The sequence below is a fragment of the Phocoena phocoena genome, chromosome 7 (assembly GCF_963924675.1).
Source record: "Phocoena phocoena chromosome 7, mPhoPho1.1, whole genome shotgun sequence".
Taxonomy (NCBI): domain Eukaryota; kingdom Metazoa; phylum Chordata; class Mammalia; order Artiodactyla; family Phocoenidae; genus Phocoena; species Phocoena phocoena.
In genome coordinates, this window is record NC_089225.1 from 11,493,323 (window position 1) to 11,635,600 (window position 142,278).

Below are 142,278 nucleotides of genomic sequence, written 5' to 3' on the forward strand. Positions count from 1 at the left end.
ATGCACCCCACACCCTGAGTTGGGACAACCAGAAATGTCTCTAGAGATTGCCATGTGTCCTCTGGGGGGCAAAGCCATCTTGGGTTGAGAGCCACTGCTCCGGACCAGTCTGTCCAATAGGAATATAATGCAAGCTACAGATTTAAATTTAAAATTTCTAGTAGTAGTCACATTTAAAAAAAGTAAAAATAAATGGGTGAAATTAATTTTAATAATATTGTGTATTTAACTCAACACAGTTGTCCCTTGCTATCTGCAGGGGTTTGGTTCCAGGAGCTCCGTAGATACCAAAATCCAAGGAGGCTCAAGCCCTTTACGGCTGCCCCTGCCCCCCTATCCCAGGGTTCCGCATCTGCGGATATCGAAGGCCAGCTGTATATTCAAAATATTATCATTTATCATATGATCAGTGTAAAAATTATTGATGGGCTACATTACATTCTGTTTTTCATATAAAATCTTTGAAACTGCTGTGTACTTTGCACTTTTGTTTATTTATTTATCTGTGGCTGCACCTTGTGGCTTGTGGGATCTTAGTTCCCTGACCAGGGATTGAACCTGAGCCCTTGGCAGTGAAAGTGCGGAGTCCTAACTGCTGGACCATCAGGGAATTCCTGTACTTTGTACTTCTTTTTTTAAATAAATTTATTTATTTATTTTTGGCTGCTTTGAGTCTTCGTATCTGTGCACGGGCTTTCTCTAGTTGCAGCGAGCGGGGGCTACTCTGTTGTGGTGCGCGGGTTTCTCATTGCGGTGGCTTCTCTTGTTGTGGAGCACAGGCTCTAGGCGCGCAGGTTTCAGTAGTTGTGGCATATGGGCTCAGTAGTTGTGGCACACAGGCTTAGTTGCTCCAAGATATGTGGGATCTTCCCGGACATGGGATCAAACCCATGTCCCCTGCGTTGGCAGCCGGATGCTTAACCACTGTGCCACCAGGGAAGCCCCTGTGCACTTTTAATACATCTCAGTTAAGACTAGCCATATTTCTTTTTTGTTGTTTATCAATTTTTATATTGAAGTCTAGTTGATTTACAATGTTGTGTTAATTTCTGCTGTACAGCAAAGTGATTCAGTTACACGTATACATACATTCTTTTTTTTTAAATATGCTTTCCCATTGTGGTTTATCCCAGGATATTGAATAGAGTTCCCTGTGCTCTACAGTAGGACCTTGTTGTCTATCTATTCTCTATATAATAGTGTATATCTGCGAACCCCAAACTCCCACTCCACGCCTCCCCCAGTGCCCTCCACCTTGACAACCACCCGTCTGTTCTCAATGTCCGTGATTCTGTTTCTGTCTCGTAGACAGGTTCATTTGTAAGACTTGCCATGGTTCAGTTGCTCAGTGGCCGCGTGTGGTTCATTGGCGCCGTATAGGACAGTGTCAACGCTCTAGACTTTTACAACTTGCGGGAGAAATAAACCTCTATCTCATCTGAGCTGTCTTTATGTCGAGGTTGCTGTTACTTGCATCAGAATGTAATCCTAACTTGGACTTGGGGTTTTTTACCCACTGCACACTTTGGAACATTCGAGAAGGAGTGAACACTCAGATTGGTGATGTGCAGCAGGAAAGCTGACAGTGTTTAGGGAAGCTGGGAGCATCCTGAACGCTCTCTTGCTTAGTCCCCCCAACGGCTCCAAGACGCAGGCAGTTCCTTCATTCCGTAAACGAAGGCTCGGCTCGGAGAGCTCGGTCGGAGAGCATGGTCACGTCCAGCCCAGGTGTGCCCTCCCAGGCCGAGGCACTCAGAGCATAGCACTGGCTGGGTCCCTCTCTAGGACTGGCCACCAGCTGAGTCACTTTGCCAAGGTCCCTCCCTTCCCCAGGGGCAACCCGTGCCTGATGCTACTGGTCAGTGTGAGTATACAAAGACCTGACTTCCTTGTCCCATTTCTAGAAAACTCGGAGGGCCATTCCAGTCCCCGGGTCCCTTTAGGATCCATGGAGGTCTCATAGCTTAACTCGCCCGTCTGCCCACGTCTTCCCTCCTTCACCCCCACTGCCCACAGCTGCTGATCCCAAGAGCACTCCTCAGTAAAGGTCCATTGCAACTCTGCAACAGAGAGGTTAAATGACTTGCCCAACGCAACACAGCCAGTCCACTCCCCAGAAGTCAGAGGTCACCTGGCCCCTTCTTACTCCCTGTGGCTCCCACTTTGTTGTCCCCCTAGAGAACCACACTTTCTCCTCCCTCGGCACCTTTGCACGTGCTGTTCCTCATGCCTGGAGAACCTCCTGCTGTTTTCTTTCATCTACAGAAATCTTACCTCCCTTGGAACCCAGCTCAGATTACCGGCCTCTCCTTCCCCAAGGAAGCCTGCCAGGATTATCCAGCTCTAAGATCTCTGGGCAGCCCCGGCAGCCCTAGTGTGGCCCCTGCAGCCTCCTTCGGACACATGCGTGCTCATGGGCGCCGCACAGCTCGGGAACAGTCCCCAGGAGGCACACTGATGAGCGGGATGGGGTGGAAGTCGGGGGGGCTGAACTTTTTGAATGTTGTGCGTAATTCTATGTTATTCCTAGAACATTAGTTAGTTGCATAATCGACAGTACTAGTGATTTTCCTATCGGAAGCGTCTCCCATTGTGGGATCTTAGTTCCCAGACCAGGGATGGAACCAGGGCCCCAACCATGCGAGCACTGAGCCCCAACCACTGGGCTGCCAGGGAATTCCCTCCCACAGTGTTTCATGTCAGTTCAAGTCATTCACATTAGAAGAGCAGCTCCTAAGTAGCCTTTGTGTGAGGACCCCACGCCACGTGCAGGGGATGTATTTCCAAGGAGGACTTGGGCCCTGCCTAGGAGATTCCAGAGCCTGCTGGGGGCACAGACTCACAGAAGATTACTGCTTCCTCAGGAGGGCTGTCAGCTCCTGAGGGCCTTGGAGACCCCCACCTCCCCCAGCTGTTGGGTGCACAGGGGGTGAGGTGGGCCAAAACCCTGGGCACAGCTGCCCCACCCATGTCCTGGCCTAGGCTGGGGGCCGAGAGGCGGCACCGGCACAGGGCACCGAGTCCAGAGGCCTAAGGTCAGGAGGCTTGGGTTCAAATCTGGGATCTCAGTCCCCTCACCTTGGGCAGGTCGTTCCAGTGTTTGGAGCCTCCTGGGGTAATCGCAGCGAACCTTGCAGGGCTGTAGAGGAGGGAGTGCATTCGTGAAATTAATGCCTGTGTAGAGCCAGGGCTCAGCAGATGGGAGCTTCTGGTGTGTTCCCTGCCTGGGGCTTTGCCCCTCAGCGGGAGTCAGGGCCCGAGGTACAGTCAAGAGGGCCCCACAGGCCAGACACCAAGTGCAGGAGGGCTCCCGCCTGCCAGCACCAGGCCCATCCCATTCCCCCGCCTGGGCGGAGTGTACAGCAGCGGGGGTGGGCCTGGCCTCCAGCTGGAGGATGCTGCCCGCTCTGTATTTGCAACCCACTGTCCCCAAGCCTGTGGGCATAATAGGGCCCATGGGAGAGGCTCGCCCCAGGAGAACACCCCTGCCCACCAGCTCTGTGGGGCCCCAGGCCGCTCCTTAGGAGCAGACACACCTCTGATCCCAGCACGTTTGCCCAGCCTCATGTGAAGAAAGAAACGCAAGGCTCAGGACAGGAATTTATGGTAACCAAAGAGCACAGGCCCTGAACGCTCAGCTCTGGCCTCGAAACCCAGCTGTGGCATTCAGATTCCTGAGCCTCAGTTTCCTCATCTGTGAGATGGGGTGATAAGCCTACTTCTCAGCATTGGCAAACTCCAGGGGATGGCGCCAGGCCTGGAACAGAGTAAAAGTCAATAGTCCTCCCTGGTGGTGCAGTGGTTAAGAACCCGCCTGCCAATGCAGGGGACACGGGTTCGATCCCAGGTCCGGGAAGCTCCCACATGCTGAGGAGCAACTAAGCTCGTGAGCCACAACTACTGAGCCTGCATGCCACAACTACTGAAGCCTGTGTGCCTAGAGCCCGTGCTCCACAACAAGAGAAGCCACCGCAATGAGAAGCCCACGCACTGCAAGGAAGAGTAGCCCCCGCTCGCTGCAACTAGAGAAAGCCCGCACGCAGCAATGAAGACCAAACGCAGCCAAAAAAAAAATAATAATAATAGTCCACCATAAGTGAACTGTGGACATTTACAAAATGAAAAGAGAGACTGATAGGCTATCGCCTGCACGTCTGTCTTCTCCTGACAGGACTGGGAGCCCCTGGGGCCCAGGTTGGTCTTAATTGGGCAACAATGACAAGTCACAGGCAGGGGTATGCATCCTTGTTCACACAGCATGACTCAGAGGCAGTCTCCAAGGGCATTGCCAATCCTACCCTCAGGAGAGTCAAAATCTGGGAATTCCCTGGTGGTCCAGTGGTTAGGACTCGGCCCTTTCACTGCCGAGGGCCTGGGTTCAATCCCTGGGCAGGGAACTAAGATCCCTCAAGCCATGCAGCATCAACAGAAACAAGAGTCAAAATCTAGGAATGGGGCTTCCCTGGTGGCGCAGTGGTTGAGAGTCCACCTGCCAATGCAGGGGACGTGGGTTCGTGCCCTGGTCCAGGAGGATCCCACATGCCGCGGAGTGGCTGGGCCCAGTGAGCCGTGGCCACTGGGCCTGCGCGTCCGGAGCCTATGCTCTGCAACGGGAGAGGCTGCAGCAGTGAGGGGCTGGTGTACCGCAAAAAAAAAAAAAAAAAAATCTAGGAATGGAGTGAAGGTCTGTAGTCACCTAAAGGGACAGAGAAGGCTGGTCATTCCTGAGAGGCTACGCTCACTGACCCTAAGTTTCATCACCACCTTGAAACTAAGCCTGATCACTCCCATTCACTAAAGGCAAGACTGAGGTTCAAAGGGTCCAGTAATCATCTCTCCGTTGGTATGAGACAAACCGTGTCACCTGTTCGTGGCTTAAAGCCGCATCTGTGTGTTTGCTCCCAGGGCTGCATTCTGGGCAGGGCTTGGTGGGTGGCTCATTTCTGCTCCATGCGGTGTCTGCTGGAGCAGATCCACTGGCCCAGCCAAGATGGCCCTTGCTGGTGGCCCGAATGGGTGGGGCCTGGTGGGCCTTGCTCTCCAGCGGGGTGGTTAGACTCTCCCCTCGGTGGTCCAGAGCTCCAGGAGAGCGTAGGCAGAAGCTGCCTGGCTTCCTAGGGCTGACTGGAACTGGAACACCTGTGTTCTACAGTCAAAGCAAGTCCCAGGACCACGCTGACGTGAGAGGCTGCATGCGGTCCATTTACCCCAATCCAGGCCCACACATCCTGACAAAGCCAGGTGGGAAAGCTGGATTTGAATCAGGGTCATCTCCTTCCCATGCTTCCCATGCCGTTTCTCCAGGCTTTTGCACAGGTTGCGTGCTCAGCTGGAGACCCTCGTCCAGACTTGATTTCACAGATCGGCCAAACTTCCGCCCATCCATCAGGAGACATCACACTACCTGGGAGACTTTTCCGAGCTCCAAAATCCTCCCGTGCATTCACAGGGCAGCCTCTACATCCTTGATCACACTGCACTGTCATTGCTGCTCACCCACCGGCCTCTCCAGTCAGAATGCAAGCTTGCACCTCGCACCCAGGGCCACACCTGGCACACGGCAGGTGCTCTGGGGGTATGTGCCCAGTGAGGGAATCCAGAAAAGGGCACGCTGTTTCTACACCACCTCAGAGCGCCTCCCACATGAACACCGGACTTGTCATGGACCCTCAGACGGAGCTTAGTGTTAAGGATGTTTATTTGGAGGTTCCCTTGAAATTAACACCCATGCAAGGGATGGGAAGGAAACAGGAGTTTATGAAGAAGGTCCCGTGACAGCTCTGACTGGCCCCACGGGGGATCCTAAGCCTACAATAGCCCATCAGCTGAGATGGCCAGACTTTGATATTTTGTGTGGGTAGTCATTGGGGTCACCCCAACAGGGGGTTACCTTGGGCAAGGAGGCTCTCAGCAACAGAGCCCCTGGGGCGGAAGGCTGCGGGCTGCCTGTTTGTAGTCCTGCCTGTGGCTGGTGCAACAAATCCATCCGTGAAGGGGGATCTGAGTGGCAGGAGAGCAGTGGGGAGGTGGTGGGCCCTCAGAGCTGCCCAGAGGAAGTGGGTTGCCAGTTGTGACCAGCGGCTACAGTGGGGCGGGGGGGACCTAGAGAGCAGAGTGAGGGAGGCTTTGACTCACCCCCATGCTTGGGGGAGCTGGGAGTTCTGGGCTGCGGTCTCCGGGGGACGTCATTTGCTCTGAATACCAGTCTGGGATAGAACGTGCAGCTCTTCTGCGCCAGGTGCTGGACCAACCTGGGGACGGGGTGGGGTGTGAATGTCACTCGGGTGTGGGTCATGGCTCTTTGACCTCCACTCCGTCCTAACTGCCCCACCCCCATGACCCACTGCCCACACTCCTTCCAGACTGATCCTTCCAAAAGGCAGATCATACATGCAACTCCTCCGCTGAAAACACACTTAGAATAAAAGCCCAGCTGCTTCTTTGCCAGGGCCTGCCAGGCCCTCTTTGATCTGCCCCACTCACCGTGCCCACCTCACCTCCTAAGCTCTCTCCTGGGTCACCCAGCCCCAGGCCACGCCAAAGTAGGTCAGCCGCAGGGCCTTGCTTACTGTTGCCCTGCCTGGAACCACTTTCCCTCCGGATATTCACAGAAGCATTTCCTCTGAATCTATAAGGCCTCAGCTCAAGGTCGCGTCCTCCAGGAAGCCTTCTCTGATTACTCACTTGATGCATTTCTTTTTAAAAATATTTATTCAGCTAACATTTATTGAGCACTCACTATGTCCCAAGCACTTTTCTAGGCGGTGGGGATAAAACAGTGAATAAGAGTCCACAGCCTTGCCCTCTTGGAGACAGACAATCCATACACAAGCATACATTAAACAACAAAACGAAATACGATTTCTGAGAGTGTCACAGTGCTATGAAAAAGCAAGAGCAAGGTAAGGGGGCAGGCAGAGCAAGGTCGGGGTCCCTGACATCCAAGCTCACAGTGGCTCTCCCCAGCCGCGGTACCGCTCTGGGGACCCGCCCTGGGCACCCGCCCTGGGGCCGCGCGAATGGGCGCGCGGAGGAGGCGCGTCGGTGACACCGGGGCTGCGGTGATGGTTACCTGGGCCCCGCCCCGGGGGCCGGGATGGAGCCCGGGCCTCAGCCCCCGCCCGCGGCCGCGCCGCCCGCTCGCGGTCGCCGCCCTGGAGGCGCGCTCGCTCCCGGGGAGGACGCGCCCGTGCGGGTCACCAGGTGAGGCGGCCGCTGGAGCCATCTCCCGGCCGCGCGGCCTGGGGGCGGGTCCGGCTGAGGCCCCGCCCCCAGGGCAGTCCATAAATGCGCGGGGGCGGGCGGACCCAGCGGTTGGGAGCGCTGCTGGCAGGTGACCGAGAGAGGTCGGCGCGCCCCGCGTCCCGTCCGCCGCGCGCCTGGGTCGGGCCGGGCTCGGAGCCCCAGCCATGCTGTTCTGGCACACGCAGCCCGAGCACTACAACCAGCACAACTCCGGCAGCTACCTGCGGTAAGGGGCTTGGGCCGGGGTCTGCGGGCGGGGAGCGGGGCGGCCGGGCCAGGGGTCCCGAGCGCCCCCGCTGCTCCCCCGCCTCCCCGCTGTCTGCCCTTGGGGGACTGAGAGAGACCCGCCCAGAGTCCCGCCTGGGACCGACGGACCGACCCCAGCGGGAGCCGACGCTCAGAGTTGGGGACCCCCCCGGGAGGCGGGTTTGCGGAGCCTGGTGCCCGCGGAGGCTGCTTCCCCGACGACCCCGGCGGGTGCAGAGCGCGCATCTCTGGCCGCTGCCTCTCCGGGGCCGTCCGCCTCCCTGTCTCTCCTCTCCCCGCTCGCGTCGGAGAAGAGGAAACTTCCTGCCGTCGGTCTGGAGCCTGTCCCGGGGATTCTAGTTCCCTGCTCTTTGCCCCTCTCCGCCCGGTCCCTCTCCGAGCCTCGCGTCCTCTCCAGTGTCCTTGCTCCGGCCGAGGGGCGAGTGAGCGGCGAGCGCGGCCCTGCGCTGGGCCTCGCGGGCCGGCGGGGGCGGGCGGGGGCTTGGGAGGGACAGGGTCCCCCCTCCCACCAGGTGGTCTTGCGTGTGTAGGCCCGAGGCCCGCACATTGATTGCCCTTGATGGAAATCTTTCTTCTTCTGCAGGGATTTGACTAGTGCTCTTCAAAGGGAAAAGTAAGTCCTGCCTGTCTTGCAAAGTTTTCTCCCCTGTCCCCTTGAAGGAAGTGGCACCTCCGTTAGCTTCAGTTCCTGGAGGATTGTTTTTCCCTGTTGTGCAGCTGGCCGGGTACTAATGGGCGGTCATTTCACTTTCTGAACTCGCCTGAACCAGCTGTAGCCTGTCTTTATTTCCATCCTAGTCACAGTTTATGAAATGTGCCTAATTTAACCCAAAGGGCATTTGGTGTGAGCTCAGAGAAAGTGAATTGTGGGACCTAGGTGGGAAGTCGCTGGTACAGACTGCCCCACAGTGAGAGCCCGTCCTGCATGCTTCATTTTATTTTTATTTTTGGTCCCTAGAAGTTTCAAGTCAGATTTAGCAGTACAGGTGATTTGGAAATCCTGGCTTTTGATAGATATTTGTCCAGTAGTCGTCCCCGAAGGCATCCCCATTTCAGAAGGCAAAGGAGTGATTGGGTTTATGTAATGTGTCTGCTGTGTTTTATCATGGGCCAGAGTGGTAGGGGATGGCAAAAGTCTAGGGTCTTAATTAAGGACTGATGGCTTCTCTGCAGACCATGGTGATGTCACCAGAGGGAGACTGCTCTGGGGGATGTTAAGCCCACCGGGAAAAATTTTTTTTTTTTTTTTTTTTTTGCCATGCCTTGCGGCTCGCGGGGATCTTACTTCCCCGTGCCCCCTGCAGTGGAAGCGTGGAGTCCTAACCACTGGACTGCCAGGCAAGTCCCCTACTGGGCAGATGTTAATCCCTGGCAGAAGGCTGTGTCTATTCGCTTACTTGAAATGCTACAATGGGATACATTTATTGTACTGCACCATGCAGTTTTAGGTGTGATTTTGCCTGAATTTTATAGTTTGTGGCCATTCGGTATGTTGCCATATATTAGAAATAAGTTTGGAGGTGACCCTGAGTGGAGAAGTGAGTGTATTTAAAACTTCCTGGATACCGAAAATGTCATCCTTTTAGGGAATAATTCTCCTCTTGGGCGGGAGGTGCCGCTGCTCTGGAGATGGGACTTTGGGGAGTACCTTTTAGGAGTTTGGTATTGCATTCAGCGTGGTGAGGTGGGGTGCGAGTTGGGGTGAAAGGTGCCATAAAGCCATATGGGCTTCTGGGGTCGTTTGGGGAGCATGGATTAAAAAGCATGTTGGTCCACACTCTTTTTTTTTTTTTGGCCGCGCCTAGCAGCATGCGGGATCTTAGTTCCCCGACCAGGGATTGAACCCACGCCCCCTGAAGTGGAAGTGCAGAGTCCTAACCACTGGACAGCCAGGGAGGTCCCCACACTCTATTTTAATTTCACTTCTTGGAAGCTGGGGTGTTCACCCTTGGAGAGGTTGACCTCGGTGAACGCCAAGGTGAGGGTCAGTGGATATGCCTCTGGTCCCCCTGGCTCTAGAGCGAAGGTCTTGTCCTTTTGTTTAGTTTGTGCATTTTCTTTTTGGCCCTCTCCTCACTGAGCGGCACCTCTGCAAGTTGTCTCACCTTCCCAGGTAGTGGCCTGTACTCCCTTCTTCCCTCCTTCTGTTTCATGTCCTGGTGACTTTATTCCTCAGCAAATAAGGATGCCAGGCTTGAAACAAGTTACTGTTGAGTGATGGCTCTTACCCACCCTCCTCCCCTGCATCCCTCCCTTTTTTTAAATTTAAAGGCACCAGCCCATGGATTATTAACTTAACGTGGTCTGGGCAAACACAAAATTATGCAATCGCCCGGGGAGCACGCCTGCCTGCTTCTCCCCTGTTCCTAGATAACCTCTTGGGCTGGGAGTGTGCCCCGGTCCGGGCAAAGGAAGGTGTGGGGTGGGAAAGCCAGGGCTGTGGATGGTGGCAGGGGTGGCCCCCCACAGGGGAGGTTTTGCACGTGAGCCCCAAGCCACACTTTTCCTTCTGAGAGTTGTTGCGACGTGTTGGGGTGTGTGCCGGGTCTGTGTTTTAGAGCTCCTCGTTTGTGGTGCTGTATGAGGAGCAGATTATACCAGTGACTCTGCTGTTTATGTAGTGAAGTGGGGTCAGTGAATCTGATTCAGAGCCCAGGATGCTCCCAGGGTAGAGGGTTATTAAGATAAGGGCACGGGCACTTTTTTGGCATGGGTGTCCGTGCCATAATCTGTTCATAATCCAGAGAGCTTAACCAAGTCTCTCCTGCTTTCAGGTCCTTCATGTTCTCAAGGATTTCTATTTTCCTTGGGAAGGCACTTAAGAAATACATCCAGAAACAAGTTATCCAGTCCTAGGCTGATGTGAGGCTGGTTTTTTGGATCTGACGGGGATTTTTGTTTAGAGGTGGAGGAAAAGAATCTTTGAGCATCGCAGTATTTTCCATTTGGATAAGAAAACTGAACAGAAACCAAGGTCCTTCTTGTTTTGCGTTTAGGAGATATTAGTATGACCCTTAAAATAGGGCTTATGGGCCAGTTGTCCTTTTTTTTTAGAAGGGTGGAGGGTTGTCTCAGTTTGGGTGGGTGAAGCAGTTTCTCCATTTGCATGGTTTACAGAGTCCGGAGGACAGGAAATTGTCTTGGTCTGAGCAGTGGCCAATAACTGGAACAGTTTATTTAAAAAGATTAAAAATTTTGTTCGGGCTCTCATTCTAAAAGCCAGACTCTTGTGGATGGCAACCAGGCGGCATCTGAATAAATCTCTCGAAGGTCTTGGCGTGAAAGTAGAATCATCCAGGATTGGTCTCCCTCATTGGAAAAGCATCTTAGAGTATCTGTGACACGCGGTGTGTAGGCTGAACCCGCTTGCTGCACCACGCTGGGCTGCGTTGCCCTTGACACCAGGGTTGGCCACTTGGCCCTGTCTTTGCGAATGGGCTCCGGGGACCCTGCTCCTGACCCCTCCCTCCTGTGTTGCAGCGACGTCCTCGCCCTGCCCATCTTCAAGCAGGAGGAGCCCCAGCTGTCCCCCGAGAACGAGGCCCGTCTGCCACCCCTGCAGTATGTGCTGTGTGCCGCCACGTCCCCAGCTGTGAAGCTGCACGAAGAGACTTTGACCTACCTCAACCAAGGTAGTCCTGGAGCACCGGGCCAGGGTGGAGCCTGGGGGCCGGGGAGACCGCCCAGGAGTGGGGAGTTGACCTGAATGACCCATTTGGGCCTGTTACCTTGTCAGGGTGGGAGAGTTGGGGTTCGGGAAAGGAGCTCTGGTGTCCTAGCTGTGAGACTTCTGAGCCTCGGTGTTTTCATCTGAGAAATGGACACATCAGCTATGTTTCACTCAGGCCAAATGAGTGAAGGTTCACATTCCTCATATGGGCCCTCCAGGGAGCAGATGATCCTCAGTGATTGGCAACCATACTTATAATTACTACTTTGAGCACCTTTGGTAATTACTACTTGCCTTCCCGGCCGTAGATTGAGCACCTTTGGTATACAAGGTCAGCTGCCCTTTCTGGAGCCGCACCCGGCAGTGATGGGAAGGCCCATCCTAACGCGGCCCAGAGGCCGGATTCCACACGTGCCAGGCAGGAGCCCTTTGTGGCGATGGGGACAGGCGTGTCCTGGGAGAAATGGCACGGGCGTTTGACTTTGCTTTCCAGCCCCAGGGCTTCCCAGCTCTTTGACTTTTCCTCTGAGCCTCAGTGTGTTCACGTGTGACACGAGAAGCGTCATTTTGTGAGGTTTGAGAGGATGAAGGCGTGTGAAGTGCCTGTTCCATTTCTGATGTCCTTTATCAGGACCCGTGGGCCAGTGGCCTAACCGATGGTGTTGTTGTGGTTTCTGTATGCTGTGTGCCTGTGTTTATTGCCCTTCCCCTCTGGGTCACCTCAGACGCCCTGGCACGCAGCGGATTAGTTGCCCCGTGTTTAAAGTGAGCAGAGCCGAGGGGCAGGGGGATGCAGTACTTTCTGGAAGGGCAGGGGATGACAGTGTGGTTGCAGTTTATCTTCCACGGGCGGCCTCATTTCTGCAGAACTCTGGCTTCCCCATCTGGGGAGCCAGCCGGGGGCGGAAGTCCAGCCTGACCATCAGGCTTACCTCTGACAGCTCAACTGGCCAGCTTCTGGGCCAGGGACCAGCTCAGAATCAGCAGGTGACTCGGCGTCGGCCTACGGACGTGGCCAGGGCAAGGGCATTGCTTATCCCTGTGGGTGGCTCTGGGGCCTCAGCTGGTCGCCAAGCCAAGCTCAGTCGGCTCTCGGGTGCCTGGCTCAGGCCCTGAGATCTGTGTTCCATTTGCTGAGGCTGGTGACCGCCGACGGCAGGTGAGCTGGCCGTGTGGAAGAATGCCTCTGTGTGTCTGTGCTTGTTTGCGGAATGGCTTTGGCCATTTTCCTTTCTCTTTCACGGAAGGTCAAATGCTACCAACCTGTATATCTTGGAGCAGTGGTTTTCCCCTCCGGGCCTCTGCTCTCTTGCCTAAGTGCAGCATGAAGAAACTGGGTGAGGTTTACAGAGAGCTGAGGTCAGGGGTGGTTCTTGTTCCTGGTCCATCCTGGGGTCAGAGGCCCAGTCGCTGGCCCGGCGCGCCCGCCTCCCCCCTCCCCCATCTCTAAGGCCTTTGACTGCCCCACCTACCTTCTCTCCACCCCATCACTCCTTTCTTTCAGTCAACTTTCAACAACGTTTGGCAGTCAACACACTAGGTCTTTTTAAAAGAGTTATCCTTTGCTAATATAGAGAAGATAAAAGAGGCAGAAAGAGTTGCCCCTGTGTTAATTTAGTGTATTTGCTTTAGGTCTTTTTAGTGTATTTGCTTTAGGTCTTTCTTTTTTTTAAAAATATGTTTCTAAAATAAATTTATTTATTTTTATTTTTGGCTACGGTGGGTCTTCATTGCTGCACGCGGGCTGCGGCGAGTGGGGGCTACTCTTCGTTGCGGTGCGCCGGTGTCTCACTGCGGTGGCTTCTCTTGTTGCAGAGCATGGGCTCTAGGCGCGTGGGCTCAGTAGTTGTGGCTCGTAAGCTCTAGAGCACAGGCTCAGTCAGTGGTTGTGGCGCACGGGCTTAGTTGCTCTGCAGCATCTGGGATCTTCCCAGACCAGGGATTGAACCTGTGTCCCCTGCATTGGCAGGCGGATTCTTAACCACTGCGCCACCAGGGAAGTCCCCACAGGGCTTAAACTAGCATTTAACTGTAACCTCATTGCTAATGTGGTTGAATATTTAAAATATATTTATTGGTCTTTTAAATTTCTCCATCAGTTAAATTCATGTTCTTTGCACATTTCTTATTGGGATGGTTCCATCTCACGGGTTGTAAGAGCATACCCTAAATGAAGGATATTAACCTTTTAGCTGCCGTATATTGGAAACAATTTTTTCCCTGACCATTTAACCGTATTTATTTTGTGATAACTATATTTATGGTGTGAGATGTATGTCATGGATAGAGATTGACTTTCAACATCTATTGTCAAGTCTTTCAGTTTTCTAAAATGATTTTCCTTTTATGTTTAGAATGCCTGCCCACCCCGAAATCAGCTTAGTGGTTTCCTAAAGTTCATGTAATGGTTTCTAAATTTTTTTTTTTTTTTTTTTTTTGGTTTCTAAATTTTTTTTTTTTTTTTGCGGTACTCGGGCGTCTCACTGTTGTGGCCTCTCCCGTTGCGGAGCACAGGCTCCGGACGCGCAGGCTCAGCGGCCATGGCTCAAGGTCCCAGCCGCTCCACGGCATGTGGGATCTTCCCGGACCAGGGCACGAACCCATGTCGCCTGCATCAGCGGGCAGACTCTCAACCACTGCGCCACCAGGGAAGCCCGGTTTCTAAATTTTAACATTGCAATGTGCTTGGGATTCTTTTGGAAACGATAATTAGTCATTTAATGATGATTTTGGATTATTACTATATAAAATATATGTATTTCATTTTTCTCCCAGCTTTACCAGTGGGATTTATACTTTCATACGTTACATTTGGAGTTTGTGATGTGATGTAAAAGTCTAAGTTTACTTATTTTTCTAAACAGTTGACCTACTAGTTAATGCCTAGTTTACCTCTTATTCTCACTGGTTTAAATGCCACTTTCGAAACATTTAAAAAGCCATATTCTAAACCATGGGTCCAGAAACAGATGTGTAGATGTTTGTCCTGTACACCTGATTGTTGCCCCGTTTCTAGTTGAACTAATTGTAGCTTGGAAGTATGTTTCCCTTTTTGGGAGTAGAAGTTCCTTTTATCATTCTTCTTAACCTTTCTCAGTCACCTATTCTTACAGATGGATTTTACAACCATTGAACCTTCCTTCTATACTTTTTAAAACAATATTTATGAGATCATATACTTTATAAAGTTGTTTCTTACTTTTATTAAACTATTCTTGTAATATTTTCTATTATAAAACCTCTTAGACATCATTTTAAATGTCTGCGTAATAGTTCACTATTTTCTTTTATTATTTAGGACTGATTATTGTCTTAACGGCTGGGATGAAATATACAAGGTAATTACTTGAGTGTCTGTCTCCCATAATAGAATGGAAGCTCTGTGAGGGCAGAGCCATGTCTATGTTTTTAACATTATATCCCAAGTGTTAAGCTTGGTGCCTTGATAGTAGATGCTCTGTAAATATTCAGAAAATTTAAAAATAAGCATGATTTATTTTATTTCCATTTCACCTTTCTCTCTCTTACCCTCTCTCTCTTTTTTTTTGTTGCTATTATCAGTAATGCTGTACTTGATATCTTTTTCAATGTACCTTATTTAAAGTAGCTTCTATGCCTATGTCATATGACAAATGAGCATCAGTTTAAAAGAAAAGGAGCTTTGACATATCAGTCAACAGTCAAAACCTTTCTGTTTAATTAAAAAGTTTGCTATTAAGTGTTTAATGTTTATTGCGTTGGCTCTATGATGTTTAGGGCACTATTTCTCTGAGGCCATCCCATGTCTTCTTTCTTGTAATGATGTGTTTAAGGTTCTCCAAAGACATGGAAGGGATGCTGGATCTGTAAACGAAAAAGTCATTTAAACCATTGGATGCTCATTTTTCAGTGCAGTGTCAGACCAGTGCCCTCACATCATGGCTTGGATAAGTAAGGTGTGTTCCTTGTGGGTGTCTTATCACCAAGCCCAACGGCTAGTTTTGGATACAGTGAAAATGGTTTGAGAACCAAAGTACGTGCTCTTCCCCTGAAATGGAGTCCTAAGGGGAAGGGGTAGACAGCTGTTGAATGGAGGTCTTCAAACTCCCAGGCCAATCTCTTTGTCAGTGGCCGAAGGTCACTGTGGAGACATGTTTCCTGAAGGCTGGAGCCAGAGGCAAGGGATGAAGTAGGTAAGGTGGTGGGAGAGTCAGGGAGATCAGAAGAACGAGGACCCCAGGCAATCTGTGTAGGCAATTCTGGCTTTGAGATAAGAACAGCTTTGCAAGAACGGCTTGTTATGGAGAAAACTTTGGAATTTCCTACCAAAGCAACTCTTCCATCTTAAATATGGTGATGGATTTTTCCAACAGTCTTATGTTCATTCATTCATGGAATAAAACTTCCTGTCCATTGGAAAGAGAGGATGGTTCAGGGAGAGAGAGAAAAGCCACGTGCAAAGGCAAGAACGGGTAGGGTGTGGGTGCAGTTAAAGCACACCGTTTATGAAGGATCCTAAGCAATTCAGTATGACTAGGGTTTGGAACATGAGGAAGAGTATGAATGTATATGGCTGGAGAGGTAGACCAGATAGCCAGGATCTCCCGCTGCCTTGCCAAGGCTGAGCTATCGGGCAGCCCTCCCTGGGTACGTCCTTTAGACAACCTCTCAGTGCTTCCAACTCCTCATGTGTAAAAGGAAGGAAATAGAATCCCTATGAAGTACGTGCTACTATGTAGCTAAAATAAGTTAATGCAGGAAGAGCACTGAAAACAGTGTGTGGCACTTTATATGAACTCACATATTAGCTCTTATTAATAGTAAAGTGGATACATGTTTCCCCTAGTCCTATTAGGAAGTTAACATGGCCATGAAATTGGGACCTTGATGTATTTTATTTTATTTTATTTTTTGCTACTTTAATCCTTTCTTTTCCTAATTGAAAGATTAACACAAGGTTGGTTCTAGAACTAAGAATTGTACCTCTTAGAACTGAAAGGTGGTAGCTTTGGAATAGGTTAAAGGTAGGAAGGCCTGCTGACCTTTTCTGTTAGTTCTTCATTCACTGTACAACCAGATAATAGCCGTAACCTGCAGGAGACATTCCTATGCAGGATGTTAAAATACTGTCTTTAAAATTGTGATCACAGGGGCTTCCCTGGTGGCGCAGTGGTTGAGAGTCCGCCTGCCGATGCGGGGGACACGGGTTCGTGCCCCGGTCCAGGAGGATCCCACATGCTGCGGAGCGGCTGGGCCCGTGGGCCATGGCCGCTGAGCCTGCGCGTCCGGAGCCTGTGCTCCGCAACGGGAGAGGCCACAGCAGTGAGAGGCCCGCGTACTGCAAAAAAAAAAAAAAAAAAATTGTGATCACAGAAAGCGCTGGACCCCTACAAGATGTGAGTTGTTGTGTTAGGGATTACTCTAATTGCAAGGTGAGGACCCTAGCCTTTAGAATTCCCAAAGCACTTTATGGTATTCTTTTTTTTTTTTTTTAATTTATTTATTTATTTTGGCTGCACAGGGTCTTAGTTGCAGTGTGAGGGATCTCTAGTTGCGGCACACGGGATCTAGCTCCCTGACTAGGGATCGAAACCGGCCCCCATGCATTGGGAGCACAGAGTCTTAACCACTGGACCACCAGGGTAGTCCCTGGTATTCTCTTTTGAGTAATTCCCCTAAAATGTATTATTCTCATTTTACAGGCCGAGAGGGGTGAAATCTGGCACGCTTGGGGAGAGTGGTTGAGCATTGATGTGACCGTAAAGGGAATTCTGGGAGGGGCAGGCACCCACTTTTCCTAGGGCTCCCTACAGGCAGGATTCTAGGCTGGCACTTCCAGGGGCCATGCCTGCCGCCTGGAACGCCTGGTGCAGCTCTGAGGGGCCGCGTAGGAGCCTTGCAGGGAAGAAGGCCAGGAAGGAGCCGAAATGGAGCCGGGAGAAAATGCTTCCTTGAACAACACCCAAAACCCTACAGTTTCTCCTACTCCACCCCCCCCCCCCACTCCCCATGCCTCCGCCCACCGTGACCTGAGGGAATGGGCAGGAGATAAGAACTCCCAGCGGGAAGTCTTGTTTTCCCAGATCCTAGAACTGAGGCAGCTTCTGCTCTAGGGGGATCACTTAACCTCTAAAATCCTCCGGCTCCTCACCTGTGGAATTGAGCTGGGTAGCATTTTGTGCGTTGCCTTGAAAATTAAGTGAAGAACAAATGTCTGGCAAATGGTACGCCACATAGTTTCTCCTCTCCCCAATTATATCAGTGACTTTGAATTTAAGGAATGAGGCAAAAGATTAGTTACTTTGTTTGTTATCCTTCCTCCTTAGCTGAAGTTTTCTTTCCAGATTAATTTTTAGCCTGAAGTTTGGGAATATAAACTGAGGAAACCAAATGACGCTTACATACATTACTTTTTTTTTTTTTTAATGCTTTCTCCCTTATTGTTTGAGTGTAAAAGTAGCACATAGTTCTTGTTAAACAGAACAGCCAAACAGTACAGAAATTTGTACTCTAAAAAGTTTCCCATAATCCCACTTCCCAAATTTTTCTTAGTCATACATTAAATGTATGTCTAATTATATAGACGCACACACATACGCACTTATAGGAATGTGTGTCTCTGTAAGAGAAATGAGATACTATTATGTGTACTGTTTTAGCAACTTGGTTCCCCCCCCCCCGCCCCCCGCCACCAAACAGTGTATCCTCAAAGTCTTTCCATGTGAGTACATTAAGAACAAACAAACAAAAAAGCTGATCTTTACTGGTTACATTGTGATCCATTGTATGGATGTTGTGTAATTTGTTCTCTTGAGGAACATTAGGCTTGTTTCCCTTTTTTTCATAATTACACCCAGCACTCCAGTGATCATCCATGTACACATATCTTTGTGCTTAAACAGGAGTGAGAATATCTGTAGAATAAATATCTAGAAATAGAATGGCCGGCACAACATTTTCATAGCATCTGCCATATTGCCATGCAATAGAGTCAATGGAGTTGCACCAATTTGTAGTTTTACGAACAACAACTATCTGAATAATTGTTTATTTCCTCCTCATTCACCATTGCTCTTCTATCCCTACACACCTGGAACATAAACTCCCAGAGGGCAGAGACCTGGGTATCTTGTTCACTGCTAGTCCTAATACAGTGCCTGGCTCACAGAACCTCTTTGAATGAATGGAGAATGTCTATTTTTCTATCCTTTTGCCAACACTTTTTAACCTTTGGTAATTAGTGGGGAAAATATAAGGTATTCCTCAATACTTTCCTCACTTCCTCAATGATGCTGAATATTTTTTCATATTTGATTTGATTGTTTCTATGCTTTTTTGCCTTTCATCTGATTTACCCATTTTTCAAGTGGGAGTTTTCATCCTTTTTTATTTATTTGTAAGGGCTCTTTGCCTATGTGGGATAATGTGTTAGAAATACTTTCCCACGCTTTCATATATTTTATTCATTTTTCTTTCATTTGTTTGCTTGTTCTTTATTTTACATAATAAAAGTTTTAATAAATTTTTATGTGATCAGGCTTATTGGATTTTAATGTTTCACATCCCATTTGGGGAAGGCCTTCTCCACTTTAAGATCTTAATAGTATTCACCTGTTTTTCTTTATTTTTAAATTAAAGAAAATTTTTTTTTAATTAAAAAAAATTTTTGGCCACACTGTGTGGCTTGCAGGATCATAGTTCCCTGACCAGGGATCGAACCCCAGTCCCAGCAGTGAGAGCGCCGAGTCCTAACTACTGGACCTCCAGGGAATTCCTTTTTTAAAAAAATTAAAAAAAAATTTTTTTATTCACTTGTTTTTTAGAAATGTTGTCCTCCCCCCCGACCCCCAAACCTGAGTCTTTCATACTTTGGCACTTGTTTTGGTATGGAAGGAATGAGGTGGGAATCCAACTCTGTTACTTTCCAAATGACCATCATATTGCCCCAAAGTAACTTATTGAACAGGGAACTTTCATTTGGTAGAATATGCAGCCATAAAAAGCATGAAGTAGATCCTTATGTATATCCATGAAGGATATCCAGCATGTGCTCTTAAATTAACAAAACAAAACAAAACAAAACAAACTTTCTCTTTGTTGGTAACACCAATTAGGATAATGCTGTTAATTATCCGTTCTTAGAAACTTGGTGGCAGATTGAAAGCCAGGAATTTTGGAGCTGGATACACCCATGTTTCAATTCCTGGCTCTCTGTTCTTTCCCAAGTTACCGAACCTGTCAACTGTGTTTTCTGTAAAATACAGAACAACTTCAGGTGTTGTCTTGAAAATTAACTGAGGTATTGGTTATTGTTGTTTGTTTTTGCTGTGCCAGGATACTTTATTTTGGCTCCATAAAATTTGGAAATGTTTCTTCAGCAAAGGATTTTATAAACCACACAACAAAGCTTAAATAAAAAACCCAGAAATTAAGGAACAAATGTTTTCCCAGATGTCAACTCCTCATAACTCATTTATGAATTCATCAGCTAATAAAAATACTAAGAAGTGAGCTGGGGTTTTGATTTGATTTTTTTTATTTCTTTGTTTTTTTTTTAAATAATGTTTTTCTTTTTTTTAACATATATATTTTTAAATTAATTAATTAATTTTATTTTTGGCCGCGTTGGGTCTTCGTTGCTGCTCACAGGCTTTCTCTAGTTGCAGCGCACGGGGGTTACTCTTCATTGCAGTGCGTGGGCTTCTCATTGTGGTGGCTTTTCTTATTGCGGAGCACAGGCTCTAGGCGCGCGGGCTTCAGTGGTTGTGGCATGAGGGCTCAGTAGTTGTGGCTCATGGGCTCTGGAGCGCAGGCTCAGTAGTTGTGGCACAGGGGCTTAGTTGCTCCACGGCATATGGGATCTTCCCGGACCAAGGCTCGAACCCGTGTCCCCTGCATTAGCAGGTGGATTCTTAACCACTGTGCCACCAGGGAAGTCCCTGTTTCTTTGTTTTTAAGACCAACATTTATTGAAATAAATAGGAACTTCCTTGTACAGATTTCTTATCACAGCTCAGCGTAGAGAAATGATTTTTAATGTTTCCAAGGTCTCCTGGTCGTGTCACATGTCAGTTATGCTTTAAGCAATGGTGGACTATTTAATTAAATTAAGATAGAATACTTAGTCTAATTCCACGGGGTCCAATGAACTAGGAATGACATATTCTTAAGAATTATGTAAGGGGATTTCCCTGGTGGTCCAATGGTTAGGACTCGGTGCTCTCACTACCAGGGCCCCAGGTTCCATCCTTGGTCAGGGAACGGAGATCCTGCAAGCTGTGTGGTACAGGAAAAAAAAAAAAAAAAAAAATTATGTTAAAAATTAAAGAAAACCAGACAGCTCAAGGTAAGGAATTTAACGCTTTTCTATGTATGGGAAGATGCAAGAGTCTGGGCTGATTGAAATCATTCCTTTGGTATGCACCTTAGCTACCTAGGGTCAGTATCCTATACTTTCTCACCCTGAGTCTCCTCGGGGTGCATCACTGCGGGGGGTGACTGCAGCGGCTGAGGCTGCAACATCCTTTGTTTACTGATGGCAGGCAACATTTCTTCATAGACCTCCAGAAACACTATATTAGAAATTATAATATGAGAACAAATGCAGCATCCGTGAAGCAACACATTAAATAGAGTTAGCCTCCATCAGGATTAATTTAAAGAGAAGACACATCCTCTGTCCTGCCGTGCTGGTATGTGTTCAGAGGTTGGCTGCTGTAAATCTGAATCCAGCCTCCACATTACCCTGAATCATTGTGCTTTTCCTTTTGCTCCCCTGGGGACCTGATGACGCAGGGATGTCCCAATCTGTTTTCAATGGAGGTTTTATTATTTTTCAGGCATTGTGAGGCCAAAAGATAAGGAGACATTACCATGAAAAAGACAGTTTGTTACTCATGGTTCCCACGTGGAGGGCCTTAGGGAGAGGCACTGGGGTCAGTCAGGAGGCAGAGGGAATGAGGGGAGAATCTGGGCGAGACCCTTTCTGGTGGTCTCTAGGGGAAGGAATGGGTGAGGCAGAGAAAGCAGGTTTAGAATTGGCTCTGGGGCAGAAAGGCTGTCCCTAGGTGTCTGGTACCCACCCAGCTCTGGAGTGATTAGGGCAGGGGACTGGTGGAGTGTGACGTTCTGTGAAAACCTGATAGAGCAGGGGATGGACTGGAGTATGGACTCTAGGTTAGTTTGCATATGAAAAGCATACTCTAGGCGAGTCATTTACTATCCCTAAGAATTGGCCAGCCCTGGGAGGGGCACCCTACCCAGGGTTCACAGGGCTCCAGATGTCAAAGCATCAGAAACCCATGGTTCATTTAAAATTACCGGACCTTCTTGGGCACTGCCTTGGGCTGCAGGTTGAGTTACAGGCACAAAGGGGCCACTTGGGAAAAGCTGGATTGTCGCGCAGCTTGTGTGATCTTAGTTCCCCGACCAGGGGTTGAACCCACGCCCTTGGCACTGAGAGCGCAGAGTCCTAACTCTGGACCGCCAGGGAATTCCCTGGATTTCTCATTCTAAGTCAGCCATTTTTACTTGTGAGTGTTTTCCCCCCTTCAGATTGAGCTTTCTCTCAGGCTATACAACCATCAACAAACTCTCTTTCCTTTTTTTCCCCCTAATTGAAGTATAGTTGATTTACAATGTTGTGTTAATCTTTGCTGTACAGCAAAGTGATTCAGCTGTACATATATATACATATATTCTTTTTTTACATTAATTAATTAATTTTTGGCTTCATTGGGTCTTCGTTGCTGTTCACGGGCTTTCTCTCTGGTTGCAGTGAGCGGGGGCTACTCTTCCTTGCGGTGCGCGGGCTTCTCATTGTGGTGGCTTCTCTTGTTGTGGAGCATGCGTTCCAGGCACGCAGGCTTCAGTAGTTGCTGCACGCGGGCTCAGTAGTTGTGACTCACGGGTCCTAGGGCACAGGCTCAGTAGTTGTGGCGCATGGGCTTAGTTGGTCCGCGGCATGTGGGATCTTCCCGGACCAGGGATCGAACCTGTGTCCCCTGCATTGGCAGGCGGATTCTCAACCACTGCGCCACCAGGGAAACCCCTCTCAAGATTTTTTAAGGAAATATTTAAGTTTAATATTTAAATAGCATCACTGAGTCTCTTCAGAGTGACCTGTGACTGATGACCTTGGTCTGTGTTTTCTTTATTTATTTTATTTTATTTCTTTTAGATTTTTTTTTTTTTTTTTTTTTTTGCGGTACGCGGGCCTCTCATTGCTGAGGCCCCTTCCGTCATGGAGCACAGGCTCTGGACGCACAGCCTCAGCGGCCACGGCTCACGGGCCCAGCCGCTCCGCGGCATGTGGGATCTTCCCGGACCGGGGCACAAACCTGCGTCCCCTGCATCGGCAGGCAGACTCTCAACCACTGCGCCACCAGGGAAGCCCGGTCTGCGTTTTCTGACTCACTCTTTTGGCTGATGCCAAGTTGCCATCATTCATGTAATCGCTCAAGAGAGCAGGTGAGGTTATCATCTTCAGAGGTTTTAGCTGACTTGCTGTATCATTGCCCTCCCGTTCCCTTTCTGTGAAGTTTTCCAGCTCTTTCTGTGTTTTTTCCTCTCTCCCATCCTTTCCGTCCCTTTAGAATACGTTCTACATTCTTCCGAGAAATCTTCATGATGTTTTGGGCCCCAGTCACTTGGGACTGGAAGGACTTTTTTTTAATATTTATTTGGTTGCACTGGGTCTTAGTTGCAGCAGGCATGCTCCTTAGTTGCGGCATGCGAACTCTTAGTTGCGGCATGCATGTGAGATCTAGTTCCCTGACCAGGGATCGAAACTGGGCCCCCTGCATTGGGAGCATGGAGTCTTAACCACTTTTAAGGGAAGTCCCGGGACTGGAAGGATTTTGATGCCTCTGCCAGTGACTGTGTCTGGCCTTCCAGACGAGCCATCATCACTCCATGGAATGAAATTTTGGGGGACCTGCTTTCTATTCTCAGTCAAGGTGCAAAGGTGGACCTAGTCGCATCTTTATTAAGTGCTTCCAAGCATTCAGAAACAGAGTTTGTAACGTCCAAGGACTTTCCCCTGCTGCAGTGGACTTGAGGGCTTCTGGAACGAGTGTAATCTGCTAACTGACGACACACTCTTCAAAAGCGCTTTTGGCTAGTTTGATTTCCGTCACCCCCCGCCCCCCACCAAAGTACCTTGGCTTTTTACTGTAAAAATAGTCAAAGCAGCGCACACCAAAATTTCCAGGGGAAAATCAAATGCAGTTGCGCTTGGTGCCCATAATTTGGACAACTTCATAGGAACACTTCTGATCAGAGCAGCTCTGCCCCTGGTCAGTGGCTTGGGGGCTACAACTGCTTGCCTGGAGCCTTGAGTGACGTATTCCTAAACCAAACATGGGCCTGGCCACCAGGACAGACCATCAGTTTGGGGGAGGTGGTATCAGGTTTAATTGACTTCACTCTGGTCACTGCACAGGTAGGAAGGGTTATACTTTGTATGGCATTGTGGGAAGATAATTAAACAAACTTTTTTTATTGAAATGCAGTTGATTTACAATGTTGTGTTAATTGCTTCTGTACAACAAAGTGATTCAGTTATATTAATATATACATTCTTTTTTAAAATATTCTTTTCCATTATGGTTTATCATAGGCTATTGAATATAGTTCTCTGTGTTATACAGGAGGACCTTGTTGTTTATCCATTGGAAAGATAATTTAAGTGCCAGGTCTATAAGTGGGTCTCAAAAACTGTTATTTCCCTTCTGCCACAAAATTTGGCTGATTGGAGGGAAGGGGGCAGGAAGGAAGGTCAGGAGTAGATGGGCCCACTTTGCTCTGTGTAAATCAGCTCCTGAGTTAGGTTTCAGGGACCACTGAACTATAGTTGGAATCACTACTTAGAAGAATGTGTCTAAAACAAACATATGGTTACCAAAGTGGAAAGGAGGGGAGGAGAGGGATAAATTAGCAGTTTGAGATTAGCAGATACAAACTACTATATATAAAATACGTAAACACCAGGGACCTACTGTCTAGCACAGGGAACTATATTCAGTATTTTGTAATAAACCATAATGGAAAAGAATCTGAAAAAGAATAGATATATAAGGGCTTCCCTGGTGGCGCAGTGGTTGAGAGTCCACCTACTGATGCGGGGATGCGGGTTCGTGCCCCGGTCAGGGAGGATCCCACATGCTGCGGAGCGGCTGGGCCCGTGAGCCATGGCCGCTGAGCCTGTGCGTCCGGAGCCTGTGCTCCGCAACGGGAGAGGCCACAACAGTGAGAGGCCCGCGTACCTCAAAAAAAAAAAAAAAAAAGAATAGATATATGTATAACTGAATCACTTTGCTGTACAGCAGAAACTCACAAAACATTGTAAATCAACTATACTTCAATTAAAAAAAACGTGTACAGATTCTCTGCGCTGAATGAGGAAGGGGTTTTGTGTCCTGTTTTAAAGCAACTGCTGTACACGAGTAGGTACCGTGATCTGTCCAACCCCTTCCTTTCCCAAGAAGAGGAAGAAGCCCAGAGGAAAGGTGGAATGTTCCCGGGGCAGGCGTGAGCCCCGGGCTGGACAGATCTGGAGTCTGTCGAGGCCACAGGGAGAGGGGGAAATGCTTCTTTGTGTCAGTTAAGAGCTGGTGTCCCTACCTCATTCTTCTCCAGACTCTGTCCCTCTCACAGTTCCCCATGGGATACTCTTCCTTGCAAGGCCCTCCAGCAAGGAAACCTATCGTTTGGGTGGATTGGTGTTGACTTGGTTGGAGGCCAGAGGTGGACAGCTGGCCTCCCTTCCCCCCTTCTACTTTGCCTCTTTCCTGATGGGGAAAGAGAGGTCTGGAGGGTGGACCTGACTTGTCAGCGTGTGGAGTGCATTTCTGACAGTCTCTTAGAGAGCAATCCTATCTTCTCTCCAGGGTGGCTCTGGGGCAGTGTTTGGGCCTCAGACCACAAGCATCAGAGTCTCCTGGAGTGTGTGCTTCCTTCCGTGTTAGAGCTGGGAGGGGCAGGAATCTGTTTTCGCCAAGCACACCTGTGATTGATACGTAAGTATTCTTGGGTTTGAGAGCCACTGCCTTGAGTATACTGCTGTTCTCCACCTCTTCGAGAAAGAGAGACTCGGACCTTGTGAGGACAGGGTGGGCCCTGCCCCACTCATGGCTCTGTGCTCTGCAGATCGGGGACTCCCTTGTGCCCAGCCAGGTGCTCTGTGCTTAGGCAGACTTGGGAGGTTCTTGACCTTCCTCATGTGGAGAACACATGGTCTCCATCCAGTGACCAGTTCCCAGTCACTTCCATTGGATGGTTAGGGGACCCTATTTGTCTTGAGTGGGAAGGACAGACCATACATGCTCTGGGAATTCACAGAGGTGGACCGGAGGAGATTCCTAAGTATTAGGGCTGGAGGGGGCCTAAGATGCCATCTCTGATGTCCTGCTACTGAAAATGTCCATGGACCAGTGTCACCTGAAAGCTGGTTAGAAATGCAGAATCTGGGGTCTGCTGCAGGACACCTAAATCAGATCCTGCATTTTCCTGCAAGTGACCAGGTGATTTATGAACATTTTGAGAAGCTCTGATCTAGCTTGTCCACCCCGCATCCCACCCCCCTGTATGGTATAGGTGATAAATGGAGGCCCGGAGAGGCTGTGTGACTTGCCTCAGGTGACAGAGTGGGATTTCCATGTGGTTTCTCTTTTTTTTTTTTGCGGTACGCGGGCCTCTCACTGTTGTGGCCTCTCCCGCTGCGGAGCACAGGCTCCGGACGCGCAGGCTCAGCGGCCATGGCTCACGGGCCCAGCCGCTCCGCGGCATGTGGGATCTTCCCGGACCGGGGCACGAACCCGTGTCCCCTGCATCGGCAGGCGGACTCTCAACCACTGCGCCACCAGGGAAGCCCTGGTCTCTCTCTTTTTAAAGTTACCTTAGAATGCAATGCACATACCATATACATTCACATACCTGTTTAAGTGTACAATTCATTGTTTTTTAGTTTAGTCAGTTAAATTTGTTAAGCCATCACCACAACTAATTTTAGAGCATTTTTGTCCCCCTAAAAGAAACTCTGCACCTAGTGGCAGTCAGTCTTCATTTTCTTCCTCTCCACCTGCCGTCCCCCCACTCTCCAAGCCCTACGCAACCACTAATCTGCTTTCCATCTATGAATTTGCCTCTTCTCGCATTTAATTTAATCGGTCTCATGCAAAGGGTGGTCTTGTGGGACTGACTTCTTTTACTCAGGATAATGGTTTCAAGGGCTATCCACAATGCAGCATGTATCAGAACTTCCTTCCTTTCCGCTGCTGAGTAATATTCCATTGTGCGAACGTACTTCATTTTATTTACTCTTCAGTGGATAGACATTTGGGTGGTTTCCACTTTTGGGCTCTTATGAATGTACTGCTATGAATCTTCAGGTGCAAGTTTTTGTGTGGACCTATGTTTTTATTTCTCACGTGTATGCACTTAGGAGAGGCATTTCTGCGTCCTATGGCTACTGTGCGTTTAGCTTTATGAGGGCCTGCCAGGCTATTTTCCAAGGCAGCTGCACGAGTTTACATTGTACCAACAGTAGAGGAGGGTTCCAGTTTCTCCACATCTAGCGCTTTTTATCGTCCATCGTTTTGATGGAATAAAATGTGGGGTGATGGAGGCCTCTTCAGCCATTTGCCGGCCTCAACAGAGCAAGTGACCTCAAGGCAGGATTGCTGCTGGGTCTCAGGAGCAAACTGAAGCCAGAGAGGCTCCAGCGCTGTGAGGATGCTCTGAGGGTCTGTCTGCCTTATGCTCTCTGTGCCCACCAGCTTCCCTGTGTCCACGGCCAGAGGGCAGACGGTGAAGCCACCAGACGCCCCTGGATCACAGGTCCTCAGCCCACCCCCCCAGAGGGGCTGCTGCGCCCATCCCCTGGTTCCAGGAGGGTAGATGAGATGCTCACCCGAGAGCTGCATCAGTGTGGCTGCCCCCCCCCCGCCCCCCACCCTTGCCCTTTCTCCGCTCTAAACAGAACCTGACGATGGAGCACTTCCCTGAGATGGTCCCCAGGTGCCCACTCTCCTGGGTGGCCTCGGGGGAGGCTTCGGCTGCCTTGGGGCTGCCCTGACAAGCCCGGTCTGCCCCACAGTGACTGCCCCAGGGTGTCCTCCACGTACCAGAGGCCGAGACCGAAAACGGGGCTGCCCGGGGCCAGACAGTGGTGGTTGGAATATGATCGACCGGGAGGGTCTGGCTCCCACTTTCAAGATCAAGGGCCTGCGAGCCTGTGAACAGCCCTAGCCACGGCACATGGTTCCTGCTGGGCTGAGCATGGAGGGAGATGCCCGAGTGAGTCACAGTTCTGACCTTATCTTAGAGATTTGCTTTTCTACCCTGTGCTGTCCTTTGTGCTACTAACTTACCTGTGTACACCCCTCCCACCTGTGTAGGAGGGTACCTGTTTCTCCACATCCTTACCTGGACTCTATATTATCAGCCTTTTGAATCTTTTCTAAGAGGCACAGAAAATGAGCTCCTGATTCTGATTTGCATTTCCTTCTTTTCCATCATGAAAAAATGAGTGAAACTGAGACAAGCCCTTTGCATTCCTTTTACCTTTTAAAAAACCAGCGGTTTATGTCCATCGCCCATTTTTCTCCTGCCCTTTTGCGTATCGAGCTGCAAGGACCATGGTATTAGGTTGAACCGAGTGAAGTTACCATTTTGTTTTGTTTTGTTTTTATCATAAGTAATTGCTGCATTTTATTTATTTATTTTTTTAAACATCTTTATTGGGGTATAATTGCTTTACAATGGTGTGTTAGTTTCTGCTTTGTAACAAAGTGTAAGTTGTAACGGGTTGCCGATCTGCAGTTTCACGTTACTCATTTTCATAGATTAAGGATTCAGTTTAGCAGGGTGGCTGGATAAAAGTTCATCGTGTAGAAAGTAGTGAATTTCCTGTGAACCAGCAACAACCAAGTGTAGAATGAAACAGGGAAAAGAGATAACCATCCCTAGTACTGAGAGCAAATCAAACAATTTTAGAAGATGCTAATCAAGTGTCTAGGGGTCTAGACACCCCGGATTCGGAATCAGCCAGCAGTGCGTACGAGCGTGGGTCCCAGTCAGGTCTACCATTCCCCAGTTCTGGGTGGGGCTGGAGGATAGGAGCATTTTGCATTTTGGGGAACAAGGAGAGACTAATTGAGACTTAGTCTAAATTAGAACTAGTACTACTGCTAGTTCCTGCTTACCTTTTACCCATCTTTTTTTATAACGTGAACATCTTGTATAAACACGGTACGGTGATTGAAACCAGGCAATTGCATGGGCATGATTCTGTTACCTCTTCTGTGTCTTCATTTGAATTTTATCTGTTCCTCCACGATTGTCCTGTTTCTGTTCTGGGTTCCAATCCAGGATCCCACATGGCATTTTGTTGTTATATCTCCTCCAATCTGTGATAATTTCCCAGACTTTCTTCTTCTTCCATGACCTTCAGGCTTAAGAAGTGGTTACCGGTTATTTTGTAGCATGCCCCTCAATCTGGGTTTGTCTGATGTTTTTAGATGATGATGTTGAGATTATTGCCCTTTTGGGGTTGAAGTGACATGACGCCCTTGCCAGGGCATCATACTGGGGGATCATGACACTGATATGTCTTACTGCTGATGGCATTAACCTTAATGATTGAGGGGTGTCTGCCAGGCTTCTCTGATGCAAAGTTACAACGTTCCCCTTTGTAACTAATAAACATTCTGGGGAGGAGGAGATAATTCTTTCTACGTCTAGTAATTGAAACGCTACTGTAAGAAAGAGCTTTCTCTCCTCTACCACTAATCTATTTATTCACCTATTTATTATATCAGTATAGACTAGGGGAAATTTCTTTTATTCTCTGTGTTGAAATTCAACACTATTGTTATCTAGTTTGTTTCTGAAATTGTTCCAGTTGTGGCTGTTGGGAGCTCCTTCAGACTGGTTCTTACGATGCTGTGACACACCTCCATCCTTTTATTGAGCGTTTCCCCACTTATGGCACTGCAAGATGCTTACCACAAGCTGAGCATCTTATGTTCTCCGGGCCCCTGCCCCGGAAACAATCCCTTCTCGAAGGGGTCTCCAGGATACGATGTCCTCTTCTGCTGTGGTACAGGCACACACATACTTACTGTCTTCCAAGTGTTTATTGGGGACGCGCTGTATGCCAGGCACGGAGCCTAGTCCCTGGCCTTTGTAGGTGGCCGCGAGGAGGTTAAGGCTCAAGGTCACACAGGTGATGGGCCGTCTGGATCAGGACTTGGGTGTGTGGCTTTGCACCAAAGCTTTGTGTGTGAGCGCTCTGTGTTACACACTTGCCCGAGACCCCCACGTACGGGAATGACAAGACAGACCACCCTTGCTGAAGACACTGTGGCCTTGCGTTTTCCCCGTCTGCTATTATCTTGGGACTGCTGGAGTCCAGCCGTCTGTTCCCTGAGAGGCAGCGATGGCTTCCATTATGTTTTCTGTGACATTAATTACCCAAAGCAGTAACTGTTGGAAAGTAAACAACCTGTAAATCTTGGCCGGCCCGGGCAGTTGCCTCCTGTTCTTGGGAACGCGGTGATCCGGGCAGGAGGCCCTGCGCTGGTTCCACTGGCTGGCCAGAGCTACGCTGCAGGGGCACCCGGTGGGCACGGCCCCGGGGCAGGTGGCTGGAAGGGCGGGGGTGTGTCTGTCTGCCCTGGGCACCCCCTCCCCCAGACAGTCCGGAAGAGAGTCAGGTAGCCTGGGGGCTTGTTCCAGCTGGGCTTCCTGGGACTGGGTGACCTTGAATGGCCTTGGGCAGCCAGGCTGCTCAGTGCTGGAGCAGTGGGGAGGGCGTGCGGCACCCAGGACAGTGGCTGGGCCCCAGGGGAGGCTCTGCGCTTGTTGGTGGGAGGTGGTAGTCGCGATGGGCACTTGTTGAGCCCTTCCTCCCTGCCAGGCTGCAGGTGCGTGATCTCATTTCCCCCCCACAAACCGCAAGAACAGTTTGCACATGTAGAGAGTGATGTACAAAGAGGTTCGAGAACTTGCCCAGGACTTGGGAGGGTCTGACTCTACCCCAGTGTGTCTGCCCTGACCCCTCTCTCCTCCCCGCCGCCCGTCCTGGGCCAGGCCACAGGCCGCCGAGTCTCCGCCACTAACTTGCGGTGTCACCTTGGGTACATCAGCAACTCCCTGGGCCTGGGTGTCCTTACCCCCAAAATGGACACAGGGATCCTGGAAGGCAGGTTCTCCGGTGGCCGCCCAGAGAGACCTGCGGGTCTGACCTCGTCTGCCTGTGTCTGTTTATGGGACAAAGAACTGCTTTCCCCAAATGCCCCCCTGTCTGATTGGCTTTTGAGTACCAGCCTGCTGCTAGAACTAAAAAATGCCAAGCATCGTCACCGTGGTCATCTGTTATGTGCTTGGGAAAGTATGAGGCACTACTCCCTCTTCTCTTTGTGTCGTTTTTTCAAAGTCACGTGGAATATATTCCTAGTTAATGCTGAAGATGTGTATAATTTAAGAGGGAAGGGTCCTTCTCTATGCATTATTAGTTCCATATATTTGGCTCACAAATATAGGGATATACGTACTGTAACATTTTAACATAAAAGTATAATCATTGTGTACATGTTATTCAGTGACTTTTTTCCCACTCGTGTGTGTGTGTGTGTGTGTGTGTGTTGGATTTTTTCTATTGTGGATCTAGATCTGCTTAAGTTTTTTTTTTTTTTGGTTTCCACTGTCTTTTTTTTTTTTAAGTATAGTTGATGTACAATATTATATAAGTTACAGGTATACAGTATAGTGATTCACAGTTTTTAAAGGCTATACTCCATCTACAGTTATTATAAAATATTGGCTATATTCCCTGCGGTGTACAATATATCCTTGTAGCTTACTTTATACATATATAATCTTTTTTATTGAAGTATAGTTGATTTACAATATCATGTTAGTTTCAGGTGTACAGCACAGAGATTCAGTAATACATATATATACATTCTTGTGTGTGTGTGTGTGTGTGTGTGTGTGTGTGTATATATATATATATATATATATATATATTCTTCTTCAGATTCTTTTCCCTTATAGATTATTACAAAATAGTGAGCATCGTTCCCTGTGCTCTACAGTAGGTCCTTTACATATATAATCTTAATTTTAAAATTATTTTTTAACTCTTAACTTTTTCAAAGTGATTTTTAAAAAAATTTATTTTATTTATTTTTGGCTGCGTTGGGTCTTCATTGCTGCGCGAGGGCTTTCTCTAGTTGCAGCGAGCAGGGGCTACTCATCGTTGCGGTGCACAGGTTTCTCATTGCAGTGGCTTCTCTTGTTGCAGAGCACAGGCTCTAGGGCGCAGGCTCAGTAGTTATGGCACACGGGCTTAGTTGCTCCGCGGCATGTGGGATCTTCCTGGACCAGGGCTCGACCCCGGGTCCCCTGCATTGGCAGGCAGATTCTTAGCCACTGCGCCACCAGGAAAAGCCCCTCCAAGTGATTTTTAAATTTCAAACTGTGGAAGAATCGAAAGGTTAGTATAATGAACTTCTCTGCACCCTTCACTAGATTCATCAGTGTTTAATGTTTTGTCACATTTCCTTTATCTCTGTATTTTATATATATGTGTCCTCCCTGAATCATTTGAGAGTTAGTTGTAGACATCATACTCTTTTATCCTAACTACTTTAGCAGGTATTTCCTCAAAACAAGGCCATTCTCTTCTATAACCATATTTCCATGATCAAATTCAGGAAATTTAATGCAATAACTTCACCTACCACACAGCCCTATGAAATTGGGCCAATGGTTCTGACACCGTCCTTTTCCGCATTTTTTGCCCCGATTCCGGGTCCAGTCCGGAACAATGCCCTGTGCTTAGTTGGCCTTTCGTCTGGAGGATCCTCACCCTGTCTCTCACAAGGTTGACATTTTGAAGAGTATCCAGGCCAGATGTGGGTTTGCCTGATGTCTCCTCATGAATAGATTCAGGCTGTGTACTTCAGGCAGGGTTAGTCCGTGACCTTGTGTCCTGGCTACAGCATATCCGGGGGCACACGATGCTGTGTCATCTGGTTGAGGGATGGGCCTCGATCTCTGTAACAGCTGCGTGCTCTTCCACAGCTTGGTCTTAACGCAGCTGTTGACCATATAGTTCATTGTTTTCTTTGTGTGGTTTTTTTGTTTTGTTCTTTTTTTTTTACCATTTAGTTCATTTTGTTTTCAGCCATAACAGTACTGCTGCATTGAATAGCCTCAGAGAAATATTTTTTTAATTAATAATTAGTTGCTTTACAATATATGTATTTACATGTTGCTTTACATATATGTATACATATACACATATCCCCTCCGTTTTAGATTTCCTTCCCCTTTAGGTCACCACAGAACATTGAGTAGAGCTCCCTGTGCTATACAGTATGTTCTCATTAGTTATCTATTTTATACATAGTAGTGTATATATGTCAATCCCAGTCTCCCAGTTCATCCCCCCCTCCCCTCTTCTTCCCTTGGTAGGTATTCATACGTTTGTTCTTTACGTCTGTGTCTCTATTTTTGCTCTGCAAGTTCACCTGTATCGTTTTTCTAGATACCACATATAAGCAATACTAGATGATATTTGTTTTTCTCTTTCTGACTTCACTGTGTGTGACAGTCTCTAGGTCCATCCACGTCTCTGCAAATGGCACAATTTCATTCCTTTCTATGGATGAGTAATATTCCATTGTATATATGTGCCACATCTTCTGTATCCACCCCTCTGTTGATGGATATTTAGGTTGCTTCCATGTCCTGGCTATTGTAAATAGTGCTGCTATGAACGTTGGGGTGCGTGTGTCTTTTTTTTTTTTGCAGTGCGCGGGCCTCTCACTGTTGCGGCCTCTCCCGTTGTGGAGCACAGGCTCCGGACGCTCCGGACGCTCAGGCTCAGCGGGCCCAGCCGCTCCACGGCATGTGGGATCCTCCCGGACCCGGGCACGAACCCGTGTCCCCTGCATCGGCAGGCGGACTCTCAACCACTGCGCCACCAGGGAAGCCCGCATGTGTCTTTTTGAATTATGGTTTTCTCTGGATACATGCCCAGGAGTGGGATTGATGTATCATATGGTAGTTCCATTTTTAGCTTTTTAAGGAACCTCCATACTGTTTTCCATAGTGGCTATACCAATTTACATTCCCAAAAACAGTGTAGGAGGGTTTCCTTTTCTCCACACCCTCTCCTGTGGACTAGAGTGCAGGAGATGGCATGGTTGGGTCAGAGGCTGTATGTGTTTGCAGTATTGATGGATATTGTCTAAAGGCTGTGACATCCCCTCTCCCACCTCTGACGTGTGAAAGCCCATTTCCCCACATTTTGTCCTTGAGGGATGTTAACAATCTGTTAAACGTTGGCCAGGCTGATAAATGAAACTGCCATTGCATTCTTTTCTTTTTTTAAAAAAAATAAATTAATTAATTTATTTTTGGCTGCGTTGGTTCTTCATTGCTGCACGTGGGCTTTCTCTAGTTGTGGCGAGCGGGGGCTCCTCTTCATTGCGGTGTGCAGGCTTCTCATTGCGGTGGCTTCTCTTGTTGTGGAGCACGGACTCTAGAGTGCAGGCTCAGTAGTTGTGACACGTGGGCTCAGTAGTTGTGGCACGTGGGCTCAGTAGTTGTGGCACGCGGGCTTAGTTGCTCCGCGGCATGTGGGATCTTCCTGGATCGGGGCTCGAACCTGTGTCCCTGCATTGGCAGGCAGATTCTTAGCCACTGCGCCACCAGGGAAGTCTGCGTTATTTTCATTTGGCCTGTCTTTGACCACTAAAGAGGTTAAACATCTTTGCATGTTCTTCTTGGTTTGGCTGACTAGTTCCAGCTCTGTTATTTGCTTTAGGGAATTTAATGTCAGATTCTGCAGCCATCAGTTAAAAACCTAAAACATGTTTAGTACTGTCCAAGGGGCTATGGGTGTGTGTGTGTATGCATGAGCAAACCTAGTTCAGGTAAACTGGTAGCTGGCTTCTGAGAGCTCTGACTTAGCCATCAGGCACGAAAGCTGAGGGGCAAAGTTGCAAAGCGCTGAGAGAAGTTGGGAGGAGGAAGTGAACAGCAAGAGTGAAAATTAGGTGAAAATTCAACTTTCAGTGTCCATAAAATGTTTGACTGGAACCCAGCCATACCCATTCATTGATGTGCGTCTGTGGCTGCTTCCTCATTGCAGTGACTAAGCTGGGGAGTTGTGGCCCACATGGCTGAAAATAGTTACTGCCCGGCCCTTCTTGGAGAAAGTTTGCTGATGCCTGGGCTGGAGGACATTGGTTATTGTGGGTTACACGAGGGGAAGATCGGGGGAAGCTCGGCTTGCTGAGCCCCTGCCTCTGCTGGGTACCACATAGAGAGCCGCACTTGTGCATTTTATTTAAAACCTCCCTGAAAGAGTCTTCTCTTCCTTTCCCATGTGCTCCTTGCCCTCTTCCCCCATTCTGCCCCTCCCTGCGTGGGGTGGAAGCAGGAAGGTCAAGGGGGGGGCGGGGCAGTGGGAGGTTGCGCAAGAGGGAAGCTTCCATCCCCCTTTGAGTGGCGTCAGGGCCCTTTGGACAAAGTCTAAGCCACTCTTCCCGGTGGTGACCCGGGCTCCCCACTGAGCCTCAGCCCAGCTGAGGGGCCCATACCCCTCCCCGCAGGCTAAAGCTGGAGCCCTAAAGTGGGAAGGGGTCACCGAGCTCTGCTGGCCTCTGCAGCTCCAGGGCTAGTGGGGTGCTGGACAGGATCACTGGAGGAAATCCAGGACCTTAAGGGCTCTGTCAAGGCTGTGGGAAGGCCACACCAGCAGTAGGGCTCCCCTGCTGTGCTGTTGATGGCCTTGTCGCAGGAGAGCCTCTGAGCCGGGGACCTCCTGTGCGCCACTGTGTGCTGGGTGTGTCTTCAAACTTACATCAGCCTGCTGCGTTAACCACCAATACTGTCCACATTTTTGGAGTCATTTACCCATTACAAAGTCGTGGGCTCAGAGGGGAGTCTGGATTCCAAACCTGGGTGCTAACGAGATCCCCACGGTAGTCGTATGGGTCTGTAGAACGCTGGCACTGCATAGCTGTACAGTGTTTACCATGACTTTATTTAATTATGGTATATGATTATGATTTTCAGTATGCAGACGTGACACGCACTTGAAAAAATTAAGTTGAAGTGAGTGGATTAAATAAAATAGGCTCACATTGGCAGCAACATGGTTGGACCTAGAGATGATCATACAAAGTGAAGTAAGTCAGAGACAGACAGATATCATATGGTATCACTTAACGTGTGGAATCTAAACTACGACACAATTGAACTTATCTGTGAAACAGACTCACAGATGTAGAGAACAGACTTGTGGTTGCTAAGGGAGAGGGGGGTGGGGGAGGGATGGATTGGGAGTTTGGGGCTAGCAGATACAAACTTATATACAGGATGGGTAAACAACAAGGTCCTACTGTAGAGCACAGGGAACTATATTCAGTATCCTGCGATAAAGCATAATGGAAAAGAATATGAAAAAGAATATATATATATGTATAACTGCATCACTTTGCTGTACAGCAGAAACTAACACAACATTTATTTCAATAAAATAAAAAAAAATAGGCTCGTTCCACTACGGGTGGTTTTGAATTTCAGTGGCAAAATGGTGGGAGTGGTGTGTGAATGCGTATGGCGAATGCAACTCCTGCTAGTGTCTCGGGCTGTCCTGCACCCAGCGTGCCACTGGCACAGGGGAGGGGGGAAGGGGCTGCTGTGCAATGATTGCTCAGTAATGGAGCCCAAGAGATCCTCCTGCTAAGGCAGGGCTGGGGAGTTGGAACCCACAACCAGAATGCAGTGCAGAATGACAGCCAGCTCCAAGAGTTCTTCCTCCATTGAATTATTTTTCATGCGAGAGAAATACTAGTTGACCCTTGAGCAACATGGATTTGGACTGTGCGGGTCCACTTATACACAAGATTGAATTCTTTTCAATAGCAAATACTACAGTACTACACAGTCCGAGGTTGGCGGAGCCCAGGGACACAGAGGAACGGCAGATCTGCCCTGAGGGTCCGCGCCCCTGACCCCCACGTTGTTCTAGGGTCAACTATTTTTTTTAAAAATTTATTTATTTTTGGCTGTGTTGGATCTTCGTTGAGGTGCAGGGACTTCTCATTGCGGTGGCTTCTCTTGTAGCGGAGCACAGGCTCTAGGTGCACGGGCTTCTGTAGTTGTGGCGCTCGGGCTCAGTAGTTGTGGCTCGCGGGCTGTGGGCTCTAGAGCACAGGCTCAGTAGTGGTGGTGCATGGGCTTATTAGTTGCTCTGTGGCATGTGGGATCTTCCTGGACCAGGGCTTGAACCCGTGTTCCCTGCATTGGCAGGAGGATTCTTAACCACTGCACCACCAGGGAAGCCCGGGTCAACTGTATTTTAATTTCAGATCGACTGAATGCTCTAGAGAATAAGAGAACAAATATTCATGTGCCCAATGCGGTGTTTGCAACCTTGCCAGATTTGCTTCTGATTTTACCTGTTTCTAATCCTGTTGCCTTTCCTCCCAGAAGCAAAACCATCGTTGTGAAGTTGGTGGTCCCTCTGTGCACGCTTAAATTTTTATTCCTTTATGCAATACTTAACCATAAAAGCGACCAGTATTTTCCCTGTCTCCAAACTTTATATAACTGGTCTCATAGACATCACTGTGTCCCTTTTTCTGTTTAATAGTATGTTTCTGAGATTTCTCCATGTTGATCCATGCCTCTGGAGGGCTCATTTTAAATACCGTGTGCTATTCCATTCTAAGTCCATAATAGAATTAATGTGTCTTTCTCCTGTGGCTGGATATAGGTTGGTGACAATTTCTCACTGCAATGAGCAATGCCACAGTGGGCAATTTTTATCTAAGTCTCTCAGTGCATATCAAGTACTTCCTTAGGATGTGCCTCTAGAATTGATGTGCTTGACAAGGGGCTTGTGTGTCTTTAGCCTAACTCTTATTTTTGGGGGGGGGGTGGGAGGCAAACTATGGTCCCAATGGTTATATTAGTGTAACACTTCCATCATCAGTGCCGTAGAGCCCATTCTCCACAGGCTTATCCACACTTGCTACTGTCAAGCTGAAGTTTTTGTCCCTCGGACAGATGTTAGATAGTATCTTATTTTACTTTACAGTATCCTGTTTTCTTGTACCGTCCGGCACATCTTTCCATGTGTTTGTTGACCTTCTTCTGTTTCCATAGGGTGAACATATGCCCCAGTTTGCTAGGTCATTTCCCACTGATAGGGACTGTGTAAATATTAACAGCACCCCTGGTATTTTCAGAAGTTTCTCAATATAAATTTTAACACAGATTTTCTTATGTTTTATAAAGGATATAATTTTTCTTTTGTGTATTTGTTTCTTGTTTAAGAAATCCTTTCCTACCCCATGGTCATAAAATAGTCTCCTATTTTCTTTAGAAATGTTAAGGTTTTGCTTTTATTTTATGGTTTTCATCCACCTAGAATTAATTTATTATGTGTGATATGAGGTATGGATTTATTTTTCCATATGGATAACCGGTTATCTCACACTCTTGAAAAGTCTGTCTTTTTTTTAAAAGCACTGCTACATAGATCAAGTTTCCTGGAATCTAAAGGTTTATTTCTGGGCTCTTTTACATTGTTCTATTTGTCCTCATACCAAAAATGTCATGGTTTTAGCTATTGTCACCTTATAATATGTTCAGGATATTTTATATTATTACCTTAAAAATTATTTTATTGAAGTCTAGTTGATTTACAGTGTTGTGTTAATTTCTGCTGTACAGCAAAGTGATTCAGTTATGCACATATGTATATATATATACGTTCTTTTTCATAATGGTTTATCACAGGATATTAAATATAGTTTTCTGTGCTATGCAAAGTATTTTATTTTATTTTTTAACATCTTTATTGGAGTATAATTGCTTTACAATGGTGTGTTAGTTCCTGCTTTATAACAAAGTGAACCAGCTATACATAGACATATATCCCCTTGTTCTCTTTTTTATTTTATTTTATTTTTCTATGTTTTGGCCACGCCTCGCAGAAGGTGGGATCATGGTTCCCCCACCAGGATCGAACCTGTGCCCCCTGAAATGGAAGCGTCGAGTCTTAACGACTGGACCTCCAGAGAAGTCCCTATACAGAGTATTTTAAAGGGAATAGGAACATGTGTTTCAGGGAGACTCGTTTATCATGAGGAAATGATATGCTACAGAATGGTCACATATACATCAGATTTCTAAGACCCATCTTGGTTCAGAGAACTGAGGTCCTGGGCATTAGGAATTTGAGCATTAAAAGAAAGGGGAGGGTTTAGGTGGATGGAACAGGGTCATGAAATAAGACAAATATCAAGAAATTCAGGAGAAATATAACAGACGGATTCCTTGAATATTAGAACCAGAAGGGAACTTTTGAAGCCACCAGACACCGTGCGGAGTAGCTTGGCTAAGTGACCAGTCTTTGGAGTCCAGCAGAGCTGGGTCTGATCTTCCACAAGATACTTAACCTCTCTGGATCTTAACGTCCTCATCTATAAAACAAGAGCAATAATGGGTTTTCCTCATAAGACTGTTGAGAGGGCTGAATGAAATAATGCTCACGAGGGCTTAGCAATGTCCCGACACAGAGCTAGATGACAACTAAGTGATTGTTTACTTATTTATTATCCTATTCCCTTGATTCTAAGACCAGCATTTTTTCCTTGTCCCACATTTCACAATTCTGAAATTACAACAGGCTTTACTGTCAGTTTCTGTAGTGATTTATTTATCCTTCTGGGTTATTATTTTTTTTCCAGAAGTTCAGAATCTTTTCATTTTATTTCAAAATTTTAAAGTCATGTTTGTTTGTTTTTTAAACATCTTTATTGGAGTACAGTTGCTTTACAATGTTGTGTTAGTTTCTGCTTTATAACAAAGTGAATCAGCTATACATAGACATATATCCCCATATCTCCTCCCTCTTGCTATCCTTCTGGCTTATTGTTTAGGGTGTAGGAAACAGAGGATTTTACAGACAAGGAAATGGAGTCAATGTGCTTTATCCAGGGTCAGGGAACAAGTCGAGTTGGTCATCCTAAGAATCCCCTTTATTTCTAGTCCTAAAGGGGAGAAGGAAGGAGGAAAAAAATACCATCTTGACTGGGGATGGGGCTCATGGGGCGCTTTATATGCCACCAGATGCTGGGGGCAAACTTTAACCAGAATGGAACCAGATGCCTTCCAGAAAGGCGAAGTTGAGAGAGAGCCTCCTGCCCAGCAGACAGCACCCACCAGGTTGGCTGGGGCCAAGTTTCTGCTCCTGGCTCTATCACCGACTAGCTGTGTGAGCTTGCTCAAGTCAGGTAACCTCTCTGAGCCTCCGCTTCCTTCTGTCAGGTGGGGCTCATAATCTAAACTGCATTGTTGATTCAGGTGAGTTAATACCTGGGCAGACTTTGCTGCTGGGTGAGCACCCAGTGAATGGAAGCTGTTAGGTGTTCCCTAAAGGCACGTCTCTCAGGGCCACCTCCCGACTACAGTTTTGCTCGGGGTTACTTTCTCATTCATTCTTCCCTCAACTGTAGAAATCCTGCCCACTCTTCAAAGTTTATCGCCAAGTGTTATTTTCTTATTCAGACCCTTCCTCCCCACCTCCCCCTCTGGATCTCTGTTGTTTCTTATTTGTTTTCTTTTCCAAAATTTTTTAAATTTAATTTTTCTTTTATATTGGCATACAGTTGATTTACAATGTGTTAGTTTCAGGTGTACAGCAAAGTGATTCAGTTATACATATACGCATATCCGTTCTTTTTCAGATTCTTTTCCCTTATAGGTTATCACAGAATATTGAATAGAGTTCCCTGTGCTATGCAGTAGGTCCTCATTGGTTATCTGTTTTATGTATAGCGTGTATATGTTAATCCCAAACTCCTAATTTATCCCTCCCCACCTTTCCCCTTTGGTAACCATACGTTTGTTTTCTATGTCTGTGGGTCTAGTTCTGTCTTGTAAGTAAGTTTATTTGTCTCCTTTTTATAGAGTCCACATATGAGTGATATCATATGGTATTTGTCTTTCTCTGTCTGACTTACTTCTCTCAGTGTGATCATCTCTAGGGTTCGCCTTATGCCGGTTCTGTTTGAGATACCCCAGAAGATTGCCAACCCTTTGAGGGCGGGAGGCTGTCTTGCTTTTGCCAACCCTGTAGTTCTAGCACAGAACATCGAGTCCCTCCTGCGTCAAACAGTGCAGTGGTGAGCAAAACAGACACAGCCCTGTACCTTGACAGAGCCCACTTTCCTCAGCTCCCGCCCATGCCCTGAGGTGATGCCGGCCAAGGAGAGAGATGTCCATGTCCCCCGGGTCAATTCAGCCGTCCCGACCTTGCTCATCAGCCCGTGTGTCACTGGAGATGCTGCTGCTGCACTGGCTGGGAGGGGGCTGGGGAGGTGTGTTGGCGCCTTGGCAGGCCGAACGGGGAGGGGGGCCGGGCGTCTGTCTGAGGCCTGAGCAGGGCGGGTGCAGAGTGGCTGGCGGGGGGGTTCCGTGAGGAAGGGAGATGCGGTGGGGAAGCAGGGGGGCAGGTCTGTGCTGCTGGTGGAGGAGACCGGGACCCGGGGCCTATAGCCGCATTAGTAGCTCTGATCCCTGAGTGGCCACCTGTGATGCTCACGTCTGGGGACTGCTCTGCGCGGAACGGGAGGTGTCGCCTGCCGGGCCTGAGCTGAGCTTGCCCCGCAGAGCCTGGGGTCAGTGTTCATGGGGCCCTGGGGCGCCCGTAAACCCACGGTAATGACCATCTGGGCCTTGGGCCTCATGCCAGAGCTGGCTGCATTCTTCCTGGAGGAAGGTGGAGGACACTGGAAAAACCAGTTTAGGGTGTGTGAGGCTCCATTGCCTGTCGCTATCAAGGGAGTGTTGGCTCCGGAGCCCGGAAACGTGTGAAAAATCTGGGTTTTTCAGAAAGGTACAAGTGTCGATTCAGGTCAGCCCTTAGGAACTGGCACGTGAGCAGGCCAAGAGTTTGGGGTCCATGCCTTTTCCTTCTGATGGAACGTGCCCAGCAGCGCGACCTGAGCGGTGCCGGGGCCTGGTGTGTCTTTCTGGTTTTCACTCGTCCTGGCAGCCGGGCTGGCGAAAGCCGGATGGCCGGGTCCCACCTTCCTGAGCAGGGGGCTTCACCGAGTGGGCACCTCTGAGCCAGCCAGTGTCATGTCCACGCCCACGGCACCGTGTCCCCAGGATTGCACGGCGTTTGGCGTGTGGTTGTGTGCTCAGCGAATACTTGGAATGAATGACTGAATTTCGTAGTCTCTGCCTGCTCTGTTATTCACTGGGGGACTGAGTATATTAGTTTCCTGGGGTTGCTTTAACAAATGGACTGCAAACACGTTGGCTTAACACACAGCAGAAGTTTATTGTCTCACAGTCCTGGAGACCAGAAGTCAGAAATCCTCCAGGGCTGTGGTCCTCGTGGGGACTTTAGCGGAAAATCCGTTCTTTGTGTCTTCCGACTTTGGGTGGCTCTAGGCATTCCTTGGCTTGTGGCTGCATCAGTCCCATCTCTGCTTCTGTGGTCACCTTGCCTCCTCTTTTCCCTTTGTGTCCTCTTATAAGGACACTTGTCATTGGATGTAGGGACCTCCAGGACAAACCAGGATCATTCCTCGTCTCAAGATCCTTAACTTAAATTTCATCTGCAAAGACTCTTTCCAAATAGAAGGTAACATTCACAGGTTCTGGAGATTAGGGTATGGGCATATCTTTTGGGGGACTACAATTTAACCCACTCCAGGGAGTCTTAATATTTTTCTTTTTTTTGTTTTGTCTTTCTTGTTTGTTTGTTTTAATATTTTTCTAATCATTGCTTTTCTAGACATATTAAAGCTGTTAACCACTGGATCTGTGCTGCTCCTAGTTTGCTGTTTGCATTTACGATATAGATGTATATATATCTACATCTGTATCTGTATCCTTATCAGATTTCTCTTTCCCTCATTGATTTTGGGTTCAGAAAGTCCTTCCCTACTGAGTCGTCATTCACATTAAAACAAAACCTTAGGAAATTAGTTTTTTTTTTTTTTTAACATCTTTATTGGGGTATAATTGCTTTACAATGGTGTGTTAGTTTCTGCTTTATAACAAAGTGAATCAGTTATACATATACATATGTTCCCATATGTCTTCCCTCTTGCGTCTCCCTCCCTCCCACCTTCCCTATCCCACCCCTCCAGGCGGTCACATAGCACTGAGCTGATCTCCCTGTGCTATGCGGCTGCTTCCCACTAGCTATCTACCTTACGTTTGTTAGTGTGTATATGTCCATGACTCTTTCTCGCCCTGTCACAGCTCACCCTTCCCCCTCCCCATATCCTCAAGTCCATTCTCCAGTAGGTCTGTGTCTTTATTCCAGGAAATTAGTTTTTTAATCCAGTGGTAACTTGGATTAAACCTGCAAAACCCCGGGAAATCTGCGTGAGGTCTGGAGTTCAGTTAATTGTACTGTGCCATGGTCAGTTTCGATAACGTACCGTAGTGACCTCAGATGCCATCACTGGGGGAAGCTGGGGTTGATACTCAGGACCTTTCTGTACTATTTTTGTAACTTCTTGTGAGTGTATCATTATTTTAACAAATTTTTAAACAAATTTTGATTAGATTTACCAAGAACAATTATGAGATCATTTGTTCTCTCTTATTTGTAAAGCATCCTTTATGAAGCTCTGATGTATGCTGAGCTGTTGTAGAGTTGTGGTTGAATTTACTTAATTTGGAAAAAGTTGACATCATTTGCTAGGTGGTCTTCCCCTCTAGGAATGTGGCATATCCTATTTTTTCAAGCTATATTTTATTTTCCAATAAAATATGTGTAGTTTTCTTCAGGTTATTTGCAGATACTTTAAAGTTTGGGGGTGTTCTTATGGATGGATCTTTTCTCCATTTACATTCTTTCACTGGCTCGTGCTGGTTACATGTCCCCAAATAGAATCCCCACACCCTTTCAAATACATGAAATTCTTTTAACTTGAGAAAATGCATTTCATTCTGCAATTAGAGACAATGTTTAACAGGCTTTTATTCGTTCCTTTAAACCTGCTCTCAGGAAGGGTCCGGTCAGTTATTTAATGGAGATTTAAGTATCTGTGTCCTCCATCTGAGTGTATAGGGGGTGTTCTTCATAAAGAAATATGAAGTCGTTGACTTCCCTGGTGGTCCAGTGGTTAAGACTCCGCGCTTCCGCTGCAGAGGGCACGGGTTCGATCCCTGGTCAGGGAAGTTCTGCAAGCCGTGGTGAGGCCGAAAGAAAAAAGAAAAAAGAAATACGAAGTTGTGTTCTGTAAATTGAACGCTAAGTGTGTTGTTTTCGATTCTATGTCTTTGAACATTGTAGAGGTGCTGTCTCTCTCCAGGGGTCACGCGCGTTACCTTGGGAGCCCCAGGCGCCCCTCCAGGCCACACGGACAAACTCAGAACATGATCTGAGCTGTCCGTGGCCTTTGTTCTCTGCTTTGGTCCCTGGGGCCGTGAGGCCTGGGTGGGCCCTGAGGGTGTTGAGAAGACCTCTAGCTGGGGGAGTCCCAAATTTGAAGACAGAAATGCAAAATGTCCTATTATCCCCCCTCCAGGTCAGTCTTATGAAATCCGACTGCTGGAGAATCGGAAGCTGGGAGATTTTCAGGATCTGAACACAAAATATGTGAAGGTGAGGCTGCCAGCTGCGCCCTTCCTGGGCTCCTGAGGGTGCTCTGTCGGGGTCCCAGCACCCGGGCTTGCGGCGGGAGTGCCTGGGAGGTTTGGGGAAAGCTCCAGGGGCAGAGGTGGGCTCCTGGTCCCTGGAGTGTGGGCCTCGGGCGGGCCGGCAGCATTGGGAGCTAGAGGGATGTGGGCTGATGGACTGGGCGCTGGGTTGGACAGACTCGGCTTCCAGCCTGGCTTTGCCTCTTCCCAGCCTTTTCTGAGCTTCAGTTTACTCATCTGTGCAGAAGGGTTTGTAGATGACCCACATGTGCCGAGCGCTTAGCAACCCTGGAAAGAAGGGCAGCACTCGTGTTCGTGCCGTCATTCATATTGTTGGGGTTCTGGGAGGGGTGCGGGGAGGAAGCCTCCAGGCAGCTCCAGGCCTTGGAGGGCAGGAGGTGTGTCTGGCTTGGGGATGGTTGAGGGCAGGTTCCTTGTGGGTCCCTCTCAGGCCGCACCCCCAGCTGTCCCTTACTGCCACCCCTGCCCCTCCCCCCGCCCAGAGCATCATCCGTGTGGTGTTCCACGACCGGCGGCTACAGTACACGGAGCACCAACAGCTGGAGGGCTGGCGGTGGAGCCGGCCCGGGGACCGCATCCTGGACATCGGTGAGTCTCCCGGGCCAGGAGGGAGAGGCCGACGGAGCTCCAGGCACACGGGGGTCCTTCCTGGGTGCCATCCGGACCCAGGCCTGTCCAGGGCATCTTGGTGCACTTTTGCCTTATGTAAAACCCCACAGGAGCTGGTGGAGGTGACCGTGCCACCAGGCCTGCCCTCGGGGGTTCACCTTTTGCGGAGGCCTGGGATGGGGTGGCATGCGGGATTCAAGGACCTGCCGTCAGGGAGCGAGAAGCAGGGAAAGCTTTGCAGAAAGATCCTGCCTTAAAGGGTCATGATGAGTGATGAAGGGCCGGGGGGGCCTCACAGAGAGGGGCAGTGGCAATGGAACTGGGGGCTCAGGCGGTGGCCCGCGGTCTTTTATCCACAACACTTGGGCCCAGATGGGTTTTGGAACTCAGAAGTTGGAATGACAGTAAGGTGTGTAGACCCATAGCTTAGGGTCACACCGCCAACAGGCAGTCAAGCAGAGCAATGTTCCTCCAGCAAAACAGAATGACTCTACACAATGGGGTAAAGGCGTCAAGTCAGGCTTCTGCCAAGTGAGTTACGCAAAGCCTAGTTTTCAGAACTTCTGGCATTTCGAATTGTGTAAGGAATTTGGACCTGTAATGAGAATCCTTCCTGAAATATTTGGGAGTGGCTGACGATTGCACTTTTGTGTGTGTATGTGCACAGATATTCCACTGTCTGTTGGTATCTTGGACCCCAGGGCCAGCCCGACCCAGCTGAATGCAGTTGAGTTTTTGTGGGACCCTTCGAAGAGAGCATCTGCTTTCATTCAGGTGAGCGGGAGGGAGCTTGCCCTCGGTGGGGAAGCTGGAGCTCCGGGGTCCATTGGGTCGTTTCTCGAAACCATCCTTCCGGGGGGCCCTGATGGGCTCCTGCCCTCTGCTGCAGGAAAGGAGGCTGGAAGGGTGGATGGGTGTGGCTCAGAGTCACAGGACTCGGGACGTTGTAGCATCCTGTGTGGGTTTTGCTTATCAGTATGTAAGCTTTTTACAAAATAAGTATGGCCTAGCATTAATAATTTGAAGTGAAAATTTTTTTCGTAATTGTTTCTATTATTAAATTAATTATTTAATTCTCAAGCACCTGGTTGTGAACCTGGCCTTGTGTTAAACACCATGGCAGATAGAGGTGGCCAAGGGCCCAGCCGGGGCCCTGTGCTTCCAGGCTTGCCCCTGGCTCTCTTACTGTGTGTCCCTTTTTGAGCCTCTTGGTTTTCCCACCTGTCTTATAAATTAGGGAGTGAAAATAGAGCCATGACCACAAGGCCTGGTTCATAGTGATTGCTCAGTGAAAGTGAGCGATCTTTTTGCCTTGCATAATTACGATACTTGAATTGCATTTTAAAAGAATTATAATAATGTTATCGTTTACTATTACAATAAGATGAATTGTATTATGACGTGATCACAGTGTTATAGCAAGAAATGTACGTCAAGTGCCTTCTGTGTAACAGGCACTAGCGAGAAATAAAGAAGCGGTCCCAGCTTCTGGCCTGGCCTGAGTAACCTGGCCACCAGGCCCTTAGGGACTAAGCTGTGGTCCCTGCTCTGTGGTCTGTGGGATTTGCCAAGGGAGAGTTCTCAGGGGCAGGAGTGAGGGGGTCTGCTGGGGTCAGTGGGCCTGGAGCAACGGCAAGGACTTAGGTGGTCAGGCAGGGCCTCCAAGGTCAAGGGAGAAAGGTGAGAGGGCAGGCCCTCTGTGGTTAGGGGATGGGGCGGCCAGCGGCCCGACAGAGTGGACAGCACTGGGGGAGAGCGGAGAGGTGGAGGTGGGTCTGACCGTGCGGAATGGAAACCTCCATTTGGAGAGGAGCCCATGGGTGGGGGGCGGTCCAGAGCCCACCCTCACCTGCTTCTGGCTACCTGCCCCCCGCGTCCCCTGCAGGTGCACTGCATCAGCACAGAGTTTACCCCGAGGAAGCACGGGGGCGAGAAGGGCGTGCCCTTTCGGGTGCAGATCGATACCTTCAAGCAGAGTGAGAATGGGGAGTACACGGAACACTTGCACTCGGCCAGCTGCCAGATCAAGGTGTTCAAGGTAGGACGGCCCCGCCAGCTCCATCCGCCGTCACCCGGCCCCTCGCCCTGCCTGGGACGGCGATGCCAAAACGCGGAGGCCCAGCGGGGAGTGCGGCATCCCCATAAGGAGCCCCGGGGCTCCTGCCTGGGCTCTGATGAGCCAGCCTGCCTGCTTTTTTCCCCACAGACGGCCGGGCTCGGCTCTACTTGACCAGAGTGGTGGGATTGGCACACTTGTAGATTTTTGTTTTTCCTCCCAAGCACTTTGGCCGCACATTCTGTAGTTGCCCATTAGATTCTCCTTAGAAGTCAAGTTAGGAGACCTCCCGTGTTTATTTGTTTTTATTGAAGTACGGTTGATTTACAATGTCGTGTGAGTATCCGGTGTACAGCACAGTGATTCAGTTATACATATACACGTATCTATTCTTTTTCAAATACTTTTCCCATTTAGGTTATTACAGAGTATTTCCCTGTGCTGTACAGCAGCTCCTTGTTGGTTATCTGTTTTACGTATGGTAGCGTGTATGTGTTAATCCCAGCGAATGTTCTTCCCTAGCCCCTGCGCAGTGGCCTCCTGGTACCTCCCTTCATTTCCTTTCTCGTCTCACCCGCTGCAGTCTCCTGCCGTTGCTTCTCACCTCATCTGTCTGGACAGATTATTTCCTAAAGACGGTCCACAGTGGTGTAGCTCAGGGTGGCCCCGCAGGGAGGGAGGGTGGCCGCGGACCCCGCGTCATCCTCAGGGTGGGCGGACCGGTGCCGAGCCGGACCACAGGTCCCGTCGCCAGCAGGCTGGACCTGCCCGCCGGCCAGGAGATCCCAGCAGGTGCCCCAGGACGGGGCGCGGACCGGCCCCAGTGCCTTCCCCGTCTTTCACAATCAGGGGACCTGGGGACTTGCCGACAAAGCTCCGTCTGCTGGGACTGGAGATGCCAGAGTGATCGGCCGTAGAAATAGGGCCTCGTCCCAGAGGAAGCTGGGTCAGTGTTGATCTTCCTGAGCTTGGGATGGATGTGGAAATAAGTGCCCATAGGTAGAACCATCAACCTGGCGGTGGAGTGGTGATCTGGCCTGTTTCCCAACTGGACTGGAAGGCCCTGAAGCTGCCCGTGTCTGCACTCAGGCCACACAGCCGGGCAGCTGGCTTCATCCCCACTGATAGTGTCTGGCCGCCCGAGGGCTGTGGGCAAAGGGTCCTGAGGCCCTGGCCGGGCTCTGTGCACTGGGACACCTTGGTCAGTCAGCGCTGCCACCCTGGGTGGGGAGGGAGGGATGGTGGGGGGGGAGCGTGAGTTTGTCTTCTCTGCCAGGGCGGTAGCACCCTCCAGAAACCTGCTGCATCATTATGAAGCCTTGAAACCGGCCTCCGAAGGAAGTTACATTTCTGCCCCATATTTGTTTCCTCTTCCTGCTGTAAAAGAATGACCCAGAGTTGAGTGGGTCAGTACTACATACTGTCTTTTAATGCTGGAGGTCAGAAGTCTGAACCGGGTCTCACTGGGCTAGAGTCGGGGCGTCAGGAGGGCTGAATTCCTTTCTGGAGGCCCCAGGGGAGAATCTCTCTTCCCTTGCCCTTTCCGGCTTCTGGAGGCCTCCGCATTCCTTGGCCTGTGGCCCCTCCTCCATCCTCAAAGCTGGAGTAGGTAGAGCCCCTCTCACACGCATCACCCTGACTCCCCTGCTCGCCCCCGCTCCACTTCTAAGCCCCTGTGATTACACTGGGCCCACGGGATGATCCAGGCTCATCTTCCTATTTTAATCTCACGTTGTTGGCCATCTTAATTCCATCTGCAGCCTCGCCCCCTTCTGCCCTGGAAGGTAACATCCTCCCAGGCTCTGGGTATTAGGACGTGGCCATCTTTGGGGAGCATTAGTCTGCCGACGCCGTCCGCCGGTGCCTCTGGTCTTGTGTGTGCTCCAGGGTCCAGGGTGATTCTGGCTCACCCTGGACAGCTCCGAGGCTGTGCAGCGGGTGGTCTCTGCCTGTCCTGCAGTCCCACCCCCTCCCTGTCATGCACAGACCAGGTCCAGGGTTCCACCAGCTGTCTTCTGCCCTCAGGTGGTGGGCGCGTCCAGTGTGATTCCAGCGCTCAGAGCGCGTGCCCTGGGAATGGGCGCCGGCCCGGATGGTAGGAGGGAGGGGCAGTCTGCGCCAGGGATGCCTAGCCCTCCCCATGGCTCCCGTGAGCTTCCCCTCCTACAGCTCGAGGCGAAAGCTCAGGAGTGAGGGCTCTGCTCAACTTCTCAGCTGTACACCAGGCGTTATTGGGGGACTGGGGCCGGAAGCTGCCTTACCGTCTCCCGCAGGGGGGTAGGAGCCTCTGATACCCGAAACGGGCTCCCCAGAACGCCTGAGGTGACCTGGCCAGCCCCCCAACCCGCACCAGCGGCAGCTCAGACGGGTGTGCACTGGCGCCAGGCACAGCCCAGCCGAACCACCCATCACTCTCCCGTCTCAGATCACCCTGGTTACTAGGAAGCCCTGGCTTCTCAGAGCCCGGCCCTGGGACTCCATGGGGGTGTCTGGGCCGCTCCCTGCCCCGCCGGCTCCCCACAGGCTGCCCCCTACAGGCAGGCTCAGCCACGCTTTACCAGTAATGCTTCTGGGCCGGGAAGAAGGGCCTCCTTTCTGGGACAGGAGGACAGGAGGACGGAGGTGGAGCAGGGAAACCAGATGATGGGGGCCCGGCTGCCGCATGTCCGGCTCTCCCACTGGACACCGGGTCTGTCACTCACGTCCCCATAGGACCCCCAGCAAACCTCCCTCCCTCCAGCCTGGGCATCCCCCCGAGGGCTATTTCCTCAAATCTCCTGAGCTGGGAGTCAAAAGCTGCAGCCTGAGGAAGGTGCCCGCCAGGATGATCCCAAAGGCGCCATCGAGCTTGAGGATGAATTTTCCTCCCGGACTGCCCACTGCATGTGGTCCACTGCCTACAGAGTAAAGCGCTCCGTTCTGGGTCCTGCGGACTCTTGATATCTGGCCCCGACCACCAGGCCCTGAACTCAGGAGGGGACAGTCCCAGTGGTCAGGATGGTCCCCGTCAGCCGGGCCTCCTGGGGTGGAAGCCGGGAGTGTGGTCGTAGTCCTAGGACTTGGGGGCAAGGAGGCCCCCAAGATGGCCAAGATGGCGTGCGATTGTAGACCGAGCCCCGGCCAGCAGCTCCCAGCTCATCCACTTCCTGTCACGGTCCACGGGGAAACCCACGGAAGGCCCTCGAGGGGTCCTCTCCATTAGCGAGTGGCCACTGGTAAAGCTCTGCTCCAAGCATTTCTGCATGGTCCGCTGAGTGGACCCTGTAGAGTCCCCGTGGGACCCTGTAGCAGGCTCTGAGTCCCTCGGGGTGGGAAGGGGCTCCGGGCGGGTGGACCTGTGTGTCGGATGCCTGGGAGGTGAGAGAGATGCTTTCTTGTCCGTGAGATCCTGCTTGGGCTTCTGGGTGAGGTGGGGAGTGTGCTGGCCTTGGGTGGGGGGGGCCCACTGCTCAGCCCTGGATCTCCCCCCGACAGCTGCCTCTGCCTGCTTTGAACTCATTGGACCCCTGTGCTCTGCACTTACAGCCAAAGGGAGCTGACCGGAAGCAGAAGACTGACCGAGAGAAGATGGAAAAAAGAACGGCCCAAGAGAAGGAGAAGTACCAGCCATCCTATGAAACCACCATCCTCTCAGAGGTGAGCCGGCCGGAGCCTTCTGCCAGGGGCGGCGAGGGCTGGTTTAGATCCTTGGAAAAGTGCCCATTTGGGGTGAATGCTTCTACGAGAGCGCCCGTTAAATCGTGGTGTGTTCCTTTGTCTGGAGCTGCTTTCAGTTGAGGCCCGGTGTCCAGGGAGGTGTTTCACAAGTACCTTCTAGCTCTCTGCTACCATTTGCGCATTTCAAAATTAGGTTATTTTTATTTTAGATTTTTGGAATAGATAATATATTCGTGTGGTCCAAATTCAAAAGGTATAAGAGCATCTCCATCGGAAGATATCCTTCCCAGCACTGTCTGGCCTCGGTTTCTCTCCCCGGGGCAGCAGGCGACCCCCGGCTCCTTGTGTATCTGGCCCAACGTGCTCTGCAGATGAAGCCAGTTCACACACGTTTGCCCCATGCGCTCTTTTTTCCCCCGACAGTACACACACACACTGTTCTGTGGTTGACTGTCTTTAATCCACAGCCTCTCTTGGAGTCTGTTTCCTGTCTCTTCATAAAGAGCTTTCTAGTTCTTTATCCAGCTGTGTAGCTTTCGTTGTCTGGATGGCCCTTTGCTGGACGCTGGGTTATTTCCAGGCTCTTGCCATTTCACACAGGGTACCGTGAACACCTTGTGCGAGCGTAGTTCTGCCCGTGGAAAGAATGTCTGCAGCGTCTGTTCTCGGAGGGGGATTGCTGGGTCAGAGACTGTAAATAGCTCTCGTTCTTTGCTGTTTGGGTGGATACTGGGGTGCGTTTCCTCTCAGCCCTGCCGCCGACGCCAGCCTGCTCCAGCCGTTCTTCCGTCCAGGCTACCTCTGAGATGCTTCATACCACAGGTCCCTTTTCCTCCTGTCACGGGTCACTGCTGCTGCTGCCTCTTTTACTGGGCTCTGTTTTTGATTTGAACAACTCCTCCCCGCTGTGTCCTGCCATCGGGCCAGTTAATAGGTGTTGGGCTCGTCCACTGAGTAATCTGACTTACTCAGGAGGCCCTCCGTGGATGCCTCAGGTCCAGTGCTGACCATGGTGGGGTTAAGTCTGGGTTAAGGGTGAGGCCCAGGGACAGGGGGCTAAGAGGCCTGTGGGTGTGTGAGGGTGTGTCTGCGTGTGTGTGTGTGTGAAAAGCCATACACAGAAGAGTATGTGCAGCAGGGCAGCAGGGATGCTAATTCTGCGGCGTGGACAGATGCGTGCTGGCTTTTCATAGGGTCGAGGCTGACGGTGGCCGGAGAGCCCTGGCCCAGGGAGTCCTGCCCCCTTGCAGCAGGGCAGAGCCAGCTCTGCAGTGTGTGGGGCCGTGCTTGGACCCTTAGCCCTTCCCAGGCCTGGTGTGTGCTCCTGATGCACCCCGGTGACCCTTCTCCTCCCGGCCTCTGCCTCTCCCCCGACTTCCCTGCTGGAGGACAGGTCCCCTGGCGTGCTCCAGGCAACGTCCCAGCCCCTGTCCCAGGCCAGGTGTTGAAATCCGCACCTGGCCTGTGACCTTGGGAGCTGCCGGATCCCCTCTTGTCTGCTCATCAACCTTCCTGTTCCCCTCCCCCCCTCCCCCCTCCCCCCCGGGGCTGCAGGATTCAGCACCAACACATTCCAGGCCTCACTCGTAACGGAGTTAAATATTGACCCACCCTGTGGTCGGGTGGGTGATAGTAAATCTCAGGAATGCTTCCGACTGGCCGTGTCCAAAGCGGTGTCATCACAGGGAAGGGAAGCAGGGAATGCTTGGTGCGCGGGCTACCCCTTGCCGCCCCCAACCAGGCAGCGCCCGACGTCTCTGCTTTCCTTGGGGGATTCTCGCGTGTTCGTTTGAGCTTCCGCACGAGAAGTTCCTGGAGTTCAGGGGTCACAGCTTTCGTGTTGCTGCGTCTCCCTGGTCTGCAAGCGGGGGAGCTCCTGAAATGTAGTAAATGTGCGAAGACTTGGGTTGGAAGGGGGCTGCTCCCGGTCAGCGTGGAGACGCCTCGTCTGTCCCCTCAGCTGAGGCCCGTCGGGAGATTCTGAGCTTCTCTGGTGCTTTCCCGTTGGCAGTGGTCTGTGGCCCCGTGCTCCCTGTTTTGTGCATTTGCTCCCAAGACCCGCCTGTGGGCAACTGGCCTGTCTTGCTTTTTAGTCTCTTTTCTTGTGGACCCAGGAATCAAGGGACTGATGAGGTTTCCCTCTTTGCTTTGACTCCTCGGAAGCTCAGACAGACACGTGTCATGCTTTGCTTGCTCTGGGGACTGCCTCTTCTCTGCCCTATCTGGTTTCTTCGGTGTGGCCCGAGCAACGTGCCCGTCCCCGAGCGCCGGGTCAGCGTGGGCTGGGTGTGGAAGGATCGTGGTTCCGCACCGAGTGGCCCGGCCGGGACCACCGCTGCCCTGCGCTCTCTCCCTGCAGTGCTCCCCGTGGCCCGACGTGGTTTACCAGGTGAACAGTGCCTCGTCCCCAAGCTACAACGGCTCTCCGAACAGCTTCGGCCTTGGCGAAGGGTACGTGCACCCTCTCTCCCTTTGCGGTCCCTGGAGTGACCACGGGTGTGGGCTCCTTTCCTCCCTTTCCTCCCTGGGTCTCTGCTCCTTTTGTAGCCTGGCATCGATTTGGGTTTCAGGGCGGCTGACTGGTGTTAACATTCACAACCATTTTTAGCATCACGTGTCCAGGTTCTTGTGCTTGAACACACCTCTAGGAAGGCTGTCTGCTAGGGCAGCCGAGCACCAGGTACCCGCTCCCTCCCCCGGTTAAAGTGGGCTGGGCTGCGGGGGTCCTGGGCCAGCCCCCTGAGGTAGCCTGCCTGGTGTCTCCCAGGGGAAAGCCCACCTCCTGGACATCGGGGGCCCCAGGAGGCAGATCTCTGGACCCTGCAGCGGCTGGAGGGGCTTCATTTTTTTGGCTGTGCCAAGCGGCCTACAGGATTTTAGTTCCCGACCAGGGATCAAACCCGCGCCACCGCCCCCCACTCTGCACCCCCCAGTGGAAGCGCCGAGTCCTAAGCCCTGGAGCACCAGGGAGGTCCCTGGAGGGGCTTCTTAGATCTTTCTGCATCCTCGTGCGTGGCCACTAGGCAGTGGGACTCAGCTCCGGACCCTCCCTGCCCCTGGGGTCACAGGCCGGCAGCACAGAAGCGGCCTCACTGCTGGTGACCCAGCTCTGCCGAGGCACAGGCGGTGCTGACTCCGAGGTGCCGGGGCTGCAGGGACCAGCGGGCAGCTGTCGCACCTGTCCCAGGGCCGTGGCATCACTGTGATGGCTCTGCCCATCCTGTTCGTGGGGGCAGGGTGAGGCAGGGAGGATGCCAGGCGGGTTTAACAGGTGAGGGTAGAACATGCGGAACGGAGCCCATGCGTGCTAGAGAGATAACTACTGATGGGTAAGCGAGACATGAACTTGATTTACAAGGTGAGGACAGTCCTCCTTGAGCGGGGGCACAAGGAAGGGCTGTCATATTTAGATTCAGCAGACCTAGTCTTAAATCGGCACCTTTCTGGGGGCAAGTTCCTTAACCTCCTGCAGCTCCGGTTTCCTCACGGCCGGGGGAGCATGAATTCCACGCAGGGTCAGGGGAACATGTATAAAGTCCCTGGCACCCCCTAGACCCTGATGACGTGCATCTGTAGTCACCGATGACTGGTCTAGGGGTCGTCCCCTCAGGGGTCTGTTTTTTTCTCATTGTAGTAAAATACACAAAACGTAAAATTTACCATTTTACCATTTTTAAGTGGCTAGGTCGGTAATAGTAAGTCCGTTCAAGTTGTACCATCACCGCTGTCCATCTGGAAGGGTCGTCTCTCAATGTGTCTTACTCTTGACATAAAAACCCAGGTGTTCAGGTCTCTGCCTCCCTTCGGGGAAAAACATGAGAATGGTTTTCTCGTGGCGGATGCCAAACTGTGGGTGCTTGTTCGCTGCAGAATAATTCCCCGAGGGACTCCTCTGCCCTCTCCTGGGTGTGGCTGGCCCTTCGCTGTCCCAGCACTGAGTCCCTGTGAGGCGTGTGTCCCGGTCTGCTTGGTCAACCTGCCCTTTCCTCGTGCTGGGGCTCGGGGTGGGGACCACAGCATCTGGCCAAAACAAGCCCCGGAGCCGTAGCTGAGGGATGAGGGTGTGTAGTTAATCAGAACCCCCATCCACGCCAGAGGCTTTGTTAAGGCTTTCCAGGGATGGAGCAGGTCTGTATTTTTCTTGAGGACCCATTTCATTTCAAATGAGCCCCAGAGCAGAGGGAAGTGAAGGGCAGGCCGGCGAGGAGCCTCTCAGCCAGGAAGGAGCATCCTCGCCGCTCACCACCTCTCTTCTTCCTTTCAGCAACAGCTCCCCAACCCACCCGGTGGAGGCCCTGCCCGTGGGCAGTGACGTAAGTGTCCGCGGCTGGGCGCTGGCTGCCTGTCCCGTGCGGACTGAGCACCCCGTCAAGGCCCGTCCTCTCTGCCCGCAGCACCTGCTTCCCTCGGCCTCCACGCAGGACGCCCAGCAGTGGCTCCACCGCAACAGATTCTCCCAGTTTTGCCGGCTTTTCGCCAGCTTCTCGGGTGAGCGTCTCTGAATGGTGCTCAGAACCCGCGAGCATCTCGGAACGCTCAGCATGTGCGCTTGGCTCCCCAGGGGCCGCGATCTGTCCTGGGGACCCAGAGTGGTCACTTGTGGTCACTTGTGTGTATTGGCCCTGGGCCGTGGGCTCGTGGGCGGTCCTGCCCCTGAGGTGTCCAGCCGAGCGTGGCTTTGCGGGAGGACCGGCTGGGAGCCTTTTCAAGGTGCCCCTCACCCGCAGTGTGGGCTCTGCTTCGCCCAGAAGAGCCCCTTAGCCAACAGGCCAGTGCACACTCAGCAAGCCTCCCAGCCTTTTCGTCGCAAACGCTGCTCGTCGTGCTGTCTCCAGAGCCGTGACCCGGGAGCTGGTGGTACAGCCACGGGCGAGAAGGGAAGGCAGCTCTTCCTTCTCTAAAGGTTTTTCAAGCCCTTGCTGGTGGTCCCATCAGACAGCAGCCCTGAGCCGGGGGCATTGGGGGACAGGGTAACAGCCATGAACCTTGCTCCCCGGCAGTTGGCCCAGAGTGACAGAGAGTCAAGTGTTGGCCGAAACCAGAAGGCTGGCCCTCAAGGACCTCTGTGCGGCGGAAGGGAACCAGCACCCCATCCGTGGTCTTTGAGCTCAGCTTTTCTTTTCTTTTTCTTTTGGCTGCGCCGCGTGCCTTGCGGGATCTTAGTTCCCCAACCAGGGATTGAACCCGGGGCCCCCTAACCCTGGACTGCCAGGGAAGTCCCTGAGCTCAGCTTTTCTGAGCATGTTCTTTGTGCTGCGGGTAGACAGTACCAGGGCAGTCAGGCAGGGACCCTGTCCTCGGGCAGCTCTGAGTCAGCGCGGAGGTGTAAACTGCCCATCTCAACACGCCGTGTCCCTTCTGGGATGGGCAGGCTTGGTGGAGGGACCTGGGCCAGTCTGGGCGGGAGGAGGGTGGAGGGGAGCCCCCCCTTAAGCAGGGGGTGGTGTGGGCCGTGCCGAGGAGGTGGCCTTGAGCAAAGCCTGGAAAGGCAAGGGCACGAGCCAGGTGGGTGTGGGAGGATGAGCTTTCCAAGCGGAGGGCAGGCGCAAGGTGGGACCTGCCAGGCGTGCCAATGGAGCGGAGGGCCCCGATGCTGGGGCCGAGTGGGCCGGGCGGCAGGTGAGGTCAGAGAGGCGCCCAGGGGCCCTCTTGGAGAGTGCAAGGAGTTTGGCTTTTGTTCCCCATGGAAGGGGAGCCAGTGTACCTGCAGTATTGTACCTAAAACTGTATCTTAACTGTGGCAGGAAACGGGGGCGAATGCTGTGGCCCTAGACCACGTGGCTGTTGTGAAGTTTTCCGCAGAAGGCTGAAGGCATCCTCGTGCCTTGCGGAGTCCACCTGAGCACAGAGCTCTAGGGGACTCCTCGGGCCTCGAGGAAGGGACTCGTCTTCATCCACGTACCAGGATGCTCATAGATAGTTACTCATGATCGCCTCAAACTGGGAGCGCCCCCAAAGCCCAGTGGCAGAGAGGGCGTACAGGAATTGTGCTTTATTTGTGCAGTGAATCCTACCTAAGAGTGGGCACGCATGATCCACAACTACAGACAGCACGAATGAGCCCTTAAACGGAGCTTGGAGGGAGAGCCAGACCTAGAAAAGTGCTTACTGTTCAGTTCCATTCACACAGGTGCTAAAAGCCAAGCGAAACTCCTCTGCATGTGAGAAGTGGGGAGAGCAGTTCCCCAGAGGTGAGGGTGGGGGAGGTGGTGGCCTGTGGGATGGTGGGAATGTCCTGCCTCTTGACCTGGGCTCTGGGTGCACGGGTGCCCGGGTGCGTTCAGAACGGCAGCGTCGGGGAACTGTGAGCTTTCATCTCCGGACAAGTGCACACGCGATCACACTGATAAGATACGTCACTGACAGTGATGCCAATAAAAGGTCCAGAGGGAGGGCCAGGCAGCCACAGGCAGTGAGGGCTTCTGAACTTCTGCAAATGCCCGGCGGTTCCTCTGCCTTTGTGAAGCCAGTTGTTGAGCTTCTGACATCTCTGGGGCTGTGATCTCCTCTTGCTGTTTCTCCCTGTGGGATGCCTGTACCCCCTGAGGGTGAGGCTGGCTCGACCCTCCCCCGGGGTCTGCAGGTGCAGCCCTTCCCCCGCACCCCGGGTCACAGGCGGCCCCATGTACCTGCCCAGGTGCTGACCTGCTGAAGATGTCCCGTGATGACCTGGTCCAGATCTGCGGCCCTGCAGATGGGATCCGGCTTTTTAATGCCATCAAAGGCAGGTGGGTGTTGGTGCCCGCTGGGGACACAGGGTGTGGCTGGGAGGCGCCAGGAGTGGGGTGGCGGCCCCCGTGGGGAAGTGAGATGCTGTGGCTCGCAGCCCACCCTGCCCGGAAAGCCCCCTCCTCCCCTCCCTCCCTCTTCTCTCTTCGACGGGGGCCTTGGCCTCTGAGTCTCAGCCCCTTGGCCGCCTCCTCTGGTTCTTAGATGCTTGCACGGTCCTGGGCTTCGAGCTGCTTCCTGTTGCTCCTGCTGGGGGCGGGGCAGGTGTGGATGGTGTGGTCTAAATAGGCACAATGTGGACAGCGCAGTTTTCATTCCGGGTTTGAATCCCACACCTGCCTCTTAGGAACTTGGCAACTGGGCCGAACCCTTAACCCCCGTGAGCCTCAGTTTCCTCATCTGTAGAAGGGGAGGGTGGTCCTGGCTTCGTCATAGGTGTGTGAGGATGAAATGAGCTCAGAATGAGCCGGAGAGAGCGCTTGCTCTGACTGTCACCCTGGAAAACCTCCTATGTTGAGACTGGTGCCCCGGGTGGAGCCCCTCTCTGGGCGGGTTGCAGGACCGGGGTCAGGGGTCGGGGGGATCGTCCATCCCCCGTCCCCAGCAAGCCTGTGCGAAGCTGTTAAGGTCCTTCCAGACGGGGTTCTGTCCCCGACAGCTCCTCGATGAAAGGCACTCTGTACCCCCGTAGCCTTCTTTCTTTCCCCCTAAGTCCCTCCTACTGCTCTTTCCACCCTGGGTTCTGGAACTTTCTGGAACAACAGAGCTTGGTCCCTCATACCTGCTGTTTATTTCCTTTCCTCCTGCCAGGAACGTGAGGCCGAAGATGACCATTTACGTCTGCCAGGAGCTGGAGCAGAGCCGCGTGCCCCTGCAGCAGAAGCGGGATGGCGGCGGGGACCCCAATCTGTGTGGTGGGTTGTGGGGTGCGCCCCACACCCCTGGCCGGATAGAGGGCGGCAGAGTAATGGGAAGAGACACAAGAAGGAAAGGCAACATGAGTCCACGGCTGAGGACGCCTCCCCTGATCCGCCTTTCATGCAGGAGGAGTTCTTGTTGTACTTCATCCTGGGGGTGAAATGTTTAGGGTGGGCATCATCTCCCAGCATGGCTGGTCCAGGTTACCGATGTTCCACCTGGGGAAACAGGGCTGGAGAGGAGCTGTGTCCCCTTAATGCCACTCAGCTACTCACGGTAGAACTGGAAGTTGGGCTTTCTGGCTCCTCGACTGGTGACGAGTGACAGCTGTATTCCCAGGAGCGTGTTCTCCTGTGTGTTCCCCCAGCTGGATGAAACTTTCCCATTTGGTTCGGTCGCTGCACAGGGGGGTCTCGGAGCGCCTCTGGGGTACATGGTTCTTTGGGGTTGGCAGTTTTCAGCATCTTGCTTCTGAGCGTTGTGAATGCCGAGTCTGATGAGCTGCCCGGCCCCACCCGCGGGGTCTGGACTCTGCATCGTCTGCAGAGAGAGCCCCCTGTACCTCTCTGCGGGCCCCTCCAGATCAGCAAGGGTGCCCAAGACCCTGGGCTAAGGGCGTTCCATTTTCTTCCCCTAGTAGGAACTGCTCATGGTTTGCTGTGGGGGAAACTGAGGCACAGCGGCTGCCCCGAGATGCCAGTGCTGTGAGTGGCAGAGCCAGGATCCAAATCTCCGGGCACTGGCAGTTGGCGTCCGGGCCTCAGGACATTTCTGCGAATGTCCAGGTCCTTCCGCCGCGGTCATTCTGTGAAGGACAGAGCTCGAGTCTCGTGGTTTCCTGCACACGTGGCGAGGGCAGGCGCCCAGCCCACACCCCCAGCCTCAGAGGTGTGGAGAGCGCTGAGGTCTGGCTTCTAGTAGTGGCAGCGTTGGGATTTGAACCTAGGCTGGCCCGCTCGAGGGCCTCTTGTTTCCCCACGCGGCGCCCGATGAGAGGAGTTCTGAGCAGTGGGTGACTGACCGTCTGCTGGCTCTGAGCAGTACTGGTCCCCCCCCACATTCCTCCAGGGACAGGAAAGGCCAGAGACAAAAGGTTACAGCCAGAGGGCCGCACTGCAATCCTTCTGGCTCTTTTCTGCCAGCAGTCCAAGAGTAAAATACGAAAAAGTGGAACTGGCTCTGAAAAGTTGGGGGGAATAGTTCAATGAGAATTCTGTTATAAAAAGGAATCTTACAACAGAGGCCTGGGATTCTTCCCCGGCGTTAGTTTGGGAAGGAAGGTTACACAGCGACCACATTCTCTGAACAGGGTCTGGGTGCGGGTCTTCCTATTTGAAATCTTGGGAAGGCGAGTCTCTGGTGTGGCTGGAACCCCATGGCCTCTGCCACCCCCTCAAAGGGAGCCACCGTGTGTGCGTGCGTGCGTGCGTGTGTGTGCGTGCGTGCGTGCGTGTGTGCGCGCACGTGGTTTTAGCATACCAGGCCGCCGATCAGATTTGTTGAACCAAGGCTTCCTTCCTTAGTTGAGCAAGGAGTTTCAGCACCTCTTGTTTCATCCAGCTGTGTTTTACTTTTTAAGGGACTTGAAGTTCCTGGGCATTGCTTCATCCCCCGCAGTTCACCCACGGGGTTTGCTCCTCCTCCCCGACTGGTTTGGGTTTTTGCTTCCAGCCTCAGGGTCCCTGTTGTCTCAACTGTCTGGTGATATTCCTGGTGCCCCCCCCACCCCGCCCTTTGGGGTCACAGCGCTCCAGCTGACTATTGTTTGTGCCGTGGAGAAGGGTAAGGACAGACCCTTTCTCTTCTGCCGTCAGGTAGCAATTATCTTACGTCTCACTCTTGGCCACAGGAAGCTGTCTAGTAACCCCTTTAACCAGTGGAAGGGAGGGAATGCAGACACAGGATTTTCTCCTCCATAGCAGTCCACACCTCAGAATCACCGGAAGCTTCTAAGAAATGCAGATTTCGGCAATTCCCCGGCAGTCCAGGGGTTAGGACACTCGGGGGCTTTCACTGCCATGGCCCCGGGTTCAATCCCCGGTCAGGGAACTAAGATCCCGTAAGCTGTGGGTCACAGCCCCCCCCCCCCACCAAAATTTTTTTAAATGCAGATTTTGGCCAGCTGTTTCCCCTCCAGCCTCCACCCCTAGATGGGCGTCCTTGGTCCAGGGTGGATGCAGGGATTCTCCATTTTACACAAGTCCCCCAAGAGAGAATGAAACAGGAATACAGAACGGAGCCTGGAATCTTGTCAGCTGGTGCTGGGCCGAGAGGGAGCCTTGCGACTTCCAGATGCGTCCCCAGTACAGCCAGAACCTGCGAGTCCATCTGGGGGTGGACATTCTTACAAGCACGTTACTGGTTTGGGGGGTCGGGGGAGAGGGTAGGCGGGCTCCTTTGAAGGCAGCCACTTGTCCTATAGAACGCCCTGTCCACCGCCCTGCAGTGTACCACGCCATCTTCCTGGAGGAGCTGACCACCTTGGAGCTGATCGAGAAGATCGCCAACCTGTACAGCATCTCCCCGCAGCACATCCATCGGGTGTACCGGCAGGGTCCCACCGGCATCCACGTGGTGGTCAGCAACGAGGTGAGCGCTGCAGCCCCGCCGGCCCGAGGTGCTGGGCCCAGGTCTATGGGCGGGAGCCGCGGACCCACATCCGAAATGCGCCCTGCGGGGCTTGGGGGGGACTTTAGGCTGAAGATGGCAAACCGGGTTCATCTGCCTATGGCCTGCTCTCAGCTGCAGGGGCTGCCCGGGGAGCTGGGAGAGAGGGGTCTGAGGCCATGACCACGGGCTCTGAATAGCTGTCGCCTCTCCATCTGGAACCCCGCCCTCGGCCAGGTGCCCTGCTCGCATCCCTGCCTTGGGGCGCTTACAGTCAGGGCTGTGAGGACTCAGACGCAGGTGCTCACCCAGGGCAGGGGCGGGGGATGGGAGGGGGCAGGCCCGGGAGAGGTGACACGGGCTGGGTTGATGATAGAGAGGCCGGGGCTCTCGGGGAACAGAGGCCGGGGCTCTCGGGGAACAGAGGCGTCCTCTGCTGAATGGTGAAGGTGCCACAGCCTTCCAGGGTCTGTCTCTGGCCACACAGGCCTCTGCAGGGCATAAGCGGCCCCTGACAGAGGACACAGATACAGAACACAGCCCCCTGGCGACCGTGCCCTCGAGTGATCAGATCCCACTGCTGGCTCCTGAGGGAGTTATCAAACGGGCTTGATGACATGTTTCAGGCGTTCCTGCCTGTTGTAGAACAAAAGCTTTTAAGCTTGTCTTATCCTGGAGCCCTTCTCTTAATAATAGTAATAATAATACTAATAATGAGTTCCATCAGCGCTTACTGTGTCCCGGCGACTGTTCCAAGTGACTCATTTAATCCTGGCAGCCTCCCTGTGAGGCAGGTGCTGTCATGAGCCCGTTTCACAGATAGGAAACAGGCACAGAGAGGCTGCGTAATGGCCCCAGGGTGCACAGCTCGTAAGAGGTTGGGCTGCGGTGGGAAGGCTGGTGGCCCAGCAGCAGAGCCTGAGCGTCGAGCCCACAGACTCTCCAACCACCCCTGAAATGAGGCGTTTACACAGAACTGTCCTGATACGAGCAGAGGTGGAACCCTGAGCCCCCAGCCCAGCCCCCAGCAGACCCTCCACTCACCCTGGGAACTCTGCAAGCCTCAGCAAATGATGATGGAGCGAACGGTACAGGAAGGGGGGCTGGGAAAGCAGGGAAGTTGTGGGCTTCGGAATTGGACCCATGTCCCCACCTGGACTGGCTCCTCGTAGCCGGGTGACCTTGGGCAAATCTACTTAATGACTTTGAGCCTCAGTTTCCATGTCTGCAAAACGGGGATGATTCTATCCATCAAGCAGGCTGTAGTAAGGATAAAATAGAAAACAGTGTCAGGTACCGGCAGATGCTAAATTAGCCAGGCACTTGTTTTGGGAAACAAGTGATGGAGAGATCCTTAAATTTGACAGCGTGTAACATGTAAGGCTTTTAATGGTCTGTATATTTCATAAATCGTCATCATCAGGGGCAATCCTGTTGTCACTTGTCATCATAATTGCCCAAGCCCTCCCTACGTGGGAGTCCTCCGTTTCATGGGAGTTTCATCCTGGGGGTGGGCAAGGTGGTGTTTTCCTTCCTTTTTTAAAAAAAATATTTATTTATTTATTTTATTTTTTGGCCGCGCCGTGTGTTAGTTGTGGCACTCGGGATCGCTGAGGCGTGCGGGATCTTTCCTTGCGGCGCGTGGGCTTCTCTAGTTGTGGCATGCGGGTTTTCTCTCTCCAGCTGTGGCGTGCGGGGTTAGTTGCCCTGAGGCGTGTGGGATCTTAGTTCCCTGACCAGGGATCGAACCTGCGTCCCCTGCACTGGAAGGTGGATTCCTTACCCCTGGACCACCAGGGAAGTCCCTTCTGTCCTTTTTAATTAAAAAGTAATTCACAATTCGTAGAAGTCAGGCCATATAAGCAGAAGACAAGTGTGAAAGGCCCTTATCTTCTCCACTCTCTTTTCCTAGCGGAGTTACCTTAGGTTTGATGTAATTCTGCCAGATAACTTTTTGTGTGTGTGTCCATTGCATGCCTGAGTGTGTGTAGGTGTGGGTTTTTTAAAAACACACAACCAGGATCCATTTGAACAAAGGGCCATTGATCTGCAACTTGCTATTGTTGTCACCAGTTCAGAATTCCTTCCACATCGTTAAATTAAGTGTACGGTGGCTGTTTTTTGGCCCCCGTTTCACAGATAAAGCACATGAAGCCCAGAGTTGCTGGCCTGAGCAAGTCCTGTAGAATAGCCGGGAAGCGTGAAACGCCCTGAGCATCAGGCAGTAGTGACGACATGGAAAACTCGTCAGTTTGCATCTCACAAATGCATTTCTGCCGTGAAGACAAAAGCCAAGAATGCTCAGAACCCTTGCAATTTCACAGGTCCCTGAAGGGGTTCCTTCCCCCAGCTTGCCCTGTGCGCCCCCCCCAGAGCAGGCAGTTAAGCCAGTGAAGCAGAGAACAGAACTCAAACGCCACCTCGGCTAAGTAGGTGATTCTTATTCCCCTGAAGTCTCCTTGCCTCTTAACCCCGAATCAGTTGGAAACCTTTGGTTCTTAATTGCCCGGAGCACTGGAGGTGGCCTGGCCAGCCGTGCAGCCGGCCCCTGGGGTGCAAGGGCACTTCATTAAACAAGGCAGTTACTGATTAAGCCCGTGTGGGCCCTGCTTCAGGTTTGGCATGCCCCAGCAGTGGGGTTGCCAAGAGTCCCCGAGGGAGCAGGTCGGTGGCATAGCCTAAATGTACTTCATGCATCATTAGGGCCTGGGGGAGGGGCAGGGGTCGACAGGTGGACGGATTTGCAGGATCTGGGGCAGTCGTCCGGCGGGGGGCAGTAAAATGTGGGTTGTACTTTTCATCTGGAAAGGGGTTTTGCCGTCCCATTGGCTAGTATGTGTGTTGTGGGTATGTTTAGGTAGATGTGTACATTTTTCATATTGTTTAAAGGTGTACTGTGAAATGCAGCATACATATTTAGAATAGAGGGAGCTCATTTGTAGAGTTTAAAGAGTAACTAAAGTACTCGATGCCTGCACTCAGGTTAGTGCGGTGTTTGTTAGAACCCCTCTGTGGGCTAATTTCGTGTTCCCCTCCAGTGCTGGTTTGAATTTTATACTGATCATTCCCTGGTTCTTCTTCAATACATTCTTTAATTTCACCTATTTTTAAACTTCATAGAAGGGGGATAGGAGTGCCTTCTTCAGGGACTTACGGTTTGTGATTCATGCATGTTGAGGGGCACTGGAGGTCACCGGCCCTGTTGAGCAGCCGGGTGTGATCAGGTCCTAGTTTGTTCCCGCTGCTTCTACTGCTGGGCGACGTGAGGGCTGTTTCTCGCATCCTTAGGTGTGTTTTGCGTGTGTACATGCAGGAGCTTACCTGGGGCACCTGCCTGCAGGAGAGATGTGTGTGGTCGTCTGTGCTGCGTCCCGTGAACAGTTGTAGAAAGCAGTCATTTGGATGAACGACCCCCCCCCCCCAGAAGAGGATGCCCGTTCCCATTGCTCTGCATCCTGGTTATACATATATTTTTATCATCGAAACAGCCTCATTTTACAGACAGCGCCTGGAGACAGGAAGTTGCCTTATCTAAGGTCACCGGGCTGTTAATCAAAACGAGAGCTCCAGAGAGGGGGCTGGTGAGTAATCATAAGCTTCCTGCCCCGCATTTGTAGACGCAGGGAGTGGACTGCTGTTTATAGTTGGTCCTCAAAGGACTCTGATACGCAGAGCCTACGAGGGTTTCCTTAAAGCATTTTTTTCTTAATTGAAAGATGGTTTATTTACAATGTCGTGTTAGTTTCAGGTGTACAGCAAAGTGATTCAGTATATGTGTATATACATATATGTGTTCTTTTCTTAGATTCGTTTCCCTCATAGGTTGTTACAAGATGTTGAATATATTTCCCCGTGTAAAGCACTTTAGTTTTTTTAGTTTTTCTATCTGGTGCTGTTTTATACACACCCGCTCCTGTAACGTGTCCTTATAGGGATTGGAAAACCCAGTCACTAGGAAAAAAGCAAAACGAAAGCGAGTCAGGAACAATTTAGTCTTGTATTAAACGTTTACATCTTCATTCCCTTCCAGGCTTCTTTCCATCGTTTACATTCAGTTTTTGTTACTCGAAACTGTAATTGCTTTGTCCATCTACTCTGTATCACGTTCTCTCCGTGAGAGCTAAGCGTAAGCGTCTTCCTGCACTTGCGTAAACGCGGCGCCTGTCATTTCTGAGGCTGCGAGCGGCTGGACTCCGTGTCAGTGAGGCTTTTCAGTCTCTGAACTCGTTGTTGAAGGGACATGGTCTCTCTTTCGCCTTTCAGATGGTGCAGAATTTCCAAGATGAATCCTGTTTCATCCTCAGTACCTTAAAAGGTAAAGCCCCCGCCTCCCCGCCTTTTCTTGTTTAATTAAAGGATGTTGGCTGCACTCCCCCCGGGTTAACGGAGTATCGGGGAGGGCAGGCTGGTGAGTGGGGCCTGCATGGGGTGGGCCCTCGAGAGAGTGTTACCTGGGACCATCCTCTGGGAAAAAGAAACACACACTTCCCGGGAAGCCTAGCCTCGGAAACGTGAGAGGTGGTGCCGCTGGCGCCAAGGTCACTTTGAAAGGGGAATCCTGGCCAGACAATATGTGCTTCACGAACCCAGTGCCAACGAGAAGTACTGTAAGTCCTCTACATACGAACCTTCAAGTTGCAAACTTTCAAAGATGCGAGCGTGTGTTCACGTGTCCAGTCACGTAAGTTAGTTCACGTGTCTGGCGTACACTGTCACGTGCGTGCATCCTCTACAAGTGGTTGTGCTTTTGTGTGCTTAATGTACAGGACCGTACAGAGTACAGTATCTTTATTTCGAGCCCAGGATGTCCGGAAGCAGGTGTAGAAACAGTACTGTACAGCTGATTGTGTCAGTTGGGCACCTAGGCTTACTTTGTTGGACGTACGAACAAATTGGACTTACGAACGTGCTCTCAGAATGGAACTCGTTCGTGTGTAGGGGACTTACAGTAAGACGCGTTTGCATGTTTCTAAAGTGTGGGTCTCTGGGAGGAGTGGGCATGGAATACAGCAGCTGAGTCTGCAGGCCGTGCGGATCGGGGACCCGGGGCTGGGTGGGACCAGGGGGACACGGAGGACCCACCTGAGGAAGGGGTCTGAGAAGGAACTCACATGCCAGGAAAAGTGGGAGACCAGCTGTGACCCCCTGTAGGGCTGGGGCAGGTGAGTGTGGGGGTTAGGTGGGAATGAAAGCCCCCTGACCGGGCCATAGACCCTGGACCGTGGCCCTGGACCCTCCCCCCTGTTCTCTGCATCTAGCCACCGACTGCCTTCAGAGGCCTGGGGGCCACCACGCCCGAAGCCTCCTCGGACATAGGCCCTTCAGTCCTTGGGCCTCAGGCTGTGGTGGAAAAGCCCTCTGTCAAAAAGAAACTCAACAAGGCAGCCGTGAAGGTGTACGTTGAGATCTCTGCTTTTGTCAGCTTGCTTTTTTCTGCACAGTCTCATTTGGGTAGCCTCTGCCAGTGTCCACGGCAGGGTGTCTGCTGGTACCCTAATCCCATGGCCCCCAGATGCCACAGCGCCCTGCCTTTCTTCCTGTAAAACGCCATGTTTGTCTCTTGCAGCCGAGAGCAATGACGGCTACCACGTCATCCTGAAATGTGGCCTCTGAACAGAGACGAGCAGGCAGCCACCTCCTACCCTCAGCCCCACGGACCCCCCTTGGATGTAGAAATCGCACCCTGGGAAGCTGCGGCGAGGAGGGGCCTGGCCCAGCCCGTGAAAGCCACAGACCAACCCCTAGCCGAGACCCTCGGAGGCCATGTCTCTGGCGGGCAGAAAGCCTCCGCCTCCCCCTCCCCCTAGCCCCAGCTTGGGAGCGGTTCCTTGTTTTTCTTCCCAGCCCTGCCATTCTGAAGAGGCCGACGGTGGGGCATCTCCTCTGACGCTCCCCTAGTTGGAGGCTAGCTCACCGGGTACCTGGGTGCCGCCTGTACTGGTCCCTGCCTTCACCCTCTTCTCTGGTAACTGGCTCAGTGATGGGGCTGCTGATGAAATGGGGGTTTGCGACTGTTCTCCTGTCTTCGTGTCGGTTTCCTGTCTCCGTGACCCTGGTGAGCATCCGTCTTTCCCGTTGCTGGGTGGATCGATGGGAGTTGGGTTTATTCTGCGCCTCCTGCTTCTTTCACGTTTACCTTGATTCTAAGGGTCTGCTGCTGCTCGGAGCCCAGAGGTGGGCTCGCATCTCTTCACTGCCGGGCTAGACACGCCACGGGGCCACACAGACCTAGTTCTAAGGCCCTTGGGAGGGACAGGGGGAGGCTAGAAAGACTAATTTTAGGCAAATTCTCATGAATATAAAAGGGAAGAGAACCAAATGATTCCTCTTGAGCTCCTTCGGTATAATTTTATTTCCTAAGCAATCATGGGTAAAGGAGGACTAGGAAATGAACATTCCATTGTAGGATCACATGACCTTGACTATCCCGACACCAGGCCCTCTTGAATGGACTCAGCAAATCCCATTTAGAGAAGACCTCCAAACTTGCCGAGCTTCCTAGAGACATTGTATCCTCTGGGAGGGGTCCCCTTTAAATGTTTCTCTTTTTCCATTTGTAGAGGGTGTGTTTGGGGCACTTCACCTGCACTGGAATGGTTGGATCACCTTTCTTAGTGGCCTAACTTTGGGGAAATTTGAATATCAGTAACCAGTAGACTCAGCAAGTAGTCTTTATCTCTGTTTCCTGGGACCCACTGATCTGTACTGGCCCCAGGCTTCAACTCTTTGCTCATGTAAATTCAACTTACAAAGCGTGGTGAGCGCTGTGACCAACCGAGTAGGACTTGACAGCTTTTAAAGTGGAGCTTTGGGGGAATGTAGAGATGATCCGAACGGGTAGACCTTGCTTTACAGATGGAGAAACCAAAGCCCAGAGGGGCGAAGCCACCTGCCTGATATCACATAGTGATAGGGTAATGACATAAATTTGTCATCTAAACCAGGACACTTCTGAGAGTGAAAGGGGCTCTAGCAGTAACTGCGTTGGGACAACGGGTGTGGTGTCCTACGGTGTAAGGACAAGCTTCTGGTTCCCTCTCCTTTTTGGGGGTTGGGGGAGAGGAGCACATAACAGCTTTACTGAGATATGATTCACATACTGTACAATTTACCCGTTTATAGTATACAATTCTATGACTTTTTTAGTCAATTCACAGAACCACCACATCAATTTTAGAACATTTTCATCATCCCTAAAAGAAACCCTGTACCCTTGGCAAGTACTCTCCTATTTTCCTTACAATTCCTCTACTCCTAGGCAACCACAAATCTTCTTTCTATATGGGTTGACCTATTCTGGACATTTCACGTATGTGGAATCATACAATATGTGGTCTTTTGTGACTAGCTGTTTTTTCACTTCACATAGTGTTTTCTAGGGTCATCCATATTGAACATATATCAGGACTGCCGTCCTTTTTATAGCTTAATAATATTTCATTCTATGGCTATACCACATTTGTGTATCCATCCATCATTTGATGGATATTTGAGTTGTTTCTACCTTGGAGCTATTATGAATAATGCTGCTATGAACATATTTGTACACGGTTTGGTGTACACCTATGTTTTCTTTTAGGAATATACATATGAGTAGAATTGCTGGGTCGTATAGTAAGTCTGTGTTTAATAACTTTTTGAGGAACTGCCAGACTGTTTTCCAAAGCAGCTGCGTCATTTTACATTCCCATCAGCAGTGTATGAGGCTTCCAGTTTCTCTACATACTGATCAACACTTGCTACTCTCTCTCTGTCATTTTGATTATAGCATCCCAGTGGATGTGACATGGTGTCTCATCGTGGTTTCGATTTGCATTTCCCTGATGGCTAGTGATGTTGAGCGTTTCATGTGCTTACTGGCCATTCATACATCTTCTTGGAAAAATGTCTATTCACCTCCTTTGCCTATTTTCAGTTGGCTTATTTGTCTTTTTATTATTGAGCTGTATGAGTTCTTTGTATATTCTAGATGCAGGTCCTTTATCAGATATATGAGGTGTCAACATGTTCTCCACTTCTGTGGGTTGCCTTCACTTTCATTATAAGAAAGTGAACTTTCTTAACTTTTACCTCTGAAGGGCAAACGTTTTTAATTTTGATAATGTCTAAGACACCTGTTTTTTCTCTTGTTGCTTATACTTTCAGTGTCCTATATAAGAAACTCTCACCTAACCCAGGGTCAAGAAGATTTATGCTTATGTTTTCTTCTAAGAATTTTGATAGTTTTAGCTCTCCAATAGTCTTTGATTAATTTTGAGTTAATTTTTATATATGGTGTGAGGTAGGGGTCCACCTTCATTCTTTTGCATGTAGATATCCAGCTGTCCCAGCACCAGTTGTTCAGAAGACTGTTGGAATCCCCATAGAATTGCCTTCATACTGTTGCTAACGGCCCCTGATTCTTACTGGATCTTTTTTTCTGCGACATGGGGCTGTCATTAGGAAGCTCACCTTTTTTTTTTTTTAAACTCAGCCCATGTTTGGCTCCCCCATTTTTACACCTGGCTTTCTATTCTTGCTGTCCCCCCCCATTTCCCTGTCTCAACAGTACTGGGTCACGTCACTCTCTGATGTTCTGCAACCTTTCTGGGTGTGTAGCTCCACACGTCAGTTGTAGGGCATCAAGACCAGTCATTTCCTTTTTTGAGGAGACAGAGTCGCACAGAAGTGGAATAACTTGCTCAGGGTCCCCCAGATCCAGGACTAGACTGTTGATCTTGTGCCTGCTGGCCTTTCAAGGTGTCTGCCATTCACTAGACCCAAGAGATGCCACTACCCAGACCCAAGTGATGGCAGGCTGAAATCTTAATTCTAAAAATGTGGTAGGCTACTATTTTTATTTCTTCATTCCAGATGAGGGTCTAATCAAGATCTGGTACCTTAAGTTTGCTGTAGGTAGAGTCTTCCATTCTCTGGAATGCACTTACAGAGAAGTAGAAAATAATAAATACAAAAAAAGAATACACATAGTCATTTGGTACCAAAATGTTTTCGCCGCCCAAATCAGCAGCTCGTCCCTTCCACAGGGGTCAGCTGAGCTAGCTGTAGGATTTTGGGTTTTGTTTCTGTTTTGTTCATTTTATTAAAGTACAGAAAAGCTGTAGCGCTCCCCACCCCTGTCCACTGTCTTTCTTGTGAGCTCTGAGTCCAGAGTCTGGGCCTGCTGGACAGGCAGCCCCTCCCAGAACTGTCCCCTCTGCCCCCACGTATTCTAGGCTGTGGCTTCTCGGCAGCAACATTTTAAAAGGGATCCGCAGAGGGACAAAAGATAAACTGTGCGCTTGGGCCACTGTCTCGGGTCGCCTGAAGCTGAGTGCTTTATTCTCAGGCCATCACATTTCTTTGCTGGGCAGGTGTCTGTTTGCAAGTCTGTGATGAACCTTCTCCTGGTTACCAAGTTGCACCTTTATAATAAAGACACGGGCTTTTGAATGGGGGAAGGGCCGATGGGCCTTTGGAAAGAGCAGGATCGGGGAGGGAGGTCGAAATCTTGGTTTGGGGTCCTAAGCGAAGGTCAGATGTTGCCCTGGTGACCTTCTGCCCGAGGGCCTCTTGGGAAGAGCTGTGAGCCTAGAGGGACCTTTCCTGGGAGCACAGTGGAGCTGCCTGAACAGTGTGTCACCAGTTTCCAAGTCCAGAGTGGCGTCAGGGGTGGGCTGAGTAAGTTAAGGTCTGAAAATCATTAACGAGTTGACGAGGAGAATGGAAAAGCCTCTTTTGCTGCTGTCATGGGGCAAAAGAAGGCAGCCCCCAGGCTCTCAGAGAAGATGGAAAAGCAGGTGACCAAGAGCCAGGGGTCCTGGGTCCCCAGACCCTCACTTGGCTTCTGCCTCTCTGGTCTTGCCTCCTCTCTGGGAGGCCTCTGGGGTCGTGGCTGACTCAGTCCTCTGTGAGTCTGAGGGGCAGCAAGGCTTTCCGTCTTTCCCACCATCAGAGTCTTACTGTGGGTAGGTGGCGTGCGTGTGTGTATTTCCTCGTGGTACTTGGCACCTCAGATGCTCCCGCTTGGGCTGGTGCATGCACCGCAAGGTTTGCACACGTTTCAGCGTGAGGCATGGCATCTTAGCTGTGTCTTTAAGAATCCAGCCTAGCTTACAACCGGGTTGACTTGACTCCATCAGCGCTCTTCAGAGTGGCCGCCAGCTGTTCCCTGCAGCCTGAGGCTGGATTCCATCGGCTGGCTATGTGTCTACGTTATAGATGCATGTGTGCGTGCGTGCGTGCATGCAGGCATGCGTGCACGTGTGTGTTTATGGATGCGCGTGGACCCCTTTCCCTACCCCTGTATCTGCCGTGAGCACAGCCCTGAGCATCCTCAGCTTACCTAGATGCGGTGATTACAGCTGCTCTCTTTAGATCTTATGGGATCCTCCTGGTTTAGACTCCGTTGACGAAGATGCTTAGGGCACAGTTGCCCTAATCGAGGGGAAATGCCCACCCTAAGTCCCGCTCATCTGGGGAGGGGAGCAGTGCTGGCAGCTGTCATCTGACCAGGACCCCAAAGGAGTCCGTAGAGTTGGTCTTCCTTGAAGCTGCCTCAGGTGCCCTCTGTCCCCTAGGGCTGTGTATCCTGTGTGTGACATCATCAGTCAGGCTGGCCAATAGGAAATGTTTGTACACTCCGTCTGGTCACCTCCCAGCCCTCTCCCCTCTGTCCTGTGGGGACAGGGCAGTGAGGTGCTGGGCAGCCACGCCCCACCCCGTCCCCCGGCCTCCTTCCCAGCGGCATCCTGAGAGCCGCTTGCAGCCTCCGCCCAGCTCTCCAGAGCTCCCTGCAAAGGCTTCTCCTGGGCTTTCTCTGTCCTTCTGCTCCCTTGGGGAACGGCTAAGTTCTGAGGGGCGCCCCCGCTTGTCATGTAGGGGCCCTTCTAGCGGCAGTGTCCCCAAGAAATAGCTCTGAGAGGTGGCTTTGCTGTTCTATGCAGGGCAGCTGGTAGGGTGAGGTGGGGAACGGCGGGCACTGCTTAAATCTGCGGCTGAGCCGCCCTGCCCTCCCGGCCGCCAAACCAGCCCCCTCCGAAGAGGGAGTGTGTCAGCCTGTCCTGTGCCCTTCATCCTGGGGAGCCCTGAGGGTGGTCTCCAGGGAGCTAGCAGGGACCAGGGAAGCCTTTTATCATGGAAGGTTCACAATCCTTTCTCAAAGGCAGAAGAATGTAGTTAACCCTGGTACCCGTCACCCAGCCTCTGCAGTGGTCACCCTACACCCACTCGTCAGGAGCTGAATGCAGCTCCCTGCTGGGTTTCGTGGTCTCTTTGATGACAGTGAACACTGAACCCAATGAAGTGGAAGGCATCCTGTACCCCTCCCCTGTTCCATTCCCATTAGTATACCTGTATTACCAAAAAATGTACTCAAAGGTTATATTTTGAATTTCATCATCAAAAACGTTACGGAAACTTGTTTTCTCTTATACTGACATAATATCGATTTACCTCCTCTTAGCCTTTAAAGCCCAAAATAGGTCCCATCCAGCCCTTTGCAGAAAAACTGCCCACTGCTGAGTTAGACCTCTGTTACTCTTCCCCCTGGATTATGTTGAAGAAAATCCTAGAAAATAAGGACTTTTAAAAATAATAAAAAAAAAAAAAAAGGATTTTGTTCGGAGCTTTGAAGCAGGAGAGTCATTTAGCTGAGCAGTCTTTGAACCCCTGCTGCCTGTTGGGCATGCGGCCCCCTTCCCCCCCCCCCCCCCCCCCCCCCGCCGGCTCTGCCCCAGCCACTCAGGAACCAGAGCCCTTTGCTCTTACCCCTTCCCTCCTGCTGTCCAGTTCCTGGAGACCTGCTGGACCCTTGGATCCCCAGGGCAGGGTGCTGGGGGTTGGTGTCCCGAGGGCCAGGTGCGGGGAGGGACCTCTACTGGCCCCGAGCCACGGTGGGTGGCGGCCTGCTGACTTCCGTCACTGGGACTTTCCTGTCCTGGGAGGTGCAGCCTGACCTTCACCTCCGTGGTGCCTTGAGGACCTCGCAGCTCCTTGGGGTCCCACAAATTCCTCCGCACGTGTCTGCTGCTCTTCCTCTGATGAGGGCCCCACTTGTGGCAGCCTCAGGTGGCCGGTGCTCCCTGGGCCCGATTCCCAGCTCTGGCCCCGGAGAAGCCAGCCCCCAGGCAGCCTCACGTGGTGAATCCCTCATGCTGAGGTCCAGCCGGGATGGGGCCACCTCCCTGTGGCTTGGCCATCCTTTCTGGGCCCCCCGGCTCCTTCGCTCCCTGTGCAGATGGCCGGAGCCTGCGGCCGGTCCTCTGTTAATACCAGCCGTTGATGCTGGCTGGCTTCGCCTGGGTCACACATTGTGCTCTGTGCTTTGCCGTTGTCTCATTTGAGCCTCCCCACGGCTCCGAGGCCCCCGAAGCCTGGTTTCCAGGTGAGGAAATCAAGACTGAGAAATCAGACAGGGGCCCAGGGTCCTACGACTACTGGTGGGCTGAGCCGGGGTCTGGATCCCACATCCAGACATGCACGCTCTCGCCCCAGACACGCAGGTGGAGGGAGCCCTTTTGTCCTTAACACTCACTTTTGTGCCGACATCATCCCTGGGCTCCACGCCCTGGTTGGGGACAGCAGAGAAGGGCATTGTTTTGTGTGCCTCCCACCAGCCCTCCCCTTGCTGGGCAAAATCTTGCTTACTGTGTTCGCCAATGTTCCTGTATTGAAAGTGATTTCTTTCTTAAAATGCCACTTCCTCACCTTTCTTGGGTGACTCTTCTCTAAAGGTGGCGGGTGTCCTGATTGGGGTGGTGTGGCCCTGGGATGGGTCAGGTGGGTGTGACGGCAGCGGGATGGGGTCATGGCGTGGGTGGGGGGAGTGGGCATTGAAGCAGAAGTTGTCACACTGCCACGTTTTGTACCCGAAATAAAGCATATTTTGCACTTGTTCCTGTACCATTCTGCAGACGAGAGATCTGTTTGGGGTTCTGTGCTTGGGTCAGAAAGCAAATAAAACTCATTTGTAAGAAACCTCTGTGACTCGGGCCTCTGGCCTTTTAATTTTTTTTTTCATTTGTATTGATAAAATGCACATAACAGGAAATTTACCATCTTCAACATTTTCAAGGGTAGGATCCAGCGACAAGTACATTCACACTGTTTCGTGCAACCGTCACTACCGTCCATCTCCGGAAACTTTCTGTCTTCCCCAACTGAAACCCTGTCCCATTAAACAGCAGCCCCGCCCCCTCCCGCTCCCCCCAGCTTCTGGATACACACCCACCCGGAGGTGGAGTTGCTGGATCTTATGGTCCATTCCCACCGGTGGTGCACAAGGGCTCGAATTTCTCTGCATCCTTACCAACACTCACTTTCTCTCTCTCTTTTTCTTTTCTTTTTTGGATAGTACCATCCTCATAGGAGGCCTGGGGTCTTTGAAGCTTGATCAGTGGGTGGGCTGTTTTGAGCCCTGCTGGGGGCACATCTGCGGTGGCCACCACCCTAGACCCTTGTCACCGCCTAGCCCAAGGCCAACATGTGACCTTGCACAGCCTAGCACAAGGCCTGGCAGGACCAGGCTCCCAGGGACAGGAGGGAGCAGCTGGGGTGAGGGTCCCGGGGTGGGGGACAGCTTGATGTTTTCCAAGATCCAAAGGAAAGTGATGCCATGGGGGGCTTGGGGTAAACAGATGGAGATCGGGGATCAGGTCAGATAAAGCTGTGCTTCTCTGGGCTTACGATCTTACCCAGTACATGCTCACCTACCTATGAACAAGAGTCTCACAAAACAGTACTCGAACGATTACATTTCACCTTTTCTTTAGAAATGCGGGTCCTGACCTGCCAAGTTGACTTCCCAGCCCATGGGTGGGCTGTGCCTTGCATTTTGACAAGGCTCACACAGGGTCTCAGTGGGCGGGGAGGGGAGTTCTGGTTTGTTTTCTAAGCACAGTGGGACATAACCATGGAGGTCCTTAGACTAAGAAGGGATGGATGGGATTGGGCTCAAAAACTCAGAGTTGGGGACTTTCCTGTTGGCGCAATGGTTAGGAGTCTGCCTGCCAATGCAGGGGACACGGGTTCCCTGGTCTGGGAAGATCCCACATGCCGTGGAGCAGCTAAGCCAGTGTGCCACAACTACTGAGCCTGCGCTCTGGAGCCCGTGAGCCACAACTACTGAAGCCCGCGCGCCTAGAGCCCGTGCTCCGCAACAAGAGAAGCCACCGCAATGAGAAGCCCGCGCACCGCCACGAAGAGCTCGGGAGCTCGTCAAGGCCTCAGAGCCGTTAGAGGCTGGAGCCCGGGGGTTACCCCGCATCACCCTATCTTTCTTTCTGGCTTTGGCTGCTGGCTGTCCAGATGACTGTGTGGCCTCTGCCCCAGCAGGGAACCCAGACATGAGCAGCAGGGCGCAACAAGCACGGTGGTGTGTCCCCAGCAGTGCTCTTGGCTTACCCTGGGCAGGCACTCCAGCGGCTGGAACCTAGAGCCGCCCGGGCTCAGCGGTAGCTGCCCCTGCCCATCGATCTGCAAGAGAGCCAGCGAGGCCCAGGCAGGCGAGCCCCACCAGGCACGTCCCAGCTGGGCAGGAGCAGGGCCACACCGCAAGGTGCTCCATTTCCAGCAAACGTTCCCTTAGCCACGATGTGGGCATGAGGCTTTGGGGATGACTTGCATGTGATGCCCCATTTTCAGGCAGCAGGGTGGGGTGCCGTGATCCTCAAATTGGATAGGGTACTATGGTCCTCAAATTGTATCAGAGTCACCTGGAGATCTTGTTCAACGGACTGCTCACGCCCAGGGTTCCTGACTCTGTAGGTCTGAGCTAGAGCCTAAGATTTTGTATTTCTAAAAATTTCCCAGGTGGAACTTCCCTGGCCGTCCAGTGGTTAAGACTCTGTGCTTCCACTGCAGGAAGCGTGGGTTCGATCCCTGGTCAGGGAACTAAGATCCCGCATGCCGCACAGTGAGGCCAATAAATCAATCAATAAATAGAAAGTTCCCAGGCAACGCTGCTGGTCCGGGGGACCACACTTTGAGAACCCCTGAAGCAGTGGGTAACTGCCTTGGTTCCAAGTCAGCTTTTAGCTTTGTCACCTGGGCAATGTGACAACTTTTCTGTGCCTTGCTTTCCTCATCCATAAAAGGGGACTAATGATGCCTGTTTCCTAGGATTGTTCTAGGGATTAAATGGGTTTAAGTTATGTAAAGAGTTTGGAATGGCCCTGACAGGAGTGGTAACTTTGTAGCCCCTGCTGAGAACCAGTGTCCTAAGCTTGAGATTCCCTGGGAAGGGGGAGGGCTCGTAAGGCACAGGGCTGGGTCCCACTCGCTGTCTCCCATTCAGCGAGGCAGAGGTGGTGGAGGACGTCTGAGGATTTGCATTTCTCCCTGGTTCCCAGTGGGTGCTGTTTGCTGGTGGGGGACCACCCTTTGAAAACCACTGCCCTGGAGGACTGCGCCCTCTTGAAGCATCCAAGTCACCCAGGATGCAGACCTGGACCTGGGTGGGAGCTAAGAGGGGGGTGGTGGCGGAGGGGTGGGCGTGACTGGAGAATGTTAGGTCAGCGGACACAAAGGTCACCAGAACCTGAGGAGTGCAGTCACAGCTCTGGGATCATCCATCCTCAGTCTGGGGGAAGCTGATTTGGGTTGTGAAACCGGTTTCTGCCCCCAACCCCCCACCCCCGGGGAGGCAGGAGGCCTCCTGGCTGCAGGTGTGGAGGCTGCTGGCTCTCCACTCCCCTGTTTACTCTGGACCAGGCGTGGCAGCCACACTGAGCCCTTCTCGAGTCCTGGGCTGCAGCAGCTCCCACGTCACTGACTGTGGTTGTCCCCGTGGAAGACCAGAGAAAGTCACCAGTTGGGGATGGGGACACACTCTCTGGGCCTCTGCCCTGTGGGCTGGAGAGTCCACCAGGAGGGTGTCGGAGAGGATGGGCCCTCACGGGCTGACTCACAGGGACCAAACCCCCAGGAGCCTGAGAGAATCCGCTCCACGCCAGCAAAGCAGAGCCCCTAAAGGAGAGCTGTTCTCCCAGCTGAGCGCAGGAACCAGCAGAAGTGCCTCTCCCTCTGCATCCTGCCCTGGCCAGAGCAGTGGACAGGGCCCAAACCGTCCATGTGTTCTGCCCTCACCTGGTCCGTGAGCTGGGAAGGGCAGGTGCTGGGGTTTCTGTGCTGTAGGCAGAGGCACCAAGGCTTAGCTTGGAGAGGGTTCTTGGCTCCGTCACGGGGAACCAGCCCCTCAGGGGCAGAGCCAGGCCTGGACAGCCCCCAGCCCAAGCCCCCAGAAGAACACGCTTTCCAGAGAAGACCATGCCCCATGGCTGCCCAGGGCTCTCTGGGGAAGGGAGCTTGGCGGCTGGGAGCTCAGCTGGGTTGCATATTAACCTGCCTTGATTGGGCGGATCAATATTTAAACTCAATTACAAGGGAAAGGGGTTATCTGGAGAGAGTTTTTCGGGCAGGAGTGGCTATTGGAATATCTGATCATCTGAGAGGCTGACATGGAACGGGGGTGGGGGGAGGGGGGAGGGGCTGGACCCCGAACACGTCCAGAGGGGAGAAAGGTGGATGGAGGGACATCCTTTCTCCCTCCTTCCCTCCCTCCCTCCTTCCCATCCCTCTGTGGACCCAGATCTCCTGGTACCAGCAAGATACTGAGCTTGCCAGTCCCGCTCTTCCTCTGAGCTCCCGTGGGCTCCTGGGCATAGGCTGAACTGTCCGTGTGTCTGAATGCCTCCCTCACTGGGAAGAGCGCCTAGAGGACAGAGGGTGGTCTGCCTGATCACTGCCACTCTGGGGTCCAGCCCAGGGACTGGCAGGGAGAAGCCTCTCTGGGAACGTTTGTTGAATGACTAAATGAGAGCAATATGGTGGTGGGCGAGTGAAAGAGTGGGAGCTGGAGGCCCCAGGGAACGAGTGCCTGGACGGAGCAGGGGACCAGCTGGCGTGCCTTGGCAGGACTTCACGTGAGTGTATGCACTCACAGCACAGGGAATGGGGCTATGGTAGTAGGGAATGGGGAACGGGACACTTTGGATGGGAGAGTAGGGAGTTGGGAAAAGGACCAAGCACGGGGCAAAGGAACACTGGGTGGGTCGGCGTGGAAAGAGCCCTGAGTCAGGTACCCACCATGGGCCGAGGGTCTTACAGACTTTTGAATGAGCCAGAGTATACCACCAGGGAGCGTTTTTTTTTTTTTTTTTTTTCTTAAAAACTCTCCTTATCTGCCTAAAAGCAGAGCTTTCTGAAAGAATTCAGCTGCCAGATCCCTTCCCCGGGGGTTTTATAACCAGGGAAGATTGACTCCTATCACCAGAGAGAAAAAGTCAAGACGTCTTCACTTGGATAAGACATCACCTAACAAACATTGTCACAAAATGATCATCCCTCCCTCTGTTCTCCTAAGGGCCCACTTGTCATTCTGGAAAGCAAATGACTTGTTTTCCCCTTAGTGCCCTTCTCCCCCACCCCTTCCCCTACGAAGATGGTATAAAAGTCCCAAATTCTATCTGTCTCCTCGAGTCACATTTTTCTGTGAACTGCTGTGTACACAAGAGGTTAAAGTTCTGTCTTTTCTCTTGCTAATCTGCCTTCTGTTCATTTAATTCTCTGGCCCCCAATCACTGAACATCATCAGAGGGTAGAGGGAGAGATTTTCCCTCCCTGACATTTTGTGAGCTCGCTCAGTGCTCACCGCACCTTTTGAGGTGGGTGTTAACGTCTCCGTCTTGCCCACAAGGAGGCTGAGGCTCAGAGAGGCTGGGTCGTCTACTCAAGGACACACAGCTGGTCCAGAGCAGAGCTAGGCTTCTGACCTGTTGCATCTGTTGGCTCCAGGGACTGCCAGGGACTCCAGGGCTGTGCCAGGTGGCTCTGGGGAGGGGGTGATGGAGCCAGAGGTAGGGAGGAAGCACCTGCTGTTTGAGGTGTTGCTCTGAGCCAGGAGGGAGGATCCAGGACGTCTAGGTAGGTTGTGGGATGCCCTTCCTCCCAATTCTTTTTCTTTTTTGAAGTTAAAGTATAGTTGATTTACAATGTTGTGTTAATTTTTGCTGTACAGCAAAGGGATTCAGTTATACATATATACTCTTTTTCAGATTCTTTTCCCTTCTGGTTTATTACAGGATCTTGAGTATAGTTCCCTGTGCTGTACAGTAAGTCCTTGTTGGTTATCTGTTTTATATATAGTAGTGTGTATCTGCTAATCCCAAACTCCCAACTTATCCCTCTCCCCGTTTCCCCTTTGGTAACCGTAAGTTTGTTTTCTGTGTCTGTGAATCTATTTCTATTTTGTATATGAGTTTATTGGTATCACTTTTTAGATTCCACATATAAGTAATATCATATGGTATTTGTCTTTCTCTTTCTGACTTACTTCACTTAGTGTGATCATCTCTAGGTCCATCCATGTTGCTGCAGATGGCATGAAATAATTCTTTTTAATGGCTGAGTAGTATTCCACTGTATATAAGTACCACATCTTCTTTATCCACCCCTCTGTCCATGGACATTGAGGTTGCTTCCATGTCTTGGCTATTGTGATTAGTGCTCCTATGAACATAGGGGCGCATGTATCCTTTCAAATTAGAGTTTTCTCCGGGTACCTCTCAACTCTTCACACCCATGGTCCCCATCTCAGCCATGTCCCAACTCTGCCCTTGGGCCACGTAAAGGGGTGGATGGAACCACGTGTTCTACTTAGTGCTTTGGGTGCCATTTATTTTTAGGTTGTTAGCGACTTAAGAGAAGAATGGGTGGTAGACCAACTCAACTGTCTGAAGCAGCCAAAAGATAAGAAGCCTACCGAGAATATAACACAGTCCCACCAAGATAACAATTATTAGAAAAAAAGATTAAGTTGGCGATGCCCTGAGAAGAATTGATTACTATAGTCTCACATTACGGCCGTATTAGATGAGTAATGCTAGACACCATAAAGCACTCCCTAGACCTCAGCCAACACAATAAAGATTTATTTCTTCTCTGTGTCCCAGGCTGATCTGGGCTGCTGGGCTGTGTTCCATGTGGTCATTCAGGGACCAAGGTTCCCTCCCTCTGGGGGTCCCACTGTTTTCTAGGGCCCCAGAGCCCTCCATTTGACCCTTCACTCCAGAGAGAGGACAGGCTGAGACCCTGCAGGCTGGGAGGAGAGACTTTAGAGGCCAGCCTGAAAGCAGCCCCCAGCAACTTCCCCTCATATGACCGTGGGCAGAACACAGTTGCACGACCCCACAGACCCCATTCTTGGGCGGCTGAGAAATGCACACCAGCTGTAAGTCCAGCATTCACTGCCTCCATGGTGTTTAATAATAAATAAATAAACCCACGATGAAGAAAGGACTTGCTGACACATCGGGTGTCACCCCTGTGCCCGGCTCTGTTCAGGGTCTAGACACCAACGCTCCCAACGGCCCTGCTCAGACGCCATCCACAGCCCCGTTTCAGGAAGGAGAGAACTGGAGCGGGAGAGGCTCATTACTTTGTCCAAGAGAGAATCTGAACCCCAGTGTTTTGGCTCAAGCCTGTGCCCTAAATCACTCCTTGACTCTGCCCTGATAGAGACACAATCTCAAAAAAGTAAAAAAAAAAAAAAAAAAAAATCAAAGGTAGGGTGATGTTTAGGGGCTCTGCGTCAAGATTCATTCATTCTTTTTTTCTTAGCCAACAGTCACTCTGAGCCTGCTGTGCTGTGTGGCAGGCAGGCACCTTGCTGGACAAGGTGATGCAAGGGGACCCTCCGGCCCGTGCAGGTAGCGGAGGGATGCAGGGCTGTGGTCTCCCATCTCCTCCAGCCCTCTCTGAGGGCCTCTACTTACCTTCCCAACCTGAGTGTGCAAAGGTCCCTTTAAGAAAAAAAGGGCATTGTTTTTGGAAAGACAAAACCAGCCTGCAGGTTTCCAAGGCCCCCATCCTGGGTGTTTGTGTACAAAACAGAGGCTGAGCCTGGGGGTGCAGGGCTGGGCGGGGGCACACAGGGCCCACTGTGAGGCGGGCTGAGGCTCCTGGGCTGGTCCTGACCGTCTCTGGCACACAGGTGACAGAGGAGGCGTATCCACTGCTTCCGCGTGACCCGGCTGCAGCAACGCCAGCCGGACCCGTGTCACCCGGCCCTGGACGGTCAGTGCGGCCGGGAACCCTCGACATCGCCCAGTCCAGGGGTCTTCAAAGCCATCCCCCCGAAACCTTCCTTCCGCAGCGTGTGTCTGTGCACCCCAGACTCTGCCCTGAGGGGCCAGACTGGGACGTGGTGAGGGCACGGATTTATGAGAGGGGCTCTGAGGATGCCCAGGGTGCGGAGGGCCAGGCTGTGAACAACTCTGAGCTTGTCTAAATGAAACAGAGCAGGACCCTATGGTCCTTGTTCCCATGTCCTCCGCCCACCTTTTGTCTGTGGAAAAACTTTAGCCAAAGAATAAGTTTAATCAGAGAAGCGAGGAAATGCAGAAACAAAGGAAAAGAGTCAAAGGAGACCAAATAATAATCGTTTAGTCATTAAGCAGAGTCAAGGACCTTTAGTTCCTTCTCAAGGGCTGTAGATAATATTCTGAGCCATATCCATTGAGCTGTCTTATAGATACTGGAACCGCCAACAGGTGGAAGAAGTTAACTACGTGATGACCAGCCTGTCGCCATGACCTAAGCAGCCACAATTCCAAGAACTGGCCTCAAAGAAATGGGAACAAACCGACCCTGGAACTGAAGACTAGCTATTCTGAAAACAATCAAGATGATGGTGGTCAGATCAACGATGACCAATTTCAAGGTGACGGTCAGAGCCGACTGTGCTGTTCCTGCACGTAGCCCCCTCCAAGCTCTTGTCCCCTGATTGTCAGGGTGTGGGGGGGAGTCGGCCTTTGGACAGGCGTCCACCCACCTGCCTCGCCCCAGTTGCCAGCATCCAGAATAAAGCACACTTTCCTTTCCACCAGCCTGGCCTCTTTATTGGCTTTTGAACGGCGAGCAGCTGGATCCCACCCTTGGTTACATAAACTCTTCTGTTGCTGCTTCAGGGGAAACTGAGGCCCACAGAAAGGAAACAGCATGCCCAGGTCCCCTGGCGTCTGGGGAGCCCATCCAGGCTGAGAAGGAGCCCAGGTGCCCAGGTCCTCCGGCTCTGTCCTCCAACTCAGGCCCTTCCCACATCAGAGATGCCAGGAACGTGCCCGGGAGTGGGTGGCTCCTGGGACAGCGTGGCCACTGAGGGTGCTGGGCTGTGCTGGACCCAGAGAGCACGGAGAAGCCTTCAGGAGACAGGGATGCAGGGAGAAGCTGAAGCGGGTGAGGATGGTGGATGCGGGCAGCTGAACATCAAGGGGAGGCCCTGGTGGCCAAGGCACCTGCCCAGAGGGTAGCACCCGAGACAAGTGGAGGCTGGCTGTCTGGCTTGGAGGGGCCTCGGTCGGGGCAGCTGAGTCCCTGCCTCCGAGGGAGGGGTCACAGGAGTATTGGGGTTGGGAGGGTCTTTGTTCCAGACGCCCGTCACCACCACTTACGGGATGCATACACCATGGTTCAGGCCAAGTGCACAGTAGACCCAGTTAAATGGCCACATTTTGGCTTTTTTTATTGGAGTATAGTTGATTTACAATGTTGTGTTAATTTCTGCTGTACAGCAAAGTGACTCAGTTATACACATATATACTTTCTTCTTTTTTAAAAAAAAATGTATATTTTTTTTTTAAAAAAGAATTTTTCTTTGTCAATTATACTTCAATAAAGCTGGAAAAATATAATCCCAGAGCTCAAAGACTGAGGGGTTAAAGCACCGTTCATTCATTTGTTCAACAAACACTATTTTAAAAAAATATTTATTAATTAATTTATTTAGGCTGTGCCGGGTCTTAGTTGCAGCATGCAGACTCTTAGTTGCGGCATGCACGTGGGATCTAGTTTCCCGACCAGGGATCAAACCTGGGCCCCCTGCACTGGGAGCACGGAGTCTTACCCACTGGGCCACCAGGGAAGTCCCAACAAACACTTTCTAAATAACCACCTATGCCAAGCCCTGAGCTCAAGTTGCTTATAATCTAATGGAGAAATAAATGTACAGACACATAAATGCAATATACTATGTTAATTGCTATAATAAAAGGATATTAAAATTTCAATGAGATTTTGGTTGAGTGGCTGAAATCTGTGTAGTAAATTGTGGAATGTTTTAAGAGGAGGTATAGAGCATCTCTGTGAAGTATTGTGAAGAGTTCCCCAGGTAGACAGGTGGTAGGGAAGGCTTTCAGACAGAAAGAACAGTTTGTGCCAAGGAACAAAAGTATAAGAAAGCTGGTTGGACTTAGGGTTCAATTACTGTTGAATACACTACAAGTGGAAGTGATAGAGAGTAAATCTAAATGAATCATCCGGGGTCAGATCATGAAAGATTTTGTGTGCCACACCAAGAACTCATCCTACAGGCAACGGGAATAACTGAAGAAAGTTAGGCAGTGGAATGACATGAAGAGGTAAGTGTTTTAGAAAGATTCTGTAGCAGTGTAGGGGACATTGGGAGCTAGCTCAGCAAGGACCTAACCAATAAATACATGAGATGATAAGCCACTGTTAGTGAAAGTCCACAGAAACAAGAGTCAACATATTTACATCTCCAAGGACTATAGATGATGTCAGATGCAGCCTCCTCAAAATCCCAAATCCTATGAACAGTGAGTTTGAGGCACTTTAAACTTTCATCAATGCTCTCCTCAAAATCGTTTTTTCTTTTTTTTAAACATCTTTATTAATGGAGTATAATTGCTTTACAATGGTGTGTTAGTTTCTGCTTTATAACAAAGTGAATCAGTTATACATATACATATGTTCCCATATCTCTTCCCTCTTGCGTCTCCCTCCCTCCCACCCTCCCTATCCCACCCCTCTAGGTGGTCACAAAGCACCGAACTGATCTCCCTGTGCTTTGCAGCTGCTTCCCACTAGCTATCTATTTTACGTTTGGTAGTGTATATGTGTCCATGCCACTCTCTTGCTTTGTCACAGCTTACCCTTCCCCCTCCCCATATCCTCAAGTCCATTCTCTAGTAGGTCTGTGTCTTTATTCCTGTCTTACCCATAGGTTCTTCATGACCCTTTTTTTTTTCTTAGATTCCATATATATGTGTTAGCATACGGTACTTGTTTTTCTATTTCTGACTCACTTCACTCTGTATGACAGACTCTAGGTCCATCCACCTCACTACAAGTAACTCAATTTCGTTTCTTTTTATGGCTGAGTAATATTCCATTGTATATATGTGCCACATCTTCTTTATGCTTTCATCCAATGATGGACACTTAGGTTGCTTCCATCTCCTGGCTATTGTAAATAGAGCTGCAATGAACATTGTGGTACATGACTATTTTTTTTTTTCTTTTTTTTTTTTTTTTTTTTAAACATCTTTATTGGGGTATAATTGCTTTACAATGGTGTGTTAGTTTCTGCTTTACAACAAAGTGAATCAGCTATACATATACATATGTTCCCATATGTCTTCCCTCTTGCGTCTCCCTCCCTCCCACTCTCCCCATCCCACCCTTCCAGGCTGTCACAAAGCACCGAGCTAATATCCCTGTGCCTTGCGGCTGCTTCCCCCCAGCTATCTACCTTACTACGTTTGTTAGTGTGTATATGTCCATGACTCTCTCTCGCCCTGTCAAAACTCACCCTTCCCCCTCCCCATATCCTTAAGTCCGTTCTCCAGTAGGTCTGCGTCTTTATTCCTATCTTACCCCTAGGTTCTTCATGACATTTTTTTCCCTTAAATTCCATATATATGTGTTAGCATACGGTATTTGTCTTTTTCTTTCTGACTTACTTCACTCTGTATGACAGATTCTAGGTCTATCCATCTCATTACAAATAGCTCAATTTCATTTCTTTTTAAGGCTGAGTAATATTCCATTGTGTATATGTGCCACATCTTCTTTATCCATTCATCCGATGATGGGCGCTTAGGTTGTTTCCATGTCCTGGCTATTGTAAATAGAGCTGCAATGAACATTTTGGTACATGACTCTCTTTGAATTTTGGTTTTCTCAGGGTATATGCCCAGTAGTGGGATTGCTGGGTCGTATGGTAGTTCTATTTGTAGTTTTTTAAGGAACCTCCATACTGTTCTCCATAGTGGCTGTATCAATTTACATTCCCACCAGCAGTGCAAGAGTGTTCCCTTTTCTCCACACCCTCTCCAGCATTTATTGTTTCTAGGTTTTTTGGTGATGGCCATTCTGACCGGTGTGAGATGATATCTCATTGTAGTTTTGATTTGCATTTCTCTAATGATTAATGATGTTAAGCATTCTTTCATGTGTTTGTTGACAATCTGTATATGTTCTTTGGAGAAATGTCTATTTAGGTCTTCTGCCCATTTGTGGATTGGGTGGTTTGGTTTTTTGTTATTGAGCTGCATGAGCTGCTTGTAAATTTTGGAGATTAATGCTTTGTCAGTTGCTTCATTTGCAAATATTTTCTCCCATTCTGAGGGTTGTCTTTTGGTCTTGTTTACGGTTTCCTTTGCTGTACAAAAGCTTTGAAGTTTCATTAGGTCCCATTTGTTTATTTTTGTTTTTATTTCCATTTCTCTAGGAGGTGGGTCAAAAAGGATCTTGCTGTGATTTACATCATAGAGTGTTCTGCCTATGTTTTCCTCTAAGAATTTGATAGTTTCTGGCCTTATATTTAGGTCTTTAATCCATTTTGAGCTTATTTTTGTGTATGGTGTTAGAGAGTGTTCTAATCTCATACTTTTACATGTACCTGTCCAGTTTTCCCAGCACCACTTATTGAAGAGGCTGTTTTTTCTCCACTGTATATTCTTGCCTCCTTTATCAGAGATAAGGTGACCATATGTGCGTGGGTTTATCTCTGGGCTTCCTAGTCTGTTCCATTGATCTATATTTCTGTTTTTGTGCCAGTACCATACTGTCTTGATTACTGTAGCTTTGTAGTATAGTCAGAAGTCAGGGAGCCTGATTCCTCCAGCTCCATTTTTTGTTCTCAAGATTGCTTTGGCTATTCGGGGTCTTTTGTGTTTCCAGACAAATTGTGAAATTTTTTGTTCTAGTTCTGTGAAAAATGCCAGTGGTAGTTTGATAGGGATTGCACTGAATCTGTAGATTGCTTTGGGTAGTAGAGTCATTTTCACAATATTGATTCTTCCCATCCAAGAACATGGTACATCTCTCCATCTATTTGTATCATCTTTAATTTCTTTTATCAGTGTCTTATAATTTTCTGCATACAGGTCTTTTGTCTCCTTAGGTAGGTTTATTCCTAGATATTTTATTCTTTTTGTTGCAGTGGTAAATGGGAGTGTTTTCTTGATTTCACTTTCAGATTTTTCATCATTAGTGTATAGGAATGCCAGAGATTTCTGTGCATTAATTTTGTATCCTGCTACTTTACCAAATTCATTGATTAGCTCTAGTAGTTTTCTGGTGGCATCTTTAGGATTCTCTATGTATAGTATTATGTCATCTGCAAACAGTGACAGCTTTTCTTCTTCTTTTCCGATTTGGATTCCTTTTATTTCTTTTTCTTCTCTGATTTCTGTGGCTAAAACTTCCAAAACTATGTTGAATAGTAGTGGTGAGAGTGGGCAACCTTGTCTTCTTCCTGATCTTAGTGGAAATGGTTTCAGTTTTTCACCGTTGAGGATGATGTTGGCTCTGGGTTTGTCATTTATGGACCTTATTATGTTGATGTATATTCCCTCTATGTCTACTTTCTGGAGGGTTTTTATCATAAATGGTTGTTGAATTTTGTCAAAAGATTTTTCTGCATCTATTGAGATGATCATATGGTTTTTATCCTTCAATTTGTTAATATGGTGTATCACATTGATTGATTTGCATATATTGAAGAATCCTTGCATTCCTGGAATAAACCCCACTTGATCATGGTGTATGATCCTTTTAATGTGCTGTTGGATTCTGTTTGCTAGTATTTTGTTGAGGATTTCTGCATCTATGTGATATTGGCCTGTAGTTTTCTTTCTTTGTGACCTTTGTCTGGTTTTGGTATCAGGGTGATGGTGGCCTCGTAGAATGAGTTTGGGAGTGTTCCTCCCTCTGCTATATTTTGGATATACTTTCTTCTTTTATATTCTTTTCCATTATGGTTTATCCCAAGAGATTGGATATAGTTCCCTGTGAGACAGGACTAGTGCCCTTGTTCTCCGAGGAAAAACCTCAGGCTTAAAAGCGCTGACTTGCATGTGGTAAAGGCTTGGCCAGAAGGTGTGGGCTGACACCCGGAAAGGGGGGTTCTGGCTGCACAGAGCTCCATCCCATCTCTTCACATCATCTTTCCCATGGAGGACACCACTTCGCTCAAGACTGGTGGCCTGATACCTGCATGGTGACCAGCAATCTGGGTATAAGATGCTGCCTCTTGGGGTGGGGCCCAGTTTAAGGAAAGTGACCCAAGCCCAACCTCTCTATCCTGTCCCCTTGGGGTCCAGCAGGGACAAAGGACCAAGAGGGACCAGAGTGACATCTGGGGACCTGAGTATAATTCCATTTCTTTAACTCAGTGGGACATCTGCCTCCATGGGTGAAATTGCAAACAGATTACGGAACATCCACGGGTGAATGAGGGTGTTAAATTTCATTCATTCACTTCTTTATTTTCGCTACTGTCTTCTGTATTTTAAAATTGATCTCCATCTGGCCAGGATTCTTGACACTTTAGCTTCAAAGGGGTATCGTGGCCAGGACGGACTCAGGAGTTGGGGTTAGGCCAGGGAGCAGGGACATAGCTGTCCCCAGCGAGGCCTGGCATCCACGTCAGGGGGTGCCTTGGGCTTGACTGGGTGCCCAGTTGGGGAGGTAGTGTGACTGGGGGAAGCCTGACTCTAGGGTCCTGCCCCACACCTGCAGCCCACAGCTCCTGGTGTGCCAGTCCTGTGCCAGAGAGGTCACCTCCATCCGCCTTTCTTTCTAACACTGGTGGCTTTGCTTATTGAGAGGTGCCTTCTCTGCTCCTGCTGGGGTGGGTTTGAAATGCCCAAACTGGCAGAGCACAAAGGGTTTTGGAACATTTTCATGGACACCCCACGCTCTGAGGTGGTGGAAGCCAGAGGAATCCGAAGGCCCTGGGAAGCTCCTGCTGGGACAGGACTTGGGACAAGCTGCTTGGGTCCCGGGCTCCCCCGGGGCAGCAGGCCTTTCCTCCCACTCCCTTTAAGCCGGGAATGCGTTGAGGGCAGAAAGCACTTTTTTTAAAAAATTTATTTTATTATTTATTCATTTATTTAGGCTGCGTTGGGTCTTTGTTGCTGTGCGCCGGCTTTCTCTAGTTGCGGCGAGCGGGGTCTACTCTTCATTGTGGTGCACGGGCTTCTCATTGAGCTGGCTTCATTTGTTACAGAGCACGGGTTCTAGGCGCATGGGCTTAAGTAGTGGCATGCGGGCTCAGTAGTTGTGGCTCGCGGACTCTAGAGCGCAGGCTCAGTAGTTGTGGCGCACGGGCTTAGTTGCTCCGTGGCATGTGGGATCTTCCTGGACCAGTGTCCCCTGCTTTGGCAGGCAGATTCTTAACCACTGTGCCACCAGGGAAGTTCCCAGAGAGCTCTTTTGTAGAGGGTGTCCTTTCAGTCAGGACTGTGGCAGCATTACGTAGATACCATCATGTTTTCAAATATAAAGTAGAAAAAAGGTCTGTCTCACAAGTGGTTGCTTTATAAGTAATATGGTATATACATCACATCAGGACAGGAACATTATTGCTTAGAGGACAAGATGTGTACCACGGGCCTGCATTTACCCAAACATCCGTAATTCTTAAAACCATCCTGCAAGGAGATACTATTATCACCATTTTACAAAGGAGAAAATGGGGTCTCAGAGAGAACAAGTACCTTGTTCAAAACGACACAATAGGAAAGTGGTGAAGGGACTTCCCTGGCGGTCCAGCGGTTAAGAATCCACGCTTCCAACCCAGGGGGCGCAGGTTCCATCCCTGGTCAGAGAAGTAAGATCCCACATGCCTTACAGTGCGGCCAAAAAAAAAAAATAGTGGTGTAGCCTGGATTCATACTGAGTTCTGGAGCTCTTCAGCCGGGCGGCACTTTCAGGACATCCTCAGGTTTGGACAGGATGCCCAGGTGTGGGGAGGCTCAGAGCCCACGAGGTGCCCTGCAGTTGGGACCAGCCAGCCTGGCTTCAGAGATGCTCAGTAAAGACCTCTCAGTAAGCAGCGCGTGACCATCTCAGAACGTGACAGTGAGTGAAAAGTCAGGAAGAAGGCGTGTTGCCCAACTTCCTAGCTCAGTAAAGAAGGCACAGCTGCGAGCGTTTAGGGATGCTTAGGAGGTCAAGTTCAACAGAAAGGTGAGGAAGTGATGGCTGTGAATGTCAGGCTAGTGGTTAATTTGGGAGGGGGAGGGGCAGGGCAGTGGGGGAGGATTCGAGGTTTGCGGGGCTGTGGGGGACTGTGGTGGTCCATTTCCTGCCCCAGCGCTGACTTAATGAATGTTGGCTTTGTGATAAATCACTGAGCTGTGTGTGTTTTGTGCCCTTTTCTGTATCCACGTTAAGTTTCACAATAAAATAGGTTTGAAAAAGAAAGAAAGAGAAAGAAATGCTCAGTTCGTGAAACATGTCATTCTGCAAAAGAAGGGCCCACTCCCAGAGGGCTCCTAGCTGGAGCGGGCAGTTCCCTCGGACTGGAAGAATCGTCTGCTGTCCTCTCCTCTGGATGCACCTGCTTTGCTTCCAGTCTCTTCCACAAAATGGTGTTGGCCGCGCTTGGTTTCGGGTCCACGTTCTTCGTGCTTGCTTCGTGCTCTGTCCGCGGGGACCCCTCCTGGGAGGCCAGCCCATCTTCCCCCGACCCCACAGTCATGCCAGGCAAAGGCCAGAGCGTTTGTCCATAGTTCTTGCCTATCGAAACGGCTCTGGCTGACAGCCCTGGAGAAAGAGGAGGCCTCACAATGGGTGGGAGCAGACGCGGTCCTCTGCATCCCCTGGCCATGTGCTGGCCCAGCCCCCAGGAGCCAGAGCTCAGCTGCCCACCGTGAGGCATTTCAGCCCACTCCTGGCCAGCTGGCACACGACAGGGCTCAGGCAGATCCGCCCTGACCACTTCTCTGAGCCCGGAGAATAAAGACAACTGTACTTCCTTCCTCCCAAGAGCAGGTGCCTGGTTTCAATGCGATGACACAGGAAAGGCATGGGTGCTTATGTGGAGAGGGCCCGACCACGTGGCTTCCATGCCCAGGACGGCCTTCCCTGCCTGCAGGCATAGACCTCTCCACTGACGTCCAGCCCACCGTCCGTCAGATCCCTCACCTGCTGCAGGGAGCCCTCTGAGCGCCTCCAAACTCAGGTGGGCCAGACACCCCCCCTGCAGCTCCCACAGCCCTGGGCTTGCCCCAGCGAAGACGCTCCACCCTGCCCTGCCCTCCCCTGGGCCGAGAGACAGCTGGAGCACAGGCACCTGTCTTACATCCCAGGTGCTCTGGCACCAGCCCAGGGTCTGGATGCAGCAAGAGAGGGATCCACAGGTCTCAGTAAGGAAGCTCTGGAGACCCTGATGCCCCGCGGAGTTGCAGACAGCTGACCGGCCGTCCAGAGCAAACCCCAGCCCTCCATTCAACGCCCCTGGTTCCGCGGGTTACTCTGGACACAGCCGATTCAAAGGGCAGACCAGTTGCTGAGGCCAAACAGAATGAGGGTCACTTGAGTGCTAGTTTAAACGCACCAGCGGGTCTCACCTTTTAAGGAAAGCCTGTGATGAGTTAGTTCTTTGGGAGAGTAAAGGATTCTTTGGTAGAGCAACGAAGCCCATCTAATTTTTTTTCTTATATAAATTCAGAATTTGGACTTTGGGAGCCTGGGTACCCTGGGACAGCGATTATTAGCATGCAGAGAATGCTCTTTAGGGAAGGTGCTCCTTAATAGGGAATGCTCTTGAGGTCCGCACTGCAAAGGGGGGGAGGGGATGAAGCAGGGAAGGGCTTGGAGAAGCTGGGCTGCCAGGCAGTCTGGGGGGTCGCTCCGCGGGCCCCACGGGGAGCTCGAGGCTGGACCACATTTCAGAGTTGCCCCCCAACGTGGCGGGCAACACTTTTACCCGCCCTGATAGTTGGTCCACGGATGCTAGTCACCCGGGAGGGGCGTGGTTTGAAGGCGAGAGGGGCGTGGCTTGAGGGCGGGGATCCTTGCAGAGACGGTGGGGGGCTGGTTGTGGGCACCCCACCCAGCAGCCTGAAGAGAAATCCCTTCATCCCTGAAGGGGAATCTGGGGGCTCATTAGTATCCACCCCACTGCCCCGCCCATCACGTGAAACTTTTTTTTTTTTTTTTGCGGTACGCGGGCCTCTCACTGTTGTGGCCTCTCCCCGTTGCGGAGCACAGGCTCCGGACGCGCAGGCTCAGCGGCCATGGCTCAGGGGCCCAGCTGCTCTGTGGCATGTGGGATCTTCCCGGACCGGGGCACGAAGCCGTGCCCTGCATCGGCAGGTGGACTCTCAACCACTGCGTCACCAGGGAAGCCCACGTGAAACTTTTTTTTTTTTTTTTTTTTTTTTTGCGGTACACGGGCCTCTCACTGTTGTGGCCTCTCCCGTTGCGGAGCACAGGCTCCGGACGCGCAGGCTCAGCGGCCATGGCTCACGGGCGCAGCCGCTCCGCGGCATGTGGGATCTTCCCGGACCGGGGCACGAACCCGTGTCCCCTGCATCGGCAGGCGGACTCTCAACCACTGCGCCACCAGGGAAGCCCCCACGTGAAACTTTTATAAGGAAAAATCAGGGAACTGCTGTTTCTTGAGGGTCTACTATGAGCTAGACTCTGTGCTTCATTCTCTCGGAAAATCCTTACAATGGCTTTGCCAGATGGGTGTTATTACACCCATTTTCCAGTTGAGAAAACAGAGAAGAAAGAAGGTCAGTGGTCAGGAGCGTGTCAGAGCTTCACTCCCTGACCTCCTGCTGCTGGGCTCCCTGCTGAGCACCTGCATGGTCTCCATCCCGTGTCCCACCTTGCCTGTGTAGGCCTGCAGCTTGTCCTAGACAGTGGGCATCCCCACCCCTCACCGGGCCAGGCACCAGCCAGCCCTCAAGCGCTCTGCTGGTGAAACTAGAGGCCAAGCCTGGGGTGAGGCCCTATGAGGCCGACCACCAGGGTCCAAGACCCTGCATGGGGTCCAGGGCAGGGCAAGGCCGGACCCCCGGCCAAGGAAAGGCTGCATTACAGTCTGGTTCCCCGAGAGAATCAGAGTCAAATGGGCAGAGGTCAGCTCTCATGGAAGCTGCCCCGTGCGAGTGCCAACTTACATGCCTGAGGTGGTGGACACACAGGCCTGTAAGGGCATCCATTCAACAGACACTGGACACTTGCCGAAAAGGTGGCTGAGTTCTGAGGCTCAGCAGAGGAGCAGAGGTCTCCCCGACTCACTTTTCTTCCCTGCTTTGGACCCTAATCCCCGCATGAAGATGCTCTGAAGTGACTATTCCTAGGCTGGCAGTGTGGGCGTCCTCAAGTCCATCGAGGAAAGCACCTCACCTGTGGCTGACCTTGGCTATGACCTTGGGGAAGACCAGAGGTCTTGTGCTGTGTGTGGAGGAAGACAGTGCTGGTAGGGCAGGGGATGGTAAGCGGGGCCGCAGCCGAGATCCCCCTTTGCCTTTACCCAAGGCCATTCGGACAGGGGGTGGAAGGCCCACGTGACTTCCCTCTGTTGCAGGAAGGGGAACCCCTTCCCGGGCCCGAGAGTGGGCTCTTGTCTAACACTCAGAAATGAATTGTCCGAAGAGACACACATGCTGACGAAGAAAGAGACTTTATTGGGAAGTGGCGCCCACCCAGGCAGAGAGCAGCAGGGTGGAGAGCTGCTCTGCCACGTGGCTCGCAGCCTCTGGTTTTATGGTGATGGGGTTAGTTTCCGGGTTCTCTCTGGCCAATCACCTTGCTTGGCCCCTGTTTGGTCTGACTCAGGATCCTTCCTGGTGGTGCGTGCATCGCTCAGGCAAGATGGGTTCCAGCGAGGAGAAGTCTGGGAGGCTGGCAGGACATATTATGGGCTGGTGTCTCCTCCCTCCTTTGGGCCCCTCCCGAATTCTTCCAGTTAGTTTTTGGCAGCAGAGCCATGTTCCTTATGGGGACCCTTTGTTGTGAGACAACTCATGCACATGGCCATCACCGTGCCTGGCCAAGGTGGGCAGTTTCAGTCAATGGTTCCCTAACACCTCCAGACAAGGGCATGGGTACCTTTCAAAGGAGGCAGGGGAGGGTCCCCCAGCACCACCTCCCTGGTGGCAACTTGAGAATAGGGTATGGCCCAGCATCCCAGCTGGAGCCCTTGATTCCGCCATCTGCTCAGCCTCTAGGGGCTGGACCAGCGCCTTACATTTCTCCCCAGAGTCCGCTAATCAGATTCATTTTCTCTCCACCACTAGGGTGCGCTGTAGACCCCCATGCTGTGCGGGGGCTGCCAGTATCCTGCAGCAGGACAGCAGGTCCCTGGGAGGCGGGCTTTGCTTCATTCATTGCTGGGTCACCCGTACCTGGAGCAGAGCGCAGACAGGTAGGTGCCCAGTGAAAAGCAAGTCCCAAGTGAAAGGATGGCAAGGCTGGGCCTTTCCAAGTGTCCCCGCCACCCTGTCTCACCTGTCTATCCACCATCTATCCTCTTCTGCATCGTTTATCTATATTTCTCGAAATTTATTTTTTCTAAAGCGTCTCAAAGTAAGTTGCAGTTACGATGAGCTTTTACCTCTAAATAGTTCAGTGAGTGTTTCCTAAATGCAAGGACATTCTTTGACATAACCACAGTACAATGATCCACATTAGGGAATTGCAGGCAGCAGGGTGGGAGGCCCAGGGATGCGGAGATGGCTAGTGTGTCTGAGAAGCACTTCTGTGCTGAGGGCCCGGGAGGGGAGGGGGAGGCCAGACTGCAGAGCAGGCAGCCCCAGCAATCGAACAGGCCTGGAGCTAAGTTGAGCGAAAACTTAGCTCAAATGGGTGTTAAGTGGACCCCCTTGGCCGGGGGTCCACTTAACTTCACCTGAAAAGCAGGGGGAGCCGTGCAGACTTGCGGCCTGGGCAGCTTGGGCTCTGGTGCTCACCTTAGCCCCTGTCTCCCTGGTCCCTCGGGAGGCCACGGTGATCATCCCGGTGGTTGAGGGTCCTCGGTCCTCGGGGCTAACCCGGTCACCCTGCTCAGTGCAGCGAGAACAGAATGTACTCAGGGAGCCCACGGAACAGGGAGTGGAAGGGCAGGGAAGGAACAGAAAAAAGTGAGTGAGAATAAGGGTCTGGCACAGGCCAGGCCTGTTGTGTAACCTGCGTTGACGTCTCCCAGTGGGTGAGTCACCGTTCTGCTCAGAGGTCCCACTCCTACCATATCTACACATAGCCTTCCTGCTCCAGCCGCCTGGCACTGTCCTCCCTGCCCTGTTCCCTGGGGCTGAGCACGAGAACTTGGAGGTGTTCAGAATGGGGTTCAAATCCTACCATGGCTGCTGTGTGAGCTTGAGCAACTTGCTTGGCGTCTCTAAGCCTCAGTTTCACTCCTCTAAAGCCTGAATGGCAGTCTATCCCTTGTAGTTCGTGGTGGGAATTAGCTGGGATGGTCGGTGCCTGGGTCTGGCTCACCTGGACGCTCCTGCCAGAGTGCCTGGCACTTAGTAGGTACTCGGTAGGTGTCTGAGGGAGGTAAACCCATACGATAGCGCCTGGCCTGTAGCAGACCCTGGGGAAGTATCAGTTGTCTTATCTGAGGCCTTTAAACCATCCATAGTTACGACCCCCTGCATCTGCTCCGAGGCGGGTAACCCAGTCTGAGCCCACTGTGCTGAAGGTAATGGGCGCTCCTGGCGGGCAGGTCACGGCCACACTCCCCGCCTACGTGTGTGCTCCCATCCCACAGAGACCCCTGCACATGGAATTACTGAGGAGGGGAAAGCGGGCAGCTCCAGCCAGGGGACCAAGTTGGGGTGCTGACGGAGCTCGTAGGCAGGACTGCAGAGGCTGGTACCCGGCCATGGGGGCCCCAGGCACTGCGCTGCATGGGGGAGAATGTGGGCGTGCTGATGGGAGGGGTGGGCTGCCAGGGCCCTTCCCCCCCACCCCATCCCCAGGTAAACCGACACCTGGCCCTCCTCCCGCAGGCCTGCACCTCACCTGCCTCTCTTGGCTGCTCCAGGAGATTTGAAGGTGTTGCAAATCGCTCTATGATGTTCTGGAGCCATACCAAGTCCCTGGCCCGTAGCCCAACCCCCGGGGCTTGGCGCCAGCTGCATTGCCCCTGGGAGACAAGCTGCCTTTTACGACTTTGGTTTGAAGGGCTGGGTCAGCGGCATCCTCACCTGGCTGGCAGCAGAGAGGTGCCTCTTTGAAGTTCAAGCAGAATCAAGGTGATCAGAGGTCGCAGCGCCGGGCTGCTCCCATCCCAGGCCGCAGCCACCCAAAGGTGTTTCTGTGCTGAGCGGGGTAGAGTCTAGGAGCCTGTGCTCTGGAACCAGACAGCCTGGGTGCCACTGACTCGCTGTGTGACCTTGGACAACTGCCTTGTCCTCCCTGCTCAATTCTCTCATCGGTAAGATAGAGGTGAGAAGAGTCCTCACCTCAGAGCAGGGCTGTACCAGGTAAATGAGTTAATGCAAGTAAACAGTTCCGAGCAGCCCCAACTCGTGGGTGCTGTGCAAACGTGAGCCATCACCTCGAGAATGCAGGGACAGCACAGATCCTTCCTAGGGGTGGGAGGAGGCCAGCCTTCCCTCGCCTGACCCTCCAGCCCTCTGTGATCCAGCCCTGCCCACCACCCACCCTCACATTTGACCTCTCCCTTCCTTCCACGGCAGCCCCAGGAGCTGCTGTCCTTCCCTGAGCTCCTCCGCCCACCCATGCAGGCTGACTCCTACCCCCCACTTCCCTCACCACTCAGCTCAGTCAGCCCCTCCTCCAGGAAGCCTTCCACTTAACCCCATGACGTGCTAGCCTCCCCCAAAGCCTGTGGGTTTGAAGAAATGGAGGCTCCGAGAGGGGTGAAGCTGCCAGAGCAGAGGGTTGGGACTTGGCTTCAGGGCTGGCCAGCTCCAAAGCTGCTGCCTTTCCCTCTAGCCTTCCTGCTTCCCTCTGTCAGGGTTTGTGGAGGGGATGCTGGAATGTTGCTGTGAGGCTTGGAGGGGCAGCAGCCATTTTGTCACCATGAGGCAATAAGCATAAAGGAAAAGCCTCTCAGAGAATTTGAAGCCAAATGTATTCTTATCTTGTACAACATCTAAAGAAGGAATGTTACTGTCACAGCCATTCAGAAGGGGAGTGTCACAGAAGCAAACACTGGCAGTGCCCACCCCAGCAATGCCCATGAGAAGGCTTTTCAGTCAATGCTCTTTCAGAATTCTGGACGCATCGGCTTATCCAGCTCTCTCTGTGCCACATTCATGCTCCAACTCACGAATGGTTGTTGGTTTTCTGATGAAGGTCTGCTCTGGGGGAGAAGGCACTGTCACAGGCCAAGAGTGGTTTCCATCATGTCCCAGGACTGCTCATCATAGACAAATGCATAGGCCTGAAGGTTTACACATATGAGCCCATCCCGAGAGATGGAGCTGTGAGTGGGGTGTCCCCTAAATCAGATTTCCAAAGCCTCACTCTGTGGGACTCTTACCCGTGAGCTTGAGAACCACAAAAGATGTGCAATGCCTGTTGAGTAAACAAGGGAATAAATTTTCCCTCCCCCACTGCAGCTGGGTTCCTGAGGGCAAGATCTGCACGTGTTTCATCCCTGAGTGCCCAGAATGGGTCCCGGCCCTGGCAGGGGTTCCCAAGTGGGTGCGGATGATCAATGGCTGGTCATGGTGGGCAGTGAGACCTCCAGGGAGAGGAGGAACTGCCCAGAGGACAGAAGCCCAGTTGCTCCTGTCCACTGCTCGCGACACCTTAACTGACCCCAGGTGCCCTGGGGACCCTCAGCCCATTTCCGGAAGCACTGAAGGGACGTGTCTCTCCCAGACACCTGAGTCCCTGCCGCTGTCTTCGGCTGTGGTCTGGGGCTGCAGGTGGGTTTCCTACAGAGGAGCCGCTCTTTGAATCTGCTTTACCTTTTCCAGAGTCTTTCTCTAGAGTTTCTGAGTTCGATTTGGTTACTCATCACACAAGGGTTTCTTGAGCCCTCCGTGTGGGTAAAGATTGAGATCTGCCTGCAGACTGGATCCCATTAGGGTTCAAGTCCAGGTTTGGGTCAGGACCAGACTTGGCCTCCTGGATAAGGGTAAGGTTTAGATCCAGATTAATCTTAGAGCCAGGCCAGAGGGTCAGTTTTACTTCACGCATTTGCCCATCTCGTAGAATGTGGAAATTGGAGTCAGAGTTTATAGGACTTGACCCTCTGGGACCCCTGGGACCTGCCGCTTCCCCACCTCGGCTCCCACCGCACCTGCCAGTACAGGGCTGACGGGCTCTTGTGAGTTTTTTCCCAGGCCGTTTGGTGATGACACCAACTTCCCAAGGCCAAGGCCTTCCCAGGGCCCCGGCCTTCCACTTACTGGGCAACCTGCAGCTTTGGCCAGATGGCTGGGGGAGCAGTGCTCGTATCTGACAACCTGGCCAGGGGCACTCGCCTCCCGCCATCCTGGAGTTCCTTCACTGCCAGCCTCCCACCCTCCCCACCCTGCCTTGACCTCCAGAGATGAATGGCGATGCTGTCAGAGATTCCAGCAGAGCCAAGTCCCCGGAGCCTTGTGAGCCCAGGATTAGAGGCTGGCTCAGGGTGAGCAGACAGTTATCTCTGGCGCTCGTCCCTCTGAGATGGGGCTGCTGCACCGAGAAACACCTCAGAGCTGCTCTGGGTTTGCTCAGGTGAACGGGCCCAGGCAGCTGGGGGGAAACCGAGGGCAGGGGCGTGGGAGAGGGTCAGGGTGACAGAGGAGCACAAGGCTGGCTCTGGGGCTGCCACCTCCTTCTGGAGAGAGGGAACATGGTGTACGTGCGTGTCCTCAACCAGGAAACCTGACGCTTGTTGATCTTGAGCGCCTGCCGGAGTCTTCGCCGTGGCTCTGGGCACGCACCATCCAGCCTGCGAACGCCAGATCTGGGGGCTGGCAGAGGAGAGAGGCGTGTGGGACCTGGGTGGGCGTGGGTCCCTCTGCCATCAGGGCAGCCAGCGAGGCAGCACCTCCTGAGGGACGGCTGGAAAGGTCCCTCTTGAGCACCTACTGGACACCAGGCATTGCTCACAGTGCATTGGATGCATTGTCTCATTTCATCCTGGGAGCAGTTCTGCAAGGGTTCAGCCTCATTACGCAGAGGAAGGAAGGAAGGGTCAGCAAGAATCAGTTACCCAGAGAATCAAGGAGACAAGGACGCACCAGGTGCAGCATGAGTAAAAGCCAGGCCTTGACATTGTTTCTTGTAAAGAACACCCTTCCTGTGTGACAGAATAGAGGCCCCCGCTATTTTGACCTGGGTCCACCCAAGCAGAGACTGAGGCTCCTGGCCTCTGTGTGAGACCTTTTTGGGGGAGTGTGACCCCCTGGGAGATGGAGCGATGGACAGGAGAGTGAACGGGCTGGGATGGAGAATGGATGCTCGCATGGGATTGATGGCAGACCGCTGGGTCCTGGCTCTGAGAGCCGCACACACTCTGCTTGGGGGAGGGAGGAGGGAGATTTCTCCTCAGGCCCCTGTATCCCACCCTTTCCTGTTGTCACTGCGTGTCTGCCAGGCAAGGTGTGCTCAGTGGACGAAAACTCAGAGCTGGTCCCCGCAGAGGTACCCAGGTGGCTGGGTCAAGAGGCAGGTGAGGTCCAGAGAGCTGTGCAGACAAAGTGGCTGATGTGTCTGGTCTCCTTATCATGCAGCTGGGGACATTGAGAGGGGACGTGAAAGGCCGTGTCTTGGTGGCTGGGGACTGGCGTGAGATCACTTGACACTCAGACCACTGAGGTGACCACGGTCCCCGGCAGGTGACAGGCAGAAAGAAGGTTACCTGGCTCTGGGTATAAATGTAGAGTGTGTGTGTGTGTGTGTGTGTGTGTGTGTGTGTTATATAGAGAGAGTTTTTGGAGTGACAGATCGGTGACCAAGAATGGAGCATGAAGACAGCCCTCTCTGGAAAGTTCTCAGGTGTGTGCACCCCATATAAGGAAGGATGCCCCCCACCCCGCTCCAGGGCTATAGGAGGTCGGAGCCCAGTGTCCAGGCCCCCATCCCAGCCTTTGGAGTGGTGTCAGGCCAGCCCAGTCCCAGCCAGTGCCGTGACATGAGTCTGTCCCGGGAGGAGAGGGGCCGGGGGCTGGGGAGCGGACAGCCCACGTCCTGGGCTGTGGAGCTGTTCCCACTGGATCTCAGGTAGCCCAGGGGCCTACAGCGAGAATGATGAGTAACTGGGCTTCGGCATCCAAGTAAAACCTACCCCAAACCCCAGACCAAACTGCCTCGGGCGCCTGCCAGCTGCCGCTGCCAGAATCATCAATACGCGTTGTTCCCCTAGACGGGTCCCCTCCGCACTTTCAACCACGAGTTCCGGGGGCGGGCTAGGTGTGGCTCACACCATGTGGACAGGCACAGCTTCGTGGGATCTGTTCCCCAAGCTGCTCTCCCCATAGCCTCCAGCGACAGGGTCACGGGGAGGAAGGTAGCTCTCAGGCTGGATCAGGGTGGAGAGCCTTCACCAGGTCCTGAAAGCTGGCTGACCTTGGCCTCGGGCTCCTCAGCTACTCAACAGGGTAATCACGTGGCCCTCGCCGTCTCATAGGGTTGGCGTGAAGGATGCAGGAACTCCTGAGAAAAACGTGGAGCCGGAGTGAAGTGCAGTGTCCCTGCTACTTCTCAGTGTGCTGGGAGGCGTCAGGCTTCGGGCAAAGGGTGGGGGGGTCCTGGTCGCACAGGCCTGGGTTCCCACGTCAGCCTCTTCTATCCAACGCACGTGACTTTCTAAGCTTCGGTTTCCTCATCTGTGAAATGGAGCCCGTGAAGCTGGAGGCTGGGCAGGCCTGGCTCTCAGCCCAGTGCCGGGGGCTGGGGGACTTGTGACCATGACACAGAGACCCTGCAAGGTGACTCTCTAGGTCAGGCCAAGCATCACGGACAGAACAGGGGCCACATCCTCTCTGGGAGGCCAACGTCAAGACACACCTCTTCCACGAAGCCCTCTTGAGTCCTTCCAGCGCTGGCCTGGGCCCCTCCTCTAGACAACTAGATCCCACGGCCTCTAGGCCATTCTCTTTAGCTCTTAAGCACTGCAGGGGATACTGTTATTGGGGTGGGAAGTGGACTGTCCAGCACACTTGCCCCTCGCCCTATTTGAGAGGAAGACCCCTTTAATGTGATACTGGCAGGAAATAAGCCGCCCGCTGTGAAAGGGGGCAGGTGTACCCTCACCTAGTTCCTGGGCATATTGACCAGGCTTGGCCAAAAGGACACTCCCATCCAGGGCTCAGAATCTTAAGCGGTGACATCATTCAAAGGGAGAGTTGGACTCTGTTCCCCATGGCTGCGTCTGTGAGCAGTAGTCCCGCAGGCCAGCCGTGGTGGGGTGGACCTTGCCCAGAGCACCTGGGGCGGTGACTTGGCTCTGCTTTTCGCTCCTGGCCTCCTTTGGCGCCTGCCCACTTCCTGAGCTTTGTTCTCCCACCTTCCTGCCAATTCTGAGCTCCCTGGCAGCCAGAGTGGGTCAGGTCTCTGTTTTTCACTCAACACACGTATTTGCCTTGCATGATACCAACTGTTCCAGGTGAGCAAATACTCTTTCCCTCAAACGGATTACACCCCCTGGGGGCAGAAATGCTGCCTTCCGCCCTGATGTATCGCCCACCGAATGCCTCCCCGTGGGCATGTACACCATGGTTAATTTAATGAACACTGCTGTGTGTTACGTATGAAAGTTGTTAAGAGGGTAAATCCTAAGAGTTCTCATATGTTTTTCTATTTCTTTAATTTTATATGTGTATGAGATGGTGGCTGTTCACTGAACTGACCTTGCTAATCATTTCATGACATATGTAAGTCAACTCATTATGCTGTACACCTTAAACATATACAGTGCTGTATGTCAATGATATCTCAATTAACCTGGAAGAAAAAAAAATTGTTTTTAAATCTTGTTTCTTGGTTGAAGTTTCCAAAGGTTTATATTTCCTCTCCCAGAAAAAAGCATGAGTTCCTTGAGGAATAAGAGTTTGTATTTTTCATCTTTTTATCCCTCACAGCATCCAGTGCACCTTGTTTTACTGCGCTTTGTTTTCGTGTGTTTTTTTTTGCGGTACGCGGGCCTCTCACTGTCGTGGCCTCTCCCGTGTCCCGTTGCGGAGCACAGGCTCCGGACGCGCAGGCTCAGTGGCCATGGCTCACGGGCCCAGCCGCTCCGCGGCATGTGGGATCCTCCCGGACCGGGGCACGAACCCGTGTCCCCTGCATCGGCAGGCGGACTCTCAACCACTGTGCCACCAGGGAAGCCCCAAATGTGCTTTTTAAAAAATAAATTGAATGTTTGTGGCAACCCCGTGTCAAACAAGACTATTGGTGCCGCCATTTTTCCAACAGTATTTGCTCAGTTCATGTCTCCGTGTCACATTTTGGTAATCTTTGCAATATTTCAAACTTTTTCATCATTATTATATTTGTTATGGTGATCTGTGATCAGTGGTCTTTGATGTTACTAGTGTAATTGGTTGGGGCACCGTGAACCATGCCCATATAAGATGGCAAATGTAATCTATAAACGTGTGTGTTCTGACTGCTCCACCCACTGGCTGTTCCCCAATCTCTCTCCGTCTTCTTGGTCCTACCTGTTCCCTGACACACGACAATACTGAAATTAGGCCAATTAATAACCTTACAGTGGCCTCGAAGTGAAAGGGGGAGTCAAATAAAACACTAGAAAGGAAGCTTAGTGAGGAAGGCATGTCGGAAGCCGAGACAGGCCGGAAGCCAGGGGCCTTGTGCCACAGTTAGCCACATTGTGGATACAAAGGAAACATTCTTGAAGGAAAGTGAAAGGGCTGCTCCCGTGAACTCACGAATAATAAGAAAACCAAAGTGGGGAGGGGTGTGCCTGGAGGGCTGGACACCCTTCTGGAGCTGAGTTACTTAAGAAAGAAGATGGCTTTCCCCTCTCTTTGGATTTCCAGTCCTTGGTTTGGGGCAAAAAGAAAACATCTGCACATGACAGATGAAGGAACTTGCTGTTTTTTGATTTCGCCGGCAGCACGTAGGTAAATAATTATTATCAGTTTGGCGCAGTTGGGTTCAAGGGTGACTACGTGAGTCTTTCAGTAATGATGGTTCTAGGGAAGGGGCGGGAATCTGAGTCATTCCCATAAAGTCTTAGTGCATGAAAAAGCCAGAGGCACCTCCCAGGAGCTGGGCCAGGCAGCAGAACAGGGTAGAGCTGGGTTTGGCCTTGGATTTTACAGCCAGCATCTCTGGACAGTCGCTTTCCTTCCTGACATGTTTATACAACAGAGATGGTTGTTGCCTGGATTTAATACATGTTTTACAGTTGGTTATAATTTCTGACATTGGAAATGTCCCTACGTATCATGGAGAGGTCAAACTTCCTTGACGAGCAGAGAAGAAAAATTCCCCAGGATCGCCATGGCATTGGAAGTTGTCACTATGCTGGGCCATAGCCAACATCACTTTGGATCTGGACCCTGGATAATGTTGCAGTGTCTGGGCTAATTGTCCATTCATTCACTTATCAGTTTATTTGTTCTACTAATTTGTTCCTTATTTATGACCCTACTTGGTTCTGGTCATTCTCCTGCTCTGATGTCCAGGGCAGCCTAGATGAAAAGATGAATAGTCAAGATGGGAAATTCTCTGCCACTTTTTCTTAATTTCCTGTGCCAGCTTGTCTTTCTCAGGCCAGGCTTTAAATATTGGTGAGCAAGGAATGCAAAAGGCAAAGCCTATCTGAACCTCACTCGGGCATGTGGTAAAATTGTGTGCAGTCTCCTTGTGGACCAGACAGAAAGAGACCATGTCAGGAGCATGGGTGTTGCCACTTTTTAGCTGTATGTCCTTGGCGAGTTACTTAGTATCTGTGACCCTCCTATCTCCTCAGCCTGCAGAGTAAGGATAAAACTAATATCTACTAGGTACCCAGAACCCTGCCAGGGCCTATGGTAAGCACACGACATGTATAATCTGATTTTTGTCTCACAACAACCATATGAAGTTAGGACAGCCAAGTCTTTCCTTTCATAGAAGAGGAAACTGGGAACTTAGAGAGGTTAGTACTTGTCCCTGGTCACAGGGCTGGTTGATGGTTTAAATGTCTGAAAACCAGTTTCACACATTTTGTTTTGTATTTTGGGTGTTCAAGGTGGAAGGGTAAATTTGGTCCCTATTAGTCCATCATGCCCTTCCAGTGTTTTGGGAAAGCTTATTCCTTAGATGGCCCCTCAGGAAGGGCTTGTAGGACAGTATTCCCCAAGTTATCATGTTCATAACATTTTTCTATGGTCTTTTTACATAGAGGTTTATTAGGTTGATGTAAAATCTGTGACACATTGTTTGAATGTGTTGGATATGTTATTCCATTGTCTTCTGGCATGAAGAATTGCTATCAAAAAGTCATATGATGACGTGGTTATATTTCCCTTTTAAGTAACTTGGTCTTTTTGCCAGGATGCCTAAAATAATTTTTTCATAAAGTCCAATAATTTTACCGGACTATATCTTGAAATTGGCCATATAGGTTACTTTCTCTAGGATCATGGTATGCTCCTACACTACGTAGTCACAAATTCTTTTATTTCAGGAATGTTCTCTCGAATTATATATTTTAGTCTTTGTTCTTTTCCTTTGCTTTCATGGACTTTCTTGAAAAGTCCATTATTATACATATGTTGTATCTTCTTTGCTTTATCTTTAACATCTATCGTTTTTCTTTCAGTCCTTATTATCTCTTTTAAAATAGTTTTTAAAATATGTCTTCCTTTCCATCTTGTCTTTATCTTAAGACATTATTGTGTTTGTTCTTTCTTGTGTTCCTTCTATTTTGGTCTTCATTTTTAAAAGATTTTTTTCTTTTTTCTAGTTATGTCCCAAGTTCTGTCACTTCTCTTTTCAAAGCTTCCTATTCTCTAGTCACCTCATTTATAAGATTTTCTAATTTTAATTTATACTTTTCTTTAATAATTTTTATCATTTTCATAATACATTTTAGCTTGCTTTTTAATATTGGATTATAACTTCTGTCTCTTGTATGCATGTCTTTCTGGTGTGTTTTATTGTCTGGGGGGAATATTTATTCTCTGGTTCTTCTATATTATTATATATACATATAATACTCCCAATTCTCCTGTTTCCTCAGAATTATTTTCTTATGGGATTTGATTGGTTTTTTTTTTTTCTGTTGCTTACTTTTTATCTGCAATGCATTTTTCTTGCTTTTAGCATGTAAATGTGTGTCAGAATAGCTTTTTTGGCTTCATCCCTGTAGAGTTCCCTGGTTTTTTTTTTAGAATAACAAAAAATATTTTACTGAAACATAAGATCTACAGAAGTTTCCAGACAAACCATACAAAATGTTCATAAGCTTTTACTTGAAGGGAGAATTTTACACTTGACAGCAAAGTCACAATGTTATTAGTGAGGGCTGTGATGTTTGTTTAATGTTCCCGTGTTGGTTCAAACAATGAAGCTTGTCCATCTACAGCATCTGAATAAATAGAGAGCATATTCTAAAGAACTGGTTAGCTGCTTTTAACCAGTGCAATTAGATCATCATAAAAAGAGGGAAAGGAGCCCATAAAATAAACATAACACTACCTCCCCCCCCAAAAAAAATAATAAAGAAAACACCCACATCCCTGCAGCTAACCCTGACAACTCTCTTCATTCACAGTGCTTTATACTTAAACCTTGATGGGGGAAACGAATAAAAGCAGAGAGGGGCCACTGTTTCTAAATGTTTCGCAGTAATCCAGATGATACTTCTAGCCTCTGCTCGTGTTTTACAGCAGTGGATCAGGACGGGACCTAGATTTGCTAATGTAATAAATGCTAATGGCTTTTATTCTGCCGTGTTTCTAAGACTATGTCCATTAAATGGAAACAAAAAGGAAGAAGTCTTGGCAGAACAGGAGAAGTGATGCACACCTGATGATCAGATCGATTTAAACATTATTCGTGGCATATAGCCTAGTCCATGCTCTAGCTGTTTCTATGGCTTGGGCTTTGTTGCTCTTCCGCTGCTCCGACTCATCATTTGCTAATGGATCAGCTGGATTGGAAGCATTTAACAAAGGCTTGATCAATAGCAGAACTGTGCGGATCTGCAGTGCTGGGGACCACTCAAAATATCTAAACATATTCTTCCCAACTTGTCTACATTAGGATGACAAATTCTGGTCATGAAACATACTTCAGGGGCTGCCACTGGGTATTCATCTGGAAGGAAGAGTTCAAGTTTAAAAGTCCCCACCTCGGGCTTCCCTGGTGGCACAGTGGTTGAGAATCCGCCTGTCAATGCAGGGGACACGGGTTCGAGCCCTGATCTGGGAGGATCCCACATGCTGTGGAGCGGCTGGGACTGTGAGCCACAACTACTGAGCCTGCGCGTCTGGAGCCTGTGCTCCGCAACAAGAGAGGCCGCGATAGTGAGAGGCCTGTGCACCGCGATGAAGAGTGGCCCCCGCTCGCCTCAACTGGAGAAAGCCCTCGCACAGAAACGAAGACCCAACACAGCCATAAATAAATTAATTAATTAATTTAAAAAAAAAGTCCCCATCTCAAAGGGGGAACCCTGGGGGCCAGCAAGGACCACATGAAAATAATGTGTGTTACTCTCATCTGGTTCTGCTTTGATGCTGGGAACTGGTCCAACCAGCAAATGCTGGGTTTCCTTGATAATCCCATGGGGCAGCCTGGCCATCTTGTCAGATCCCAAGATAAGCCTCTGGTCTCTTCTCCCTATAGCTCCCTCTTACGTTGTTTTCACAAAATGATTAAAAGCATGGCCTCACACTCTTGGAGATCTGACTATTCGCTTCCCCTCTTCTGCATTATTTTTTTTTAATTTTTAAAACTAAAAAATTATTTATTTATTTATTTATGGCTGTGTTGGGTCTTCATTGCTGTGCGCGGGCTTTCCCTAGTTGTGGCGAGCAGGGCCTACTCTTGGTTGTGGTGTGCGAGCTTCTCATTGTGGTGGCTTCTCTTGTTGCGGAGCATGAGCTCTAGGTGTGCAGGCTTCAGTAGTTGTGGCACATGGGCTCAGTAGTTGTGGCTCACGGGCTCTAGAGCACAGGCTCAGTAGTTGTGGCGCACGGGCTTAGTTGCTCTGCGGCATGTGGGATCTTCCTGGACCGGGTCTCGAACCCCTATCCCTTGCATTGGCAGGCAGATTCTTAACCACTGTGCCACCAGGGAAACCCTCCCTCTGCTTTTATCTGGACCTTTCTTTCCTTTGCTTCTACTCTCCTTATCCTGCTCAATTTGGATTCTGCTTCTATCTGTTTCTTCTCAGTTTGGATCTCTGCTTTGGAAAAGAGCTTTGATTTGTTTGTTTGTTTTAAAGATTTTTTTTTTTGATGTGGACCATTTTTAAAGTCTTGATTGAATTTGTTACAATATTGCTTCTGGTTTATGACTTTTGGTTTTTTGGCCCCGAGGAATGTGGGATCTTAGCTCCCCGACCAGGGATTGAACCCACGTCCCCTGCATTGGAAGGCGAAGTCTTAACAACTGGACTGCCAGGGAAGTCCGTGCTTTGTTACATTTCATGAGTTCAAGGGCCCATAGTGCTCCAGTGCTATCAGCTCTGTCATATGGACCCATTGCACTTGCCTCCTGGTTGGATCCTTCAAAACCTAGTTCTCAGAATGGCCCACAGCACTTTCCAGTTAGTTCATCCTAGTGACTTGGGGCTTATTCTGTCTTAGGAGCCTTAGGAGCCCAGTTGTCACCCTATGCACCATGCAGTCCTTGTAGCTTATCTACCAGTGGGTTGTTCCCACCTCCTCGTATCAGTAGAATACTGGGGAGATCTTACCACCTAGTTTTGTTGCAGATGTTGTCCGTGGGTCTTCAGTTTTGCTATCTTCGTTGATCTGTGGGACAATTTGGGAAGATTTAAAAATACCACCACCGTCTTCTAAGAGTTCCGGTGTGTGTTGACTATTTTCTTGGTTTGCACAGTTCAGCTCTTTATCTTTTCTGTTGATCCCAAATAAGAACCAAGACTGATACAAAAGTATTACCATACGGGAGATGCAAAAGAAGTGGGGACATCGCTTCCAAATAAAGTGGTCACAGGCTGTGATTTCAGTTCCCATTAAAGAGCAGAACATTTCGACCATAAGAAGTGATGACCTGCCCCCTCCACTCTGGTCAGCCCCTTGGGTGCAGCATTGCATTCTGCTCTGTACACCAGAGTTTTAACAGACACTCATCTGGAAAGTGTGTTTAGGAAGGAGAGGCAGTTTGAAAGTAGGCTACAAAAGTAATTGTTGAGGGAACGACCATAACTGGTATAATTTTCCGACTGCTGCTCTATGCCAGGCACAGTCAACAAACATTACTGATATAATCTTTACGGCAACTATATAAGTGCTATTCCTGTCATTTCCACTTGATAGATGAGGCTTCAAGACATGAAGAAAGTTGTCCAAAGTAACAGAGAAAGCAGCAAAGCACAAATCTATTTGTTTCCAAACCTGTACTTTTAGACATTTCAGTAAGGAAAAAATTAAGATTTTTTGAAAACAATTTGGCACCATATGACTCTAAGAATGTTCCAGAAGGAAGGACAGGACTAACGTGAATTGATGACTTTTTACATGCCAGTCACCGTGTAAAAGCTGTCTGACTTCATCCTGAAAAACAAAAACACCAAACAAACAAACAATAAGAAGCATGTTTCAGTACCCTAAAGTATCAGTCAGGACCCCGTCAGGAGATAGAAACCATATTTATACAATGAGAAATTCGTTTAAAAACTGTTAACCAGGGGGACTTCCCTGGTGCTGCAGTGGTTAAGAATCCAATGCAACCAAAAAAAAAAAAAAAAAAGGTTAACCAGATATAAAGTTGTTAATTAGGTAACTGAAAAAGTAAGAAGGAAACTAAGTTATTGCCAATGTAGTAACTGCTGGAAGCATCAAGTACCCTGGGGCTGGCGAAGGGATGGAAGAGATTAGAATTATTGAAACTTAATAATTTTACCTAATTAATAAAATTGTAATTGGAGGAGAGGGCCTGTGGAGCTGACGCTCAGATCTCTGGAGTGTAGGAGATGCTGCCGGTCTGGGGCTGAGTCTCTGAGATGCAGCACCAAGGGGCTAGGTTCTACGAAGCCTGGGAAACTGCAGACTGGATCCCGCTGCTGCTATGGGAAGGAACTCCTGCCATGGGGTGAAGCAGTGTGGCTGGAGTGATGGAAAGCAGACGGAGAAGGAGCAGGTCCTGTCCTCCTCCGCCGGCCCTGCATCCTCCTTCCAGCGCCCTTTATGGGCTGAGCCTAAAGTAGCTCCAGCTGGCGATGCAGGAATGTGGTTTCAGCATCCCAGCCTCAGCGTCACAAGGCACAGGAGAGAAGGGTGGCAGGAAGCGGAGGCTCAGAAACGTGCTTCAGGGCTCAGGGCTGGTGAACCACTCCCACTCCACTCTACTACCCAGCCTTCTGCAGCACTGGCTGCTTTATGGCCACTTTGTTCATTTCCTACAGCCCAGGGGCCGACCTAGCCTCCTTCTGGCACTTCTCTGCCCTTGGCCAGAGCTCTGGCCTCCACGGGAAGCACAGCCTGACGTGCGGCCTTGGAGCTCGGGTCCCAGGAGGCCTGGAGCATGCTCTGTGCTCCCCTCCACGCCCCCGATCTCTGGTGACACATTCCCTGACTTGGCCTGAGCCCCTGTCCTGGCAGGCCCAACTTCTCAGTGGTAACTTGGTCCCTTCGTTCCCAGCTCAGCGCGGTCTGTCACCTGCCTCTGAGAAGCCTCAGGCACCATGTCTGGGCCAAGCCCCTGAGGCAGGTCCCCAGAAAAGAGGTCTGCAGAGGGCTTCACACATGCTGGCCCATGTTCTGAGGGGCAGGACATTGGTCCCAAGAACAAGGAGACTTACTCTGGGGTGGTGGGCTTGTGGGGGAGGAGGTGCCCTGTGCCACGCATCCATCCCATGCAGGCACCCCGCGAAATATGTACTGGGGGCAGACTATGCGGCAGGTGCAGTGCTTGCTCTGAAAATACAGTGGTTACGAAGGTTCCATCATCCGCCGTGATGGGACTTGTGGCCGAGCGCAGGATCCAGACCATAGCCAAGTCAGGAGAGGAGACAGGTGTGAATCTCATTCTCTCAATTCTGGTGTGCAAAAAACGTATCGTTAGTTTTCTTTAATTCCTATTCATTTCTATTTTGAAACTTCATTTCATTGGGAGAGTACATCCTTGATGGATCGCCGTTAGTTCGGGGTTCCCTTTCCTTTTCTAGGGTTGCCTCTGGGTGCTGAAAGGCTTGTGTAGCTCCATGGACAACTTATACTGCAGGGTCCCTGAGTGCATCCCACTGTCCGGCAGGTCCAGCCGCTGTTCTGGGGCTCGCTCAGAGCCCTTTCCTTGGGCTTATGCTTTTTCAAGTTCTGGCCCCAAAGCAGGGCATCGGGCCCTCTCCCTGAGACCTCCCCTTCACTGGGCCTTGATGAATATCCCATAAGTACAAACGTCCCCACAAGCAAATGAATCTCTAACTGCAAATTATATCAGAGCCGTGAAGGAGAGGAGAGGGCACTCTGAGTGGAGAGAGAGCTTGTTTCAGTTGTGGAGAAGCCAGAAAGTTCTCCCTGAGGGGGTGACGTTTGAGCTGAGAAGTCCAGGAAAGATCTAGAAGGATCTAGTGAGCAGAGGACACAGAGCCCATGTGAAGGCTCTGAGGGGGGAATAGGTGCCCTGGTCCGAAGGGCCCGTGGAAGCTGGTGTGAAGGGCGTGGGCCCAGCCGTCCTCTGAGGGAGTTCGCTGGGGTCCATCTAATCAGCGTCTCTCCAGCCATCTCTGTCCTCCTAGGAGCAGGTGTGTGCTCTGCGGCCACCCTGCGGCTGCCCCGTCACAGGACTGCAGGGAACTGAGAGAGCAGCTCACGGTTTACACGGAGCTTCACCCCATCTGCTTCCAGACTCTGAGGTGGGGTCTCCTCCCCCGTGAAACCCTTCCGGACCACCCCCAGGGAGACACTACCCCAGGTCCTCAACCCACACCTGCGCACCACCTGCGAGGTGGGCCCAGCTGGGCTTCTGCACCCCACCCCCTCTCACTCCGGGTCTTTCCCTCCCTGACCCCACCCTGAGGTTCCTCTTGTTTCTCTCCACTTTCACTGAACTTACGGTGACGAAACAAATAATGACGAAGGCTTTCACACTCAAACTGAGAGGCTCCGTCTGTAAGCCTTCCCAGGAACTTTTGCATTTTTATTTTATTTTTTTCTGTTTTTAAAACCTTTTTATTGGAGTAGAGTTGATTTACAATGTTGTGTTAGTTTCAGGTGTACAGCAAAGTGAGTCAGTTATACACATACCTATATCCACTCTTTTTCAGATTCTATCCCCATATAGGTCATTAGAGAGCGTTGAGTAGAGTTCCCTGTGCTATGCAGTAGGTCCTTGTTGTTTATCTATTTTTTATATAGTGGTGTGTATATGTTAATCCCAAACTCCTAACCTATCCCACCCCCTTTTCCCCTTTGTTAACCATAAATCTGTTTTCTATATCTGTGAGTCTATTTGTTTTGTAAATAAGTTCATTTGTATCATATTTTAGATTCTACACATAAGTGATATCATATGGCATTTGTCTTTCTCTGTCTGACTTACTTCACTTAGTATGATCATCTCTAGGTCCCTCCATGTTGCTGCGAATGGCATTATTTCATTCTTTTTTATGGCCGAGTAATATTCCATTGTATATATGTGCCACATCTTCTTTATCCATTCTTCTGTCAATGGACATTTAGGTTGCTTCCGTGTCCTGGCTATTGTGATTACTGCTGTTATGAACACTGGGGTGCATGTAACTTTTTTTTTTTTTTTTGCGGTACGCGGGCCTCTCACCGCTGTGGCCTCTCCCGTTACGGAGCACAGGCTCCGGACGCGCAGGTTCAGTGGCCATGGCTCAGCGGCCCAGCCGCTCCGCGGCATATGGGATCCTCCCGGACCGGGGCACGAACCCGGGTCCCCTGCATCGGCAGGCGGACTCTCAACCACTGCGCCACCAGGGAAGCCCGCATGTAACTTTTTGAATCATGTTTTCCTTCAGATGCATGCCCAGGAGTGGGATTGCAGGATCACATGGTAGCTCTATTTTTAGTTTTTTAAAGGAAACTCCATAGTGTTCTAAAATAGCTATCTTATTTTATCCATTTTACAGGTAAGAGAATTGGGATTCAGAGAGGTTAAGGGATCCATCCATCTCAACACAGTGAGGATGGTGTCAGACCCCAAACCCCTATCCCCACTGCCACACCCTGTGGCCTTGCTGTGTGTCCCATTGCCCCAGAGGCTCCAGGTCTGGGAAGAGTGTGGCAGCAGGGCTCTATGAATGGTTTTCAATCTATGAATTTTCATTCTATGAATGGTTTTCAGGGCCTGGGTTCAGTCCATCCTTGGCCCTTGACCTCCTGGACCAGGGGTCGGGAATTTCCACAGGAAGTGTCCAAGCATCAAGTGTGATGCACCCTGACAGCTCCCCAGGTGTTCAGTGACAGTCTGGTGGAACCAAGCAAGGGGAGAATAGGGCCTTAGCCAAGGCACCCGAACCACCGGGAAGTGGAAAGGGCTCAAGTGTGTGGTTTTCCCGATGCGTGAACGGGCAGGGCTAGGGGAGCAGCTGAACAATCCAGGGGTGGTGGGGGGCTAGGCAGCAGCTGGGCAGAGTCTTCCTGACCCTCAGGAGAGAGATGGCAGCTCTCCCTCTTTCTCACCCACATCTTACTTCTGACCCCACCATGGAGGGTAAAGCTAGGAGTGGCTAATCTCCGTCTCAGTTCCCAGCACTCCCATTGCAGACATGACTAAAGAACACTGGGCTGCAAACCCCAGGGCACAACCCCTCTCATGTCTGGAGCCTTGGAGGTTCCAATCTTGTTACGTAGGGGAAACCCCCATTAAGACCATCAACAAGAGGGGTGTGGCCAAGATGGCGGAGCAGAAAGATCCTGAGATCACCTCCTTCCACGGGCACACGACAATTACAACTATTTACAGAGCAATATTGATGAGAAAGTCCTGAAGACTAGCAGAAAAGATCTTCTACAACTAAAATATATAAAGAAGAAACCATGATGAGATGGGTAGGAGGGGCAGAAACACAGCATGGTCAAGACCCATATCCCCGGGGTGGGCGACCGGGAGAATAATTCCAATTCCAGAGGTTCTCCCCAAGGAGCAAGGGGTCTGAGTTCCACACTAGGTTCCCCAGCTTTGGGGTCCTGTACTGGGAATATGAGACCCGAGAATGTTTGGCTCTGAAGGCCAGCGCTCAGAGGGTTATGGGAAACACAGTCTCCACTCCTAAAGGGCGCCCCCAAAATCTCACGCTCCAGGACCCTGGGCAGAAGCAAGTAATTTGAAAGGAGCCTGGGTCAGACCCACCTGCTGGTCTTGGAGAAGCTCCCATCGGACAGCTCACTGCCACTGCCCAGCGTTATGAGAGAGTACCGTACTGCATACTGCCAGCCTGGGAAAAGATCAAAACTCAAAATTCCAAGTATGGTTTCTATTGAATGCGTATCACTTTTGTACTACCCTCAAGTCAAAAGACCGTAAGTTGAACCATGGTCAGTTGGGGACCAGCTGGAGTCTAACATTAGTGTAATTGCAATTTTCAAAGGAGGGAAAGAGAATGAAAGATATAGTTGAAGAAACAATGGCCACAGATTTTTCCAGTTGGAGTATGATTATAAACTCACAAAACCAAGAATATCAATGAACCCCAGCACAAGAAACACGGATAAAACCACACCACGGTAGGTTATAATCAAATTGATCACAACCACTAATAAAGAGAAAATGTAAAAAGCAGCCAGGGAAAGGAGTTAAGCTACATATGAAAATGAGTCAGACATTGCAATAAATTTCTCTTCAGAAAAAAATGCAAAGGGTAGAGCAAAATATTTAAAATTTTGTGAAGAAACAGTAGCAACAACAACAACAATAATTTAGAAGTGGAAAAAGTCTTTTTTAAATTAAGGTGAAATAGAGGATTTTTTCAGACATACGAAACCTGCAAGATCTGCATTTCCAACCCCATGCAGACTCCCAAAACAGAAAAGAAAATACAGAGAAAATAAAATTCTGGAGAAAAGAATTATGTAAAACGTGTGGTTCCAACTTCTTTTTGTAAATTTAATTTTTATTTTATATTATAGCTGATTTACAGTATTGTGTTAGTTTCAGGTGTACAGCAAAGTAGTTCAGTTATACATATACATATATCCATTCTTTTTCAGATTCTTTTCCCATATAGGTTCTTACAGAATATTGAGTAGAGTTCCCTGTGCTATATGTGGTTCCAACTTCTTGATTTTTAGAAATGGAATAATGACCCTGTAAGATTCTGTGATCCCCTCTAGGACTTTCAGGTCCAGGCTTGGGGTCACTGCATGTTGCCACCTGAGACATTTGGGATGAAGGGGGAAGGTTCTGGGGGAACCAGGCAGGAGAACGGGTGAGGGATCCAGGTGGGGGGCATGCTGGGGCCTTAGCAGGTTCTTAGGGAGGTACTACTGGCCCTAATTTGGAGTCAGGTCTGCAGACCCAGCCCTATTCGGGATTCTGTGTGGAAGGAGGTTTTTTGCTGTTTTAAACCCCAGCTTCTTTCCAAGAGGGATGGGTGGGGTTAAAGGAAAGTCTCTTGCTGGGCTGAGACCAGAGCAGGGGCTGGAAGGGGCCTGAGAGAGAAACTCAGGGGAGCTGACACTCCTCTTGAGGCACAAAGAAAAACTAGGATTTCCGGGAGATGGGAGAGTCTGGGAGGAAAGAGGCTGGGATGAGAGAGGCCGGGTGGCCTGGGATGAAGGGGCAGGGGCATACTCCATGTGGAGAAGGGGCTGGGAGGCTCTTTTTTTTTTAATAAATTTATTTATTTTTGGCTGTGTTGGGTGTTCCTTGCTGCACGCAGGCTTTCCCTATTTGCGGTGAGCGGGGGCTGCTCTTCCTTGCTGTGCGCGGGTTTCTCATTGCGGTGGCCTCTCTTGCTGCAGAGCACGGGCTCTAGGCACGCAGGCTTCAGTAGCTGTGGCACGCAGGCTAAGTAGTTGTGGCTCACGGGCTCTAGAGCACAGGCTCAGTAGTTGTGGCGCTCAGGCTTAGTTGCTCTGCAGCATGTGGGATCTTCCGGGACCAGGGCTCGAACCCGTCTCCCCTGCATTGGCAGGTGGACTCCTAACCACTGCGCCACCAGGGAAGCCCTGGGAGGCTGTTAAGAACAGGACAAAGCCTGATGCTCTGTGTGTTCACCCCTCCTCTGTACTTACAGAATCTTTAGTACAAGGAGCCGAAAGGGAGGGAGGGGAAGAGAGAGGGAGAGAGAGAGAAAGAGAGAAGGAGAGGGGGAGGGAGCTGTCTCCCATCTGGTTTGTGGTGGACTGAGCCTGAACTCAGGGTAATCCTTCAAGAAGTTCGCAGAAATCTTGGGGGACGCCTTGAAAGCCATAGAGAAGAGAATGGGGGTTATGAGGCTATTAGTTAAAAGTATCTTCAGTTGCTGCTCAGGAGAGAAGCGCCCATGTTTCTTTTCGACTAAAATGTGAGGGTTTTTTGTTTGTTTGTTTGCTTGTTTTGGTGATTCTGTACAGACACGACCCTGGCCCAACCGTTCAAGCGAAAGAAGGCAAAAGGTCCCATTCTGGGGCCAGTGCAATGGGCTAAAGGCCCCGGGACGCACCGTCGGGCACTGGGGCTGGGAATGTTTTGGCCTCGCCCTCCGCCTGGTCCTGAAGCATTGCCCAGGCCACATTTCTGGCCTCACCCTGGGCCTGAGCCTCTGCAGCTTTGATGACAGTGTCATCCCTGGGCTCTAGACCTGGCTGGGGACGCAGCCCTCCTCGCAGAGACCATTCCAGGTCGGCAGAGCCTCCCTGGAGCCCCGCCCCTCCCCGTGCCGCCGTCAGAGAACAGGCTGCCTGGAAAGGGTGTTTGTTCCTACCCAGAATAGTGTGTTCAAGGCTCATTTGCCCTCACCTCACCTGGCCATAGATTGACGGCTCCGATGCCTCGGGGCCTGGCTGGACAAAACTGGTCCCGGCCAGGCGGACCCGCCCGCTGGCTCGTCCCACCCCTCCCTCTGGGAGGTCTTTTTCCGGAGGGAAAAGACCTTTTCTGTCTCTCTGCAGCCTTTTCTTTGTCACTTCCTCTCTTTATCACATTTTCTTTCTCTGCTCCCTGCCCCTCCCTTCTGTCCACAAGGGCAATATTTCTTTGAGAAAACCAGCTACTTTATTCACAAATGAGAGTCTCAGAATTAGCCCTCAAACCCTATCTTTGGAAAAAATGATGGGGGGACCCAGCCAGCTGGGGAGGGACTCTGGGGAGGGGGCAGTGCTAAAAGTGGATTTGGAGGGAAAATGTTCATAAGAGTTTTCAGTTTCTGTCTTTGACCTTGCCCATACGCCTCCTGCAATAATAAGAATAAATACATAAATAATAATAATGGTTAATCTTAAGGTCACAATTTACCGTCTGTCAGGCGCTGTGCCAGCTATTTCACGTATAATATTGTGTCCAATCACCAGAACAGTCCTACAAAATTGGTCTCATTGCCCCTTTTAGTGGTTGAGGAAACAGAGGCTCAGAGAGGTCACTCAGCCCTACATGGCAGCACAGCACCCACCAGACCCCTGCACAGTCGTGTCCTCTGCACCAGGATGGCTCTGTGTGCTGATTGTTTTTGCTTTAGGAGTTGAGGGACGTGGGGAAAGGGCCGATGCCACCTTGTCATTTGCCACGGGAGGGCGACATGGGGGGCTGTGGAGCCTTGCCTGTGGTTACTCAGCTGGTCAGCAGTGATGAAACTCAAGCATCTGACATCTGGGAGAAGTGGGCTCAGGACCATGCTTGTGGCTCTTTCCCTGGTGTGTCGCCCCGACAAGCCCCTGCCCCTCTCTGAGCCCCACTTTCCCCATCTGAAAGCGGGGACCCTAGAATCCACTTATGGGGCTCTGTAGGGCGGTCTGGCTGGGGACACTATGAAGAAGGGCTTTATTTTTCAAACTTGAATTTCATCATATAATTGACTTCTGCCTGAGACTTTCCTAGCTGAGAGCCCATCCTGTGAATCTTGAGGAATTAAGCAAAATGATGCTTAAAAAAAAAAAGCAGCTCTGTGGATGTGGCTGTAATGAAGCTGGGTTCACAAGGTATGTCTCTCCCCAAGGCAACCTACCGAACCCCATGACAGAGGGATTGTCTCTTGATTTACAAGTGTTTTCCTTCACCTTTTATTGTCTTGTAATATTTTTTTGAAGAAACAGAAGAGTTTGTACTATAATTTCCTACAAGCCGCTCCTTCCATTTCATCCCCGTGGTATTGTTTAACATCTTCCTCTGTCTCCTTTACTTGCTTTAAATTGGTAGAGCTAGAGGCTTGATTAGAATAGGCTTGGTTCAGATTTTGGCCAAGCCTACTTCCTGGTTATTCGGAGGCACGTGATACCTGGGTAGCTTTCTTTTTGTCATGTTGGCAACTCCTGGCGATCATTGCCTCGATCCATTAATTCATTAGATTGCCCTCAGAGAGCCTGACTTAGCAGGTCTAGGCTAGGGCCAGGAATTTGCATTTGATCCCCCACAATGGATTCTGTTGCAGATGGTCCACGGACCACAGTTTGGGAAACAGCTCTAAAGAATACTGAGTGGTCGGGGAAGGACCCAAGGCAGTGCTTTTCAGGAGCGTGTGTTTAAATAAAGGACGGCTTCAGGCAATGGCGAATAGCAAGGGGGCAGGGCGGTGGGTTGGTCTGTCCAAGCAGGGAGGACTGCTTTATCACTGACCTTGCTGGGGATTTCTGGGATGTGGTGATAACACACAGGCCACCTGGTGTGTCTCTGCACCTACCAAGGGACTCTCTCAGGGAGATGGACAGTAGAACGGGGGGCAGTGGGTAGAAGAAACAAATGCCAGGCTGACTTATCTTTCATAACCAGGTAACTGGGAGCCACGTCTGGTTCTTGAGCAATAGGAAAGGGTGTGGCAATGTCACAGATTTCTCCTGGGTCTCTCCTTCCGCTTCCTGTTTTCATGGACCAAGAGAACAGAAGTGGTCCAGGTTTCCTTGTTCCAAAGGGGCTTTCTAGAACCTTGCCTTGGACTCTAAAACCACTTACACTTTGTTCCTTGTCTCTTTGGTCTTTAAAAAAAAATCCTTCTGCTGCTTTCCTGGCATAGCCAAGTTGGGGCTGTTAATTAACTTGAGAATCCTTGTAAAAAAAGATTAAGAAACGGCAAAGCGAGCGGGTAGCTGCACTCCAATCCCAGAGGGAAAGAAAACATGTTTATGGAGAGGAGAGAGGACAAAGGATGGGGCTGCCTCTCTGTTCCACTTGGCTTTTATTAGGGGAGCATGAGGGCCAGGGGTGGGGTCACCTGGTCAGGGGGCTCGGCCTACATCTTTTTGGCTGAAGGGACTGCTGGACTGTCCAGGCGACAGCCCCGTGCCATGTAGTCCCAGCTCTGCCGTCACTACCTCTATGAGCCTGTGTTGCCATCTGTAAAAGGGAGAAAATGCTGTTTTAGAAGGTCGGAGGCGGGAGCATAAATGGCTTAACAGCATATTTGGCTAATTGTAGGTGCCTAATAAAGGTCTAAGCAGTGAGAGCCAAGGGCTGCTGTGAGGCCGGGGAGCTGCAGACAGAGTGGCTGATGTGTGTCTGTTTCCTGGTGGGGCTTCTGAGCTAGTCTGAGGATTGGCATAGCCGTGTTAAGATGCGATTCAATTGTGTGTTTGTTCAGGGCAAGGGCTGCATTGTATGAACATTTACACCCACTGGAGCTGTGAGAACACCTTGCTGGTACCTCTGGGAATAGTTACTCTGAGACCCCTCAGGCAAGGCACTGCCCCACATCCGGGCTCCCTGGGTAAAGGCTGAGTCCTATTCATTTCTGGGTCCCCGGCACCTCCCAGGGGCACGTGGCAGGTGCTCAATGAAATCACCTGCATTTCTTATGGAAGCACTTGTTTGCTTCAAAGATTACATTTATTTAATTTTTTTTTTTTTTGGTACACGGCCCTCTCACTGTTGTGGGTCTCTCCCGTCGCGGAGCACAGGCTCTGGACGCGCAGGCTCAGCGGCCATGGCTCACGGGCCCAGCCGATCCGCGGCATGTGGGATCTTCCCGGACCGGGGCACGAACCTGTGTCCCCTGCATCGGCAGGCAGACTCTCAACAACTGCGCCACCAGGGAAGGCCCTGCTTTAATTTTTTAACGCTTCTTTACTTCATTTTTTCCCCCAGAACATCAAAGTAATATTTTTTGGTTTAATAACCTAGAAAATACAAAGAAGTTTGAAGAAATTACACATAATCCCGCATAAAGTTATTTTCTAAAGTAATGCCTGCTTTCTTGTTAATATACAGTATAAATATCTATATCTATTTATCTATCTATCTATTATCTATCTTTCATCTATCTAATATCTATCTATATATCATCTATCTATTATCTATTTATCTATCGTCTTCTATCATCTATCTCTCATCTATCTACCTATTATCTATCATCTATCTATTATCTATCATTTATTATCTATCTATCTATTATCTATTATCTATCTATCTATCATCTATTATCTATCTATATCTATCATCAGTCTTTCATCTATCTATCTATATCTATCATCAGTCTTTCATCTATCTATCTATCATCTGTCTCTCATCTATCTATCTTATGATGCCTAATGCCTGCTGTTTATTGAGCCGTCCATCTGCCAGGCACTGTACTTAGCCATCTCAGCTGTTATCCTATTTGAAAGCAGGTAGGCTGGCTCTGGGGGTAGCCCTTACCCCCACCCTGTCCTATCTTGGTGATGGGGGTGGGGGGAGGATAAGGCATTAGGTGAAGGGACCGGACCAGCAGATGTTCTGGAGGCATTGAGAGAAGGGTGAGGTCCCCTGAACTAGAAGAGTCAGGGAAGGCTTCCTGGAGGAGGTGAGATTGAACCTGACCTGGAAGGATGGAAAGGGCTTCCTTCTGCTTGAGTGTGAAAGCCCGGGAACCATTCCCAGCACAGGTGCCATTTGACCGTGGTGTGGAGGTGCAGGCGTGAGCTTCTGATTTTTTGGAACGCTGGTCTTATCACAGTCCCCCTCAGAGCAATCCCGGGGGGCAGGAGGGTAGGACTAGTTAAAGCCTGGATGCTGGAATCAGACAGGCCTGGCTGGAATCCTGGCCATGTCCTAGGGCCTCAGGAAGATCATGTAGCATCCTCGTGGGTACCTCGGGCAAACAACGGTGCCTGCTTCACAAGGACGGCGTGAGAATCAATGACAGCCTGGTGCCCTGACTCGGATGCAGCCTGGCACAGGGTCCGTGTGCAATAAATGCCGTGGATACTAGCGGTATTTCCACAGGCCAGGGAGGAGACGGAGCTCACAGAGCCACTGGGCCCCTGCTCCCCAGCTGCCATGCTCCGCCTTGCATGGAGACCCTGAGGTGCACACAGGGAGGATGGCCGAGCCCAGATGGAGCTGGTCTCGGGGGTAATGGGCTCAGGAGGGAAGCAGCCTTGTGTGAGGCTGTCAGGGGCAGTGGTTACCGCAGCCCTCTCTGCACGGCCCGGCACACTTCCCTCCTTGCCTCGAGCTCACTGAAAGTCCAGCCTCCCTTTGGGGTCAGGAGGCATCTTAAGGCCTTGGCCGTGGTCTGGGGTAGATGACTGCCCATTCAGTCTCTTCCCGACTGCATGGCTGACCATACCCTCTGCTCTTTCCCTTGCAAAGGAGCTGGGGGCCCCTCTGCACCCCAAAGTGTGGTGGGGTCCTGCAACTCCACTCTCCTCCCCTCAGTGTAGTGTGCCTCCTTTCCTGCCTTGCTGGCCCCCTTGGGAGAGGGTACACTTAGCCCAGCCAAGGTCACCCCGACTCCCAGCCTCCTCCTCTCTGTGACTCATCACAAGCCTATTGCACTTTCCTTCCTGACCTTGGGGAAGCGTGGAGGGCGCGTCCCGGGCCCAGCGATGGATGGCCACACACGGGGGGCCCCGGCTTCCACTGGCCCCTCTGGTTCACTGTCCGGCAGTTTCAGCTGCTCCCATGACCGTTAGCCCCTGCAGGACGTGCTGGTCATTTTCTTTGATCACTGCTTTGTACCCCAACCCCATTCATTCTCCAGTGCTTTTCAGGCCAGGACTGAGTGCCTATCACCAAAAACGCCCTTGGCTGTTGGAACAGAAACACGTGCAGCATTACACGCATGTTTCAGAGGTATTTGGACCCATATTTTTCATCTCACCTATCTCTGTCTCCCCACCACTGTGTCCCATTCCTACGTTTGCTGAGGGCATCTGCGTGTTGCTCTGCCCCGGACTCAGCCACCCTCTTCCTAAGGACTGAGCGGCCTCTGCGGGGTAGCCGGGGCTAGGCGAGGCTTGGGGAGTCGGACCTTACTGTGAGGTTGTGTCCTCCGGAGCTCACACTCAGGTCGATGAGACAAGACCTCTGTCTTCAGAGACACTTCCCACTGCCCTTTAAAAACTACTTTTCATTTTGAAATAATCATAGACTCACAGGGAGTTGCAAAAATAGTGCAGAGACATCTGTGTACCCTTCACCCAGCTTCCCCCAATGGCATCGTCTTACATAACATGTTCTCAAAACCAGGAAATCGACATAGGTACAACTTTACTGATCTATTCAGTTTGCATCATTATTACATATCATGTACACATGCGCACGTGTGACTGTGTGTATCTATATATTTTAATAACAAATATAGGTTCATGTAACCATCAATCTCCAGAACCAGTCCATCACTCCAGAGTCACACACCAGCTGTGTCCCCGCCTCGCCCTCTGCAACCCTGGCAATGACTAATCTGCTCTCCTTCACCGTAATCTTGCCATTTGGAAAATTTTATATAAACAGAATCATACAGTACATAACTTTTTTTTTTTTTTTTGGCCGTACCCCACGGCATACAGGATCTTAGCTCCCTAACCAGGGATCGAACCTGCACCCCCTGCAGTGGAAGCACGGAGTCTTAACTGCTGGACCGCCAAGGAAGTCCCAGTACATACCTCTTGATTTTTTTTTACCTAACATAAATATATGTGTGTGTGTATATAGAAAGTAAAACATTTAAATAGAACTGAAGGCCATACTCAGTTCCCTTCTCATCCCAGGCCTCAGGTCCTCCCTCCACATGCAAACTTTGTTAACAATTTCTTGTGTTTCCTTTTAAACATTTTTATGCACATATAAGCACACAACTCCTCTTTTGCAAAATTGCAGAATACCCCCAATTCTCGTCGCTTAAACTGTGTTTAGATACAACTGAGAATGGTTAAAGTGATGAACTGGGTCCTCCTGTCTGGCATCAAACCCCTAGACGTCTACCACTTCTTACCTCCAACCGACCTCCCCCTGCACCCTCGCCAACCCCCTCCCATCCTAGTGCAAGCTGACCATCTCCTGCTGGGAGCATCACATCTAATCCTGCTTCCCCTGTGGCCCTCTGTGGCAGTGCTTCTTAGCCAGGCACTTTGCTCAGCAGGGGACACAGGGTAAGGTCTGAAGACATTTTTGGTCAGGAGGAAGGGGTGCTACTGGCATCCAGTGGGTAGATGCCTGGGATGCTTTGAAATATTGTACAATGCACTGCACCGTACCCCCCACCATTTAGAACCCTAGCACAAAGACTCATCAAGCCCGAGATGTCATTTAGAGGTTTTTGTGGCCATGCCATGCAGCTCGTGGGATCTTAGTTCTCCGGGATGAAACCCAGTCCACCACAGTGAAAGCGCCAAGTCCTAACCACTGGACCGCCAGGGAATTCCCCTTACCCGAGATGTCATAGTGCAGAGGTTAAGACACCCTGGTTAGTGTCTAGTGCAGCTGCCAGAGGGTCACTCCTATGCTCAAAACCCTTCAGTGCCTTCCCAGCTCTCTTGGCATCAAATCCATGACCTACGAATGACCTATAAGGCCCATTAACACCTCTGACCTCACCTCTCCCACTTCTCTGCTCCAGCTTCACTGTCCGGTCTGCTGACCCTCAAACACACCAAGCACACCCCACACTCTGTGCTTGCCCAGAGGGTCATGTGCTAGGCTTCACCGCTGCATCCACGGCCCTGCTTTACTGTCATCCTCTAGGGAAAGCCTTCTCGGACCACCTGTCTAAGACACCACTTCCCAGCCGTTCCCCCCCTTGCCCTCCGAGCATCTGTCTCCATCTGACATTTATTTGATTGATTTTTCATGGACTCATTCTCCCCGTTACAACGTAACCCCTGTGTGTTTTGTTCACTAACGTATCCACACCCCTAGACGAGTACCTGGGACATAGTGGGATCTCAATAAGTACCTGTTATTAGGTGAATCTTGGCCGAACACCCCACGTGTGCCCGTGGCCCACTGTGAGCCGTGCGCACAGACCGGCTCTGAGGGATGTGCCGGGAAGCCATCAGTCCTGCGGTCCCCAAACCTATGCCACCACCCTCCCCCCGACACACCTGGGGCTTGCTCCGTTGTCACCTGCTGTTTAAAGCACTTGCTTACAGGTATAGCAGCTCCAAACTGTTTTTGCTGGTGACGTTTCAGATGACCGCTGTATTTAGTTTCGGACCTGGAGCTCCCTCTGTTTTCGTTCCTTCATTCTGCCGCCCGGGCCTGACATTGGGGGCCCTCCTCTCTGGGGTGGAGGAATGAGGAATTTGCTTTGCTTGTGTTGGTCCCCTGTTGCCGCTAAATAAAATATTTAAAGGAGCTGCCCCCTCCCTCGGGCTTAGGAATGCTGCTTTTAGGGCACAGAAAAAGCCTGTCCTAGTGTCCAGACAGCCAAGGACTGACACACGGATGGGCACTCCCTTCTCACCAATCGCAGAGGACAGCTGGGTGACCAGGAGGTCCCAGGTTCCTCATCTGGGGCTCTGGTGAGGTGGTCGGCCCATCTCCTGGACCAGGTCTGAGTGGGCAGGTCAGATGCAGCCTGGGGGGTACGGGTAGGGTCTGGTGGGAGCTCTCCCTGAGGCTGGGGCCTGCTCTGCAGACCTGGACATCTTCTGCTGGCCTCGGCAATGGCTGCTGCCACTTACTGAGGGTGAGGGGCACAGCCAGAACCCACAGCCAGCAACTGATCCTCATATGCCTCCCACCTTCTGTTCCCTTACCTGTTGAATTGAAACAATACAGTATCTGACTCACAAGGTCCCTGGGGTCTTTTTTTGTTTTTTTAATTAATTTTTATTGGAGTATGGTTGCCTTACAATGTTGTGTTAGCCTCCATTCCCTGGGGTATTTGAATGAGACGATACGTTTTAATTTTTTTAATTGAGACATAATTCACATAGAGTAAAATTGGCTCTTTTTTGGGTGCAGTTTCATAAGCTTTATGTAACCATCACCACCTCAATGGAGATATAGAGTATTTTCATCACCCCCCAAAAGTTTCCTCGTGCCCCTCTGTAGTCAAACCTTTCCCCCACCCCAGACCCAAGCAACCCATCTCATTTCCAACCCTGTCATTTTGCTTTTTCCAGAATAGCATATAAATAGGTATGTCATCCAATAGGTAGCCTTTGAGTCTGGTTTCTTTCATCTTTCTAGCAAAATGCATTGAAGATTCACCCTGGTTCCTGCATCCTTTTCATTGCTGAGTAGTATTCCGTCGTGTGGCTATGTCACAGTTTGTCATCCACCTACTGAAGGACTTTGGTTGTTTCCAGAATTTGGTGACTATAAATAGAGCTGCCGTAAACATTCCTGTACAGGTTTTGGGGTGAATATAGTTTTCATTTCTCTAGAGTAAAATGCCCAGGATTCTGACTACTGGGTCATATGGCAAATGTATATCTGACTTAAGAAACTGACCAACTGATTTCCATGGTGGCTGTACCACTTTGCATTCCCACCAGTAACGTTTAAGAGTCCCAATTTCTCGGCATCTTTGCCAGCACCTGGTTTTGTCTCGTTTTTGCTTTTTAACTTTAGCCATTCTAATAGGTGTGTACCGTCAAGTTGTTTTTTATCTGCCAATCATTGGTTCCCAGTTTTTGCAGGCAGTATTGAAATGTGGGTGGCAAACAGGGCGCTAGAATCAAACCAGCTGGGTTCGAATCCTAACTTGATTATTTACTAACTGTTTAATTTTTCAGCTTTCTTATAGAAAAAAAAATGGAATTCAAATGGGGTGGTCGAAGGACTTAAGTGTTACAATATAGGACAATGGCTTAGCTTTCTCAATATGAAGCCACTGTCATCACTAGAGTATAACATTCCTGATCTCTAGTACCCCAACAAGCATCAAGGCGGGTGTTCTCATGCCCATTTTATAGATGAAGACATTGAGGCCCAGTTAAAAGACCACATTTCCCCATCTCCCTAGCAGGCAGATATAGACGTGAGTAAGTCCTGGCCAATGAAGATGTAAGCTTAAGCGTCATGTGGGACTTCTGTAAAGTCTTCCTAAACAGGAATGAGGCATATCTTTTTCTCTTCCTCCTTCTGTCTGGGATGCAGGCTTGTCGGCTGTACCTCTAGCAGCCTTTTAGGACCACCAAGTGATCTTAGAACTATAAACCAAGGGCTGAGGACAAAACAGAGGTGCCTGGGGCCCTGATGGCATCATGAAACCATCCTATTAACCCTGGACTGCCCATCCCTAGATTTCTTTTCTGAGAAAAATAAATTTCTGTTTCATCCGAGCCAACAACAGAAACACAAATTTTAGTGGCTTACAGCAATAAGCATTTATTCTCCTGGCCATGGTTCTGCAATCAGCTGAGGCTCGGCTGACTTAGCTGAGCTTGGCTGTAGCTCTACCCCGAGCTGTAGGCTGGCTGGACTTGGCTCTAAGCTGAGGGTTGAATTTAGCTCTTTTCCTCATGTGTCCCATCATTCTTGGACCAGCAGTGACCCAATTTCACAAACACCTTGAAAGCCTCTGTTTGCAAGCTAACATGCACTAAAGCCTCCCCCATACGCTCACGTGCCATTGGCCAAAGCACTTGGCCAAATCCAACATCAGTGGGGTGGGGAAATATATCCTTTCTGTAATGGGAGCCACATGCCAAGGAGGATGGCTACAGGGGGATGTGAAAAAATTGGGAACAGTGTTACCATACACTACAGCTACCCTGGAGAATTACCATCGTCTCTGCCATTTTCCAAGATGGTGGCGACATGATGTTGAATATGGGATAGAGCTCGTGAATAATGTATGTGCAAAGCTTTTTTAATGAAAAATATTGGAACTTCTTCATCCGAAAAGCAAAATACCACTTTCCCACCCAGACAGAAAGCTAAGGCAGAAGCAGGAAGATTTGACTTCAGATTTCTGGCCAGAGAGGGAGTTGATGAACTTCTCAAGCATAAGGCTCGTGTGCTTTTTTTTTTTTTTTTTTTCTGCATACCTTTCCCAATACCGGGCACAATTCCTGGCACAGAGTCAGGGTCAGACAAACTTCCACACATTCTTTCATGAATATTTCTGATTCAGTCTGTTATCACCAAAGATTCAGTAAGACTGTCATTAAGTTGATATAGAACAGGATTTCTTTTTTTTATTGAAGTATAGTTAATTTACAATGTTGTATTAGTTTTAAGTGTACAGCACAGTGATTCAGTTATGTATGTATATGTACAGTATATATGTATGTTCAGTTATGTATATACACATATATGTATTCTTTTTCAAATCCTTTTCCCTTATAGGTTATTGCAAGATACTGAATATAGTTCCCTGTGCTATACAGTAGATCCTTGTTGTTTATCTATTTTATATATAGTAGTGAGTATATGTTAATCCCAAACTCCTAATTTATCCCTCCCCACCTCCCAACAGGGTTTCTTAACTGCTGTATTATTGACATTTAGGGCCAGATCCTTCTTTGTTGTGGGAACTGCCCTGTGCATTGGAGGACGTTTGGCAACATCTCTGGCCTCTACTGGCTAGATACCAGGAGTACCCCTCCCCAGTTGTGACAACCAAACTGTCTCCAGACTTTGTCAAGTCACCCTTGATGTAGAGAGAAGAGCTTACATTGTCCATCCTCTCAATTCTCAGAAGAATGTTCAAAGTGCAGAAATTTAATTTAAAATGATGGAGGGAGGGCTTCCCTGGCGGCGCAGTGGTTGAGAGTCCACCTGCCGATGCAGGGGACACGGGTTCGTGCCCTGGTCCGGGAGGATACCACATGCCGCGGAGTGGCTGGGCCCGTGAGCCATGGCCGCTAAGCCTGCGCGTCCGGAGCCTGTGCTCCACAATGGGAGAGGCCACAACAGTGAGAGGCCCGCGTACCACACACACAAAAAAATGATAGAGGGAATTCCCTGGCGGTCCAGTGGTTAAGAATCTGTGTTTTCACTGCCAAAGGCGCGGGTTCAACCCTTAGTTGGGTAACTAAGATCCCGCAAGCTGTGCGGAGTGGCCAAAAAAAAAAAAAAGATAAAAATGAAAAATTGTATCAAAACCGTTGAATTGCATCCATATATTTGCAGCTAAGTAACTTGGAAGTTAATTTTGCAAGTTTGGAGATATTTTATGCAATTTCTCACAACTTTAGAGACAATGGCCAGTACAGGGCAGTTTATTGAACTGCAGGCATCTCTGTGACGGTCACCAGGATTTTATTCTGGTTAAAGGCATAGGATTCTCAATGGGTGGACAAAATTCCATTCTTTCACTTGACAAATAGCTGTTGAGGGTCGGCTCCCAGCACTGTTCTTGGCACTGGGAATACAGCAGAAAATGAGACGCATCTCTTCCCTTGTGGAGCTCACATCCTAGTATGAAAGAAAGCAGTGAGCATATAAGTACATAAATATTTAGCATAAACATTTTAGTTACAGGTGCTGGGAAGAAAATAAACAGAAAATGACTTGAGTGGGCAACCATTTCAGGCGGCAAATGCTATAGGAGGTGGCCTTTGAACGTGGAGGTTTGGGAGAAGGACAGTCCAGACAGAAGAAAAGCAGTAGTTTCTTTCCATGGAGCAACATTACACAGGATGCAGACTTACCTTCTCACCCTTTCCTTCTTCTTCTCCTTTCTTCTAAATAATCAACTGAGATTATTCTAGTCAAGAGACCCCTATCAGATTCCTTTGCCCAGAAACTTCTGTCAAGCAGGTGTTGTGTCTGGCCAATTCCCCCTGCCTCCCCACCTCGGGCTTCAGTTTCCCCATATGTCCAACGGGAGGGTTGATTCAGACACTCGGGGACTTTTCTGGGCAGAGGGAAGAGAGGCGTTATGGTGCCCGACCTGGGTGTGAATCCTAGCTCCAATATTCTCCAACAAAATAGTTGTGGCAAAGTGTGTCTGCCTCTCTGACCCTCAGTTTCTTCAAAACAACACTCTTGGGAAGGGATGAAGTGCCCCGAGTCCAGCCTGGTGCATCTGAAGCCAGAGCCCTGTCCCTGCACCACTCAGACCCCCAGGGCTCCAGACTGGGACCAGGAAAGGGCTCTGTGCAGAGCCAAGGAGCCCGGTTAGAGCATCCATCCGAAGTTATGATGACCTTGTTCGCGGCTTTCTGGGTTCTTCAGAAGGCTCCTCAAGCTTTTGTGAGTGCTTGGGTCCAAAAGGCTTCACTGTAGACCTAATGTCAGGAGAGTGAAGGCACATCCGGGCTTCCTGCTCCTGGGGGCGTGTCCTCGACAGTTCTGGAAAGTCAAACACAATTACGTGATCGTTGGAATATCCTCGTGATAGGAAATCTGTCCTGTGCATTTGGGCTTCCCACGTGTTTGGGTTCTGGGAAGGGAGGCATTTTCTGAATGGAAATCAAGACCAACCCAGGTGGCCAGGTCTGGCTATTGACAGTAACCGAGGTCCTGCCGGAGGAGAACTTGGTGGGAAGGTGTGGGGAGCAGGTGAAAGCAGGGGAAAAAGGAGCCAACAGGGATGGGGGAGGGAGAGGGACCACACGCCCTGGGCATCAGGTGGTCAGGACCGCTGGATGTCCCCACCCCCATCAGAACCTCGCCCTCAGAACCCAGGCTTAGTTGGGGGCAGAGTCTCCCCTTCCCAGACTCCCTGGCAGAAAGCAGTGACTATGTGACCTAGGTCTGGCCAGTGACATGTAGGGGTGCTTGCCTCGTATGGGGCCGGATGCCACACCGGAGGAGCAACAGCCGTCTTAGGGGCAGGAGGGAGGAGGCCACGTGCTAAGGATGGTAGAGGAAAAGCCCGAGTGTACCTCCCCCTGGTGCGTGGGATCACTGTGCTGGTCCTGATTGCCCATCCCTGGACTTCTTGATACTCGAGAAAAAGTAAAGCCCACTCAGTTAAGCCCCCAGTTGGGTTCTTGCTGTACCCAGCGGGACTCAGTGCTAACAGACTCCATGTGCCATCCGAATGCTCCAGATCCTGGGCTGGGCACCCTGCCACGTTACTTCACTCGGTCCTCACAGCCCTCCTGCAACGGTCGCATCTGAGCCCCGTTTGACAGATGAGGAAACTGAGGCTTGGAGAGGTTTCCCCCGCCTCAAAATCCTACGGGTAGTAAGTGCTAGAGTTGGGGTTTGAACTCCAGAGCCACCTGATTCCAAATGCTGCACGCCGTAGCCCACACTGTCACTCGAACCATGAATAGTACTCAGGGTTGCAGAACTGACTGTGGGTCTGAATCCTGGCTGTTCACTTGCTAGTCCTGTGGCCTGGCGAAGGTTTTCGGTACATCTGAGCCTCAGCTGCTCCTCTGGAACCGGGGGTAATAGCAGGACCTACTGTACAGTGTCATAGTGAAAGGGGCACTGGCTACATGGTGATCCCTGACTTCCTCTGGCTCTGTGGCAGTTCTGCTGGGCTAAATGCATTTTAAAGTGCCCGGCGATCCTCCGCAGCTGTTGCATTAGCTTCTCTGAGGTATTGTATGCTCTCTTCCCAGGTGAGGAGACTGAGGCTTGGAGAAGGTGAGGACCACTCTGAACCTCAGTCTCTTCATCTATAAAATGGAGGTGAGAATACTAACTGCTTTATTTGTTATTATTGGATTAAATGAGATAAGATACAGGCAGAACTCAGACAGTGCCTAACACATAGTAAGCACTCAATTCATGGAGCTGGTGCTATAATTTGTTATTATTATTACAAAACTCCGTGCTGGCCATGCCAATCATCTACTTCATCACTGCAGGGGATTCCAAGGGTGGATGTGCAATCCAGTTCAGGCTGAGGCAGGCCTCCACCCTACGGTGAGCCTCTGTGTGGCTTTGCTGAGACTGAGCTCACGATGGCGAAGCCTGGCTGGAGGCCGGGCCCGGATCAAGCCCATCACAGCTCTGCCCGACCCATGGGGACCAGTTGTGACTCCCCACCCCAGACCTTTAGTTCTGGGAGGCTGAAGTCTCTCCATTCTCATAAAGGCCTTCCTCACAGATGCTTGGGACAGATAAAGAACCGGCTCTGTTCAGGCCCCACTGCCAGGGGCTACTTCTGATTTATGGAGAAATTCCACTGTCTGGGGTGTGACCTTGCCTCGATCCCTGCAGGCACCTGCTGAATAGGCCAGTGGCAGGGCCCCTGGCTGTCAGGTCACCTTTCTGCAGGGCAGTCGGGGAGGGGGGCCAAGATACACACAGACACACACACACACACACAGACACACACTCACACACACTCACATTCACTGTGAGCGATGCTGTGGGTTCCAGCTCTCAGCACGGTGCTCGGCACACAATAAGGCTTTAAGGCCTTTTTTCTGTGTGGATGGATGGACGGATGGACAGATTTACACAAGACCGACCAGTTGAGTGTGTGTTCTGCAATGCACGTGTTCAGCCTCTGTCTGTTGAGCACCTACTGTATGCAGGCTGTGCTCTAGGCACCACCCGTGCAGTGCAGAGCAAGGCTACACAATCCCTGCTCTCAAAGGGCCACCAGTCCAGGTGACAGGTAAACGAGCAGAGGGAGAATGGCGGCTCTAGCACCCCTGTTTCCCAGGGGAAGCCCGTGTTCCTCCATGGCTGATGGTGGCATCTTCTCGTTCTGGTCGCCAACGCAGGGCTGGGACTCAGGCCGACCCTGCACTTACCACCTGGGAATAGGCGCCTCCCTCAGCGTTGTCCCCAGGCCCCTGGCTTGCCCCACACCCCGGACCCGGATGCTCCTGCAGCCTTGGGAGAAGACACTGGACCTCATCCAGGGTTCTCACTGATCCAGGGCCGTGAGGGGATGCGGTCGCTGCCCCGGAAGTTTCCACCTGAGCGTCAGACAGAACAGGCCCGTCCAGGCCGTGAGAGGCAAGTGGGAGACAATGCTCACGGCCCTGAAATCGACAGGTTGATGGCGTGCCGGGGCTGGACCAGACCGGCGTGCAATGTCCTCACACCCATTTCATGGTGATGACAGCTCCCCAGTCGTGAGATGAACAAACAGGTGCCAAGAGGGCAAGTGACTTGCCTGGGTGCCGACAACAGGGAAGAGCCAGGGTTCCGACCCTCTCCTCTGCTGTTTGCAAAATGTGAAGCCAAGCACGAGAGATACAGGCATGGCGAACGGCCAGAGGGTCCAGGCTGACTCTCGGAGGACGGGACGCTGGGGTGAAGCCTTGGAAATGGGTTTATCTGAATCAAAGGTGTGGAGGTGGGTGGAGCCTGGGCAGGCACCACACAAGGGTCCCAGGCTCCTGCAGTGACAGTCCTTGCCGTATGTGTGCTATGAGATGAGGCCCAGAGGGGGCATCTCCTTGCGGGAGGCCACAGAGCGCCTCAATGGCAGAGCCAGGGCTAGAAGCAGTATGCTTAGCCAGGAATCACAACAAACTAAACAAAAACCAAAACAGAGAAAAAACCCAAAGCAGTATTTTAGTCTACCAGGTACTGCAGTTAAAAGAAAGCATCAGCCACCCCAGTCATGTGGTCTTGTAGGCAAAACAAGTGGCCCTGGATGTCGCCCTGGCCTTTGCACCCAGTCCCAACTGTTCCTGCCCCCCTCTCCCTGCACCCGAGACCCAGGGGAACAAATGCTGGGGGAAGAAAACCTAGGCCTCGACTTTCCTGAGGCTGAAAGTCGAGTTGCCAAAACAAACTTCTCTTGTCTTTCCTCGTTTTTGTTTCCATGTTTAAATAATAATAAGCTGAAAATGAAGCCATTGTGCTCAGGTGTAGCTCGGTCAACACGCCTGCTGAGTCCTGAGTGTGTCTTCTGAGGCAGCTGTCTGGCCGGGCCTTGTGGCCCATCTGGCCGGGGTCCCACCCCCAGATCAGCACCCTCCCAACTCTGGCACTGCCACGATTTTCCCTCCTGCGTCTCATCGAAACTTCTCCACCCAGGGTCTCACTCGGGTCCATTTCTCTGCTAAGAGTATGGGACAGTTCTCCCCAAGACACTGCTGGTTGTGTGTGGTTCCAACCTGTAAGACAGTTTGCCTTTTAGAGACACAGACTTTCCCAATCTTAAGGTGTGGATGCTTCTTAAGCAGTGGCATTTGGGTAGCAGCTGCGAGGGGAATTCTGTTACAGAGGAAGGGTGTTTGGAGGCCTCATGTCATGTAAGTGCACGCCCTCTGCCGGGCCCCGGTCCTCTTCTGCCTCTTCCATGGCAGACCGGGCAGGCAGCCTCACTCCAGGCCTCCGTGGCCTGCGCAGAGATGCCCTCGACGGCAGGGCTGGCCTGCTTGACTACCGCTGCGTTCTCTACTCAGCAGTGACCTCTCCGGGGCTTCTCCAGTAACCTTCCTCCTTCTTCCACCCCTGCAGGTAGCCCAGGGAGCCTGGTACCCAGTGGATGCTCCATGGGGGTCACAGAACTGAGCAGGGAACACCTGAGCACCCTCTCCTGCAGTCTGCACCCGTGGCAACCACTTAGCTTGTTCCTTTGCTCGCAGGCCTCTCCCTTCCCACGTGGGCTCTGATGCTTCTAGGGCAGCGGGAGAGGCCATGCTGAGGATGGGGAATCCCACAGCCCGTGGCCATGGGCCATTCACTTAACCTCTCTGACCCCCTGCTCTCCATCAGCATGTCTTACAGGCGCGGGGAGTGTTCAAGGAGCTAATGTCATCAAATGCATCTTTCTTTCTGAGTCCACATATAAGCGATATCATATGACATTTATCTTTCTCTGCCTGGTTTACTTCATTTAGTATGACAATCTCTAGGTCCAGCCATGTTGCTGAAAATCGCATTATTTCATTCTTTTCAATGACTGAGTAATATTCCATTGTATATAGAAAGAGACCCACAGACACAGAAAACAAATGTATCGTTCACAAAGGAGAGAGGGGGTAGGGGGCGGGATAAGTTAGGAGTTTGGGATTAACATGTACACACTACTATATATAAAATAGATAAACAACAAGGACCAACTGTAGAGCACAGGGAACTCTACTCAATATTTTGTAATAACCTATATGAGAAAAGCGTTTGAAGAAGTATATGTACATGTAACTGAACTGCTGTGCTGTACGCCTGAAACTAACACGATATTGTAAATCAACTATACTACAACAACAACTAAAATAAAATAAGATAAAAAGTTGCTCAGTAGAGCTCCAATTTGTAGTAGGAGTTTAATAAAGGAAGGTGTTCCTCTGTATTTATTATCTTAAAAAATTTTTTACTTATTTATTTGTCTGCACAAGGTCTTAGTTGCAGCATGCAGGGTCTAGTTCCCTGACCAGGGATCGAACCCAGGCCCCCTGCATTCGGAGCGTGGAGTCTCAGCCACTGGACCAGCAGGGAAGTCCCTGCATTTATTATCTTAAAAGGCAGCAGCAGCTAAGAGTTACTGAACACGTGCCACATGCCAGGCACCGTGCTGAGAGCTTTTACACTTCATCTCCACGCCGGTGCTATACGGTAGCTGTCTTTCTCGTCCCCATTTTACAGAAGAGAAAACTGAGCTAAGCTGGACTCAAGCCCAGGATTAGCATCTTTCACATGCTGGAGATTATTCCATGAACTCTGTCAAACCCCAGGGCCAGCCCTTGCCTTGTCCCTCCTGCCATCAACATAGGTTGTGGAGTAAGGGGAGGATGCCCTCAGTCCCCAAAGCCTCAGCCCCGCATGACACACGCACACACACACGTGCACATAGGCACACACCTGCACACACAAACAGGCACACACGGGGAGGCGAAGGCCTTTACAGAAGCGGAGGCTCTGCCAGGCTCTCACACGGGCAGACGTGGGTGCTCTCAGGGTGGGGTAGGGAGGGCTGCTGCCTTGTTCTCAGCTGTCCGTCTCTGGCTGGGTGGCAGGAGGAGGGTCCCAGATGTGGGATGGAATCAAGGCAGTGGCCTGGGGTGTCTGGCTGCCTCTAGAGGGTGGAGGCCCAGGCGGCCACGGGGCCCCAGGGGCCGCTGAGCTCTGCAAACACGAGGCCCAGCCCAGACCTGCTTGGCTGGAAACTGCTGACCTTGGGTTGCTGGGACCAGTTTCTCCACTCTGACCTCTCTGAGGGCAGGGGAGAAAGCACAGGGCTTAGGGAGTGAGCCTGGCTCAGGACAGAGGCAGCCTAGGGAGGCCAAGATGCACCCAGGGTTCAACACCCACGGATGCATCTGGAGGTGCACGTCACCGGCCATCCCCAATATCTCGGTCTCGGAGCCCACCAGCCTTCCCCAGCAAGTGGAAAGGCCTAACGCCCTGGCCACACTATCCATCATAACTTCCTACGGTGATGGAAATGTTTTCCACCTGCTCTGTCCCATAGGGTAGCCAGGTGTGGCTACCAAGCACTGGAAATGAAGCTGGAGCCACTAAGGAACTGGATTTTTATTTGACTGAATTAAGTTTAAATATAAATAGCCATGTAAGGTCGCGGCTTCCACATTGGATGGTCCAGCAGGGAGGGGCGGGGGGCCTGAGCTCTGGGATGGTGCAGAGTGGGGCTTGAGTGGCAGCTCCTCTGTTCGATGGCTGTGACCCACCCTTGGCCACGTAAGTGCATCCCCCAGGACCCCCCATAGCAGTCACTGTGAGCGCCCAGGCCAGCACCTGGGAACAGGTGTATCAAAGTTGAACGGATGTGCGGCTACCTGGCCATGGGCCCTGCAGATGGATGCAGGCGCTGGGATTTCTCACCTCTCCAGCTCACCAAGGCACCAAGGGGACAGCTCTTGGGGAACCTAAGCCAGTGGCCCCAATGTCTTGGGCCTGGAAGAGGGGTGCAGGGGCTTGCCAGGTATGTGTGTGAAAACTTAGCATTGAATAGGATCCCTCGGAGCAAGGGGGCTTGATTCATCCAGGGGGGTCCTGCTTCCATCTTATCAGAGATAACATTCCTCCCAACTCTCAAAGCAAATCCTCCAGAAGTGGGAGAAAAATGTTAATGAACTTCCATTAAAATTCCTTCCAAGGCTTGTCCGTCCAGGCAGGCAGGCTCCTGACCTGCTCAGAAGCCTGCGGGTCTGAAAGAGCCAGTTCCTGCGTGGGGCCCCGGAGGACCTGACGGATCCTGGGGCTTGAGCCGAAGATCCTGGTTCGGGGCAAGCATCCCGCATCCAGGCCGGGGAATGGGCCAGGGTCCTCCACCAGATCCACGTTGCCACCCTCCGTTCTTTCATGACAGAAAGATGTAGCATCTGTCCAACACCCGCAAGGGACCAGCATGTCCCCTGCTCTCTCTCCAGGCCTCCCAGCCGACTTGCACGGCTGAGGAAGAGACTCAGGTTCAAAGTGACAAAGTAACTTGCCCAAGCCACAGGTGCTGTGGTTCATGACCCCTAACACAGGAGGTTTTCGGCACTTCCGGTGTCTGCAACACAGCCTGAAGCCAACAAGGCTAGGGACAGTGATGGGTATTTTCCAGACACAAGAGGCAGCCTCATAAACTAAGAACTTTTCTTTCTTTTTATGAATTTATTTTATTTTTGGCTGCATTGGGTCTTCGTTGCTGCTTGCGGCTAGCAGGGGCTACTCTTCGTTGCGGTGCACAGTTTCTAGGTGCACGGGCTTCAGTAGTCGTGGCTCATGGGCTCTAGAGCGCAGGCTCAGTAGTTGTGGCACACGGGCTTAGCTGCTCCGTGGCATGTGGGGCCTTCCTGGACCAGGGCTCCAACCCAGGTTCCCTGCATTGGCAGGCAGATTCTTAATCACTGAGCCACCAGGGAAGCGCCACCCCCCCCCCCCCACCCCGCCTTTTTGTTTTTAAAGAAACACAATAAAACCTTCTTATGCAAGGGCACCTTGCCCCTCCTCCCTAGGCCTCTCCCACAGGAGCAGGACGACCGTGCCTCCAGTGTTGTCTGTCCCATTCGCTGCCAGCTGCTGCCTGGGTCTTCTCTGGGAATTAATTTCCGCATCCATCTATAAGCCGGTTCCTTTGTCCACAACTTGTTTGTGACAAACCAGTATTGCCCAGACTGACCCCCAACCCCGGACGGGTGACTTTACTGAATTACATTCCGGCGCCATGCCAGCTGAGTGCTTCGAAGATGCTGTTTTCAAAAGGCTCTCCAGAAATGCCCTACTCACTGTTGTAGGGATGTGGTCAGGACATTGTCCGCTCATCCCACGAGACCAATTTTATTAGGAACCACAGAAGACATTGGCTTCAGAGCTCATGTTCAGGAAAGCCTGTGCATCTGACAGTCAACTTGTTTATAAATTGTAGAATATGAGCACCTTGAAGTTGACCATTTTCCCTCTTTGCTTTGGCCACTAGGAAGCTTGGGATCCCATTTGTAGCCCACTTCTAGCACTATGGTGCATGCGTTCTACGTACCGACTTTGCTCTGTTTTGACTTAAACTTTCATTTTCCCCTTTCATCATTTATTTACTTTATATTTTCTTGTTCACACACCTTTTAAAAATCAACTCAAATCCATTTCAGAGAGAGCAGGGTAAAAATAAACAGCAAGCTATGATTGATTGTCTACGTCATCTCCCAGACCAGGCTTTGGATGCTTTTGGTCATTTCCAAAAGTCAGTTCTACTCTCAACCTGAAAATCTCAACCTGGAACAAGTGTTTTGCCTGCCAGGTGATGAGTGTGAAGGAAAACACGTGCTTGGGTGTAGGATTTCTTAGGGTTTTGTTGACACATCACATGCTTAGTTTATAGTTGAATCTGGCATGCAGGGTGGGTTGGGCAGTCGAAAGAGTCAGGACACTGGGTTTATACTCTTCACTCTGGTGCCAGCCAACTGTGTGATATGGAAGAAATGGCTTCACCTCTCTGACCTTTGTACCACTGGTATGGGGGTGCAGACATGATCCCAAACCCCATTTAAACAGCTTCCGTAGGATTTCTATAAACCACTGATGGTATGGGAGGGCTGGAAGGAGACACAAACTACAGGCTGGCTTACCCAACCTTGACCTTGGGGTTTGGGTTGGACCACAGGGTCAGAGTTATGACTCTAGTGGTGTAACCAAACTTTAGCCAATAGCAGGTCACAGAATTTTTGGAGTTTTGCTTCATCCCACAGGGCCTGTTGTAGCTTTGCTCCCCCCTAGTAAGGATCCCACACTTACCAGGGAGGTCGCAATCCTTGACAAGGATGCAGGGCACACCAGTGGGTGCTCAGCACCGCCCCCCCCCATGGCCCTGCAGGTACCAAGAGGCTGAACTTGTGGTTTTTGGTCATGGTTAGAAAGCTAAAATCTACCCTATGAGAAAATTTCTAATCATGACAGGTAGGTTTCCCCTTTATGACAATCAGGGATCAGTTATGTCACATCTGCACCTCCCCCTGGGCTGCCAGGAAGCTCAGAACTAAGTATGAACGTCAACTATGACCACTTTGTAGATCATTGGCGCCTGGATTTTGATGTTTCCGTTTCTTTCTCCTATAGCCCTGATTTCCTACCCTTATTTATATTTTCCTGGTTTTGATTTCTTTTTCTAACTCACATGTTTTAACTTTATTTTATTGAAGTACAGTTGATTTACACTGCTGTATTAATTTCTGCTGTACAGCAAAGTGATTCACCTATAAATGTATATATATTGTCTTTTTAAAATAAGTTTATTTATTTTTGGCTGCGTTGGGTCTTCATTGCGGTGCGCGGGCTTCTCATTGCGGTGGCTCCTCTTGTTGTGGAGCACAGGCTCTAGGCACGCGGGCTTCAGTAGTTGTGGCTCGCGGGCTCTAGAGCGCAGGCTCAGTAGTTGTGGCGCACGGGCTTAGTTGCTCCACGGCATGTGGGATCTTCCCCGACCAGGGCTCGGACCCATGTCCCCTGCATTGGCAGGCGGATTCTTAACCACTGTGCCACCAGGGAAGTCCATGTATATTCTTTTCCATTATGGTTTATCATAGGATATTGAATATAGTTCCCTGTGTCTAATTCATATTTTAATTTTTCCTAGTTTGAGGTCCCTGTATTCACCCAGATGTCTATAAAAAAATCTGTAACAATAATTTGAGTTTCCTGAACTTTTTCCAGAATAGAATTAAATCTTAACATTTCTGGGCCTAAATTTTTATGTCTTTTTAAAAAAATTTTATTTTTAATTGAAGTATAGTTGATTTACAATGTTGTCATATTTTTAAATTATACAAATATATTCTACTTGAAAAAAATTGAATCAGTACGAGAAAAATCACCTCTTTGGTCCTCTTTGATCTCAGGCTAATCCCACTCTCCTACCTGGGGGCAACCCCTGCGTTGACACATACACGTGTCTGAGAAAGCACGTTGCGTTGTTGTTGTATGCACGTTTTCACACGTGGCGTGGTACTGGTGGTATCACTCTGGGACTTTCTTTTTTATTCTAACAATAGTATGACTTGGAGCCCTGTCCCGGTCAAGTCAGAGGGACAACCTCATTATCTGTAACGCAACATGTTATTGTTATTTCATTGTATGGTCATATCACAGTTTCTTAGGCCTGTCCCCAGCTGTGACGTTTAGGTTCTATCTCTTGTTTTTGCTCTTTTAGAGAAGGCTGCGGTCAGCAAGTTTGTATATGCCTCTTTGCATGCGTGTACAAGTGTTTCTCATGGGTACATACCAAGAAATGGAATAGTCAGGTCACTGTATACGAGATTTGAAGTTTGAAATTCACATAGCCAAATTGCCTTCCAAAGTGGTCATATCTATTTACACACCCCACACCAGGGCATGAGAACGTCCATTTCCATATCCTCTCCATTCCTGAGGTCCTTGAACTTTCTAACTTCTGCCCAACTCATGCAAGAGAAATAGTAATGCATTGCGGTGTTTGCTTACATTTCCCCATTGTTAGTGAGGACGAGTCTCTTGTCAAATGTTTACTGGCCATGTGGATTTTCTATTTTGCTAAGTGTGGTTCAAATCCTTTTTCCATTTCTATTGGGTTCTTGGTCTTCTATTATTGTTGTTGATTTGTAGTTCTTCACCTGTTCTGGATATAAATTATATATATATATATGTATAAATACAAACAAATATTGAAGAATAAACAAAGAAATAAAGAATTCCAGGTAATGTAGGACAAGGGTCAAATCACCACTTTTTTCAGTAAATTTCATGAAAGTTCAGAATAGGGTGAGATCACCAGGGGCCAATGAGGCTGGGAAAACCTCTGTCAAAGTGGACGGACATGATGTGGGCAGGGTTCAGGCTAACATGCATCCTCGGGATTCGTTATTCATTCACTAATACTTTGATGGGCATCTTCTCCACTGCAAGCCTCCAGCTGGGCGTGGGGAGTGGCCACATGAGGGCAGATGGGCGGGGCCCTCCCTGGCCAGACAGGAAGCAGGGGCAGGGGTCGGGGTGCACATGCCTGGATGTACGGGCTGCTGCAGCTGTGAGAGCACCCAGGGCCAGGGCGGCTACACAGAGGAAGGCCTTGGCCGAGACCTGCTGGATCAGGAGCTGATTGCTGGGGGCAGACAGAGGGTGAGTGCCAGGGCAGGACAGCGGTACATGGAGGCCCGGGTACAAAGGGCCCGGGGGCAGAAAGAGTCTGGAATGTTCCCTCCAGAGCCTTGAGCTTGCAAGGTGGGAAGGGATGGTCGGTAAAAGGCTTTGTCTTCCACTCAACGGGGATCAGACTTTGTTCTGCAAGCAGAAGAAAGACATAATCAGATTTGCATCTTGTAAAGGTCACTCAGGGTACAGAACAGAGGGGAGGGAGCCAGCCTGGAGCCCACGTGGATGTGGGGGACAGTCTCAGGTCAGGGCAGAGAGGTTGGCTGGCCAGATGTGGTTCTATACGCTTCATTCAGTGCTGGTTTCTTTCATGATTTTTCTCTTAATACTGGAGTGGTACATGATCATTTCTAAGAACAGAAAATATCAACTAGCAAGAAGGTCCTGAAGGACAGCCACAGATGCAGTTGCCCCGAGAAATGATTGTTCACAGCTTGTGGCCCGTGAATGCACACACACACATCACCCTGCCCCTCCCTGCAAATATCCTACATGATGATTTAAACTCAAGTCTAATTCTTTCAACAAAATCCATATTGCCGGACATTTTTGTTTGAACTTTTTACAATGACAGGTCAGAAGAGGAATAATCGACTAAAAATGAACCAGAATGAAAAAGAAAAATAGTCATCTAAATCTGACAAGGAATAGACAACCAACAAGGACCTACTGTGTAGCACAGGGAACTATATTCAATATTTTTTAATAACCTAAAAGGGAAAAGAATCTGAAAAACTGTATATATATATGTATATATATACACATACACACAAGTATAACTGAATCACTGTGCTGTACACCCGAAACTAACACAACATTGGAAATCAACTTCAACACAAAATTTTAATTAATTAATTAATTTTGGCTGCATTGGATCTTCACTGCTGCGCGTGGGCTTTCTCTAGTTGCAGCGAGCGGGGGCTACTCTTCGTTGCCGTGACTTCTCTTGTTGAGGAGCACGGGCTCTAGGTGCATGGGCTTCAGTAGTTGTGGCACGCAGGCTCAGTAGTTGTGGCGCACAGGCTTAGTTGCTCCACGGCACGTGGGATCTTCCCGGACTGGGGATCGAACCTGTGTGCCCTGCATTGGCAGGCAGATTCTTGACCGTTGCACCACCAGGGAAGTCCTTCAATACAAAATTTACATTGAAAAGACTTAAAACTGACAAGGATGCTTGCTCACAGGTGCACCGAACTCAGCAACATATGCAGAGTCGGGAGCACAGCGAGTGAGCTCTGAAACACGCCATGCCTCCTGCTGGCCAGGGGGACCGCCAGACAAGGGCTCCAAACTGAGCCAACTGGGCATCCCCACCTTGGTTTCTGGGCCCCCAGGCCAAGTTAGGGGCTGCTCTGGGCTCCCCTCCAGACAGGCGGAACCCCACCAGTTTGGTCTCCTTTGGAGTTCTGTCTCATCCTGTTGGCCTGGAGCCTTGTTGGAACTCAATAGATGTGCATTCAACAAATGAGTCAGGGAATAATTGTCTTGATGAAGTAAAGATGTGGAGGGAACTAACCCAGACAGAAGTAAGGCACCTGCGAAAGTCACTTACACCCTGTAACTTCCTCCCCAGGAAGAAGTCACTGAGATTTTTAAAAAATTTTGAGGTTGGGGGATTTCTTTTTTTTTTTTTTTTTTAACAGCTTTATTGAGGCATAATTGACATACAACAAACTGCACAGATTTTAAAGTGTACAACAAATTTTAACCTATGTACACACTCTTGAGACCATTATCACGTTCAAGGTCGTGAACGTGTCTGTCATCTTCCAAAGTTTGCTTGTGAAGGCCTTTTGTAATCCCTTCCCTCCCAAGCCCCATCCCCGTGGATCAGCTTTCTCTCCCTGTAGGTTGGTTTGCATTTTCGAGACTTGAATATGGATGGAATCATCACATAGTCTATGCGCTCTGGGGCCTGACTTCTTCAAGGGGCATGTGGGAGATGCAGGCCTGTTGTAACTTGCCCCAGTGGGTCTTACCTTCACTCCCATTTCATAGACCCTCACGAGCTGGGTAAACTGCAAATGTCACACAGCCCTGTAGCGGTGGAGCCAGGATATGAGCCCAGCTCTGTGTGACCCCCAAAGCCACTCACTTTTTCTATTACATTCCTGCCTGTAAGAAGCGCCTTGGAGCAAGCCCAATTTCTGCAGAGTAAGTGCTAGCCGCTGCTCTGGGTCTACCCTCTGCACCTCCACTTCCTGCTCTGCCCCTTCTGTCTCTACACCTTCTGTGGGAGAATCGGGACCTTGCTCCCTAAAATCTAGAGCCACCTCCATCCCGGGGAAGGGGAAAAACCGCCCTGCACATCCCCTGCAGGCTGTGTGCAGCCCGAGGGCAGGTAGAGTGCACACCACACTGTACCCCACACGGAATGGTCTTCAGTAGATTTGTGTTGGACTCCTTTCTCCGTTTTGTCTCTTCCACGGGGCAGCCTTTTTGGGAGACCCCACGCTGAGGTCCAAGCCACCTCCGCATCGAGGATTTCCAAGGTGCCCCAAGGCCACAGTTGATCTCAAGTGTTCAGCTTCCATGTGCCCTCAGGGGCCGGGATCTGGGCTGCCTGGATCCTGGCCTGGTGCTACCTGCCACGGGGTCATCAGCCTTAGCCAGCCCTGACCCCTCGTGCAGCAGCACCTCATCCTCTGGGAGGCCCGGAGGCCGCCGCAGTCGGGCCTGGGCAGGGCTCAGGCCTCTGGAGCAGCCTAGGCTCAGCATCCGGATGTGCCCCAAGCTTCCCACATCCCCGGCGGGTGTGCCAAGCGTGAGATCTGGAGTCCCTTGAGCCAGGGATCGAACCCTGGCTGTGCCATTACCGCTGGAAGACCCTGGACAACTTTCTCATTCACCCACCCGCCCACTCATTCTTTCATTCATTCGCTCGTTCATTCACCCAAGCCTCTGTGCCAGGCCCACAGGCGAGCAAGACCCAGGCCAGGGATGCTGTGCACAGTTGTGCAGGTTGCGTCCTGCCCCAGGACACCAAGCCTCACCCCGTGGTAGCATGGGGCTGCTTCCTCCTGGGGGAAAGATTCTGTGCGGTGGCCCTGGTCCCTTCCCTCACCTCAGGAAGTCCATGGTCAGGGGCAGTAGGGGCTAATGATGTGCAAGTATGCTTGAAAACCAGCACAACCAGGGCTCTGCAAAGAGGAACACTGCCTTCAAGGGAGTTGCCCCAGTAGTCCGAGCCCATCAGGGGAGGCTTCCTGGAGGAGGTGGCATTGCCACAGAGACAAGATGATGTGGAAATAAGAGGAAAGCTGACACAGTGAGCGGAAATCATAAGCATAGGGCTAGAGATGTGTGTGCCCAGTAGGTAGAGAGTCTGTGAGTATTTCTGTGGCAGAAACACACGTGGGGTGGGTAGCAGCAGGACCCAGGGGAAGGGGCTCTGCTCCACCCTGAGGGCAATGGGGAAGCATGGGAGGATTTTATCCAAGTGGGTGGAGTTCTTGGCCTCGACTCCTTCATCTGTACAGTGGACACAGCAGTCGCTGCTTCTCCAGGTTGCAGGCTGAACCCAGCACATGGTAGGTCCTCAGTACGGATGCAGCCACTGTGTCTGCCTTGTCCAACCAGGACGAAGGTGCGGTGCCACACCCTCCGGCCCTGGAGCCCTCTGTGCTGGGGTCAGGTGATGAAACCAGATCCCGCCGGTCCAGAGGGCTGGGCGATGTGCCTCTCCACCACCCTCCCAGACGCAGGCTGTGGCTCTGACATCTGGCTCCTCTCCCCTGGTACCTGGTCCTTGAGGCAGGGCTGCGGCAGCCGGGCAGGGCTGTGCCAACCAGCCTGCAGCAGGCTGGGCCTCCTGGGACTGGCACCCACTCATGGGAGAGGAACCAAAGACCGGAGGTGCCTGTCCCGCACCCCTCCTCTCCGAGGGCGGGGGCCAAGCAGCCGCGGGGACCCCCAGCCTCTCTGTCCCCAACCGGCTCAATGGCCCCAGCATCTCCTGCCCCAACTGCTTGGTTTTATATAAGAA

At 50.7% G+C, this 142,278-nt stretch overlaps 1 protein-coding gene and 1 pseudogene across 1 annotated transcript; one reads left to right on the forward strand and one right to left on the reverse strand.

Moving 5' to 3' along the window:
* The first annotated feature begins 7,409 nt into the window (after positions 1 to 7,409).
* TFCP2L1 (transcription factor CP2 like 1) lies at positions 7,410 to 66,407 on the forward strand. Its single transcript, XM_065880129.1, has 15 exons — positions 7,410 to 7,471; positions 10,993 to 11,144; positions 43,753 to 43,829; positions 44,368 to 44,473; positions 45,162 to 45,268; positions 46,380 to 46,532; positions 50,076 to 50,186; positions 52,567 to 52,658; positions 54,472 to 54,520; positions 54,602 to 54,695; positions 56,845 to 56,935; positions 57,747 to 57,850; positions 60,301 to 60,443; positions 64,725 to 64,776; positions 66,028 to 66,407. The coding sequence occupies exons 1-15, from the start codon at positions 7,410 to 7,412 to the stop codon at positions 66,072 to 66,074; spliced, it is 1,440 nt and encodes a 479-aa protein (XP_065736201.1). The 3' UTR covers positions 66,075 to 66,407.
* A 38,054-nt stretch (positions 66,408 to 104,461) lies between these two features.
* Positions 104,462 to 105,219, reverse strand: LOC136125946 (ubiquitin-conjugating enzyme E2 N-like; annotated as a pseudogene).
* Positions 105,220 to 142,278: the final 37,059 nt, after the last annotated feature.

Bases quoted from the DNA above. Each gene is read 5' to 3' on its own strand.
- TFCP2L1 (XM_065880129.1), top strand. From the start codon at position 7,410: ATGCTGTTCTGGCACACGCAGCCCGAGCACTACAACCAGCACAACTCC. The intron at 50,187-52,566 runs GTGAGCCGGCCG...CTCTCCCTGCAG, and splicing joins AAACCACCATCCTCTCAGAG to TGCTCCCCGTGGCCCGACGT. The intron at 54,521-54,601 runs GTAAGTGTCCGC...CTCTGCCCGCAG, and splicing joins CCCTGCCCGTGGGCAGTGAC to CACCTGCTTCCCTCGGCCTC.